This window comes from Nycticebus coucang, chromosome 11, assembly GCF_027406575.1.
Source record: "Nycticebus coucang isolate mNycCou1 chromosome 11, mNycCou1.pri, whole genome shotgun sequence".
Classification (NCBI taxonomy): Eukaryota; Metazoa; Chordata; class Mammalia; order Primates; family Lorisidae; genus Nycticebus; species Nycticebus coucang.
In genome coordinates, this window is record NC_069790.1 from 70863840 (window position 1) to 70986311 (window position 122472).

Consider the following 122472-nt stretch of genomic DNA (forward strand, 5'->3'; position numbering starts at 1 on the left):
TAAATTCTTGAGACAACGTTTGAATTTCTCCTTGAATTTTTATTTTATTTTATTTTTTTTTTTGTAGAGACAGAGTCTCACTTTATGGCCCTTGGTAGAGTGCCGTGGCATCACACAGCTCACAGCAACCTCCAGCTCCTGGGCTTAAGCGATTCTCTTGCCTCAGCCTCCCAAGTAGCTGGGACTACAGGCACCCGCCACAGCACCCAACTATTTTTTTGTTGCAGTTTGGCCGGGGCTGGGTTTGAACCCGCCACCCTCGGCATATGGGGCTGGCGCCCTACTCACTGAGCCACAGGCGCCGCCCTCGAATTTTTAATTCTGAATTTTGAATTGCTCTTCGAATTTCTAATTCCAAATTTTCCTCCATTTTATTAATCTTGTTGGCAATCCAAATTCTGAATTCGATTTTTGACATCTCGGCCAGCTGTTTATGAATGGGATCTTCAGTTACATTTGCCATATCTTCCCTTGGGGGAATTGATCTATTCTGGTTATTCACGTTACTAGAGTTTTTGCACTGATTCTGCCCCCGATTACTTTACACCATTTGACTTTTCTCCTGGAGCTTTGTTGAGGACCCATACAGTGCTACAGCCTGAGAAACTGGGGACCTATTTGGTGTGGTGGGGCTAAGTGGTTCTGTCTTGTTTTCAGCTGGTCTCTGTTTGACCCTAGTGAAACAGTTACTCTGGGGTGAAGTCTCAGCTGTGGAGAAATACCAACAATTAATTCACTCCACCCCTCTACAGGCAATAATTGGAAAAGGAGAATCAAATCTTCCTGCAACCACACACCCAGGGCACCACTTGAATAGTCCTCAGGCGATTGGCTCAGTTCAAAATGTCCAAAACAATTGTCTCAGTCAGCACCTGTCTCAGGTGGGAGAGTTTCAAAGGTCTCTAGCAACTGGATCGCAGGGGTCTGGTGAAAACTCAAATATTATTTGCTCCAGTGCTCCATGAACTCAGGAGGACCCACCCAGCAAGTACATTAGTCTGGGAAGGTTGATGCCTCCTTCCCCACCTTGCACCTCTGTCATACCCAGTCACTGATAGCCCCGTAGGGCTGTGACCCAGTTATCTCCAGTGAGCAGATACTCCAGCGGTTTGCACCTGCCTAAATCACAAGGAAATCTGTGTCTTCTCAGCCAGGCTGCTGTGCTTTGCCTCTATCCAGCAGGGGGCGTTGAGGCCTGACAACCTTGGGTGCTTGATGGAGGCTGAGGGGTGTTCACTCAGTTCCAGCCCTGCCCCTGATTGATGTTACTGGCAGAACAGAACAACTTTGTGGGAGTTTGTTTCTGTCTCTTCTAAATTCCTCTGTGAAGGAGGAGCTGATCTGAGTTCCCAGAACCTGTGCCTCAGGCCCTATCTTTACTCCTGCAGGTTTGTATTTGCAGCATGGTTAGCTGTCAGCTCTAGCCTCCTGCTTTCCTTTGTCTATATACTGGTGATTCTCTGAGTGCCGGGTGTGTCGTAGGCTCAGTAAAGCTGTCCTCTGGGTCGGCCCCGCCCTGGGAATTTCCCAGCTCTGTGCATATGTTTTCTAGTCCCCGTGCTTCACCCAAGTTGGTACCACATCAGGCAAACCCTTTACTCACGTGGCCTGTGTTTCAGTCCCAGACCTGTTCCGTGGTGGTTGCCATCTGAGAAGATGCCCAGCCTTCTCTGGTTGCCCAGGGAGACAGAGGGTGTGGCTTCTGGATATCCGGGGGTGGGCCTTGTTGTTGTCAAAAACGGCTGCTGCTCTGCGCCTTGGGGCACTGCTGCTCTGGTGTGATTCCCTCTCAGCCGACTGTCGTCTTCTTACTCCCATGCTGCAGAATCAGCACTGACCAGCTGCAGTCCAGGCCATGTCCCCGCTCCTCAAGAAATCACTCAAGAATCTAGACTCCTGGGGGACAGGCCTCCAGACCTCAGAGCACAAGTGGAGGGGAGTGCTGGGAGCTCAGAATTGCAGGTCAAAACACCAAACTCATTGAGACCAATTGAGCAAATAAACAGATAAAAAGGCTACCAGACACACAAGCCCATAGATGCACAAACAATCAGAAACACATAGACATACAGACAACAACAATGACAACAATAAAAAAAATGACTACAATAAAAATAACGATAATCATAAAATAATTGGGAAAAAAGGTAAAAAACATACAAACAAAACGAAAAAACAAACAAAAAACCTCTAAAAATCTGAGGTAAGCACTCTCAGAAACCAAAAGGACGGAAGAAGAGGAAGAGAGAAGGAAAAAAGTGGTGTTCATAAAAATGTTAAAAAAGAAGAAAAAAAATTAAAAATAGAAAAAATAACAATAAAAAATATATATATAATAATAAAAATTAACAATAGCTCCTCCAAGAAAATTGTGAGGAAAAAAAGAAAAAAAAAGGCACCAATCACAAAAATATTACTGTGTATGTGTAGAAATATACATCTATATGTATGATGTAGGGATCAACTTTTCATAGGAATATATTTATAACGCAATATACTTTCTGGACACCAGGTGGCGCTGTGAGTGGTTCCCAGGCTTATACCTCATTCACAGTTTATACTGTTACCACCTTAACCACCCTACCTGGCTGATCACCATTTTGGGGTTTCCGTAAAAGTTTATCACCTAATTGTTGTGGAACCTCAGCTGCTATGTTCCAGACAGCACTCCTATCCAACCTCCCAACTCAGTGCAAGAGTCCATGCTTCACAATTCTTTCCACTCTCCTCCCTCGTTCTCCTACAACTGGCGACAGACCAGCTGTGGGGGAGGGTGCTGGCTGCTGCCAGCTCTTGCAGCTGCAGCGCACGGAAATGATATCCTCAGTTTTTGTGGCTCAGAGTCTCACTTTTGAGTCTGGACTTTTGAGTCCAGCCACCTGCCAGTTCGCCGCACAGCCTGAACTGCTAACCCACTCCAATATTCCCCACCAGAAATGGTCCGGTCTATTTAATCACTCCTGTTGTTCTGGGGGACGGTGTCCACCATTTTGGATAATTCAAAATGTCTGTTTCCTGGGCGGGATATCAGGTTGCTTAAGCTCCTTGTGGTTCTGAGTGGCTCCCCTTTTGGGTGCCACACTCGGCTCAGGAATAAATTTTCGTCAATTGAGTTTTGCCAGCAATTGCAGGCTGCTGTCCTCCGTGAGGGAGTGGCCCACTGGCCAGCATGGCCAAGCAGGGAAAATCTCTACAACAGAGTCCATGGTTTTAAATTACACCTCATATACAGCAATCCGCCAATTCACTGAGCGTCTCCAGCTGTCCATCCACACCAATAATCTACGCAGGGAAAAGGTCCAGACCCCTCTTCCTCTCACCTGGTGACTTGGGAGAGGTGGGCTACACATCTGTCCCATCAGCCATCATGCTCCGCCTCCTCTATCCCCAGTTAGCTCTAGAGAACCTCCCTTCCCCAAAGGATCCCATGACCTTTTCTTACATTTCCCACGTTAGACCTTGCTAACTCTTCATGGCTTTGTGTCCACAAAGATCTGAGGCTCTTCTACGTATCTTTCTCAACCCATTCAAGTCTTTGTCAGCCAAATGATTTTGGACAAATGATTGCTAAAATATGAGATCTGACAATTAACTTTGCAAACGTATCCTAGAAAAAGTGCTACATAACTCATTGCTGACTATCAGTAAAGTCACCTGCAAAGTACTCCCCTTGGGCAGCTATGTAACAATGCCAGTGCCCAGTGTATCCTTCAAAGAAATTTTGAAACTTTCTGGAATGGCCATCAGAACTGTTGTTGTATTACCTTGATGTCCTGGATGTCATCAAATTGTCTTCCTTTCAATATTTCCTTTATCTTCAGGGAAGGAAAAAAGTCACTGGGGTTTGGATCAGGTAAGTAGGAAGGGTATTCCAGCACATGTACTTACTGGCTAAAAATGCCCTCACAGACAGTGCCGTGTGAACTACTGCATTGTCTGATGCAAGAGCCAGGAGTTGTTGGAGAAAGTTCAGGTCATTTGGGGGTAACTTTTTCACACATCCTTTTTAAGCACTTTCAAATAGTAAACTTGGTGAACTGCTTGTCTAGTTAGTACAAATTCATAATGAGAAATCCCTCTAATAACAAAAAAGGAAAGGGTTAGCAACATCATTTTACTTAATTTGGACTGATGGAACTTTTTTGTTTCATGGAGAATTGGCTTTCATTGTGCACTTTGATGTTAAGTATGAGTACACCTCTGTTTCATCACCAGTGATAACATAGCTCCAAACATCACCTTTCCTTTCCAAAATGCCTTGGCCAACTTCAACTCTCCTTTGCTTTTTTTTTTTTTTTTGGCCAGGGCTGGGGTTCAACCTACCACCTCTGGCATATGGGGCCAGTGCCTTATTCCTTTGAGCCACAGGCGCCACGCTCTCCTTTGCTTTTGTTCATTGGTGAGCTCCATTAGGACCATTTTGTGTATACTTTTCTCATCCCAGAATTTCACCAGCCCCATGTGCCAGAGGTGGTGGGTTCAAACCCAGCCTTGGCCAAAAACTGCAAAAAAAAAGAAAAAAAAAGATTTTTCTGTTTATTAACTTTTACTTGGTCTATTATGCTTTTCGCAATCAGACAATGATTTTGACACACACTTTCACCAACTTTGACAATGCTTTCATCAATTCTGCTTGTTATTGCCCAGCCTGACCTCTTTTCATCATGATGCTTTCTCTCCCCTATGAAAAACATTTATACCACTTGTACACTGCTATTATCTTCATGGCATTATCATGAAGATAATAGAATAACATGTCCCTGATTTCACTTCCACTCTTGCCAAGTTTAACCATAAATTTAAAGTTTGTTCATGCAACAATAAGGGATGACAGTCAACAAGACACCACCATACATCAACATGAACACAGCATGAAACATTGATATACCAAGGTCACAAAACCTTACTGTGTTTTTTGTACAGTGCTGCCAACATAAGTGCAAAGTCCACTAACTTGTTAGACCTCACATAATTATTTGCCTTCTGAGCATTATACTGCATATGATATTTATAATTTGTTAACTTAGAAAGTTTCTTGAGCACTTCTACATATTTTGCATGCAGAGTTATAAAAGCCCTGTTTTTAATCCCAATATAAAAGCCATAGAGTTGTGCGTGGCATCCTCTTGGTATACTACCAGGCACCCCAGAGGTCCTGGGAGAGACAATCTCAGAACTTAAGATGTTCAAATAGCTTAATTTATTAATCAACTTCAAGTACACAATGAAAAGTGAGGGCAGAGAGAGGTAATAGGCATACAAACTTAGGACAGGATACAAAGCATGTTGAAAGTGCTTCTATTATCTAAATCCTGAAGTATACGATATTCGAATGTCCTCTTTCCCATCAGCTTTATTTAAGTGTGAGATTATTAAGACCTGAACTGGAGTATGAGCAAAAGAGTTCAAAATACGAAGGCGCCTTGCTTTTAAATTTACCCTGGTTGTTTTGGAGAGACATGGGGCGGTGGGGGGTGGGGGGGATGGTCACCCATGACCTGCTGAACAGCTGTATTGTTTGCAGCATGTTGCTGGCAGAGGTGGTAGTGGGATGGTTCCATGGCCCACATAAATGTAGTGTATCATGCACCTTTCGTAGCTCATACATAATTTTATCCCTGCCTAATTTCATCAAGTGCTCAACTTCATATCTAACATATTAAACTAGTCCTTTTCTTCCATGCTTTATTTCTGCTTTATTTCACAGGTCCTTGTTTTTTTTTCTTTTATTAGCAATTAAATATAACAAACATAAATAACACAACAAAGTGACACATTTCAACACGAGGTCATCTGTGGGAAAAATTTGTGTCCAAATGACCCTCCTGATTTGTTACTCCCCTGGGGCCCCTGTGGCTGACTCATACTTTAACTAAACAAGCTGAGATGTGCTTTTGGCAGGACAAACAAGGAAAGGCAAAGGAAAATGGGTAAAGCAAAACTCCTAAATTAGTAGTCAGCACAGATATACTTTCACAAACTCATAGGGCTGTTGTTTCTGAAGGACTATTCAGACATCTATGAGGAAATATGCAACACTAACATATGTTGATATTTCAAACAGGTTCTGGAAAAAAGAAAGTTTTCAGAGCCTGGCTCCCTAGACTTTATGCAAAAATAAAGACATTTAAACCTTTCATACGATATGTTTTTCTATTCTAAGATGATTCCATAGATGTCTACAAAAACTAACTTTTTAGGAGGTAGGGTATGTAAAACTCTTCAGACCCTTCTTATAATGTTATGTAGGCCCATTTTTCTCCAAATACCATAGCCCTCAACTCTGTTAACTAAAGATGGGATTAGGGCAGAATAATAGCTATCAACCTGATACTTTTTGCCTAAATAATTCCAAGCCCAGCTCTTTCTTCCACAGAAGCTTCATGCACTCCTGTAAGTAAGTAGGCTTTCTCCATCATGAACCAACTTTTGTATTCTTCTCTTTATCTCCTCCCTTCAAATTGCTCTTTACCCTGCTGCAGATACATGGCAAACAAGCAATCTAAGCCAGGATTTTGTTCATAGTGAAACTCTATAGCTGTTATTATATTCATTATAATTCATATAATACATAAGACTACTGGATCCAGAAGAGTCTTTTTATTCAGAGGTTAATTTCCATCTCTGATAAATTGTAGGAGATATCACCAATTTAGTATCTCTTACAGATCTCTAACTTACTCCCTACTTTACATGCAGTAAGAATGAGTATTGTCAAGTAGATCAAATAATAGAATTCTAGCAAATCAGGGGATATAAAGTTAATACCACTTAACATTCTATGCTGCTAAAGAAATTAGCTTTCTTACTGTATGAAAATACTATTTTCATACTATTTACAAGACAATATTATTTACAAGGTAATCTCAGTATGCTTGTAAACATTTGATATCTTAATAAATCAGATTAACACAAGCAACTGGTAAAATAAAATTCTTACAGCTGCTAGTCAAACTTCAATATGGTTTAAATTGGGACATCATTTAAAGATCTTGTTTGACTTAAATTTATGATTTAAATTGGGACATATCATTTAAAGATCTTGTTTGACTATAAATTCAGATTCAGTAGGGCTGAGGTGGTACCCGAGTTTCTAAAATTTTAAAAGGTTTCCAAGTGATGCTGAGGCTGATGGCCCAGGTTCACCTACATCCAAAAGGAAGATTTCAAATATTCACATTTTTTCATCTATGTCACAGTTCCCTTCATGAATATGTGGAAACTTGTTTGCAATGTGCAGACATAAGGTATTACCATCTGAGAAAAGTTGGGTAATATAAATACATATCATGGATAATAATTAATATAAAAACATAGTAGTGATATCAAACATGGAATTCTGATACATTCAAAAATAAAAAGCACAATCATGTTTCTGACAGAAGTATTTATTTTAACAGACAGTTAAAAATACAGCTACTTTTGAGCCACAAAAGGAAAAAGTGCAATGTCCTTATATTTGGTAGATATATAAAACATAACTCATTTTTAGCTCATTAGCTCAACTCATGAAAATAACTCAGGAAAAATCATTCATAGGTAATGCTATTGGCATGTACAGATAACCATAATGGGAAATATTATTTGAGTTCAAAATCCATTTAGAATAGTAGATGGGCCAAAAAAGGCAGGAGCCACAGTGTCGCCAATACATTGAACTTCAAACAGAAAAACTAAACTTCCAGTTGGAACACACCCAAAGCAACTTCCGCTACAAAGATAATAGTTTACATTTTGAGAAAAGACATTGATAACAAGTCAGAAGACTGACAGATTATTGTTTACGTAAAGGTCTTTCCACAAATATTTAGCGTTTTCTCAGAGTGAATTTCCAGAGATAACTAACATGTGCGCAGTTGTATTTTCTTGAAATTATACTCCCATTTTACACTTTTGTCAGAACTAAAAGCTAAAGAACTTGTTCTTCTTTAGGTACTTGTGAGAAACATTATATTACATACAAAAACCTATTTTTATATGTTATCAATTCTTTGTTAACCCACTGGCAGATAAAATGGACTTTCAAACTTAAGTTATAAATAGCAGCTATAATTTGAAACGAGATTATGCTTCTCTCCCAAATGGTGCAATTTTTCTATGGACAAAGCACATAAATTTATTCACAAGCAATTGCAGTGTTCAAACATTTACCTTCTCTGACCGCTGTATGTTTTCACCCTGGTAAAACAGTGTCTCACTCCCACAATAACAAACATGCGTATGACACACAAACTTCCAAATTTCAATTTTTCATATAAAAAACTCCCATTCTTTAAAGAATTAATTTTTCCTATTGGATATTTTTAGTACAATCTTTGTAACTTGATATATGAATTGTCTTTCCCTTCATACATTTTTATATAATTTGAGAAAAGAAATTTTGAAGAATAATTGTAATATACATGTATTTAGTTGCATATGTGGCTCAGTCCGTAGGGCGCCAGCCCCATATACTGAGGGTGGCGGGTTCAAACCCGGCCCCGGCCAAACTGCAACCAAAAAAAAAAAAAAAAATAGCTGGGCGTTGTGGCCGGCGCCTGTAGTCCCAGCTACTCGGGAGGCTGAGGCAAGAGAATCGCTTAAGCCCAGGAGTTGGAGGTTGCTGTGAGCTGTGTGAGGCCATGGCACTCTACCGAGGGCCATAAAGTGAGACTCTGTCTCTACAAAAAAAAAAAAAAAAAGACAAATATAAGTTAAAATGCCATGAGATCATTATTTACATGAAGACATTAAGATTTCAGTCATAAGAGATCATAATTACATGATTGTGGTCATGATGTACAGGAATTCAGTATGTATTTTCTCATTCATTGCTTTTTAAGAGTTTCAACTTTCTATAGCTCTGCCTTCCATATCTTAAAAGAACTTTCCTTTAGATTTGTCTTACATGGACATGTCCACAAATGTCCTAATGCAAAAAAGAACAGACTTTTAAAGATCTAGAGTTTTATCTTACATGCCAGTATGGTAGAGAGGTGTTATTTATGCCTCCCAGGCATTAACTAGCATGTGTCAAGTATCTTCAGAAATCAAAAGATTCCTCCAAAAGGGAATTTTGGTTTACAATTGTCAGTAGGGATTTTCAAGTTACTCCAGTAGCTACAATGAGAAGGCCAAGTTATATTTAATTTTAGTCTCCAAATGGGCCAGTTACTACTTCATCGTACTATATCCTTCTGTGTGTAAAACAAAAGACAGCAGTTAGTTTTCCTTTTCTATGCCAGAGACTTCTAGGAGGACTAATGCTCTCTGCAATAAGTGAACCCAGCTAAAGAGAGTAGGATTACCTATTAATGTGTCTCCTTCTGTCTGGAACTTAAGTTTTGCTGCTGTAAACGATGAAACCCAATGTTTTTTTTTTTTTTTTTTTTTGCGCTATTTTTCCAATCACCTTAAACAAATTTAACCTATAATAAAGTGGTCCAAATTGGATTTAGAAAAAATGTTTTAGAAAGAACAATGCATTTTAAAGAAATACGAAGTCAGATGAAAGATGTCAGATGTAAAATTAGGCTATTTTGTGACACAACAGGAACTAGACAAAGCACAGAATTTTAAGAAAGAATACCTTTTAAAGGTTGAAACCAATCTTTCTGAGATGACTTTGTGAGTAAGAAATACAAAAGCAAACAAGTATTACTCTTTGTAACGTTCCATACAATAGTTCCTTTATTATCATTTACATCTCTTAATGCTAGAACAGCATTCTGAGGTTGCCAAGCATAAATTGTAACAGAGCAGAAACATCGAAATGTACTCAGATTTCCAAATGAGCTGCAGAAAGTGGAAAATGACAAAGTGCTAAAAATGATGTCCATTTGCATGATCAGTGACAAAACATAAGCCCATATTTTTACAAAGAAATGATGCCTGCTGTTGCTATACCGAGTATACCATAGACAAAGAAACTTAAGGTATTATAGTTTATTAGCCAACCATTTTTTTATTCTTAAACGTCCTTCAAGATATTTGGTGTTCATCAGGTACTGACAGCCTTGGGAACTGTCTCCTGCAACTGAATAGAGATACTAGCAGGATGATGACACTTTCCCCCTACTGAGGAAGACAGTCTTAGGATCTGCTTAAAACACTCCACTCCTCTGCCGATTAGTGCCTTGGCACAAAAATACTCATTCATGCTTGAGCCGGTCTGTTGAAACTGAAATCAATCAAATTGTGGAAATGATGCATTTGAAAGTTTCTGGGTTTTGCTCATGAATTTGAATAACCTCTTGATAATCCTTTTGAAATGTGATGCTTGGTGCAAAAAAATAGTGCCACCATTTCTTCAACTAAAAGATAAGGTGCTGTTTGTAAAAAGAAAACATATTAAATCTTCAATTTGTCCATGATCTCATCAAAGATCCTAACATGGCTGGTGCATAGATGTAAACATTCATTTGCTACCTGTAAAGTAGAAGGGATGTTATTATTTATCAGAGAAGAGTGAAATAAAGCATCAGATAACTACTTTTAAAGTATAGTACCTTAGATAGATATGATTCAGTCCAATTTCTCAAGCTGCAGAAAGCAGTTCTCGAGTGGACTTTCCCAGTAAGGCAATGCATATTTTCATTCAAAAAGCACATACAGAGGGCTTCTTCCAACTCTCAAGAGCAGCAAGGAAAGATAGCTAATTAAATCTGCTTTGAACCAGCATTTCTACCTTCTTCCGACCACCTTCCATTTAAAGGTATACAGCCTATTTTTAAAATGACCATCGGCTTATTTTCCTTGTGATGCACAGAGTAAAACCACATGTTAGCTCCACCACCTTATACACTTGTCTCTACTTGTTTCAATTGCTCACAAATCTTCCCAATGATAAGGAAAATTTTCTTCTCTATTTGTAAAAAACTGCAATAATTTTTCTTATAGAAGTCAAATATACAAGCAAAACTAACATTTGTTGACAAAGACACTCCAGAAAGTTTTCAATTCTTCTTCTTAATTTAGCTATTGACTTCCAGGGATCGTTAAGCAGTGATGAAATTCATCATAAAATTGTAATACATGATAATACTTATACAAATTTTATAACTTCTGTATTTCCTTTTTAAAAGCTTGCTTTCCCACTAGGATCCATTTTTTTATTTCTTACTTTACAGTGGATATTTTTTTTCTCTGGTATATAAATGGCCTTTTAAATATCTTTGTTTAAGCGTTACTTTTTATTGGGCAGGTATTAAACGTAGTGCGATATTTCCTTTATTGTGACGTGAGTTAGCATTTTGAAAATATTTTGTTTAAATAAATTTTAGATAAAATTATTCAGTCTTCTTTTTAGCACATAAACCGTGGCAGAAATAATCATAACATAAAATTGGGTTGCCTACCCAGATACAAACTATCAATATTACAAAAAAAATGAATTATTTCCCCAAATTCCATTCATTTAATATCATCAATTTATCTGATTTATACCTTTGAAAGAAATTATTTTGCTTTTCTTAAAATCTGATTTTGTGGGATGTTCCTAGAAGACAGAGTGATGCTGATGAATCCAGATTATTAGAAACTTGAGAAATTTTATCAGGAATAAAATGAGATAAATAATGTAAAATGTTAGTATGATTCTAGCACATAGTAAAATCTCAATAAATATTAGTTATAAGCATTAGTGGCACCTCCTGAGTTTCTGAACAAAATAGCTTGAGGTCACCAGTCTGACTGGAAATAGAAAAGAGTTATTTTGAAGTTGTGATTTTATTTTTTAGCCAAGCAAACTGCTTTTATTTATATTGCATATTTTTTTTTTCAAGTGTATGAAAGGGAGTGCTGATGGAAATGATGAGAAAGTGAAAAATTCTCCCCCACAAGCTACACTAGTGCCATCCGTAATAACCAAAAAAGGCCTTCATTTTGAGAAAGGAAAGCCATTTATTCATTCCTGTTTCTGTGTGTGGGGGGAGGAGAACTAATATCCAAAGCATAGAGGCCGGACCCTCTTTTACAATTTTGCCAGACTCTTAAATCTTATCCACATTTTTGCTCTACTGTGTTGCAAACTGTTTTCTCCTATTTTCTAGTATCAATATATTCAGAGTTTAGGTGAAACTTATTAATTATTCATTAGGTCTTCCCATTAAACTTCTAAGGTAGACGTCCTATATTTGAAGACTGTTTGACTGGCAGGTCTACATGCAACAATCCTATTTTGTAATTTATTTCACTTCACTATTTTCTTTAATGTCATGCTTTTCTTTTGTGTGAAATCTCATCATTAATTTCTAACTTATTTAATTTCAATCCATATGGTCAATGATATATTAAATATCTTAGTTTTAAATAATTAGCTACATGATTGAGAAATGAACAGGTTAAAATTTTGGACAAAAGTTATTGGTATGCTAACTTTAAAATGGTCACAGTTAAACTTTATAGTTCAATCCTCTCAGAATTATAGATGTAACTGAGTGATCTGCTTGACATTGATAGGCCTTATTTACTCATTCAAAAGTCCAGAACCATGTATGGAATAATGTAAAACACCTCTTTGATAAAATGAAAACAAGTAATATATAAGCTAATATTCCTTAAGCAATATATTTTTTATATTTACTTACTTATTTTACTCTTTTTGATCTGCATGCACAATATGAAATCATAAAAGCAACAAACATCACCACACCAACGCCGAGTAAGACCATTTCTATAAGGCCAAGGAGGCTGATTTTTCCAGTCACTTTATTTCTGAACATTTCGGCCTTCTCATCACCAATGGTTCCAGTCTATAAGCAAATTAACAATTACCATTATACATATTATTCACTAATAAGCTAATAATATGTATAATCACTCATTTCTCTAATACTTTATGTAGACCTCAGTCATCTGTATCTGTAAGTCTAGTCATTGGAATTCCTTATGCATGTCAAAGGTGGCAATCAATGCCAAATAGAGTATTTAGAGTGTGAAGTATGTAAAGATGCCATGTAACACTCTTCATTATAATGGGACTCACCTGATCTTCTGAACTACTACCTGAGATGTTTCCCCATGACAGAGGGAAACAGTAAGAGCTAAGAGTGTCATTCCCTGTTCTTTCAATGCATGTTCTATATCTGTGGCTTCCTAGACCTACTCTGACCTGGCCTTGTATGCATAGTTGGCTTTTATTAGCGCCATAGTATTCACTATAATATTCAATATGATTTACTTGCTGTTGCAGGCAGGTGTCCCTTCCCTAAGATTACCTCTATCTCAAGAAAAAAGTGATTAATAGATGCATTTTGAAGAGAATCCTAAATGATAGGATTTTCTTTAAAAAAATAAAAAATATGAAAACACATTTTAAATAAGTATAATCCTGTCTATATAAGCAATGGAAACACATACACTTCAAATACTATCCATCCTTTTGAAATATTGAGATCCTTTTATGGGTAGATGTTTGTTTTCATGACTAGCTTAATACTAACCTCATTAAGCCACAGAATAGGTACAAGATAGTTCCTCTTCAAACGCTTTAGGACTCTGGAATATACATTGAAAATTACGAAAATATAAACTAATTCATTTATACTAGTAGTTATTAAAATGCTCATAGGATAGGTATACACAGATGCTCAAAACTGGCTGTTTTTTGATGTTGTTCCCTATTCATCAATCATTCAAATTTTAAGATGACTATTTCTCAGGCTTCTTTTACTTTTAATAAATCTTTCTAATACAGATTCCTAATGATACTGATGTTTTCTAAGAATAAAAATGTATAGTTATGGAAAGATGTAGGCAGCTAACAAAATGAGAGATGCTACCAAATGCTCAAATAAACATCATTCCAAAATGCATGCAAGTCCCATTTCAATAAACACTAGGTATTGCAGATGAAAATATAAGAATTTTATAAGCATTTAATAATTAGAGTTTATTGATATTTAGCTAAAGGAAAGTTGAAAATTGATATTCTTTTCCCTGTCATAGACTTACTCACACTCTTACGAGAAAATACTATACATCTTATAAAGATAACCTTATTTAAGAGACTCACTCAATTTTTTTTGCTGGCTTGACCAATATGTTGACCTGTAGCCGTTTGGCAAATTGTAAAGTGAATCCAGTTATCTAAAAGACAACAACTAGTTAGTTTATAATATCTAAAACTTCTTGTTACAGCACCAGAGAAAGATTATAGAACTTAAACAGGATACTTATAAAACATGTAGGAGTTAATTAACTAGACCTGTGAATTACATTACATAAACTGTATATATAATTACGTTTCAAATGTATATACACGTAGGTATCTATGCATACACACACACAATTTCTTTGCCCAACTTAATGTTACAGTTTTATTTTTGTGGTTTATGTGAAATGGTTTAAATGAAATAATAGCACATACAAAATATAAGTGCTCAAGTAGTTAATTTAATTCCTGAATGATACATGTATCTTTAGTTATATACCATTTAACTATCATTATTTAAATGAAACATGTCCAAAATTCTGGAATTACATTTAACTATTGAATAGAAAAATAGAAAAATATTTTAAAGAATGTAACTGTTATGCTGTAACAGTTTTATACATTTTAATACAAACTATAATAAATTATGCCTCAAATTCTTATAAAATCTTTTAATCACACGTAATATATTATGATTCCTTATGTTAGCAATATCTCTTAAGTATAGCATAAAATAATTTATATAAAAATATGGAAAGCCAATTAGAATTATTTTTAACAATTATTAAAAAGGCTTATAGAATTCCATATGTTAGAATTTTTAATTTTCTTTGTATTTCATAAGCAATAATATGAAGATGTGAATACAGTGTTTTCTGACACAAACCTGATTCAACAAATTAGGGCAGTAAGTATGACTAACTGGGCATTTTTCTTTCAATTTCATTTCTTAAAAAATATCAACCAAAGCAAATCAATATGCTTACAGGTTCAATATCCAAGTATGTTCTATGTTCTTCCTCATTTGGATTTAAGCCTTCAATCGGTTCTGAAACATCAGGACTTGCATGTAGAAAATGAGGAAGTGAAATGTACACAGGTTTTCCTGAAGACAAGTTTTAAGAGTCAACTGGAGGATAAATAACTTTCCTGACTTCACTCAGAAAACATTTCCTTAAACTTGAAGCTTTTTAGGTAAAAATATAGCACGGGGACATAGGGTGGGGGAGAATTCTTCCATGAGGTCGCTGGTGTACAAAATTAAAATTTTGCATCCTACAACCAGGCTAGTTGATGTCTTCTACATCCTGTAGGTGTTAACTATCAGTATATAAAATTTACCTGCTGAATATAAAGTTTTAACTAAACACGTTCATGTTTCAAGCAGTAATGTCTGTGGATTAAGAATTTCTTAGAGTATTCATAAACACTCCCTTTATAGCATGATGAATAGAGATAAGATAAAACAGGCTTCATATTTTGTGTCTTAAGTCAATTCATGTTTAAGAGACCTATTGAAAATATTTACTATTTTCTAAGGAAAAAGTTGAAGCAATGGCAAATGAATAACTAGGGATGTTAAAAGTATTCTAGAAATTATTTTCATTTATCCCTAAGAACTGCACAGAGAAAAACTAGTGGAGTTTTACCTGGTAACTAAATTTTGAAACACTGAGACAATATAAAATTAACACAAATTTTTTGCCACCACCCTTACGTTTTGCACTGAGTGCTTTCTTGCTTTAAATTTTGGATTCTAGGTAAAGGTTCTATTTTTTAAAATATTGAAATGATGTCATGGACTGTGACATGAGAATATTTACTCACCTTCTTTGCATTTGCCGATGTCTAGCACACCATACAACGTACAGTTTTTAGAGATGATTTTTTCTGTGCAGAAACAATGGTTGTCTGGATTTTGAAGGGGGGATGCAAAGGCCTTGGATGGAAGAACAAATCTATACACAGGAATTCCTTTCAGATTAATGTCGGATTCAAATACAGCATAGATTGACCTAGACACAAGAAGGAAAAAAAAAAAAAGAGCTGCATTTCAGGAACCCAAACTACCTTCTGGAGATTTATATTTTTCCTATATTCTTAGTTTAACATTGAAAACTTGGGTACTCTGGTTAGAATTTTAAATCTGGTTTGTCAGCAAAAATTTCTTGTGAAATTTAAACACATACAAGAATTCATACCTATGTGTGAACTATTCTAATCATTGTTGTCAAAAGCTTATGAACAACTATGGAGTGTTTATACTGATATCTCTTCTCATAGTCAATTTCTGCTACAGATTAAATATTTCTGACTGTCCTCATATCCTTTGTGCGTAGATTTAATGCAATAAAAGTAAAGTTTCTGTCTTTCATGACTTAATCCTGAAATGAAAGGCTGGGCGCTTGCTGAGGTCTGTGAGTGCCTGGCACATACTTTGTTCACCTCTGTCACCTCCCAAGTCTTTACCATAACCTAGGCAATGTTCTAGGGCCTAATGCACATTTCTTCTGATCCCTGGATGTTGAAGAAAGGCTGCTCTCTTCAATTTTATAAAAGATAAGGGAAAGATTCAGGGAGATTAAACGCTTGCCCACTGTCACAGTCTTTCATGATAGCGCTAGGTCTCAGGGGTAGTGACGAAGGCTCTAATACTTTTAAGGTAGCTGCTGGGCTCCTCCTCCCCCCAATTTGATTACAGCAATTTTCACAATTCTGTAACATTTCCATCATCCTTTCTGAACATCTTTAGAAAGACTGGGTATGCCTTTCTAGACCTGATTCTTACCAAATAGGCTCCTAGTTTAGTAAAAGAAGGGCAAATTAGCACTTCCTTAAAGATGGTAAGGAAAATGATTTGCATTATTAAAAGGTTGAAGGATATAGAAAGAGTAAATAAACATTATTAATTCTATATTACTGTATTTATTTTTAAGAAATCCAGAAATTTCACTCACTCACACTCGGTGGGGGAGGGGGGATCAGAATCACAGACATACCTCAATGTCTTTGTCTTACCTACAGATGTCAGAAGAAAAGAATTGCAATACTCGCGTCTTCTCAACAAAAGGTGGAAATGAGGCTGCATCTGTTTAACAAGTCAGTAGGAAATTATTAGAAGTGTGTTCTAGAAAAATCTGAAGATGTCTATTTAAGCATGGTCAGTAGACATAGATGGCAAGCCAACTAAATAATTTAAAATTTACGGAGTGGCCACATTTTAAAAACAGGTGCATTTAGCCTAATACATCTAAACATAATTTCAACATATAAGCACTAAAAAGTTAGGATATTGTACATTCTCAAAATCCAGTGTGTATTTTATGCTTATCATGTGTTTCAGTCATACTAGACACATACCGAGTGTGTTACAGCTACATATGTCTAGCAGATATCATGTTCAACGTTTGCACACTATGCACATTCACTGGTATAAAATAAACTTTTAAGAAATGGTAAAGTCATATGTTAAAGCTGTATTTGTGGGTTTTGGAATGACCCACCCCATAAGTAGAGTGGCAGTGCTTTTACCATGAAGATCATTTACAACTCCTGCCATATCTACATTATTTTATTTTTAATAGTGATTGGCCTATCTGCTCGAAATTTTTAAACTTATTTACTGCAGTTCTCTCACTAAACTCTTTCCTGCAAATGCTTTGAAAATACTTCCATCAAATTCAAGGAGTCATTTATTTTCTGCTACAGCCCTCACTATGGCACCCATTGGATATAGGAAGAAATAATTAGTTAACTCCTCCTTTTACTCAAATGAATGTCACCAGTTGATGGTGTTGAGATACATTTGTGAGCCATTACTAAAGGTGTTGTTTAAAATTGTGCATTACAGGCTCTTTTTCGGGCAAATGTTTCTACTTTGTGACCTTATGTTCATCTGTACACTTCTGAGAAGTGAAATATAATACACTACCAGTGATTGTGTTCCCTGCTTGATCCTGCTATTAAGAAAGTTGGATATTCAGAGTCTTAAATTCCTTATTTAAAAGGTCTTTGGGCATTGCCTACAACTGCCTTCCAGGTACCTTAAGAATTAAAGAAAAACACATTGAAAAATTAAAAAAAATGATTATTTGAAGTATCATTGAAGAGTATGTCATAATTATATCCTAAAATTATCATAAGCAATGGCCATAAAATAGCTGATATTATCAGGGCTTTCTTTCCTCCCACAAAAAAAAAACAACATTCTAAATGTTTATCAATACAGTAGAACTTCCACAATTGAGCACCTCTCTACGTTAACTACCTCAAGTTGACCTAATTTTCAAGGGCCAGACGTGCATCTCATGTATTTGTCAGAACAGTAGGCCTAGTTCCTTATGTTGACCCGTTTGTTATAGTCCCTTAAATAGTCAGCCTACAGATATATCCTGCTCTACTTTTGATGCAGGTCCTCTTCACTAGAGCTGAACACAGACCGTATTTTCTGGGGTAAAACAGGCTCATAAATCAGTTTGATCAATGTTCTGTCTGAGCCACCACACCTGCAGAGGAGCAGAATGCCCCAGGCAGAATTGTATCCCTACACCCATGGCAGTTTTAAAATTAACTTCTGCCCACAGGCCTCTGGCACCAATGGCTGTGCCATATTTTAGACATACTTCCCATCTTCTCAAACCCTCCTACCTGCAGGGTCTGAGAAGCTTCATATAAACCCCTAGACAGAAATCACAGATGGGCTACCCAATGGGGACCCCCTTCCACTGGGCCAGAGACGTTGTTTTCCTTCTTCTCTTATCTATCAATAAATACAGTCTTTGAGTTTCAGAGACCAAGGACCTGGTAGAAAGATTCCTGGAACACTTTCCTTTTATGTCTTTTCTTTTTTTTTTTTTTTTTTGGTTTTTGGCCAGGGCTAGGTTTGAACCCGCCACCTCTGGCATATGGGACCGGCACCCTACTCCTTGAGCCACAGGCGCCGCCCCCTTTTATGTCTTTTCAAACGTATTGAAAGTAAAGAATGAACTTCCATTCGTCATAATGAATATACATTAGAACCTTCCAGTACTCTTTTTCCCTAGTACTGTAACCAAGGATCTCTGACAGGAAACCTCTCTTGTCCTGTCCAACCCCCTGTTTTTAGTTTGTTTTATTTATATTTTCCTCTTAGATATTTTTACTTCCTGCCTGGTGTGCATGCATTTTTATTAATTGTCTTTATTTAAGCCTCTTATTAAACCCATCTACTTCTTAGCTTTGGGTAAAATCATCTAACGATTTTTTGTTTTTCACCTTGATCCCAGAGAATTCTTTACTACTTACGAGTAGCACACTACATTTTTCTCTTAGTCTAAGGACTAAGTATTTCAAGCTTATGAAACTACTAGAGTTAGTAATACTGAGGGCTTGATCATTTATTTATTTATTTATTTGTAGAGACCGAGTCTCACTGTACTGCCCTCGGTAGAGTGCCGTGGCCTCACACAGCTCACAGCAACCTCTAACTCTTGGGCTTAAGCAATTCTCTTGCCTCAGCCTCCCGAGTAGCTGGGACTACAGGTGCCCGCCACAATGCCCGGCTATTTTTTGTTGCAGTTTGGCCGGGGCTGGGTTTGAACCCGCCACCCTCGGCATATGGGGCCGGTGCCCTACTCACTGAGCCACAGTGCTTTAATTAAAAAGAAATTTCTTCACCTACCCCTCTGTAGTGCAAAACCCTACAAAACAAATCCAGCAGTGTTTTTGCTGCCTTTTGCCCTACAATACAGTAATCAAATTAAATAATCATGCAAAACTCAATCATACCTTTGTAAAAGTAAACATTCTCCATGCTTCCATTTAATTTTTTCATTTTTATCGTGTCTTTCCAACTTTGTAAACTTCATGCTGTTTCTTAGTAGCTGAAAGCTCACCTTTAATTTTAATTACCTCATGGTATTTGATTCCCAAGCTTTTTAAAATCTCAATTCTTAAACAAGCATAAGTCAATGTTCCTTTTCTTCAAGGATAATTGTCAGCCAGCTCTAACCATACCCTGAGTAAGTATACTTACTTTTTTTCCTTGCTTCTAATTTAGAATGCTCATTTTTAATGGTTAGTGAAAATCTAGTCTTTTTCTCGTTCTCATTATCTTATCCAAAGTAGATGGTTCATTCTTATAACTTCACTGATTTCACCTTGGATTTAGAACACATTTAGAAGTATTGTAACCCGCTCTATGAACACATTACAGTTATCCTTGTATTTTTTAAATAATCGTCTCCATCATGTTTTAGATTCAAAATCCTGTAGGGCTTGATGATCAGAACCCTGCAACTTTTAACTACTTGTCCTTTTTGAGCAGTTCACTCCGAATTATAGAATTTATGCAAAACAACGGAGTTGAGATTCTGAATTCCCCTGCATGGGCTTCCTGATGCCGAGCCTCACTACTCCTCACTAACCTGCCCCAAAGCATGGATCTCCTTGTTAAAAAACTCATACTCTCTGTTAGTCAAGAGATGGATTTGAGGCTGCTTCCACTTTACCTTTTTCCTGACTGACATCTTTTGTTTCAAAAATTCCTTTGTTCCTTGGTTCAGTGATTGGCTTTCTGGGTGGCAAGTAACCAGACTTAGGCCAGACACTTTCTGGATATCAGTGTGTTTTTCTTTTGTAATTATCTTTTTATTTCTATTCTTTTAATTCTAAGTTGTTATACCTAAAATATTTACAAAAGATTTGAATAGGACTTCTCCAAGTTGTTCTTTGTAACCATTATTTCTGTTTCTAGGATGGCAGTTAATTAAGTAAAGATTTCAGAAAGCAAACATTTCCCTATTAATGTAAAAATGAATTCTTTATGGTTAATCTTCAGCAATCCTATCACATTAAATATTTACCAAGGCTTTATACAAATAGACTCTGAATTATGCTGTGGGGCTATAAAAACTGGAAAATACATACCCTCAACTTTCAGAACACTGTCAGTGGTAAATTTAGGGGAGAAAGTGACGTAGGTTCATTGTTATTATTACCACAAAGCAAATGTCCTTACCTGTACCATTAATCATGTCACAATAACTTTCCCAAAAGGACAGATTCCTTAGGAATAAAAAGAAAGAAAATGAGCTAACCATTGTCATTTCAAGAGCTCTTTTCTCATATTATCTTTTCTATTATGATTCAATACTTCTAATATAATGAAGATTAGATTGGGCAAGTGCTAAGTTTAAGAAATATTCTAGTGAATTTGGTTCATTTTTTTTTGAACATTTTATCTTATTGTGATAAAGTCTGATATTATATGACTAGATTATAAAATAAAACTTTGCCAAATTAAAATTAAGTAACCAAAATGTGTGTACCTCTATAATATTCTGAAATAAAAAAGAAACTTGGAAGAAAACAATTTAAAAACATTTATCAGAAATTTAGATATTTACTTAAGGAAGTGTTTTTGTTTTGTTTCCTCCCCTCCCTCAGTGGGAGAAATGAATCATTTCGCAGGATGAGATATAAGAAAAGCCTTAACTGGATTGATGTTAAGCTCAGTATAAGGTCGAATAGGGACATGGGAAGGAAGCCAAAAATAAACAGAAATTTGGATCAATTCAGATTCAAAACATGTTGATAATCAACCAATGTATATTTCCTCCCTTGTAATTCTTACATGGACTGACATTTAAGTAGGGCAGATTTTATTAGTTAAGCTCTGGTATATAAATAAGATATATAATATCTAGAAGTAAAAAATGATATTAATACTTTTCCTACATCTTCAGCCCCTTTTCAATGATGTATAAACTGTTTTTTCCACTTTCATCATCATCCAGTGCAGTGTCAAGCCAAGCTGTTGCTTATTTTAAGCAGAATTAGCTGTTAATCATGCTACGTATTACAATGATGAGTTAATACAACCTTATCATAACCCTAAAGTGATGTAACATTCTTACTCTAATAGGACTGCTTAGCAACTCTCCTTATGATTTCTATAGTATTGAAAAGGAGTGAAGTGTTCATTGTCCTTCAGTATAAAGAATTGATGTGATTTCCTCTGACATAAAGACTTAGAAGCATTCATTTTCCTCCATTTGACTTTTCTAAAACATTAGTAACTATGAACTCTTTAGAAGAAAAAGTACTCTACTAGTTAATAATTAACTCTTATATGCAATTAATAAAGACTTGGTTTGAGGCACTGTTAATAAAAACATTTCATTTCTATCAGTTTTGATTATTCATTCTCAGGAAATAACTATTCTAATAGTTATGGCGCAAAATAAAAAATTTAATTTCTATTAGTTTCGATTATCCTTTCTCAGGAAATAACAATTCTAATGCACAATTGTTAACTTTAAAGAAAAGGCTTTCTCCCCTGGTATTTATTACGGTTGTTCCTATTTTACACATATGATAAATTATGAATCCTTCAGATCAACAGGCAGAACCAGGAAAGAAAGGAAATAATGGCTTTAAGAAGTTAATGTATGCTTTCACTAACTTAAAAGTGGCACATTATTTTCACATTTATATGTAATTTTTAGAACTATAGTTAAAACACTAGTTCCATTTTACATTAAAAAGGTTAAAACTGAGTTATCAGTATAGATCATTATTTCAAGGCTGTTTTTAAGGGGAAGTCATGAAAGCAATTATACAAACTTACGCCTTTAAAGATACATTTAAGTCATGTCACTGGAATATACACTTTTATTTGTATACTCAATTACAAAAGTAAAAAAAAAGTTTCTATCTGCAGGATAATCAGCGGATTTACTGATTGTCTTCTTTTCTATTTGTGATTATCTATTTATATGGGCATACTGTAAGGCTGGATATGCAACAAAGATGAAAATAGTCCCTTCAGATTTGTCCATAAATATAAACCAAACCCTACAATGGCGCTTATATTCAGAAGCTCTTTACTGGTGAAACATGCCAGTTGCCAAAACTGAAGTACTGATGCCTTTCAGAACAGGGCTTGAAGCCAGCAACTTTGTGCCATAGGTGGGTTCCTGTGCTTTATCAGTTGTTAGACAAACACTATTCCTGCCTTAGAGCACCTTCGTAACACACACACACACACACACACACACACACACACACACGCTGTACCCAGACACTTACCTTCTACCTTTGTAAGTGTCAATTATGCCAACTTTGCTTATATCGTCCTTTCCATTGAAAACTTTATAAACTCCATCAGCAGTGTTGTTGTACTAAAAAGATATGTGGAAGAAAAAGTTACTTCTATAACAAGTCATATTTTTCATAATTCTCTTTCACATTTTCTTTTTTTTTCTAATCCTTCCTTCCTTCGTTCCTTCCTTCCTCTCTTTCTTCCTTTATTTTTTTTGAGACAGAGTCTCACTCTGTCACCCTAGGTAGAGTGTGGTGGTGTCACAGCTCACAGCAACCTGAAACTCTTGGGCTCAAGTGATCTCTTGCCTCAGCCTCCTGTGTAACTGGGACCACAGGTGCCCACTAACGTGCCCCAGCTATTTTTAGAGATAAGGTCTCACTCTGGCTCAGGCTGATCTCAAACTCATGAGCTCAGGTGATCCAACCATCTCAGCCTCCCAGAGTGCTAGGATTACAGGCATGAGCCACCCCACCCGCTCTACACATTTTCTGAACACTGCCTATTTATAATTATTTTATATAAAGGTTTAGAATGATTGACTTTTAAAATCTTTTAAAGGATAGACTATAAAAAAGCACTTCTAGAAAGAAGTGCTAAATGCTGAAGTTGACATGATCAAAGTTTACTCCAACACTCTTTGTCATAATTAAGCCAATAAGATAATTTGGTCATTACACCCAATATATTGAGGTGGGGGGATGTTGAACAAAACCTATAAGAACAATGATTTGAATATTTTAAATGATATGATCTTTATGTGGTTACCAAAATGAAAAGAATGAGGTATGTAAAATTAAAATTTGGCCAAGGAAAAAGTGATGAGTATTTAGTTAAAATTATTACTGAATCTATGATTCTTAAAAGCTTTATACATTTAATTGATATAAATCTTGTAATCCTAAACATTATCTAAAAGTAAAACAATAACAATGAATTGAATACTACTAATAGTCACATATAGTGCCTAATGAAATCAGAGTCAAAATTTCAATACAATAGTCAGCTTATCATATTTGTAATTCAAAACAATAAGCTATAATTAAGTGGACTATAAATTGTACTTCTTCTTAATCTTCAAACCTCCATTTCATGACATATATGGACTATTGGAAATTCTTATTTAAAAATGCCAAAAAATTAGGCCTACTGACTTATAGTACAAGTATTGCATTTGAGATGTGCAAATTTAGCCTAACTTTTTAATATAAACTAAGACAAATTTATAAAAAGTTCTAGAGGAGAAGAAATTGTAGGATAAATACATTTAACACAAATAAAAATATAGTATTGAACTTGATTACAGAAGAAGGGAAATCAAAACCAAAAATGTGTTCAAAGATTTACATAGTAGCTTACAACTTAATTTTAGAAAAATTGTATATTTATAAAAAAGTTGAAATCTGATTATATCTCAGTTTTTAATTTTAAATATAATTGTTAAATTCATCTGAGTTTTCCAACTAGGAAAGTTTAAGCCATCTGTGATGTGGACTTTTTTTATAAAGGTAGGATACATGTCAGATAGTATCTCTAGATCAGCAGTAGGGCTAACACACTAAATGATAAAATTATGCTTGGCCAATGCCATGTCATTTATCTAATTGGAATACAACAATATTGCCATTTATATTTGGTACTTACAGGATAAAACACACCAACTGTGGTAGGGATAGGGTATGGAACCAAACTCAAAAATGGATCCGTATAGCCCCATAACAGTTCTTTCAAAGTTCTTCTTTGGAACATAGAAGATTTTGACTTATTGATAAGTGTATTGAGTAGCATTTGAACAAATGAATTCTGATAGATATGGGGTGCAGCCTACAAAAACAAAATCAAATCACTGTTTAAGACACCGATACAATATCATATGGATTAAATAATGAAATTGAGTTTCATAAAAATTTTATGACTATATATTTAAAATTACTGCTAAACACTGCCAAAACTAAAAGTGTACTTTGTCTAATCCCTAGATGACTGCATTTCTCTGCCTCAATACCAACTATGAGAAGACATCTCAAATTAAGCCCTATTCATTTTGATTGATAAGGTCCTCAAACTTTTTAAACAGGGGGCCAGTTCATTATCCCTCAGACAGTTGGAGGGCTGGACTATAGTTTTAAAAAAAAAAAACTATGAACAAATTCCTATGCACACTGCACATATCTTATTTTGAAGTAAAAAAAACAAAATGGGAACAAATACAATCACAGAGCCTTATGTGGCCCGCGGGCTGCAGTTTGAGGACCCCTGCTTGAATTCAATTGACTATTATGATTTTGTCATCTTTCCAAATGACTACAGCTGCAGTGAAAATAATGACAAAGGAATACCTTTTTATAAAAATGGCAAAATAAATGAAATCCAGTATTTATATTAATGAGATTAATTACAGTGGATTCTAGAGTGTTTTAAAACAAGTAACTTTGTGGTTTGTCTACTCACAGCTACAGCCAGGTTGAGAACTGTGAACATGTCACTCTCTGTTCCAACTGACAGTGAAGGTTCAAAGATGGCACCATTGGGCTGCAGGAAAGAGACTGTGTGGTCCTCAGGGTCCTGGGTAACATTTTCCTTGGCTAGATAACGAACTCTGGACAAAATGGAAGTAAACAAAATTCAAACAAAAAAAAAATTGACTTATGTGGATATTAGATCTCAAATGCCATTCATTTATTCAACAACTATTTGAACACATGGAACATTTCAGAAATTATGCTAAACAATAGGGTTAAATAAATCAGTACTAGGTCTTTCACAGATTAATCAAAATGGATTTCAAACTTGTAAATAGAAAATTAAAATAGCAGAGGAGAAGTGATATATGTTAAAATTGGAGTTTACACATAAATCACAGAAAAGCACAATACACGAAATTCAGGTTTGGGGTGATCAGGGTGGAGATGATGCCCAAGACCCCATTTGTAGCCATTCCACAGAAATGGTACGAATAGCAAACAAAAGCCTGGTTAGGCAATGTAAGTCAGACAATGTCATGTGTAACATAAGAATAGCATTATACATTTTGGGAAATCCAATTGGATTGATTGGATTATCGACTGAGATATAAGGAGAGTGGTGCAAAATAAAGATTTCAAACACAGAAGGGTCATATTCCATACTCAAGTAACAGACATTATCCTGAGGGTAAGAGGAAAGAGTAGAGAAACTTAACAGGGAACTATTAAGAGCATATTTCCTTATGTAAGAAAAATCCTCAAAGTTGATAGACTACCCACCGCAGGCTCTTCTACCTTTTTTTAGATCTTTAACAAAAATTGGAATATAATTTTTATTTTTAAGGGCTACATCCCTCCTTTTTTCCCTCTCCCCATATATTGAATTAGTTCCAAGCTCCTGGCTCTAACTTCTCTGGGTTGCAAAGTACCAACTATATTTCAGGAATGTGGGAAAGGGTGATTATTATGGGGAAATATTTTGCAAGTAGAAGATATTCACTGAGAAGAAACAAGGTAGACACGTTTGTGCTCGCATTTATTAAACATAAGTTATTCAAGGTGAATAGATAATTAAAGACAAAAAAAGAGGGATGGAAATTCTCTTTTACTCTACTATAGTAAAAGTGTACATTTCCAAGGGTAGCAGTTGAGTATTTTATATCTCTAAGCACAGTTCCTTAGACATAGTGATTTCCGATAAATACATTTCATAAAAAAATACATTACTGATTCATTATATAAAACAACATTTAAAATGATGCGGAAAGATATTTTATTTTTAATATAATTTAATGAAAATATCATTATTTATTCTCCTTAGAGTACTGTTGACATACTAAAAATCTGAAAATCTGAAACTGCAACCAGGATAATCAAATACAAACAATACCTTTTCACTCAAATAACCATTATAAAACTGGAGTATGTAATATTAACATTTAAGATTTTAATTTTCATGATTATGCATGTATAATAATTAAAACAACAGCAAAATAATTGTGGCCCTATTCTAGAGCTTACCTAAATTGTACTTACAAGGTGAAACCAGTAGATGGCACTCACCTAGAGGAAAAAAAAATCCTTAAAACTGAGCCCTGCCTTTTGAGTGTACTTATGAAAAGAACATTATCAGTTTTGTTTGTTTGTTTCTGTAAAAATTACATTGCGTACAAGTTTGGGGAAGTGTTGGTTAAAAAATTCAAGGGAACAAATTTTTCCTAAAATCTTCTCAAGATTACTTTTGTCCTGGCAAAGCAAAGTAAATTAAAAAATAATTTGTTATATCTGAGAATGTTCTCAAGACATCACAGTGCCTTCTAGAAATGGTATAGGTTGGAATATATGTAGGTTCTCAATCCAGGGAATTTCATGGTTTTCCTCATGTCAAATGTTGTCAAAGTTTCATCAAACTCTCTTTAACAGCGATAAATCAAATAAATTGGATTTAGGGTATACTTAATTATAGAGAAGAGTGTTTATCTCAACACAGAGACTATCAAAGTATTAACTTTTTTCTAAAAGGAAACCAGTTTTTATATTATTTAAGGTATTCAGGCAAACATAAAAGACTCTGTTTGGTGATATCATGAGAAAAAAGGACAGGTTGGTCAGGAATCATTTTAATATTTTTATATAAAGAGGAGTTTATTGTTCATAGAATATATCTGTAAATACAAGTTGTTTTCTCTCACAGCCCTTCCATCACCTCCCTTAGCAAATTAAGTATATCTAACCAACCCCCTTTTTGTCCCTTACAAAGATAGGTTAAAGGCTCTAAGAATAAAATAGATATTTGCTGCCAGCAATCAGAGAATGAGGTTAAATAATTTAATGTTTATATCCCCTTAAATCCCAAACAATATCCTCAAAAGTAGAAAACATAACCTCCCCACAAGAAGTTAAAAATAAGACACCCAGAAAACATGAGTTCTCAAATTCTAACACCTAATTTTTTTTTCATTTTTAGTTCATTAAGGTTCTACTTTTTAAACAGTTATGCTCAGATTCTCATTAGGTCACATGTGAATTCTAGATTTGCATACGTACAAATAAGATATTAGTATAGGATTTTACTAAAAACATAGGAAACATAAGCCCATGAAAAAAATATTTTCCAAGGTAAGGTTTTTCTTGTAACAATGAAAACCAAGTCTTGATTGACGGAGTCATGAACAGTTATAGATGTGGACAAAAGGCAGGCGACGTGGGGAAACCTGCTGGGACAGAATCACCGAGGCCTCTGTAGTGTATAGACCATCCGCTGTAGCAGTAGGCCCCACTCTCCCAGGACTACTGTTATATCACTCATTTTTAGGTGTGAGTTATCCATCTAGAAACATTTTCAAGTGTTGTAGAGGAAGGAACAAAATACAATCACAGAATATCCAAAAGAGATAAGATACTAGAACTGTGAATTACAATAAATCATTGCAAATCTGAAATTTTGTAATAATAATTAATCATTGTATATAACTACTTGTGATTATTCTGGTTATCTATCTCTAAATGAGATAGTTATCTTTAGATAATTATCTCTAAATGAGATACCTGGATTTAACGAGGTCCTTGGCTAAATTAGTGTTTTTAGCACTCCAGTTTGTTTTTTACTTTAATAACCGGAAAAGACATTGTCTGTAATTTAAATAGAAAATGTATAAAAAAAATGTAACAGGTACTATTTTCTACATCTCTGTGAGCACGAATAAGTCACCTAAGATCTAATGGATTCTGGCCAATCATATCTTCTAGTTTCAGTAACCTATTAGATAATGTAGATTAGTGAAAAGATAGGAATGAAATTCCCACATAAATGCAAACATTTGTATGACCTGGAAATTAGTTTAGGTGTTCCTTAGTGATACGGATGCTACTGCTCCAGGAGCTGCACTTTAAGAAACACCAAAATAATGTACATACTTAATTTTAAGATGTTAAAGACAGCTTTTTTTCTCTGTTTGACATACATATTTCAGAGTTGAGTATATATACCTCGAGTACAAAACACATGTAAATTCTTAGGCACAGGAGTGTTACTTGAAATTTATTATGATAGCTGTATTTTTTCCTATATGCTGTCTAAGAAATATTTCAGTAATTATCTATTTATTCAAAATAAATATATTCTATTCTTGAAATCCTTAGATTAGGATGCTATACAGTTAGAAGAATAATTCCAAGATATAACATTGGCAAGAAAATAGTAAGTACATTTCAATACAATGGCACTTGTCAAGTGAAATCATTCTCAGGAATATCTAAGTTTAACATCATTTATGTTGCATCTGCCTCTTGTCTGTGGGGACTCACCTGTACGTGTAGGGACCTCTTTGCTTAACTTTAATGTTGCTGCTGTTCACTCTCACATCCTCTGGATTTTGCACATCAAAGATCCAAAATTGTCTGTACACTTCTGTTCCTGTTTTAACCCAGTTTTGAAAAGCAATTGTACCTTCCTCAAGGACAGCTTCCTGTGAAAAAGAAAACATGTGAGGGTTATTTCTTTGTAGTGAATACAGGCACTTCTTAGAGTTTGTTCATAACCTATAGCCAGAATAAAAGGGCAAGCTCAAGTACCTGGTTCATGAGAACCTTTGTAATCTTCACACTTGCAAGCACAAGAGTTCTCATCAGATTTTTATAGCAACCTCTTTTAGTTAACATTTTACAAAGAGAATCAGTGTGTAATACTGAAGATGTGACTGTATATTTTAAGGCAAACCTTTGGCAAGCTTTAGAGTCCCCTTTTTGCAATATTGCAACAGTCAGTATTTTGTTAAAGCTGTTCCAAAACGTTCTTAGCAGGTCGAATATTAACTTGTCCTCCTGAGTTAGATTGACAAGGCAAAATAGAAAAAGACTGAGATTAAAACCTGGCAATACTGATAGCTTTCCCTGTTCAAGAGTTGGACATTTAAGAGAATAATTATATTTATTAAAGAAAAGCATATAAATGACAAAAACAAATTTGAATTCTTCCCCTTTGAAACCCTGCTCCATATGGCTTCTCTAACTCTCTTTGGTGATGTGTTTCCAGAAATTATAACAGCCGGATTTGTAATTATAGGGTTACTACTTTGTAAAGAAAAGGACAAGGTAAGGAAGCTACCCTGTGATTCCCTTATGAATCCATTAAAAATTACTGATGCCTCTGTGATCAAACAATACCAATGACAGAATTAAAAACCCTATATAAGAATTGGATTCCTCATTTTAAGAGCTTTGGGATTACATGGAAAGTCACCAAACCCCTCAGGGTCAATTTTATTATCTGTAACATGAGAAAGTTACTATAGATGTTATTCCATATTTGTACTGCAGCTCTCATTCTGAGCCAGAAGTCTACGAAGCTATGTAACTAGTGCACACAAAGGTGACTTTTGTAGCAGGCAATATTTCCCCAGTACCTTGGGAAGAATGCCCAGGTTAAAAAGTTCCAGCTCAACCTTAACGTGCTCGAGGAAGAGGAAGAAAGCTATTTTCTCAAAATTTGAGATTATAGAGAGCCATGACCACAAGCCCAATCTGGCCTATTCATTTCATTTACCTGGAGCATCATTTCCCAGAATAGTAGACTAGGAAAGGACATTGAGTATTGTCACGTTTTCTAGAAGAGCACTGAGGCTCTGAGAAACCAGGTGGCTGTTCTTAGGGTAGCCTAGGCAAATACTAGGGGAACTGTTCTGAAATCCTTGCCTCTGACCCTTGGACCAGTGCTCTTTTACACCAAATTAACTGTTTATTTTCTCTTTTTTTTCCCTGGCACCCTCTGCACTTAGTTGGTAGAAATCAAATTAAGTTTCATATTTTCAAGATGTTTTACCTATTGCTAAATACAGAGAATAAGGGACTTCCTTAGAGAAGGACTGGGCACTTAGTTAACTGGAATTACACAATCCTGTGCTGTTGCAATCCACTTACACTGGGTACATTGGACCTGCTAGAGTGATGGTGCAACCTCTTACTTTTAACAACAAATTATCCTCAAAAAACTTTTATTTGCTCCCCAAAGGACTTATTTCCACACTAACAATTCAGACATTAAGATAAGATTGATTAAAGTTTTATGGCTATTCTTCTAATTGTAAAAGTGTTTGATGAGACTATTGATGCTGAAAGCTATGCTAGTGCACACAAGGGTGACAAAGGTGAATATTTGATAATTTACCCATTTCAAGAGACATTTTGAAAGGAAGACACCCACCAAGCCATCGATGCATGTGCACACACACACATAACACACGCATTACTATTCTGTCAGTACAAAAATCTTAAGGATAAAGGTAATCTCTTTTACTTGTAGAGTTTCTCTCAAGTTACATATTTTCAGATGTTAATAAAGGGAACTCAATACATTCTTATTGAAATGAAAACAATCTATAACAGAATGTGCTTGACAGGCCAGGATGCCTAGCGATAGTGTGTATCCCAATACCACGAGACATTGTAAGCGTATTATGCCCTTTTTATAAACCTATAAATCAATTTTTCATTTTAAAAAATATCTGGACAAAAAATAAAACACAGTTGAAACACAAAGATATGAAATCAATGTACTAAGTTATTAATAGTTCTAATCTGTATTATAATTTTTCAGAGGTATAAAATGGGCTCTTCAGTGACTATAGGCTATATCACATATTCCCAAAGCTGCAGATGCTGGCATGAATGTGGAGAGAAGGGAACACTTCCACACAGCTGGTGGGATTGCAAACTATCACAGTCTCTATGGAAAGAAGTATGGAGAATCTTCTAAGAGCCAAAAGTAAATCTTCCATTTGATCCCACAATCCCATTACTAGGTATCTACTCAGAAGAAAATAATCATTTTACCATAAGGACATTTTGCACTAAAATGTTTATTGCAGATCAAGTCACAATCGCCAAGACCTGGTATCATCCCAAGTGTCCATCAACACATATGAATGCATTAATAAATTGTGGTATATGCATACCATGAAATACTATTCAGCCATAAAAAGGGCAACTTTACATATTTTGTACCTGGATGGAGTCGAAACACATTCTTCTTAGTAAAACATCACAACACATGATCGAACTAAAAAGCTTCTGCACAGCCAAGAACATAGTAAAGTAAAGCAAGCAGACATCCCTCAGAATGGGAAAAGATATTTGCAGGTTATGTCTCCAACAAAGGTTTGATAACTAGAATCCACAAAGAACTCAAGCGTATTAGCAAAAAAAGAACAAGTGATCCCATCTCAGGCTGGGCAAGGGACTTAAAGAGAAACTTCTCTGAAGAAGACAAGTGCACGGCCTGTTACAGACACATGAAAAACTGATCATTATCTTTAATCATCAGAGAAATGCAAATCAAAACTACTTTGAGATATCATCTAACTCCAGTAAGATTAGCCCATATCACAAAATTGGCATGGCGTGGATGTGGAGAAAAGGGAACACTTCTACATTGCTTGTGGGAATGGAAACTAATATGGCCCTTTTATAAAGATGTTTGGAGAATACTTAGAGAACTAAAAATAGACCTGCCATTCAATCCTACAATTCCTCAACTAGGTATATATCCAGAAGACCAAAAATCACACTATAACAAAGATATTTGTACCAAAATGTTTATTGTAACCCAATTCATAATTGCTAAGTCATGGAAGAAGCCTCAGTGCCCACCGACCCACGAAAGGATTAATAAATCATGGTATATGTACACCATAGAATATTATGCAGCCTTAAAGAAAGATGGAGATTTTACCTCTTTCACGTTTACATGGATGGAGCTGGAAAATATTCTACTTAGCAAAGTATCTCAAGAATGGAAGAAAAAGTATCCAATGTACTCAGCCCTACTATGAAACTAAGGTTCATATTTAGGTTCCAGTTATAACCTAAGAATATGGGGAAAGGGGCAAAGGAGGGGAGGGGAAGGGGGGGAGGTTAGGTGCAGGGAGGGTAATTGGTGGGACCACACCTACGATGCATCTTAGAAGGGTACAGATGAAAGTTACTAAATGCAGAATATAAATGTCTGAACACAATAATGAAGAAAATGCCATGAAGGCTATGTTACCCAGTTCAATCAAAATATTTCAAATTGTATATGAAACCAGCACATTGTACCCCATGATTGCATTAATGTACACAGCTATGATTAAATAAAAGAAAAACAAAGCATATAAATGAAAAAGTTTAAAATGTTGAAAAAAAAAATCAATAGACTGGAAATGCAAGTACCCAGTGTACTCAGAATGAATATGAAAGCAATAGAAAAACAGGTACATACCAACGAAAACACAAGTATATCCAAGTGAGGGAAGGGAGATAGGAGGAGAGAAAGAGGAGTCTGTAGAGGGAGAGGATTGGTAAACTCTCATCTAATGGTCACAAGGTAAGAGTACATAGCGTACCCTCTGAAGGAAGGGCTCAACTACAACTTGAACTTTACCTGAGAAACACAAACAATATAACCTAATCATTTGTACTTTCATAGTAATCTGAATAAACAAATAAATAAATAAAATGTCTGCGTCTATGTTATGGGACAAATTTAGTAGATCTAATGAGGAAATTGTATCTTTTTGCTTTAATTGTATCTGTAGTTAGCATAACCCCATGGTTTGTTCAGAGTCAAAGAGAAAATATTGAAGTAGTTTAAATAGTTATTAATTTTTCTGATGTTAACACTACCGTAGGCATTAGAAAATTATATGAACACTCCTTGAGTACCAAGACTAAACATTTTACAAGTTTCTCTAACTTCCAAAGAACCAAAAGATCTTAACATCCTTTGCATATTTAAAAGGGCTTGGTTTTAATTTAGACTTGGACTATTTAGTCTATTTTTCATATATTTCAATAAGTTTGAAGTACAATGCTGATAATTACATAAAAAGTGACATAATTTAAGATCCTCTCACCTGATTCATGTGTGCATCTCTGTTTACTACCCAAGCCCAGGAACAGCTGGACTCCGACCTAGGGTCTCTCATGTAGCATGGTCTACCACTGGCTTGCAAGGCATTGACCTTGAAACTTCTGTTCTGCTACATTAATTTGAAAACAGATATTTGTGACAGTAATATCTTCCATATAGTCATATACTCTATTTGTTAATACTGTTGCCTAAAAATAGTGATCATCCGCATGACTGGCGATGTAAGTGTAATTGTTAAAATGCCCTTGTCACCTTCCTGTTCATGGAGTAGGAAGAGTGCAAAGGTAGAGAACATTGCCTCATCTCTCAAGGACCTTAGGAAGTGTTAATGGGAGACAGAATCATGTTTAGCATATTTTAACCTCTGAAACAGATTTTCTTGCTTATTTGCACCCTAACAAAGGGCAGTGGCTACTTCCCTAACGCACAGAGTGAAGCGGTTAACAAAATTTGATGCTATGAGTTTGATCATCAGTTTGGTTGTAGAATCATTTAAGCTTTGAGCAGGTTAATTTAGTTTCTTTAGTGAATATTATACTTTTCTGTTCTTATACCTCCGTTTCCTTATCTGTGAAATGAGTATAATAATAGTAGCATAAACTTGGTATTTTTGAAAGTCAGAATGTTGAATTTTGGAATTTTCATATGGTTTAATTAAAAATTGATCCTCATAAGTAAGGATTAATAAATCTGAGCACTTATAATTCGTTCAATAAGTGTCACCTATTAGTATTTTGTAAGTCTTATCCTTGTTTTTTTAAAACTTATTTTGTCCCACCCTCTAGAGGAAGACCTCTGACATCATTTATCCCACACACTGCTTTCACTGCTTGCCTCATAGCACTTGCTGTCTGTACGTTTTGTTCATATAACTAATGTAATTTCTTGTGATACTTCTTTTTCTGCTATTTAAAATCATTTTTATATTTATTCTCTGTCCAGCAAAATAAAAACTTCCTTAAATAGCAGCATCCTGAAAATAGCCTCTGTTATTCACATCCACTATTATAATTTGCATGTAACTGGTCCTGAGGAGAACAATTTCCCCATGCTTAAAAATATTCTTACATCCTGGGCGGTGCCTGTGGCTCAGCGGGTAGGGCGCTGGTCCCATATGCCGGAGGTGGCGGGTTCAAACCCAGCCCTGGCCAAAAAAAAAAAAAAAACACACACACACACACACAAAAATATTCTTACATCCTGATGCATTATATGAATATAGAATTTAAGAGAATAAATTATCATATTAGTGACAGTTGTGCTGAGAGTCACAAAAGGGCTTTACTCACAGGTTATCAATATCAACTAAAACCAAGAATAAACTTTAATGAAATGTACTGAGGAAGTTAACTTTAATAGGTTTCTGAAACCCATAAATTAGACACCAAGAATTTATGTAATAAACTAAAATGGGAATTTGTATTTGGCAAGAAGAGTAAACTATGCTGATACTAAATTGAGCTGGAGGAAAAAAGGTATATGTGCTTACCTGCTATTTCTTGAAACCATGTTTTTTCTTTTTTTAGTTAAATAAATTATTTATTCTTTATAATAGCATTCAATTCAGCCATTACAAATATGGAGATTCTATTACTTGATGTTGAAATTTGTTCACCATACATTGTTCAGTGGAAAATGTCAGGTTATACAACATATAGAGAATGTTTTATATTTTTACAAATTTATAGGGAAAATGTTTGAGAGAATTTAGAACTAGATAGTAATAGTGAGATTACAAGTGATTTTCATGTTTCTTTTTACTTATTTACATGCATTATTTATGCATTAAAAGTTAAATGTACAAAGGAAAGTTCTCTCTCCAGTTAGAATAGACTCTCTCAATCTCTTTTCTCTTTCCCCTGGACCCCAAAGATGATATGCAAATAAGGACTAAAAAAGGAGAAATATGCAAGTTAATAAGCATTGAGCAAGGAACTCTCATTTGTTACTGAAGTTATATGCAAATAAATGTCGTGGACTTTCAAAGTTGTATACTTCTTTAAACCCCCCTCAGGTACCTCCTTATTCCTGAAGTTCCCCTTGAATTTTCAGAAATATCCTCTTTCTAAATAACATTTATCTTTCAATTTTAGTTCTAGAGTCTCATAGTCTCTGTAGTTTTAATTACAATATACTTTGCTCTGGTTATGTCTTACACTTGTTAAGATAATTTATTTTATTCTCTTAGTCACTATACAAAAACCATCTTTATGCCTCAAAATTCTTTCTCATGATTATTATAGAAAAGATACATATAAAGGAATAAAAATAGATTTTAGTACCTCCCATGCCATCTGAGAGAGTTTATATGTACTAATTTTGTTTCAGGACAAAGAAAAAAATTAAATGATCAGTACTCAGCTATTAATCATTAATTGTATATCAGGAAAAATAGTCTTATTTTAAATTGCTGTTTACTGTGAGATTACTATGATTTTTTACTTAAAAACAAAGTGTTAACCTACACACTGATCTGGTCTTTTCTCCCTAGAAGATCCAGATGGGAAGCACAGTTTACAGAGCAGAAAGGATGCTGGAGCAATGGCAAGTCCATCTCACCGTTGGACAAGCATTCCCTCACCATCATCTGTCTCTCTTAATTAGCCTCTGCATAGCATGTCGCACATGAACTTTATGTCCACCCTGTATTAATGGTACTTCATTAAACTGAAAAGCTTCTGTACAGCTAAGGAGACAACAACCAAAGCAAAGAGACAACCTACACCATGGGAAAGGATATTTGCATATTTTGAATCAGACAAAAGCTTGATAACTAGGATCTATAGAGAACTCAAATTAATCCACATGAAAAAAGCCAACAATCCCATATATCAATGGGCAAGAGACATGAATAGAACCTTCTCTAAAGATGAATGGCTAACAAACATATGAAAAAATGCTCATCATCCCTAACTATTAGAAAAATGCAAATCAAAACCACCCTGAGATACCATCTAACCCCAGCAAGAATGGCCCACATCACAAAATCTCAAAACTGCAGATGCTGGCGTGGATGTGGATGTGGAGAGAAGGGAACACTTTTACACTGCTGGTGGGACTGCAAACTAGTACAATCTTTTTGGAAGGAAATATGGAGAAACCTCAAAGCACTCAAGCTAGACCTCCCATTTGATCTGCAATCCCATTACTGGGCATCTACCCAGAAGGAAAAAAAAAATCCTTTTATCATAAGGATAAACTAGACTGTTTATTGCAGCTCAATTTACAATCGCCAAAATGTGGAAACAGCCTAAATGACCACCAACCCAGGAATGGATTAACAAGCTGTAGAATATGTAAACCATGGAATACTATTCAGCCATTAAAAAAAAAAATGAAGCCTTTACATCCTTCGTATTAACCTGGATGGAAGTGGAAGACATTATTCTTAGTAAAGCATCACAAGAATAGAGAAGCATGAATCCTATGTACTCAATTTTGATATGAGGACAATTAATGACAATTAAGGTCATGATGGGGGTGGGGGAAGGGCAGAGCAGAGAGAGCAAGAAGGAGGGAGGGGTGGATAAAGGAAGAGGAGAGAGAGGGAAGGAGGGAGTGGGGTGGGGCCTTGGTGGGTGTCACACCTTTTGGGGGCAAGACATGATTGCAAGAGGGACTTTACCTAATAAATGCAATCAGTGTAACCTGGCTTATTGTACCCTCAATGAATCCCCAACAATAATAAAAAAAAAAAAAAACTGTCAAGAAGACTCAGGATTCTAAGGCAGGTATACAATTCAGTTTATACACACACACATACACACATGAACCTCTGTAAGTACACCCCTCAAGGGATTGTAACAAACTGGTCCCTATAAGGAAGTAGCCCTATTATACTAATGCTTACTTGTGGTATAGGTTTAGTCTATTAAGGAGATGGTCAATATAGGGAGGTGATCAACTATGGAGGTTCTACTGATCTTCATTTTGTCTTTATATTTGAGATTTGTCTTAAATATTTCTGAAAGGATTTTCTAAGAGTTAAATATAAAGCTTAATAATTAGGAAGTATTTAGAGATAATCAGGTAATTACATTATATAAAGCAGCGTATTCAAAGCAAAAAACAAACTAAAAGTTTACCAAAGATTGCTGTTTCAATACAAACACAATATTTAATATACACATACACATACATATATAGTCATATATTTGGTTTTACTTTTCTCAATATTTTATGAAATACAACTACATCTATAAATATAACCTCACAAAATATATTCACTTACTTCTTATTTAAAAGCAAGCCAATATACTCTTTGGATGTAATTAAAAACATTTATATCTACTACCTTGAGTACTTATAGATATCTTTTATCACAAATTAAATATTCACATAATATAGCAATGTACCCATGTTAAATATGTATTATACATGTAACATCTCATACATCATCGCTTCTGTCAGACAGACCTAAAGTGGTTCATAATTACCTTAGGATCAACAACACAGACTACCAGTGATTATGAACTATAAACCAGGTACCCAAAGGGAAAAAAGGGATAAAAGATAAAATAAGTAAGAGTGACATAAACTATTCTTTGGACTATTTGTACCTTTTTAATTGTCTTCTGAATAATCATATCTCCAACGGGCATCAGGATCCCTCCAAACACAGCCAGCACTGCACCAATGACTGCCCCAGTGATGAGCCCACAGTTTCGATCACAGCCCATTTTTCTCGTTCAGGACACGAATTAAGGCTTCACAGTAAGATATGATTAAGGTGGTTTCTACAAGGTCTGGTTCTATCATTAGAAAGATATCATAAAACAAAAGCTTAAATATCAGTACAAAAAGATCAAAGTACAAAGGGACATGCGATGGCAACAGATCATTTTGCCAGTATCAGTAAATGAATGTTTTTCTTCTTGTTTTGCCAAATGACTTCCTGGTTCTTTCCCCCTTTCTTTGCTTTTAATTACCTACCCATGGGAGAAGTAATGGTGTCGTATTTTAATTTCTTCAGAGTTCTACTTTAAGTTATCTTTCTATGGATGATTAACATACTGAACTCTTATCCAAGGAGAACTCTCACCCTTATCTGTCTTCCTCCAGCCTGGGACATTGAACACTTACTCGCATCCTTGCCCTCTAACTGGCCTCACCCACAACAGTCAGAGTCTCCCTGAAATTCTCCTGCAAACAGTTGTGGATGGACTGATGTCTTCTTCATCTAAATGCTAAGCAAGTACAGTAACAGGTGTTTTCTTTACCTTATTCATGAATAAACAGCAAGGCATGAATTTTACAGGAAATGAACTGGTGAGTCCCAGAAAGAATCAATTCTTCCAATCATTCAAAAGCTGTTAAAAAAAAAAAAAAAGCTTAAGTAGAAAAAAAATATATTGTCAGAAATTAATACGAGGCTACTCTCACAGATCACCATAATTATAACCACTGTTCAAAGAAAATCTCATTTTCATGAATAGTGAATTCATGCCTGAGTTTTTTATCCTGTAAACAGTGTTTAAAACACTGAATTACTTTAAAGAAGGGTATTTTATTTTCACTTATATTGTTAACGACTTTGGATAGAATATAGTTCTAAAATCTAGAAAATATATAATACAGAGGCTGTCATGTTTTAAAAAATACACATTACTTTTTACTAATGCAATTCATTTTTTGCCACTTCTGTTAAAAATCAACTAATTTGTGTTAGTACATATTGAGGTCAATATAATTTTTAGTATCTTTATATAGTATGTGGTTGTTATGTAAAGATTGGGAGAATGTAATATATGGCTGGAGTGAATCAGTTGTAATAAATCTGAAATGCATTTATTATTTATGACTGATGTTCAAAAATATTCAAGCTTTTTTTGTCATATTATTTTTTCAAATAATGGGGTTGACCTTGTCATTGATAGTCAGAATGTGCTTTGTGGCTTATAAACAAATATTCTCTACTGTAAAACACCCATGGCCACGAAATCATACCCGCCAACAGAAAGAGGACTATGGACAAAAGAGTGGCACACAGAGAATATTTCTGTCATTATCTTAAGTTAAATAAGAAAAATTATGGTTGGCTCTGGTTTCAGGTTTTGCCTACACAATCTTCTTGAAATAAAAGTACCACTCTAATGATTTTATTCTTTTGAGTAACCATTTAGTTTTCAGAAATATTAGTAACAAAGTTTCAAAAATAAGATTGTTTCCCAGAATGAAGAAAGATACATGTTAAAAATTATTCTTCACGCCGGGAGGCCAAGGTGGGTGGATCGCCTAAGCTCATGGGTTTGAGACCAGCCTGAGCCAGAGCAAAACCTTGTCTCAAGGGGGGTGGGGCCTTGGTGTGTGCCACACCTTCTGGGGGCAAGACATGATTGCAAGAGGGACCTTACCTAACAAATGCAATCAGTGTAAGCTGGCTTATTGTACCCTCAATGAATCCCCAACAATAAAAAAAAAAAAATAGATGGGTTTGGGTGGCACCTGTGGCTCAGAGGAGTAGGGCACCGGCCTCATATGCTGGAGGTAGCAGGTTCAAACCCAGCCCCAGCCAAAAACTGCAAAAAAAAAAAAAATATATATATATATATATCTGGGTTTTGTGGTGGGTGCCTATAGTCCCAGCTACTTGGGAAGCTGAGGCAAGAGAATCACTTGAGCCCAAGAGTTTGAGGTTGTTGTGCGCTGTGATGGCACAGCACTCTACCCAGGGGCGACAAAATGAGACTCTGTCTCAAAAAAAAGACAATTATGTTCCTGGGAAATTTATTTATTTCTGTCCTCTTTCTTGCCCTTTGGGATTTCTCTTTCCCCATATACACCTAGGATACTTTACTACAAATCATAGGAAGAAGCCAACTCATTAACACCAAGGTCTTGGTGATGTAGAAGCTTGAGTATTTGATTAGTTTTATGAATTTTCAATGTAAAGGAAAACACATAAGGCTAAATGATTTATTTTTACTGTGGAATTTTATGTCTCATAGAGGAAGTGGGGCTGTACTGACATTTTATTAACCATTTGGAGGTGTAGTGGGAAGAACAGCCTTCCCTGCTTTCTGAAATCATGTAAGATGCTACCTCGTATGGCTTTGACCAGGATTGTCAAAATGCAATGGAACAAGTAATTGAATGCTAATGATAAGGGCAGGATATTAGTGAATGGAATTTCCTCTACAAAGGATAACTGAGAAATCCTCAAATAATTCTTGAAACACAATCTTTTAAGAAATCATAGTAATTGCTGAATAGAGACTACCATTCTGTATTCTCTATGCTGCTTATTAAGTACACAACAATTTGCTGAATGCCAATTTCATACACCATCACCCAACTTTTATTTGTAAGTTATACTCAAGCCTTTCCAATGTGGGTCCATGCAAGTGAGATTGGAAGTCTTGAGAATGAACCAAAGATTGATTTGCCATTATCTTGCTAGGTGACGGTGGATAAACTATTTAATCTTTCTATACCTCAGCTTCCTCATGTGTAAAATAACATCCTGAGATGAGAACAGATGCTAATTTAAGCAGATGGAGTGCTTCTTCACGTCAGTTCTTACATAGAAGATCAATAGGCAAAATAAGTATGACCACAGAGCAGAGCCTTTTTCCTAACTTGGTCTTCTGACTGCCTCACACTCTTCTTTCCCCCTTTTAGGAAGCTCTAGGCAGAACCTCTGCTGAATCCTATGGTGTTAAGAGCCTATTAAAAAATGCAGCAGGAAATCCCCAGTGTCAAATTCCAGTCTTGTGAATATAATATGAATTTATTTTAAAAATGCGTAACACATAAATTAAGTTATCTATTTTGGAAAGTTAGTTTATGAACTTCACTAAAAATTAGTGTTTTTAGTATTCAATGTACTCAATACTACTATGAAATCAAGATATAATCACCTACACTTTCATATGAATTGTGAAAATAGAACTATAGTCCAGAAAGGAGGAGGGAAGTGGAGGTGGAGGAAGGTTGGGAGGTTGTGTTAATCAGTTCAATATAAACATTTCACATTGTACCCCATAAATGCATCAGTGTACACAGTTATGATTTAATAAAGGAAAATAAATTACAAATTTATTGCTGTTAAAACAGATACATGAGCATGTATATGCCTTTTCCAGATTATATGCTATAATCTAGTGTGAATCCATCTTGCATGTTTTAGAATCATTCTTCAAGTAGCTCCATGCATTACAAGGAAGAGTTCCTACAAGGGGCAAAGATTTCCAAGAGTGCCCAGTGGGGAACCCAGAGAACAGCAAATGTTCTCTGCTGCCTCCTTCTCTAGATGTGGAAACTAAGTCTGTCTTCTGTGGACTCTGAGTCCAGATATTTTGAGCAATAGGTAGGCCTGGCTACTACTTAACTCTGTGTGTTCTGAACTTAAAACTGAAGTGAAATACGGTACACATCCCACTGATGTTGAGTCAATTTCATTAGAAAACAGAAGCATCGAGTAATTTGTTCTGTCAAATGATGTGGTTAGACAGTTATTAGTCTAACGTTGGTCTGGATGACACACAGACAAAGATACAAGTATTCGTCTAATATCATTTCATTTTTGCACTGACATTTTAAGAGAGAGAGAGGGAGAAACAGACTTTTTCACATGACTGATTCACTCTTATTACCTTGAGGTATGTTTCTACTTTTTCCCCTAAGAATAGGCAAGCTATTTGATTCATTTATTATGAGTGAGCTTTTGCCGCCATGAATAATGAAGTATTTTATTATAATTATGATTTATCATTATGCTGCATACTATGATATTATAGTTTGTGTTATTCACCTGAGGCAAAGAGAGCCAAACATACTACGTGCAACATGAACTGAGTACATCAGGGAAAAGTTCAAGTTACCTGGCACATTCTATTCAATAGTTTCTCTGCCCATAATTATCTGCAGAAGGAAAGTGTCTCCACCCTTCCAGCATATTTAGTCCTTTAGAGCATGAGAACTTAGGTCTTGCCTCCTTGGTTGTCTTAATATAGGAATCTGTTTTTCTTAATATATTATATTTGGTAATTAATTTCATTAGCTAATTTTGAGTTAAATTTTATTTTTTACACATTGTTATTTTCCTTTATGAGAAAATACCTAAGACTTCAATACTGTATCTGTAATAATTTAATTTCTGTTGAAGTACTTAAATTTAGAAAGCCAAAAATAATACAGAAGGGAAAACTATTTATTGAGACTTGTATAAATAAGAAAGGGAAAATAAAAAGGCATGTTTTAGGTGCCACTAATTACATACTTTTCTTGATTCTAAAGCTAAATCAGGTCTCTTATATCCAATTTATCTATTATTAGTATATTCCTTTGGTAGAAATCATGAGTGGATCCTATTCCTCTGGGCTGTCTTTTAAAGAAGGAGAAACAATAGAACTTTCATTTGTAGGAGAGGGGCTTGTCAAATTAACTGAGTATTTCTATAATGACCTTTCAGACAAAATACCCTTCCACTGTACTGAGAACCTGGTAAAAACAGACATGTAGCTTTTTAAATTTTTTTATTTTTCATTTTTATTATAAAGCCTGCTGAAGGCTGGGCTATGAGAAGCCTCACCAGTAAATAAAACAGAACATTAAAGCAAGTCCCCAGAGAATCTATAATTATTCCCATGTATAGATAAAGCTGTGTTTCCTGGGAAACTCTATCCAGAAAAGGCTTAACCCAGACGTAACAGTTGCTGGGTAGTGAACTATAACATTTGGGAAAGTTTTGGATTTACACATTACTTGTACCATAATTGAATGTCAGACCTGAGTAGTAAACATCTATTATTTTCTACTGTACCTATAAGCCCTCTTCCTACTTTTCCTTAGGATAGAAAATTACATAATTCTGGTTTTCATTGTCGTTCACTGAATACACAAAGCCTTCCTCAGTAAACAACACAGCATCTGCCCTTAAAGCAGTTTTTGGAGTTGTTAGAGAGACTAATAACTCCAAATAATGACCAATTGTGGGTTAAATATGAGTATAGAAGTTAGCTTTCAAGATTAAGTAAATTCTTTGCACATTCTTACCCTACACAAATACCATGTGTGTTTACAGAGCCATGGTTCTCTAGACACGAGTCAGACATAGATTCAAATCCAAAGTAGTAGAAAAGGGTGCAAATCAGTCATTTATATTATTATGTTTTATCATAGGGAAACAGGTTACTATGTCAGTCTTCATAAACTTCTGTTTGGAGATAGAATTCTCTATTCAAGTTAAAATTTACACATGTTACCAATATATAAAGACAGCTAACGAAAAGGGGAGTGGTAAGTATAATGAGGCATGTTGGCTCCCATCTGTAACCCCAGCATTTTGGGAGGGTGAGGTGGGAGGATCACTATGGCCAGAAGTTGGAGATCAGCCTCAGCAACAGAGACCCCCATTTCTAAAAAACTAACAATGAATTAAAAATTTAAAAAGGAAAAGGCAGGAATCCTCTCTTTCCTCTTCCAATCACACCTCATTGGGGCTCTGAGTCATTGCCAAGGAACACAAACATTCTGCAGAGAATTTTTTTTTTTTTTTTGTAGATACAGAGTTTTACTTTATTGCCCTCAGTAGAGCGCCGTGGCATCACACAGCTCACAGCAACCTCCAACTCTTGGGCTTAGGCGAGTCTCCTGCCTCAGCCTCCCGAGCAGCTGGGACTACAGGCGCCCGCCACAACGCCCGGCTATTTTTTTGTTGCAGTTTAGCCGGGGCTGGGTTTGAACCCGCCATTCTTAATCACTGAATTAGGAGATCATAAACCTCTTGTTTACATTATCACATGAGCATTTACATCCCATCGGAATATATGAAGGTAAAAATATAAAACTGTTATATATATTATATAAAATAACATACTTTACTAAAGTATACTTCTTACAGTTAAAACTTGCTTTGATTGTAGTCTCAGAAATTTAGTACAGTAAATACATTGGGTATTGTATCTTACACACTCAAGATCCTTCTAGACATAAACACATCTTTTAGAGATTTATGAGCCAGGCATTACTACAAGTTGGATATAATTCTCTTTGAATTTTATTGACTTAAAGAAAGTTATATAGAACCATTCTTAATCTTGAACCTTTGGCAGAAATGCTGTTATCTATTTTTCGCATACCCCAAATTTTGCCATAAACAGAAAAACATTATGAGGCTTGCAATGGTTAAGATTCTGGGTTTGGAGGTGGCGCCTGTGGCTAAGTGAGTAGGGCACCGGCCCCATATACTGAAGGTGGTGGGTTTGAACCTGGCCCTAGCTAAACTGCAACAACCACAACAACAACAAAAAAAAATAGCCGGGTGTGTGGTGGGCACCTGTAGTCCCAGCTACTCATGAGGCTGAGGCAAGAGAACCGCCTAAGCTCAAGAGCTGGAGGTTGCTGTGAGCTGTGATGCCATTACTGAAGGCAACAAAGTGAGACTGTCTCTATTTAAAAAAAAAAAAAAAAAAGATTCTGGACTTTGAAGTCAGGAGATGTTGATTCAATTCTGGGTCTGAGTATTAAGTTTGTGATTGAATTTCAACTAAAATTAGTTCATCATATATAAAATAAAGCTGCAATTAGTAAATAAAATTAAATAATGTGTGAAAATTTCTATCATGCAAAATGTTATTTTGTAATACTATCATAAAATGTTATGATAAACATCCATAATTGTAAGATGTTATTTTATAATGGCCAAGTATTATTTTTTTAAAAACCCGATGAACAGGTATCTCTTATAAAAAATAAATGATTTTCAAAATACTTAGATTATAATAAAATCTGATACATATATATACATATAATTGAAATATCATGAAAATGGAAAACAGCTACTAGTTAGAAGAATTGAAAGTTTTAGCCACATCTTGGGCCAATGAACTGAAAGATCTTTTGATTAAATCATAAAATAGTCATAGAATTACTTCCTTCAGGAAACACATACTCATACCACATGCAGATTCAAATGTGCTCCAACATGGGCAGAAAAAAATTTATAAAAATAAGGACAACACCTTTAACTTCCAAGGTAACTTCTAAAATATTCAGTACATTCTGTGCAAATACCTCTCTAATTATAATTATACTTCTTCCAGGCTAAACTGTTGTCTGATGGTTCTCTATCTGGTTTACTATTCTGGCTTAATAATGATTCAGGTAAATTAAAAGATTTTTTACATTTGTATTCTCTTATAAACTCCAAAGGAACACTACACTACATAACAATTTTTTTTACAACCAGTACATGCCATTGTATTAATATTGAAACATACATATATGTTGTTTTCTATGTTTGCCTATTCTAAGCTGGTAGAAAAAACAATGCCTCTTATTACACATACCACACTAACACATCAAAATATTAATTGTGATTGCCTATGATCAATAACATGCTTTATCTGATAAATATACATTGTTTATTTTAACTTGAGTTATCAGAATTTTGATGTTCTTGAAATACAACTTAATTATATTGAATATATACTGAATACACAGGTTGGGCACAGTGATTCATACCTGTAATCCTATTACTTTAATATTTTATTATGGTTTCCTTGTGAACCAATATTTAAAGCAATGTTTTGTTAACCTCAAAAGACATTACTAACTTACAACCACACAGGAAAGGACTTTAAAGTGCATGTCAATCTTTCAATATACTACTTGGTAATTCTAGAAAATGAGATTTACTATAGAGAATTTATGCCATATACAGTTATTTATGAATTTATTTTATATAAGTCAATAGAACCTTTTAGATAATTTCTTCAGAATGTTTTATCTTTTACATAAACTTGGTATTATATAAGACAGTAAATCAGTAACATTTGTAATAAGCTTCCTGAATTGACAAAAACATTAACTTGAGTTGATTTTTACTCTGTCAATTCACACTAATTAAATTTCAGATTACTATTTAAAACATACTTTAACATTTCCATTAACAATTACAATAATTTTGTTCATTAAAGAAAAATGCTTAATAAGCACATATCCAAAGTACACATTGTATTTAACCATGCAGAGAAAGTCAGGCTGACCCAAAATTGTATAATTCAGATTGAAAATAAAACAAGATAATTACCTATGAAATAATAAGTAGTTAACAATAGCATATGAGAAGGCATGTTAACCTGAGTGGCAAGTCCTTTATAACAACCAGTCTCATTAATCTTCATTAATAGTTATCCTTATCATAAGTTAAACTTCATGTATAAATAGCTTAATATAAGATGAAAAAGTCCATAATTCAAACTAGATCGTAAATCATTTAAATAATAAAATAAATCTTTACAGATAAAAATAAGACATTAAATATCAAGAAGTGAAATGTCATTGGCCATTGGACATGGTTTTAATATTCTATAGACATAATGGGAAGAATAACTTGGAAACAACACAAACATGATTTTTTTTTTAAATAAACTCAAGTGACTTTAAGAATATCACAAGTACTTCTTGTCCTAGTCATATAACTTCTTAGGAGTATTTACACAGCAGTGTCATCTCCTACTATTTAGGAGGTGGACAATCCCTTCACCATTTGTATTTAAAGAACAATCCTATGACTTACCTTTAAGAAGGCTAAAAAGTATTTTTCAATCAAATTCTCCAACATTTGATCAGAAAATTCTTAATAAAACCAAATGACCAAGTGGTATTTGGCAGGAAAATCCTACACTGAAATCTTCATTGCATAAGTGTGTGAGAGTTTAAATATGCTTAACATTAAAAAAAAAAAAAATCCCTACGTCACATCCCAGTGCATGGTTCCTTGCCAGAGGAACTGAAAAAAAAAAAAAAAAAAAGGAAAGGAAAGAAAAGAAAGCCACACACAGCTGACCATTTGCTTTACTCACAGGGTCTATTTTTGTGGTCTGGTGAAGACCCATTACCCATATCTGAGACGTTCAGCAGTATCTTTTTTTTGGCCATTTTCCCATTCAAGTGAGCCCGAGGCCAGAAAAGGAACTGACTTTCTAAGTGGCCCTAATATATTCTGCTTTAGTACACAAGCATTAATTATTCCAAGTGGGAAGGGAAAATTGGGGAGTATAATCATATTCTCACTTCTCCGTCATGACTAAGCTTGCACAAAGTATCTAAATAAAATTTACTTTTCTATACAGCATAAATCTGTAGTACTTTGAAACTAATAAGTTTAAAAACAAATGTAAACTGTCAATCAGTAAGGATGACAAACAGACTTTTAAAAAAGGAAATAACCTATTGCTTTAGTTGGAAATTCTTAACTCTTTATCATTTGTTATGTTGACAGATGTTTCACAAATGCAGCACAGTCCTTCAAAAAACAAATCTCTCAAACTTGGTCAGCTAAATCTTGACAATTAAATCACATTTAAATAGAATTACAAATGAGGATGACCTTTTAATGTAAAAAAGTATACACCTAACTCACTTTTTAAAGGGGCATTATTTTCCTATCGAATCAAAATAGGGACACCTTACATTTCAGTGAAATTAAGGACCTACAATATGAAGACCCCATTTAAAAAGACATTCTCAAAAGCTTACAGGAAAAAACCTTCAGAAGATTAAACAGGCACATATACAATAGGATAGCTGGATAAATGCCTTCGATCACCCTAAAATAAAACAAGCTAAGAAGAACAGGCAGAAATATATTTAGTCCATTAGATCATATTTAAACTAGTCCTTTTCATTAGATTGCTCCTGCTGTCTTTTCTGAGAATGAGAAGGGTAGAATGAATCCTTTCATTTGCAGGCAGTTCAAAACAATTGGAAAACAACCCTAAACACTCTCCTCTCCTCCAACATTGATTTCTGTCATAAAATATGTTAAGCATTTTAGGATTTTTTTTTTCAACTTTTAGAGCACTTAATTAGGATGAAGTGGTAATGGTCTTGTGCAATCTTATTATGATTTTCATTTAAAAGAATAACTTACAGAAAAGGCAGGAAGCTTAAAAAGGTAATTCCTTCAAATAACTGGGAACTTTTGTCTTGGTTTTATGATTAAAAATGGTAATACAAAGGCTAGTATATGTTTTGATTAATAACTATTTTGTAGGCATCTATTTTGTTTTTAAGCCACTTTCATGTATTTTTCTTCTCAACCCTAATTGTCATACACACACACACACACCAATATGACAATTCAGAAATAGCTTACCAACACAACAGTTCTGATAAGATCTATTTTAAACAGCATATTTTAAACATACTGAAAGATTAGTTAAATTAATTACATTTATAATGAAAATATGAACACTATTAGAGCTATTTCAGAAAAGACACAGATAAAACAGATGCCTAAGTTGACACTGAACTTATTTGAATCATTTAATCAGTAGGTTAATGCCCTCCAAATCTTCTGTCACTGAAGAGAAAATGTCAGAGTCCTATGAACAGTGCAAAGAGTCAAATTTACATTCCCAGAGGCAGCTGTTAAGGCAAACAGCTGAGTCAAATCTGCAACCGGGGCTTTTAAGGAAAAGATACACCTTGAACAATAAAGCAGCAAACTGCTGTACCCATTTTAGAGTAAAGAATGTTGAGGTTTTCATTTTTAAGAGTGTATGCATCCACTATATTTTGAAGGAATTTTATATGAGAGTACACTTTGTCTTATATAAATTCACCAGAGCAGTATATAAATGTGTTAGATGACAGGAGAAAATTTTCACTATAATTAAGTCAGCTTAGGCACAGTTATTTGGAATTCTTTTTTTTCTAAGATAACATATAAGTTTAAAAATCAGACAGGCATAAAATTGAACCCTGACAGTACCAGATACTAGTTACATTGACTTGGGATTAGATGTTAAATAACCATTCTTTTTTTCCCCCTAGCTTTATGGAAATATAAATCAACAAATAAAAATTCATGATGCACATATTTTGATATGTACATACATTGTGAAATGATTGCCACAATACAATCAAGGTCATTAATACATCCATTGCTCTTTTTGTAATAAAAAAAAAAAGGAGAAAACTAAGAAAAGAGTGATAAGAACTAAATGAGGTGAACAGTGTACAACACTTGACAGAGGCCTGGCAAAAAGCAGACCTTCAAACAATACTTTCTATCTCATCACCCACTTCCTCCAGCCTCCTTCCCACCCTACTTTTTAGGCTTAGTTTTCCACAGGTGCTTATCACCATAGGACAAAAAACTGCAATCAACTGTTTTTGTCCTGTCTTTGCACCTGCTAAGATGGTTTACCGCTGAACTCTCATACCACAGAGCAGGCTCATAACTGATAGGCAGCAGAATAAATGGACACAGATGAAGACTATTATAATCGTAATATTTTAAAAGTAGTGAGAATGAGCAGAAAGGGGAGACTATTACACTCCTCGTTCATACTATGGGTAAGTAATGATCGATTGGGATTAAGAACATAAGCGAAGAAAGCGAATGGTCCCAAGTTTGAATTTGGAATTCATCACTTCCTAAGCACATGACTTGTTGCTTACTACTTCAACCCTGGGCCACAGTGAAAAGATCTTCCTCACAGAATTGTTGTAAAGATTAAGAATAGTAATATGAAGGATTTAGCAAAGAGACTTATGAATAGTTTTAGTTTAATAATTGCTATAATTATCATTGGCTATTAAGCAAAATGTAGGGAATTTATTAAATATGGGCAATTAACAATATTGAAAATTATAGAAAGTTATGAAATGGAAGTCTCTTTCATCCACCTATGCTATTCTTTACAAGTCACCGACATTAGGTGTATTCTAATCTCACCCTAGCAACTTTATAATTTTCACCTTATACTGTACATACATAGATGATATGGCATATTAATACAGTGAATCGTATTTGGTGCAACTTGCCTTTCCCAGGTGGCTTGAAGGTATTCCCATATCATGAATAGAAATAACCCTTGTTCACTATTGTGAAATATTCCATAGTAATGTGTTACCTTTTTAATGACCAGTCTTGTATTTAATGGATTTTTTTAGTTCTTTGTTCTTACAAAAACACTGCAAAATATTTTGTACACAAAGATTTAGATACCTGTGCTAAGACACCAGTAAAAAGTGGAAAGAGAAATTTCTGAAACAAAAGTGTGTACTTTTTCTTTGCTAGGGAGAATTTTCCAAAATTTCTATTCACGCTTGTATACAACTTGGGAATGCCTTATATACCAGTATATGCTAAAGTTTCAATTTCGGACAAGCTTATCTGGGTTGCTTATTAAATTGACTGAACCTTAGCTGATTTTATAAAGCATATTAGCCATTTTTATTTTAAAACTTTTGTAACAATAGCATTTATGTTTCCCCCATGAGTGGTTTTGTTCTTTCCTTATTAATTAGGAAGAATATAATCTCTGACATTTGATAATTTTTTTTTAATTTGATTATTTTTATTATATTTAAGAATTTTTTATTTTTCTCCCATGATATTTCAAGACAGTGTCATGCTTCAACAGGCTCTCTCTACTTTGAGAATGTGAAAAATATTAATAATAAATGATTTTTTTGGCGTTTTCAGGGTTTTCAAAACCCTTTAAACAGTATTTTCAGGTAAGTTGATTCATGGAATCTAACATGAAATAAAAGAAGAGTAAGTTGAGAAACACAAATATTGCAACATATTTGAGAAGCAAATGACCCAAGCATTACCAGAGTTCTATGAGGGTGACCAGATATCCTAATTCTGACCACAGATTTCTTAACAATAGGATTTGTGAATTAGGCAAGACATAGTCATTCTCTTCCTGATGCCCTTTGCCTTTTCTTGTTAAAGAGGATAAGCATATAGAGTCTACCTACACCTTCAGGCTGAATGTCCAATCAGATAGATTTAAAAATGTATAGATTATTATGTACACACACGCATATATATATATACACACATGCTCACAAACACATACTCATATTTATTTATATCTATGGTATTGGTAGTTTGCCGGAGTACATAACATTTAAGTGATCTCTTTTACAGTTCAGCAAAGGAAAAGCATTTCAGTATAACTTCCATTGTAATTCTAGATCTTACAAGCAAGCCAAAACCCATAAATGATGAAGTTGATGATGAAATAATAACAGAGTTAACACATACTGGGGCTTTCCTAGCCGTCAGGTGTTAGGTTAAGTATTTCACGTGTATTGTTACCTCATAGCCAAATCCTGCCCCCAGACTAGACTCTTTAGATGTCTAGCTAGCACAAGGAAGCTAGCTAGTACCTGCTAGAACAAGGATTACAACTCAAGCACTTTGCCTGAAGAGCCTGTACTCTTTCTGGGGCTGGGATGGGGCAAGGGTAAATACATGCTTCATCAAAACCTTATTTTACATATTCTTTTCAAAATGTTTGTACAAATGGAATAAATTTTAAATGACCTGCTATTACATGTAGAACAAGTTATATGTAAACCAAACAATGAAGATATTCTGTAGGTAGAAATTAAGGGATGTTTAGATTATATAAAACAAAATTTCATTCAACTGACATGACAACTATCTCATAACATTAGTTAAACATGTAAAACTAAGGCAACCTTTGGGCAATACTAATCATGGATATTTGTTCATATATGCATTTATGTACTTTTATAAGTGTATGTGTATATATCAGTGTATACAGAATGTAAGAAAGTACATATTTTAGTTGCTAGCTCTTTCATTTATTGAAGTATTAAAGAAATAGCTTGTTCTACCTGCTATGTGCGATTAGCAAGGGCTTCTTGTGCAGGAATAAACATAAATATACATCTATACAATTTAAAAAGAGAATGTGAAATTGCAAAGACACAAGTATAATGCAATGTCAGGAAAGTGTTGAGATACTACAATAGAGATTTCTATTGTCACCTTTAAAAAAGTTTCAAGGACATTTATTAAAGATAAAATGTAGAATATCAGGATAATTACAATTTAGACTTAAAGCACATAACCTGAAAGAATCCAACGGCCCAAAAGCAAACATACTACATTCAAAACGTAAGATAATACTTCTGTTTATAGAGACCAGGATGGGAGCTTTGTGTAAAAGAGAGATTAAAGACAGAGCACTTCTGCGTATGTGGATAGCTCTCCTGTGCGCACAGCCAGATCAACACATACATTCCATAGACCATCTAAAGATGTTGGCAGACCTAATTGTCACTTGAACAGTTTGCAAAAGTAATACTCGGAGGAAAAAAGCCCCGGGATTTAAATGATGTTAAGAAATATAAAGAAATGCTTTTCTCAGTACAGTTTATCAGGTAATTTCCATATGCTGTATGAATACAACTTGTTAAGGAATCAAACAGAAATATCCAGTAGAAGAATAACAGACCTTAAAGCATGGTGTGATGAAATAGCAGAGGAAAAAAACAATTATTGATAGCCAAAAGAAGCATTTAGTGGATTAGTACCAAGTGAAAAAAAAAAGGCTAAGTTAAAAAAAGGCTGAAGAAAATAGTCCATTAATTAATTTTTAATATTATAGGGCAAAAAGACAGAAAATTCATTGTAACTTAGGGTATAACAGATTTTAGTGCTGATATATACTTTTAAGAGACAGTCCCTGAGATCCTCAAAAATGAGTTGAAATAATCTTAAGTAGGGTTAGAACAGAAATCAATTTACACTTCCGTTAGTTCTTGCCTTGGTCATGATGTGATTTATAATGCTGTTTATCCTTGTTTTGATAAAATGCTAATAAAAAAGTTGTACAGTATGATCCATATTTGTATATGCATACATTAAACAGAACAATATATATAAAGAAATCAGATGATTATGAAATTTTAAATGATTTTGGTCCATTTCATAAACACACCAAACCACACTAAAACGTCTTTCACAGCTTAATTATATTGACATCTGTACCATTTGACCAGCTGTTAAGTTTAAAGACACACCATTTGAGCAGAAAGACTTAAATAGATATACAGATGCGTGTGTACACACATACTTTCTCCAGGGACACTGAGTCACATCTAATTAGAATACTTCCTAAAGTTGAAGAGAAAGAAAGATTCTAAGAAGCATGTTATATAAGAATATATTTTAAAAAACACATAGGAAGCTTTTAATTTTTCTATTTTTGTTTTGTGTTTTCTATGGAGCAATGTGATCCCTACACTTTGAAGAACCATTTGGCACAAATTCTGCAGTTGAGCGACAGAGCAGCTTCTGTTGGAAGTATTAAAAGAATATAGAAACAGCCCACTGGACATTACTGTGAAATCAAAATATCATTATCTTGCTTGGTTCTCACTGAGCTTAAGGGAAGACTTAGCTCTTGGACCAGCCAGAATTTTTTCTTTCAAGAAACCAGCTGGTTTGGTCTGGAACACCAATTCTTTTTTTTTTTTTTTTTGTAGAGACAGAGTCTCACTTTATCACCCTGGGTAGAGTGCTGTGACATCACAGCTCACAGCAACCTCCAACTCCTGGGCCTAGTCTATTGTCTCACCTCAGCCTCCCAAGTGGAACACCAATTCTTAAATGAACCCCTTGGAATAACTCAAAATGTATTCTTAATAGTTTCTAGAATCCATAGGATTAAAAGTGGGAATATTTTATGCTAAATGTATTTTTCAGTTTTGAAGTCTCATATAACACTTTGTAAAAAAATACATAAATGTGTGTTTTGTATATTGTTCATATGTGACAAAACTTCCATAAATAAATGTTTTCCCAGAAATATTATAATTATTTAAATTGCTTTGTTTACATCCTATTTCCATGACTATGTTCTAGAGAACAGGACACAGAATAAAAAGTGGCAGACTCCGGTTCTATAATACATAAAACATATTTTAGAAATTCAAAATATTCTGAACTATTGAAATCCTTCAACTGTCCTGTGTTTTGTAGAATGCTTTTGAATTTCTAAGACATTTTGTAATAGCTGGGTATCTGCTTAAATGAAAGAAATTATAAATTTAACAGTTGAGAGTAAAACCTTCATTTACGAATCTCCACACTTAAATTTAAAGTAATAGAAAGATTTGACTTACCTGTTAAACTTCATTTTAGCACTGGTACTTTAACTGTGGCATTAAAGAGTGCTTCACATTTTGTAGCAATGACAATGGACTTCATAAAGTACTTTAACTTGTGATTCTGTAGAAAGAATCTTTTTCTTCTGACTTAACTAGGTAGGTTTAAGTGTCATAAATCCCTTCTTTATGCAAGTGTCTATCATGGTCATTTTTCTCTAACAAGCAATCAAGAATTACAAACATGATTACTGAGATCAACCTCTTTCAGATTTCTGAGTATCACTTTTCTCTTTTGTTCTAGGGTTGTGCTTTAAGCAAATAATGGTAGGTATGGAATGTTAATTGCTATGGAACGCGCCCCCCAAACAACCCCGCCAGTCCTGCTATTTTTGTTCTACTCAGCACACAGATCCTTGGAGACTTCTAGGACATGTTTCATTTTGTTGTTGTTTAGGCCTTTTTTTGTTTTTCCTTTTGATGCCCAAGGTCTCTCAGTTGTGTACTTAGGTAAGCAAACTATCCTACTCCACAATGGCCCAGCTCATGGGTAAAGAATTTACAAATTCTACAGCCTGCTGCTACCTGAGTCTGTTTCAGTTTATTGCACAATACTCCTTTTGTTAACCACATAGTGGTGTCATGTTCAGAGTGAATTCTTCAGAACATGGTTCATGTTCCTGAGTGTATTTATAAGGCCTAGAGCAGCATCCTCCACGTATTCCAAAGACTAAAAACATTTTTCTGGACATCATCCAAGATTATTGCTAGGCCTGTTTTTCCTCTCATTTTCGACATCTCCTCAGGGAAAATTGTGTAATCACAATAGGTTAAAGGAAAGGAGACTGCAGCAAGGAAAAATTTGAGGAGAAATAAATCATAAAACATGGAAATCACACCACTTCTGCAGCCCCAAATTAGAAACCCTTAAATATGTCCCAAGTTATAAAGAAACATATTTTCAAAGAGCATTTCTATAAGCTTTCAGTGTAGACGTCTTTCCTTTAATTTTTTCTTTTTTTGTATTTTTGTCTATTCTGTTGATTTTTGACTACTTGACATCTCATTTTTATCTTAATTGTTTTAGAATGATATCTAGTTTTAGGTATGTAAGCTTGTAATTGTGTTCAAGTTAACTTAATGAAATTTCACATAAAAAGCACAAATATTCCTAAATTAGATTCCATAACTTCCTGTGGTCTTCTACTCCTTCACAGATACATTATTTTATCCACTTAATACATGTTTCTGTTTTGAAGGGCATATAGCCTTCAATGCCAGTATAACCACAACAATACGTTTCTGAACATTATCAAAACATATTTTAGTCAATAGTGAACTTTATTGTTCACTTATTCTTTTACTCTGATATTTACCACCCTGTATACTAGAAAATATTTTTATTCTTCAAATTATTGAAATTCAAATAATGAAGTTGAAATCAAATTGTGGTATTTGTTCAAATTTCCTTGGCTTACCTGCCCTGACATTTAGGTTAGGGAGAAAAATACTGTGGAGATTTCTTAAGTCTTGTGGTATAAATCAATTACTTAGCAAACCTCTCCTTTCTGTGATATCATGGCTACCATTGAAGATGTTAGTCCTCAGACACTTTTCATCCAAGCCTAGGTGAAGGAAATTATAACTAAAAATTGGCAATATCTGTCTTAGAAAAATTCCAATACATGAATGTTTGAGTGATTCCATTTAATATTAGATAAATGAATAAGTCTGACTAAATTTAGTCATCTCAATTAACTAAATCTTAAGCTTTCAGGGATACTTCAATATGCCTAAGAATTTCCCAGAATACAGAAAGACTTAACATCCTCAGATCTTTGTCGAATTTTGTGTACTGAGGAGCACCTTGTTTTCCAGAAGCCACATGTGGGTGAATAAATTTAAGTGATGCCCATTAACACTGAGTTCAGAAGGAAAGACTCAGCGTTGTCTCCACATTTTTACTGGGAAGATATTAACGTGGCATTGTCTCTAAAAATGTCAATGTTCTATTTAATATTACCCTTTATTCAGTTAAAGAGGAAGTGTTATAAGAATATGTATTTTTCCTCAGGAGTCACAAAACCTACATTCCTTTGCTCAACATTGGTGCAAACTGATTTTTCTATTATTTCTCCTCCGTCCCCAGTTCCCATCTCCTGTTTGTAAGGATAAAGAAGCATGGAGCTGTGTTCCTGAAGGCCCTCTCACAATCACAAGGAAAGCCAGCCTGGCTCACACTCAATAACCAAATAAAGAGCAGAGAAAGTTAAGGAGACCATGCAGTTTGATCCAGCTGTGTCTGCAGGTGCTAACACTGGAGTTGTCAGTTACCTGAGCCAACAAATTCTTGTATTGATTCATTTAGTTTAGGTTGAAAGCACCCAAATTGATACCTTGGTATTTCATGTAGAAAATGGACTTTAGATCACATGTATTTTAAACAACTAAAACATTTAATCAAATTTATAGTTTATTAACTGTGGTTAAAACAGTAGCTTAAGAAGGTCTCTTTTTAGAGATAGGGAAGGAAAAATTGTTGTTATTTAGTTTTCTGCACCATATGCAACAAATATAGTCATAAGACCAAGCACACAGAACATTCCATGTAACTATATTTTATTCATCTATGCATCTTTATGTCAGTGTCCCAACCATAGAGAATATTCTTAAGAAGCTCTATTTATCCCCTATTAGTTCATTCACAAGAAGGAAGGGAGTAGGTCACAATGAAACTTCTTATGTTTTTACTGAAAACCATGTTGGCAGTGTTTACTATTATATCCTGGAGTTTGAAATAGAGCCTGCTACATAATGAGTGCTCAAATATTTGTCGAATAGATGCTTAATGAACAATTGAGATATCACAGCATAGGTTAAAAATCAAGAAGACCTGGGTATTTTAATTAGGCAGGAGAGGAGGTACCTTTACTTATTCAAGTTATCTGATATAAAGTATAAAAAGACTGGTGATTTTCTAAATGTTTTTCGTGGTTAAAGTATGCACATAATGGAATAAAGATCCAGTGTAGTCTCCTTTAAACCCAAATCTCAATGTACTGAATAGGTAAATAGTTTGATTATTCCACATTAGAAAAAAATATTTTGTAGGGCTTTAATTCTTCCATTCCACAGGAATTTATGAACTGTAATACAAGTATGAATGATATGCTTTTACACCATAAGCTTTTCCCAAGCATTATAAATGATCCAATGGACTGATTATATTTATCTATTGGCAAAAATAGACATTGATTTAAATAAAGTTTTCTAAAATTAAAATTTTTAAATCATACCAAAAAGCATGATTAAATATTGAGTGTACATCATTAATAAGTACTTGTATTATTTTTCCTACCAAAAGTTCCCTCCAAGTCTCCTGAATATTTCTGGTCCACCATCTGAAACTTTCCATGCCAAACTACTATTTTCTTATAGACTAGCATGCACATAATCATTTGATAAGAGTTTGATTTCATATTATTTTGTTAAGAAAACTACGAACCTTTAGTCCAACTGCAAAATGCACCTCTGTAGGGAGATACCAGTATGTTCTACTCATTGAATCCCTAAGCAAGGATCCCTAGAATTGCTTTTTTTGTGCCAGTGGCAATTAACTTCAGGTTCTGTCTTTGTACTGGTTTCCATCTGTGAGATGGGGGAGGCATATCATCATCTGCAGGAGCATTGCCCAGTTAAATTGATGTACTAGAGAATTTTAAAATATTGATCATTCATAGAATTATATGAAAATGAAAAAAGTATAAATTGGCAGTATCACCAAATGTGGCATCGTCCTTAGAAAATCTGAGTCAGACTGATTCTTTCACTCTCAAGAGAACCTTTAATATGATGAATTCTTAAACATCAAAACAAAACGGATAAATGCCATAACCCAAGAGAAAACAGTAAATAGAACCTTGAATAATCTGTCCTAGGGGACCCTGCAGGCTCTACCTCTGCTATTGACTGTGACAAACACAAAAGTTGGACTCAATACTAAGATAAAATGAATGCAGCACTTAACTTATCAAGAGGTACAGAGAAGACTGCTGTTCATATATAACACGAATGTGTAAAACAATATAAGCTGTTATTAAACTCCACAAGCATGCCTAAAATCAGTAATGGCAAAATTGTTGTAAATGACATATAGGGAGCAAATGCTCAAAGTAAGAAGGAGAATATGTTCCCTAATGTCTTTCCTAGAAAAAAATGCTTTTCAGGTAAACTAGTTTTCCAATACATTTGTGTCTCAGATTTCATGGTATATTAAAGCATAAGATTTTAAAGAGACATGGTAACTTGTCTTATGTGATCTGTGCATAAGAAAAATGAAAATATTAAAATGCAATCTATGTACATACATAGATTTAGAAATTATTTGGATAGCACTATTAATAAGTCAAATTTGCAGAGACTTTTCCTTAGCATATAGATGATATACTGTACTAATTTTGCTTTCTCGCACCTTCAATTTAGGGCAAATCATATATTGTATGTATCAACTTAGACAATGAGATAGTAACCACTAGACAGTAGGAATTTGAAATAACTAAAAATACACACTGAATTTAAGCTTAATATTCATGTCGCTGTAATCTACTTTAAATGATGATTTATTGTTTCCAAAATTTGATAAATCATATTATTTAGCTCAGCTGTACAATCACAGGTATGGTAGAAGAACTTAATATTCTTACCAGAAAAATATGGAGATTTGCCACACCACCAGCTGAGTCGGTTTTGTGTTCACTGATAAATTAGGTTGCCATAGCAAGCACATAGTCACTGAGTTTCTAAGCAACCTGAGACTCCACAGGCTAGATCCTTAGGAGTCCACTGATCCTTCATTATCCTTAAGGAAGAAATAGGAAAACTTGTGATGCCAAACTCAACAGAGGATCCCCTGATTATCCAGTAGAACAGTGACCTCTGTAAAGCACCCTTGTATGGATATTCATTTAATTTATTAAATAATATTTGTACTTGGAAATTAATGATAATTCAGAACTAGCTGAGTAAAATTAAATATAGAAAATGTCAGGACCTTGTATGTATTAGGCAGACAAATCTTTGACCAATGAATGAATAAGATGCAATACATAATCCACATGTCTAAAGACACAGTCATTTACACAATGCTAGCATTCATAAATTCCTTACCTTTTATTATAAAAATGTATTTCTTTAATAACATTACAGCGTGTCAATTCAACTTCTTTCTTTCTAATTATTGTACATTTAGGTAACTTAGGTAATTGTAAATCAGTAATTCCTTGAGATTTTGTATTGTGATATGTAATCATGGCTCGTCTAGAATACTTGAGTAACAATATTAACTACCCAAATGAAAAATAGACTTGCATGGATGTGAGGTGAGAGACAGGTTATGATTTTTTGAATGAGCATGTTTTACATTTCCTGTCCTTGTCTATAAACAACTTCTTCAATCCTTTCCCTTCATACGGTTCCCACTGAGGCAAACCATTGACTCCTGCACTCCTATAATTCACCAGGTTCAGCTTCCAACTGATTAAGATAATCATAATCAAAAAGTTAAGGCATACAAATACTGTTTATTCCTACAGAACATTGTATCATATTACAAAACCAAATATAATGTCATCAATAGAAATGATCATATGTGACCAATAAGGGAACTGTGTCTGTAATCTGCAAGATTTTACTTAGTTCTAGTACTTGTGTTTCTACACTTCCCATTATGTTCTATGTTGCTAATTACTACCATGAAAAAATCTTAGGGACTTATTTGCAAGTTGAAAACTAGCTTTATTTTAATAATTTTTAACACTATTGTATATATCTCATGAACTGTTTTATCAAAGCATCAGTAGCCCAAGTCAACACAGCGTAATAACTGAATTCTCTAACCTAAAAGTTGCAAAGTCACTTCTCAAACAAGTCACAGCAGTCACCTGTGATTACAGCTATGCTAGGAATGCCAAGCAGCAGGGACAGCCTGTAAGCTGTCTTTTTATTGTTAACTATCAGAAGCAGGAAGATACATTCTTCTTGCTCCAAGATTAAGAAGATAACCACTTTCTCTTATAATCTTAATTTAAAAGAGTCCAAATTTATCATAATGATATTTATTATAATTGTATATTTGGGTAGCAAGTGACCATCCACAATTTAAGAATCTTCTTGGGACATATAGAGTCTTAGAATAAAAGATAATTACAAATGAATTTTCCCATTCAATGTATTGCTCCATTAAATATGTGTCCATTCTTAAGCGTATGTTTGTTGGAGGGTTCAATAATTTGAAATATCTTTCAAATGTCCTCTTAGCACTTAGTAATATAATCATTATTGACAAATCATAGTAATGCTACTACATAGGACCACCCTCCCTTTTCTTTTAGATACAACTTGGTATCTAAAAGTTTGGGACAGGGTGCTTGAATCTGTAATACCTTTATACATTCTAATCCCTAAGAGAGAGATAAGTACATGTAAGCTAGACCAAAGCAAAGCAAAACTCAAATCAAAGGAAGAGATTTTAGTATTGCAAGTGTCAGTCTGGAATCTTAAATCTTTATGTTAGGTAACTATAGGGATTACACAGACATAATTACCTGTTAGAAGTCCAAAGAAAGAGTGTAAGGCCACGGATGTTAATGCACTTTGAAAATGCTGGTTAGAAGCCCACTGGATTAACATTGATGACTCTGGTTGTGTCTGTTCCAAGTGCTGGGTCAAATCACTGCTGGGCATCAGTCAGTCCCACCTCCCAGTATCCAAGAATGGCTGTGGAATTTTGATTGACACTCCAGTGAGGCAGTGGGATTCCTAAACCAGAGTAAACTCTGCACCCAGTGTTTGTTAACCTCTCCAGCTTAAAATGAGCTACTCTTTACTCTAGTTTTTTCCTTTAAGAAAAAAAAAAAAGAAAGAAACAATTACTCTGTGACGTTTAAAAGAACACAGAGGCAGTGCCTTCTCCAGGGATATCCCTACTTACTTCTTCAGAGCAATTCCCTTGACACGTTTCATCCTGTGTCTTCCTTGCAGGACTTGAGAGTTTTCTTAGGAACCACATAACAGCATGTACGCTGGTGTTTGGGATGAGAAACCAAACATTGATGAATATTCTGCTTTGTGAAAAGTGGAGATGAGGGCAACATTTAGCAGGGCTTACAATAGCTATGACGTTCCGTTGCTATATGAGATAGCAATATTTGATGGGTATATTATTCTATATAAAACATAAAACTACCAAATAAAAATAAAAACAACCTTCAAAAAGGCCATCTGCTGAAAGAGACTGGAAACAACATGTTGTCCCAGATCATTTAAGGCAAAGGCAATAATTCTCTGGGGTTTAATGTTGATGACAGCCACTCCCAGATACTCACAGACTAAATAGGCATTTACATGTGCCCACTATATGCTCAGAACTTTGCTGCAAAGTGGGAGAAAGCATGATCCTGTGAGTTTTTTCTACAATTTACTTCAAATACTCTGATAAAATTGTAGTGTATATATGAGTGTTTGGAACTTTTAATCAATTTTCTTAAAGTGGGCAAATTTTTGCTGAGCTGGTTAACTAACATTTAATAAAAGTCCACAATTTAGTTGCTATCTTCTCCAAACAGGAGATTGGCATAAAAAATATGGACAATGAGGTATTCATTAGAAAAATTAATGGCATCAAAGACTTATAAATTGGCTAGAAATATTACAGGCTAATTTGTCAAGTGGTGAAAAGGTCTACTAAGGCTACCAGGCTAATTTCCTAAGTGGTAAAAAGGTCTCTAACAGCTTGTAGACAACTGTCCTTGGTAGACCTTTTTACCACATAGGCCTGTTCTCTGAGCTGTTGATTTTAGAGCACTCTGGTTGCCTATTACTGGATGGTTAGCTCAATTCTGCAGTTATCATATTAAATGTGTGCCTCAGATGAACTTTTATTATTGAAAATACCTATATTTACCAATACATCCCCCAAACAGTCTGTCTAATAGGTTCTAAGGAGTTTACTAACACTTAATTCAAAGACCTCACATTCTAGAAATTCAGCTTATCCACAGAAGACACACATAAAGATTCATGAATAGAAGACCACAAAGTCTCCTGGGCTGAGAGGAAACTGAGTTGTTCAGATATAAATAGCTGTGACTCATACTTCAAGGAACTTTCACCTACTTCTATATATGATCCATTTTTCTCTCTTATGACCTCATTTTGTAGAAGTTAAGAGAGTCTTGGGAATCATCTAGTCCTGATCATTTAGCACAGTGGTTCTCAACCTTCCTAATGCTGCGACCCTTTAGTACAGTTCCTCATGTTGTGGTGATCCCCAATCATAAAATTATTTTTGTTACTACAATGAAGCAAGTGACCATCCATAAATTAACATGCCTTTGATGCCATGGCACTCTACCAAGGGCAACATAGTGAGACTCTGCCTCAAAAAAAAAAAATAATAATAATAAAATAAATAAATAAAAATTATTTTGTGGAGAAATATACATGATATCATTTAGCACTATTACAAAACATACTTTGTGTTAGATGACTTTGTCCAATTGTAGGCTAATGCAGTGTTCTGAGTCAATTTAAGATGTAGGCTAAGTGGTTCTGTTCACTAGGTACAGTAAATGCATTTTTGACTTACAACATTTTGATATTTTCAGTTCACAATTGGCTTGTTGAGATGAAACACTATTGTAAATCAAGGATTATCTGTACAATCAAATGAAAATAAAAAACAAAGAAATGCCACAAGGCCTCCTAGCACCTAGAAAGCATATTTTTTTCAAAGGGAGAAGATATTTTATGTTAAGGTTTCAAAATAAATTAAAAATTCAAAATAAAAATTAAATTCATGTTTCTATCACCCCAGGAATCAGAATTGTCTATCCTTACAAAGGAAATGTGAAATACAAAGTCAACTAATTTGAACCAAAAAAAAAAAAAAAACTATCATGGTAACCAGGAAAGGGCCTTCTGTCAGGGAAAACTCTATGGGTTTTCATGAAACTTCTTTTAATTTCCTATGATTTCTTTGGAGATATTATAAAGAATAGAGAAAAAAAGACAATACCAAGTTTTAGGTTAAAAGAAAGAAAAGGTCATTTATTTTTCTCCACTTACTGACCAGTAATTATATTGCATACCTGGAGCTTGGCGCTGAGTTACAAAGATGAAGAAAACGTGCTCTTAAAAAGATTATGGTTTTGCTGTGAGGAGATAGATTGTAAAATAATAGTATGGGGTTTCAATAGATGAATAGACGTTTTTCAATCACATAAGATGGAGAATGGGCAACAGAAGGAGAAAAAACAGCACACACAGATTCAGAGGCAGGAAGCAGGAGAATACTCTTCCAAACATATCACTGTTTGCATAGAGAAGTACCAAAAGCAAGGAAAATGAGTGGGGCCTTGACCTTGAGTGCCCTGTATGATATTTTGAGGAGGCTCAACTTTATTCAGCAAGCAGAATAGAACCTTTAAGTAACTATAATTGGGAAGGGGACAGGATAAGAGTTTGCACTTTTAAAAGGTCACATGAAAAGCTATAAATTGGGCTAAGTCCAGCAACATGATTAATAAAAAAAAAGGCTGAAAAGGCACAGACCCTGAACTGAAACTTTCATTCAGCTAAATGAAGAGAGGGTGTACCCACTCTAGACAGTGTGGATTCATGGGAAATGTGTTGGAGGTATACAGCAGCAGCCGTGGCAAAAAGGGCTGTAAAATTGAACATCAAGCTCTGAGAGTCATTATTGCAAGTGGGAAAAACAATTTTGGTAAGCTGTTTGATATTATTCTGGAACATAACAGCAAGGGTTGAAAGAACTAAGGAAAACTGGATAAGAATAGAAGTAATAGTTCCAATAAAATCAGAGGAAAGCAAATAAGGAGACACTAAGGTCAAAGGATTCCAGAGACTTCATAGGTCTTTTATATTGCCTCCAGCTCAAGTGACAAATACAGGATAAAGCTCACAAGTAGCAGGGCAGAGAACAAGGGTACCCATGGTATTCCACTAACATTAAGAAGTATTTAATCTCCTAATTTCCCTTTTTTCCCCTATTTGACATTACAAGCTTATGTCCAATGGTTGGGGTTCAGCTTCCAGAGTTGGCTTCCAAGGTACTGCTGAATCAGGGTGGCACTTCAGTGTCATGGATGGGGGCTGTGAGGGGAAGGGGGAGGGGACAAGAGACAGAGCAAAGGCCAAGAGACAAGAAGGCTTCTCCCCAAAAGGTCACACACCAACAGGCAGGAGACACTGTAATTTAGTTTACACAGACTAGAGTCAGAAGACTCAAGTAAAGAAAAAATCTTATTAGAAAAAAAGCAATGGATAAAGAGCTTATATGGACCTGCTTTTAGGTGAACATATTTGACTGTGCCCACTATGGCACCCTGTCACCACCTGAATAAAAACAGCCTGGACCACAGATTGAAGGTACAAATGCCTATAAAAAGTGGACTTCCTGTATCTCCAGGGAGAGCCCTGAGCAACCTCTGCCACAGCCTTTTATTGAAGCATTATGCAACAGGTTTGGGGGCCCACATACCAGGATCACATGCTTAATGGTCCCTACCTGCTCTTTCCCCAGGGGCCAACACCCACCCTGCTGCACCACGAATGTTCAAAGTACAACACCTGTTTTCTAAGGAGGGACGGATCTTATCTCCTATTAACGCCAGCAGCTGCTTGAGGGCTTGTCTCTGGGCAGCCAAACGTCTCCATGCAGGCCAGGAGGTGGAGGTGCTGGGAGCAAGACATTCAAGAATAGGGGCAAGACATGATTGCAAGAGGGACTTTGCCTAACAATTGCAATCAGTGTAACCTGGCTTATTGTACCCTCAATGAATCCCCAACAATAAAAAAAAAAAAAAAAAGAATCGGTAACAGCTTCCACAAGCTGGATGCACGGTCTCCTACACATATTTATTTCCTCTTGTTGGCATCATTGTCTTTTTTGCTTATGAGTAATTCTTGTTTCTTCAGAGCATACAGGCTTGGGGGTAAACAATGGTGATTGTTTTTTTTTGTTTTTTGGGGTTTTTTTGTAGAGACAGAGTTTCACTTTATTGCCCTCGGTAGAGTGCCGTGGCGTCACACAGCTCACAGCAACCTCCAACTCCTGGGCTTAGGCGATTCTTCTGCCTCAGCCTCCCAAGTAGCTGGGACTACAGGTGCCCGCCACAACACCCCGCTATTTTTCTTGTTGTTGTTGTTGCAGTTTGGCCGGGGCTGGGTTTGAACCCACCACCCTCGGTATATGGGGCTGGCGCCCTGCTCACTTGATTGTTTTTAATCATAAAAACTACCTAGAGTATGTCTTGGAGAGTCTCTCCACTTTCCACTGGGTTAGCCATAGCTTTTCTTTTCTCTTTTCCATTTCAAATAGATACCTGCTACTAAGCTAGGCAAATGAACATCCCTTTGACATTCACAAACCAGTAATCAATATTCACCTGTAGCAACTTTCCAGACAGTGATATTAAAGAACATTCATATCCCAAAACAAATAACTAACTGTAAGCAGATTTAAGACTGTCTACAATAGACTTCAAGTGTACTAAACTTCCCAATGTTCATTTATATATTTGCATTATTTACCTTTTATTACTGTTCCTACAGAGTCAAATCAGTTTTTAGACTGCTGCTCTAATTTAGCTCTCGAATGACTCAAATTTAAGGATTAAGGGTGATACATGGGTTGTGTAAGACTTGAATAAATCTTCTATCGTAGGCCCATCACAGGCAACTCTAATCTTTGAAAAGATTTAGGCCGCATTGTTCCAATAAAAGTTAAAATGTTTAACTGGAATTTTTATTTAACAGATTCAGCTTCCTGTCCAGCAAATTGCTATTTCTGGTGAAAATGAAATGAGGCTAAGTGTTTCACTCAGAAAACACTTTAAGATAATATCGGATCCTGTGAAAGGATAAACCTTAAGGAAACAGTGAAAAATGAGCATGTTTCTTTGTTTAGATCTATGGTTCCTCATCCTGGGCCACAGGCCAGGCTGGTGCTGGTCTATGTGCTGTTAGGAAGCAGGCTGCATAGCAGGAGGTGAGCAGCAGGCAAGCTAGGGAAGCTTCATCTGTACTTAGCCCTGCTCCCCGTCACTGGCACCACTGCCTGACTGTATGCCTCCTGTCCTCTCCCCACTCCAGTCCCTGCTCTGTAAAAAATTATCATCCTTAAAACCTGTCCCTGGCATCAAAAAGGTAGGGGACCATTGGTATAGATGAAATCTCTAAGTAACTAAACTACATAATGTTCAATCAAAATTGTTAAGGATGGCACCTATGGCTCAAAGGAGTGGGGTGCCAGGCCCATATACCAGAGGGGGTGGGTTCAAGCCCAGGCCTGGCCAAAAACTGCAAAAAAAGAAAGAAAAAAATTGTTTGTTAACAAGATAACATGATAAGTAAAGCAGAGGTAGAAAACAAAATTTTCTTTTGTATTGCTTTTATATTTTAAGACCAACCCCTCAAGCCCCCCCCAAAAACAAATCAAGGATAGAGAAATTAATCTTCTGTATGGCATTGAAACCCTTAAAGTTACTGTGCAGCTTATACATATAAAGCAAAGAAATTAGTACACGTAACAGTGTCCTAAATGTCTGAAGTATCACGTTACTCTAAAGCAGGCATCCTCAATCTGCGGCCCACGGGCCACATGAAGCGGTGTGAATTGTATTTGTTCCCTTTTTGTTTTTTACTTCAAAATAAGATATGTGCAGTGTGCATTGGAATTTGTTCATAGTTTTTTTTTTTTTTAAACTATAGTCCGGCCCTCCAACGGTCTGAGGGACAGTGAATTGGTCCCCTGTTTAAAAAGTTTGAGGACGCCTGCAAAGGAAAGACGCTCTTTCTACCTGTGGCTTATGGAAGCACTTCCTCTACAGACGTATAAGAAGTTTCAAAGGCAAGACATGATTGCAAGAGGGACTTTACCTAACAATTGCAATCAGTGTAACTGGCTTATTGTACCCTCAATGAATCCCCAACAATAAAAAAAAAAAAAAAAAGAAGTTTCAAAGTAAATTGTTAGCATGGATGTTTTTCAATGTTTCCACTCACTGAAATATATTGGATATCATTCAATCTTGAACTTGAATCACTTATGAGGTGTTCTTTAAGTAAAACACATTATGAAAGTTTATTATTTCTATTCTTAAACAATGCTGAGTGGATATATAGTGATCTTATCACAAAAATGACTATTTTAAGTAATTAATGTTAATTAGCCAGATTTAGTCATTTCACAATATACAGAGGGCACCAAAAATGTATGCAAATTTTAAGAAAGGAGAACACTGTATTCAGATTGTAATACTTAAGTCACGTTTACTTCTGCAATTACAAGAGGTGTTCAAGGTGATTTGTGTTTATCTTTTGTTATCTGTATACATACATTGAGTATTACTATTTTAAAACAGTTTTTTCCTTTCTTAATATATATGTACATTTTTGGCACTCTGTTTATTTCAAATTATGTAGTATACAATAAATACATACAATTTTATCTGTCAATGTAAAAAAATAAAATTATAAAATAAAAAAATCAACAAAAGAAAATCTATTATTTTGTATTTTAGGGGGTGTCTAGAATACCAAAATAAAAGTTAAGTATATATATTTAACCACATTTATGTAAATTCTACTGAGATTCAGATTTAAAAATTCCAAACTTCAGTATGTGGATTGAAAGTACAAATACAGCTTAATATTAAGTTCTTTTCTTTGTAGTAAGTATAAAGACTGTTTAATTTCTTTACAAGTAACTTTCACAAATTAAAATTATATTTCTTTTTTTAAGATCTGCCAGTGTTTTATATTTTATTTATGTAAAAACTAATCTTACAGTATAAGTGCAAAAGAGTGAATTGATTCCCCTAACAATTTGTGCCTGTTCCGATTATTATACACAGACTGATCTCTTGTGATTCTTATTGATGATCGCATTGTTAGCATAATAGGAATAAAATTTTATATTATCCAATGTGTTGAATATATTACAGGGATCAGGTAGGAAATTAGCAACAAACTTTACTAGAATCTTAAACTAGTCACCAAAGTAGTAGAAATTGGATTTCAGTTATATAGGCTTAATTATTTAAGTAACAAAAAACTTTGTCATGAGAAAGAGAAAACAGCTCAACATCCAGAAGCTAGCCTGGTACTATTAGTTAATTCTAAATTTTAGATGCTGGGCTTGGATTTATAGCTCGACCTTGGTTGTTCTCCTACAGAAAATTATAAGTCATAGAACATTAACTTCAGATAAGACCATTCTGTCTTATCTGACATGGTTGGTCAATCTCATGTTATAGCCACCTGTCACCAGCACAACTCCATGGGTCTCTGGTTAAAGTACCCAGTCTCCTGTTCTTTTCTTATCAATCTGGAATTCCTTTTTAAAAGATTCTGATTTTTCTAAAGAAGATATGCCAAGTCTTAACTTTAAAAGCATTGTTGTTTAATAAAGATCCTTATACTTGACTCCAAAAATCTAACAAAACATTAAGTGAAAAATAAATGTAATAAGTGACATGATCACAAATAACTAAAAATAGTGAAGGGGGCCATGAGGGATCGGAATAAAAAACGACCCCTCTGTAATTATGTCTGAAGACAGACCACTAATATGAGTGACTGCTTCTTTATGAATCAAAGCTTTAGTCTTAGTCTAGTCCTCCCCCTCCTAGATAATACTGAAACACACAATCATAGTTACCTGCCTCTGACAACATCCAATTCAGAGCAAACCTCTACCCACTTCAATGAACTCCAATCAACTGACCAAAGTTCAAATGTGGTAATAGATTTTTTCTAACTCTATCTTATTGAGTCATCCTCAGTGCCCTGATATACGCTTCTTTCTCTTTGCAATCAATAATGAACTCAACTGATCAACTACAGGTGTGTTGCTAGTGGTGTCTGGCTAAAGGACATTGAAAAAAGCAAGGCACTTAAAAAAGCATGGTTCCTAATACCAGCGTTATAATGAGACTATGACATATTTGGTGGCACAATATCTCAGAATCTCTAAGAAGAATAAACAGAACTTCAAGAAGGAAAAGTAGAAGATGCCAAGATTATTATCAGTATACAAAATGACAGTGGAAACAAAAATTTTGAGGTTAGAGCAGCCTTATAGAGTGTAGATGAAAAGAGCAAGCCAAGATGAGGTTAAAACAGAGGGACAGGTCATCTGCTGAAGGGCTGTGAAATAACCAAGAACTTTATTATGGTTCTGTTTCAAAAGAAGATAGAGGAGAGTTCTATATTCAATGTAATGAATATAAAGTATATTCATTACATTGAATATACTTTTCTTATATCTGCAGAAGAGGACATAAGAATAGCTATATACTGTCGGTGCTGCACACAGGAAACAGGCAGTACCTGGATTGAAAGTACAAGCTTGCAAGAGGTGAGGCTCCCAGAGGTGCAGAAGAGCCTTGAGCTACCTCTTGCAGTGGCTATTTATTGAAACACTATACAACAGGTGTGGGGAGCCCCAGGTACAAAGACTACATGCATCAGGATCGCTAAGTGCTCTCCCCCCCACCCCCTCCGTTTGACTCCCACCCTGATGCACCACAAATGTTCGAGGTCCAACCCCTGTTTAGTAACAGCAGTTTATCTTATTTCATTGGAGCATTAAGTTGCTTGAGGGTTTGTCTCCAGGTTGTAAAACATCTCTGGGCCAGCCAGGAGACTGTCCAGCTCTCCGCCTTTCCCTCAAGAATTGGTGACTGTTCTTATAAGCATGGTGTTCAGTCTACTACAATATACTATTAGGAAAATAATAACCCCCCACCCCCAGTAAATGGTTATTAAAATAATAGTAGATAAATTTCAAATACCTTCTTTGAAGGACTGAGAGATATTCTGTATTTAGAAAGGATTAAAATCTTTGTAATCAGTGAAGTGGGAATTATAGGGTATAAATGTATATTGGGAAAACCATAAGAGTGATGATGATGATTACAAATAATGATATAGCAAAAAATGAATTATATAAAAGAGGTATTGTGAGTACCAAGTTAAGCATTTTTTATTATTTTCATGTATACCAATTTTTGAGAACTGTTAGGCCTTGATTTAATTAGCTGTTAAAACAGAGCTGTTTGCTTTGACATAGTACCTCTCTCTCTCCAGTTTCCAGCATGCACTTGCCAGTTCTCTTTTCCCAGGAGAAGGAAGGATTTAAAAGTAGATCAGTCTCTGAGCTTGGCTCAGCCTTTGGATTGCATGTCCTTTCCTAATCTTATCTCGCCCTCAACCCTTTGCCTACATAGCAAGCACCTGCTGGTAATTATGCCTGTAAACTGAACCACCTTCTAATCTGGCTGCATTTACCAGGAGATGATGACCTGGAGGCAAATTCTTGCTCCAGTCTTTTTGTTGTTATTATTTTCTGGCTCTAATATTGTATGATCTCCCCTGTCAAACTCTTCCTTATTGTGGAAATGTTCAGATTACATTTGAAATTTCTTTTCTATTATAGTTTAACTTTATTGCTTTTAAACTTATTTATGCTTTTATTTTCTCAGTGACATTGGCATATGTTTTATTAAGAAGTATCCATTGCGGGGAGGAGACAAGATGGCTGACTGAAGCCAGCTTTCCATAGAGGCTCCCGTCCAGTAGGAGAGTTAAAGGACAAAAATTCAGCAAGTAACCCGGTGGATTTGAGCTGCACTAAGAGAGAAGGTTGAAGAATGCACGTCAACCCTGCTGAGGCGAGCTGCGACCACAAGGTTACAAACAAAAAGGGAACCGCAGAGTTGTTCTGTTCTATTCTGTCAGTAACATTAATCAGGGGCGAGAATGGACCTGAGTGAAAACTCCCCAACTTTCATCAAGCACCTGAGGTTGTCAGGCCTCACCTCTTCCTGCTAGAGAGAGGCAGAGCGCAGTGGCCTGGCAGATTTCCTTGTGATTCATTACAGGCAACTGGGTCAGCCAACTGCAGGGCTATCAGTGACTGGGTGTAACAGTGGTGCAAGGTGGGGAAGGAGGCAGCAACCTCCCCAGACTAATCTATTGGCTGCGCGGCTCCTCCTGATTCCATGCAGCACTGGAGCAAGCCACAACAGACCCCTGTGATCCAGTTCCCAGAGACCTCTTAAATTCTCTCACCCGAGACAGGTGCAGACTGAGACAATTGATTTGGACATTTTTTAACTGAACCAATCACCTGAGGACAAATCAGGTGGTGCCCTGGGTGCACAGTGGTAGGAAGGTTTATCTTTTCTTTTCCAATTGTTTGCCGGTGGGGTGTGGGGTGACTTAATTACTGATATTTCTCCACAGCTGAGACTTCAATCCAGAGTATCTGTTCACTAGGGTGGAACAGAAACCAGCTGAAAATAAGACAGAAACACTTAGCCCCACCACACCAGACAGGGCCCCAGTTTCTCAGGCCACAACACTGTATGGGCCCTCGGCAAAGCCCCAGGGGAAAAAAAATCAAAGGGAGTAAAACAACCAGGGGGCAGAATCAGCGGAAAAACTCTGGTAACATGAATAACCAGAATAGATCAACCCCCCCCCCCCCAGGAAAGATATGGCAGATGTAATTGAAGATCCTATTAATAAACAACTGGCTGAAATGTCAGAAATCGAATTCAGAATTTGGATTGCAGACAAGATTAACAAAGTGGAATTAGGAATTCGAGGAGAAATTCAAAAGTTGTCTCAAGAATTTAACGAATTTAAAGACAAAACCACCAAAGACTTAGACACACTGAAGCAAGAATTTGCAGCCCTCAAGGATATGAAAAACACAGTAGAATTCCTCAGCAACAGAATGGAGCAAGCAGAAGAAAGGATTTCTGACATCGAAGATAAAGCCTTTGAACGCTCCCAAACTCTCAAAGAGGAAGAGAAATAGAGAGCAAAAATGGATCACTCACTCAGAGAGCTCTGGGATAATTCTAAGAAGGTGAATATCCGAATTATAGGAGTTCCAGAAACAGAGGAAGTGGCCTCACTGGGCACAGAGGGCCTTCTGCATGAAATTATGAAAGAGAATTTTCCAGACATGCCTAGAGATTCTGAAATTCAGATAGCGGACAGCTTCAGAAACCCAACACGACTCAACCCCAATAAGAGGAATTAGTACCTATATTACTCTACCTGTTCAAAACGTAGAAAATGAAGGAAGACTACTCAACATGTTCTATGAAGCAAACATCACCCTGATCCCCAAACCAGGAAAAGACCCAACAAGAAAAGAAAATTATAGACCAATATCACTAATGAATATAGATGCAAAAATATTCAACAAGATCCTAACAAACAGAATCCAGCAACACATCAAACAAATTATACATCATTACCAAGTTGGTTTTATCTCAGGGTCTCAAGGCTGGTTCAATATACGTAAATCTATAAATATAATCCAGCACATAAACAAATTAAAAACAAAGACCATATGATTCTCACAGTTGATGCAGAAAAAGGTTTTGATAATATCCAGCATCCCTTCATGATCAGAACACTTAAGAAAATTGGTATAGAAGGGACATTTCTTAAACTGATAGAGACCATCTACAGCAAACCCACAGCCAATATCATATTTAATGGACCTAAATTGGAATCATTTCCACTCAGATCAGGAACCAGACAAGGCTTCCCATTGTCTCCATTGCTTTTTAACATTGTAATGGAAGTTTTAGCCACCGCAATTAGGGAAGAAAAGGCGATCAAGGGTATCCATATAGGGTCAGAAGAGATCAAACTTTCGCTCTTCGCAGATGATATGATAGTATATCTGGAAAACACTAGGGACTCTACTATAAAACTCTTAGAAGTGATCAAGGAATACAGCAGCATCTCAGGTTACAAAATCAACATTCATAAATTGGTAGCCTTTATATATACCAACAATAGTCAAGTTGAAAAAACAGTTAAGGACTCTATCCCATTCACAGTAGAGCCAAAGAAGATGAAATATTTGGGAATTTATCTAACAAAGGACGTGAAAGATCTCTATAAAGAGAACTATGAAACTCTAAGAAAAGAAATAGCTGAAAATATTAACAAATGGAAAAACATACCATGCTCATGGCTGGGAAGAATCAACATTGTTAAAATGTCTTTACTACCCAAAGCAATATATAATTTCAATGAAATCCCTATCAAAGCTCCACTGTCATACTTTAAAGATCTTGAAAAAACAATACTTCGTTTTATATGGAATCAGAAAAAACTTCGAATAGCCAAGACATTACTCAGAAATAAAAACAAAGCAGGAGGAATTGTGCTACCAGACCTCAGACTATACTACAAATCAATAGTGATCAAAACAGCATGGTATTGGCACAAAAACAGAGAAGTAGATGTCTGGAATAGAATAGAGAACCAAGAGATGAATCCAGCTACTTACTGTTATTTAATCTTTGACAAGCCAATTAAAAACTTTCAGTGGGGAAAAGATTCCCTATTTAACAAATGGTGCTGGGTGAACTGCCTGGCAACCTGTAGAAGACTGAAACTGGACCCACACCTTTCACCATTAACTAAGATAGACTCTCCCTGGATCAAAGATTTAAACTTAAGACATGAAACTATAAAAATACTAGAGGAGGTGCAGCCCTCAGAATGGGAGAAGATATTTGCAGGTTATGTCTCCGACAAAGGTTTAATAACCAGAATCCACAGAGAACTCAAACACATTAGCAAGAATAGAACAAGCAATCCCATCGCAGGCTGGGCAAGAGATTTGAAGAGAAACTTCTCTGAAGAAGACAGGCTCGCGGCCTTCAGACATATGAAAAAATGCTCATCATCTTTAATCATCAGAGAAATGCAAATCAAAACTACTTTGAGATACTATCTAACTCCAGTGAGACTAGCCTATATCACAAAATCCCAAGACCAGAGATGTTGGCGGGGATGTGGAGAAAAGGGAGCACTTTTGCACTGCTGGTGGGAATGCAAATTAATACATTCCTTTTTGAAAGAGATATGGAGAACACCTAGAGATCTAAAAATAGATCTGCCATTCAATCCTGTAATCCCTCTACTGGGCATACACCCAGAAGACCAAAAATCACATCATAACAAAGATATTTGTACCAGAATGTTTATTGCAGCCCAATTCATAATTGCTAAGTCATGGAAGAAGACCAAGTGCCCATCGATCCACGAATGGATTAATAAATTGTGGTATATGTACACCGTGGAATATTATGCAGCCTTAAAGAAAGGTGGAGACTTTACCTCTTTCATGTTTACATGGATGGAGCTGGAACATATTCATCTTCGTAAAGTACCCCCAAGAATGGTAGAAAAAGTACCCAATCTACTCAGCCCTACTATGAAACTAATTTAGGGTTTTCACATGAAAGCTATAACCCAGTTACAACCTAAGAATAGGGGGAAGGGGGAAAGGGAGGGGAGGGAGGGAAGAGGTGGGTAGAGGGAAGGGGCTTGGTGGGATTACACCAGTGGTGCATCTTACAAGGGTATATGTGAAACTTGGTAAATGGTCTGTAAAGCTAGTGAATGATGCCCCATTATTATATTAATGTACACAGCTATGATTTAATTAAAAAAAAAGAAGAAGTATCCATTGCAAGAGTAAAATAAAATACGTTCCTTAAGTCTTCTTAATCTGGATTTTTAATTGGGATAAAATATGAGAATCAAACCCCATCCTCACCCCAAATAGCTCATAGCATGTCTAGGAAGGCAGATTCATAAACAAGCAATTGAAATGGATTGTGGCATCTACACCAAGTGGGCTGATTGAATGCTGGAGGTGGAGAAGAAGAGTGTGAAGGGGTAGTTGGCGGAGGAAGCCATACTTACAAGAGGACTGTGGCATGTGGGTCTAGGTAAAGAGAGTGGGAGAAGATATAGGGAGGGGATCAAAGCCTTCCCCCAAATAGCGGTCTATGGGAAAGCATATAGAGAAACTATGCAACTGGAGAAGCAGGATTTGTAAGGCTTTGGCACAGTGTATGAGTTTTTGGACAAGAAGACAAGAAAGTAGAACAGTGGGAAAAAATAACGATGATTATGAAGTTCAAATATAACACATAATATACCAAAGTGAAGAATTTTATGCCTTGAACACGTGGAAATTTATCCCCTCCAGAATTTGTCTTGAAAGCAACATAGGACTATGAGGATTTTAAGCGATGATAAAATTTGGGTTCATGAGGTGGCATCTGCATAACGAATGGACTAGAGAGAAGGCCAGAGGAAACCTATTGAAATATTGTAGGCAGGAAATTACAGTAGAATATTTGTAAATTAAGAGACCAGAACAAACTGGTCAATATGCAGAGGACAGCAACATAAGGAGCTAGGCCTACGAGACTGATACATATATGTCTGGTCTGCAGAAATTAGGTCAACTTAACGAGGTAGTCACTGTAGGGAGGTGGTGAACTATGGAGGTTCTATGATATAGGGTCTAAATTTGAAAGTGGCTATAAAAAGGGAGAAGTTGGGAAAGATTTCCAAAACATGTAATATATATGGGGGGATATTTGGAAGGTAGCATGAATAGCTAAGCCTGGGTGAGTAATTAGGTAGGCAGAAGGGAACAATCACCAAGGATGAGTCCCCATTTCAGGCTTGAGTAACAAGAAGAAGGAAGGCAGTAAGTATGAACCTGGAGGAGAAAGAAATGGGGCCAGATTTAGCATGAGCAGGGTTTAGTCTGGTCTGGGTTTAATATCAGCATTTTCACCAACTAGCTGCAAGACTCTGGGCCAGTTTTGTGTTCAAACATCTGTATATAAAATGGGGACAATACTGACAAATTGTATTATAAAATCGTACAAAAGCAGTTCATGTAACCAAAACCTTTGTACCCAGGCAATATTCTGAGATGTAAAATATCAAAAAATTATTGTAAAAATTTAATAGTTAACCTTTATATATCAATATCACACACAAGGCACTTGCATTAAGTATGTTACATATATTAACTGGCCTATTGTGAATAATTACTGTGTGAGGTAGTTACTTTTATTATCACTATTTTAGAGACAGGGAAACAGGCACAAAGAGATTTACTAACCTGCCCAAGGTCACAAAGCTGGGAAATGATAAGTGTCGATTTCAAACCTATGCAATCTGACAATACAGAGTATTATCTCAACCAATAATTTATGACATTTCTCATTAAATACCAGGTACTTTATATAGTTATTATTACAGTGCTTCATGGTCATTAAATAGGTGAAAAACAGCTATTATAATGTAATTCATTTATTCATTTATAAAGGATTTGCAGTGTACACGTTACTGAACACTTGGATAGATTCAAACATAGCATCAGACAGACTCACTTTGGGATAATTTATAATTTAATTTTGAACATAATAATATACATTATGATAAGGTTGAAAGTGTTTAGATACTTTCAACTCAAGATGTGGAATGTTTGTATCTAAAACTCGACCTGTAGTCAGAGCTATATGACTGAAGAGTCACTGGAGTCTCTTCCACATACAGATTACACATAGATAAAGTCACCAACATGGCAAAGCTTATTTAGAAGGTAGGGTGTGGGATGAGAAATCCCAGAAAATCTGCAGAAATGGAAACTAGGAAAAGCACAATGACCAGGAAAGCACATAAAAACTCACTTCTCTGAGCCTCCAAGTTCTTCTTGTGAAAATTAGTGGATCTTGGTTTAAGAGTGTGCTAAGAACTATCCCCGCATCTCATGTTTGCTGCTTTTGCCATGAAGAAATGTAAACAGTGGGGCAGCAGATGAAAGTAGATTTCAAGCCAATCTTCATAGCTGTTGTTTTGCCATGGTAAATAATGATTAAGTGCTTTCCTTTTTTACAAAAGACCATTCAGATTGTTTCAACTGCTTTTATTTATTCTACAGGGTTTCTGCTTCAGAAATGCTCTCACTGTTACTATGTACAGAAGTTTTGCATGGGGATTTGAGAGAACAGAATGGCAGCTTTATTACTCAAAAGGAATATTAATGGGTAAAAGATAATGGGAATAATTATAGTGAGCTGCTTTTCTGTTTGCGTTTTAATACTAGGGTTTGCTTTTTCCCTGGCTTAATCGTATATTTCCTGACTTCATCTAGTAATAGGACTGCAGAACAAGGAAGCGGTACGCAGAGTTTGAAAGACAGAACAGAAGGAACTTTCAAGAGATTTTGATGAGGTCACAGAGGAATTAAGGGATGGAGAAAGAAAATGTCTGATGACTGTGCCTTTACCACCAGCTGGCCAACACCGCCAGCCCCTAGCAAGCGTTTTAGGGGGATGTGTGATTAGGCTAGCGAAGAACAGCTACTGCACACACTGTGGTTGTTCATAAAATGAAAAGTGGTAAATTCACAACCCCATCCCACAGGCAAGGCTGGCAAATCTCCAGGAAGGCCTCTGGACCCAGGGTGGACTGACTGAGCTAAACGTTTCTCTCTGGTTCCATCCAAAACTTAGTGCGTGCAGTGAAGACATCTAAGAGGCTGAACATGCACATGTAAGTTCTGCATACAGATTGCAGAAAAGATCTAAGACTCCAATGAGTGGTATTCGATGGAACAAAAGAGTTTCAATTCTCAGCATCTGGAAGTCTGCATAGTCAGTGTAATGTAAAGTATAGACTATTTCTCTACTAAATTTCATAACGAGTTTTATGAAAAGAGGATCTGCAGTATACTGCAAAAACAAACCGAGCCAGACATGCTGGGAAAGACAGGGACGGTATCACTCCATAAGACTACTTATCAGAGAATTTCACTCCCCCCAAACTATAGAACTAAGTACTTTATGGTAGAGATCTATGTCAATTTGAGTATTTCTTTTTTTAAGAGTTCTAAGCATAAGAAAGTTTTTTTAATTATTTAAATGATCCAAGATTCTTAACCTTTTAATCATAGTTTTTAGTTAGAGGTGAACCTTTTAGGTTAGAAAAGATATAGATGTAATTTTTAAAGAATAAATAATTAGGATCTATTGTGTGCTTACTGTGAAACAAACCTGGGAGCATGGCTGATACTAACACAGGGCACAAATGACTGCTGCCTTTATGGAGTTTGTATATTAGCAAGAAGCTCTGATTGTAAGCGGAGCAAAGGTCTGTAAGTGGGGCCCTTACAACTGCAAATCACTGGGTCACAGCTTATACCATATTGGAATTCTGCATCTATGAGTCTGCCTACATGTACCTGCTGCCTGAGCAGCTCTTAAAAGCATGGGGTTAATGGAAACTAGTGGTCTCCCCAAGAGACCAAGCAAAAACTTAGATTAATGTTTATTCCACATTTCAGGCAAGACAGTTCAACAAGAATATCAGAAGTTATCAAAGCGAAAGCTGAGAGTTTATGCAGGTTATGTTATTTTACTCTGTAGGGGTTTCTATATTCTGTATGAAGTTATATAGCATTTTAAGAGTAAATCATGTATTTGAAAGGCAATGGCAAGAATCTTGGAGCAGGCAAGGGAAGAAAAGGAAAAAAAAAACCTCTTCTCTTCCTCCTGCTCCTTCTGTAAATACAACTGTCACCTGTCTGCCTCCCCCCGGCCCCCCGGTAGGTAGCTCATTAAGGGTTCTGTGCAGGGTCATGGGAAAAATGTCCACAAAATTCAACTTGTACTTACATCATTTAATAAGTAAACAGTTTGTTTTTGCTGTTTAGTTAAAATATTTCAGTCCTTGTGAGCAAAACTTAGAACCACCACCTATAAAATGAATCTGGGTTCTTATGTTCAGCACAATATTGTTTCTAATAGTGAGCCCCAGAGCACACTAGGTGCTTATTAAATATTTTTAAAATATGCCAATGAATAAATATAAGTTGGAAAGATAGCAACTTTATCATGCATTCATGTTTTGGTGTTTTCTCAGTCTTCAAGTAATAGTCGTTGAAAATTCTCATTGACTTACTAAAACTTTATGTCTGCTTTCAAAAGGTACTATGCTTAGGACTTTATGCTATGGGACCGTTATACTGAATACACTAATATTCATTACTTTATTTCTGAAATTTCCCAGAATGAGATATAAGAAATAGACCTTCTAATGGCATCTGCTACATTTCAAATAGAGTAATAACCAAGTTCCAGATTGGGACGAAGTGGGCTACCCAGTGATTTCAATGAGACTGAAGTGTTCTTAAGTCGTATCTTAAAGTACAACATAACTACAAATATCTTTTTTGATCTCCTAAAAATTAGAACGAGAATAGTGTAAGATTTACATTGGAAAGATTTCATGAGAAAAAAAAACACTAAAACACGGTCCCTGTTCCACTTTTAAACTTGACGAACTCTGAAGGGCAAACAATGCTTTTCCATTTGAGCACAGGCTAGAGTCCTTGTGAATGCAGCCAAGCTGTCTCCCATGTCCCCTCCACAAACCTTGCCAATATTCTGTCATTTCCTCCTTCATATGATAGTGTTTGTGTGACAAAGGTCTCTGGGTGTATTTTAAAACATCTTCAACTATTCAACAAGGCATCACCAACCACCTATCTAAAAGTGTTACTTATTTTCCACATAGCTTAATTTATCAAAAGACATAAAACCAAATTCACCATACTTTCTCCAGAAGGAAATCTCTAAAAAGCCTGTTGTGGAACTAATGGAATACAAACTGCCCGTGTTAAACAAAATTTCCAATGACTTAGCCAATTTCTGTACTTCTATGTATATCCACAAAGCAGTAAAACTATTTAGTAAACTATCCTCTTTTTATATTCCCTGTGCACTTATACAAGTCTTAGAGAGTCGATTTCCTTTTCCTGATGAACACTTCATTGTTTGTGACTCAGAGAATCACTGTGGATTAGGCATCACGGAGGGTTCTGGTCATCTGATCTGGAAACACAGCATCCTCCCCCACCCCAGCCCCACTTGTTCCTCTTTCTGGACCTCTCCTTGTAGGTTGTAAGACAGTGGTGACACAATTCACGATTGTCATCCAAAAGGCGGAAAACACGAACATCTGACCATACATTTCCCTTTTCATTCATTTTATAGCACTTCTCCTTGATTTCACATTTTTGTGAATGTTTTCAAAGAGCTTATTTATGCAGGTCTATTAGTTTACAAATAATAATATATTAGCAGATTGCTCCAGAAGCAGCCAGTCACATCAACAGTATATTATATATTTTTCTCCTCTAAGAGAAATACTTTTCCCATTTAATTGTTCCACTCTTTCTTAAATCATTATTGCCACTGATATGTTAGCACTTTGAAGCTTTTTTACCTTTTTTTTGCCTGACAATGAGTTTTCTGAGTTCAAGAGCTTATTTTTTTCCCCAGGTGAAATTGTTTTTTGTCCTTAGGTGTTTGCTTTCTTTCTTAAACTCTCAGAACAGTTAATTGCAAAGTCATCATTGTCCTTTACAAAAGGATCAGATTCCAAATAATTAGGGTTTGCATAGTACATCATTTGAAAATATTTTTCCTTTCCTCTTAAGATATAGGAATCTTGCCACACAATCTACTTTTATTATTTAATCAGGTAAACCTGAGAAAAAGACAGGTTGCCTATTTCTCTTCATTTGATCCAGATCCCACTTGAGTTCTGAGTTCTCTCACAGAGAACAGGATTTTATTATGTAAGTATCAGCCTGGAATGGTTCCTCAGAATTCAGTATTGCACCAAGCAACTATTCCCCAAAGAATAAAAGAAAATGGCCTTCTTTTAAAGGTAAAAAGCCTATCCAAATTTTGTAAATTTTGTAGAATAGCACAGAAAGAATTGTGTTTTTTTTTTATATCTGTATTTAAATTTGTCTGTAAATAAGTATGCCATTAAGCTGTCTTTCTGTGTAAGTCATCACTCCATTATTCCCTGCAGTGTTTCCTGGCTATACAAGATAGACATATTTTGAAACATCATAGAACAAAATTCTGCTATGTAATGAAATCTCTCCCCAGCCCACAAATAAGATAGCTGATGTCCCCAATCAATAAAATGCCTATGATCACTAATGATCAATAAGTTTTATGTACAGAAAAATGTTTCTTTTCTTCTTTCTAGGAGTTAAAATAAGAAGACAGGTCTTTGAGACTATTTCTTAAATATGTCTGTCAGTTGTGACAATAAGCCAAACACATTTTCAGAGTCCCATGGGCAAAGGTCACTCAACTTCTAATATCATCTAACACGATAATTTTCCAAGTTGGAAGAGAAAATTCCAATTGGTCAGATTTTAGAGTATCCTTATGAAAAGATTAATATTCTCAAATGCCTGCATGAAGGTAAACATAAAGTGCATAAAGTAAGAAATCTGTCCAGGACTTACCATATCAACTATGAAAATCTAAAAGAATACAAATTTCAACTGAAAGTATATTTTTTGAAATCATGACCAGTTGAACTTTTCTGATACTTTCTACATAAAAGTCCTGAAAAGGGCAATTGGAAATGTCATAGGATGAATTTAGAGACTTATGAAAATGTAAAAGGGTTAAATGTAAGGGTTTCAATGTAAAAGGGTTAAATGTAAGGGTTTAAATGTAAAAGGGTTAAATGTAAGGGTTAAAAACAAATTTCTTTAACCGTCTAGTTGAAAATGTATAATTATGTTAAAAGAAATATCACAAACTGAATTATACAGGTCCCAGGTAGTAATAACTTTTCTAAAAAATTCAGAAATAATTGTTGTTTATTAGATAGTAAATCAACCACTAGATAGTACGTCAACCCCAAAGATATTTATAGTCATATTCCCAGACACAAAGAATTCTGCTCACCAACTTCTGGAAGAGTTTGCTTTCCCAGATGCTGAACCTTAAGACTGGCTTCAGAGAGACTTGCAGGAGGAGAGGCAGAAAGCAGACACGTGATTTCCACAGTATAGCATCGGAGGCCTCAGAAATGAGGCACAGGTCTCAACCCTTCACCTCCCTGAAAGGTCATCCTGACATCTGAAGGCGATTGACATCCCGAGACTCCCAGCACTTCCAATGCATGCCTAACACAAGATAAATATAGATCCCAGACACCTGAGCCAAGTGAAATGAAAGTTAACTTGAAAAATCTCACTCGTTTTGTGCCTCAGTTGAGGAAAATAAAACCTTTAATCCTTTTCCTGCTAAAACCTGTTATGCCTCATAATAGAAGCTTGCTGTGCTTATGAAACATAGAAATTCAAATAATTAATCATTAATAATCAAACGGCTTTTCTTCACGATTAGAATCTGTTTTGATAGTAGAGAGACAAGCTCAGGTTTTTCTTAAGTATAAGAGCAACATAATAGTGAATACCAAGTGTGATTTAGTCAACAAATTTTTGTTTTAGTAATTTTTAGAGATGAGTCCTTGAAATGAAAACTTTCTTTTATTTCTATATCTTTTCAGTAATAATTTGGTCATTTTTTTTGTTTGCTTCACTTAATGAAGCAAAAAGTGCCATGTATTTTGGTTTAAATTATTGTTTTTAATCTTTTGAAGGTAGTATACAATGTAGTTAATTTAGAGTGAATTTTGCTTAGTATTAGTGGGAAGCATAAATAAGGCTCCACCCTCATCCTAAACACACACTATGATTAAAGTTTCTGGCATTCAGATAACATAAAATTAGAGAACAAAAAAATGTTGTAAATGAGAAAAAAAACTACCTAATTATTACACTAATAATGTCTACTAAGATGTTTCACTATTAATATCTATTTTTATTATATGTCATTTTCCTATTCATTACTGAGCTTGAAGTTTAGTGCTCAAATACCTCAGACTTTTTTTTTTTTTTTTTTTATTGTTGGGGATTCATTGAGGGTACAATAAGCCAGGTTACACTGATTGCAATTGTTAGGTAAATTCCCTCTTGCAATGATGTCTTGCCCCCATAAAGTGTGACACACACCAAACATTCTTAAAATTCTGGATCAGCCCCCCATAGCAGTGTGGTTATGGCACTGGCTACATGCACTGAGGCTGGCGGGTTCAAACCTGGCCTGGGCCAGCTAACCAACAATGACAAGTGCAACAAAAAAATAGCGGGACATCATGGCAGGCACCTGTAGTCCCAGCTACTTGGGAGGCTGAGGCAAGAGAATTGCTTAAGCCCAAGAGTTGAGGTTGCTGTGAGCTGTGGTGTCACAGCACTCTACCGAGAGTGACATAGTGAGACTCTGTCTCAAAAAATATATAAAAATAAATAATAATAATAAATAACAATTCTTAAAATTCTGGTAATTGCTTTGTACCAAAGGAAGCAACAGCAGTTCTATCACTTACATAGAGATGTGTTTTTATGTTTTGAAGTGTTCAGGAATCTAACTTAACTTTAATTATGGAAATTAATTATATAAGATAATAAAGCATCTTTCAGACCAGGCCAAAAAAAAAGTCTCTGGCATTCAAATATTAATAATCTCTAATTCTATGTTAAAACAAAGTGAAAAGAGAAACAAGAATAAAAATATATTACTCTCCTGATATTTTGAAGTGTTAAATATTTTCAATTAATTTGTTTTTATAGAGTGGCATTAAAGGCAAATGATGGATTTTAGAGTTAATAAAACTATCCTTTAACCAGCAGTACTCACCATCTGAGAGCAAAACACAAACAGAAAGAATCTTTTTGTCAAAATATATAAACCTGTATTATTTTAATAATAGATCCCAAGTATTAAAAACGATCCCATGTGCTTGCCACTCTGCTAGGTAGATGTGACATATTTCATTCTCTTTTTCTACCCCAAAGAGCCTTTCAAATTAAGTTACTATTTTTAGGCCTACTTTTTGGAGACGAAATTTTAAACTCAAAGGATAAGTTTCAACAATGGACAAATGGCTAATAAAAGGGTCCTTCGAAAGTCTAACGCATACAATTTTAACTTGAAAGCAAGTTTTATTTTCCATTCTATGATACAGGTACAGGTTAAAAATGAGTTTCATCTGTGCTTTATCTATCAAATTAGCAATTTTCTGAGCAATTCCAAGGCTGCTTCTTCATCTTCTTCTTCTTATTTTTGTTTTGTTTTGTTTAAACAAAGTTAGAGAAAGCACAGAAATGGTCCCTGCAGAGTATTGCTATGACACCAGAAAATCCCCAGAAGCATTATTTCCCTAACACAGGAAAAGAGAGAAGATCCATAAGCCACAATTCTAGCCAGGGAGATTTCTCATCTGTTGCATTTATGTTTCTTAAGTTCTCCTTACAGGTTTGTAAAAGCAGACTTTGATCCTCCAGAACCTGGAGGCCAGCCTGATGCCTGCCTCTCAGCCAAGGAAAGGTGGCAAGGGATCAGTTGTTCAGGGCTGCTGGTCCATAGTAGGGAGATGTTTGCATGAAAAGTAGGGCCATGTATTTGCAAATACACCTATTACAGACGGTGACCTTTTTCATTATGATAAAAACATATTGTCCCATGCATGTAAATAATTTTTCTATTACTTGCACTAGGAACTTTTGTACAAATAATTTTATTTTAAAAGTGAGAAGTTGTTAAAAAAAAAAAAAAAGCAGTGAAGACATCTGGGCATGTATTCTTTTTTTTTTTTTTTTTTTGCAGTTTTTTGACTGGCCGGGGTTGGGTTTGAACCCTCCACCTCCAGCATATGGGGCCAGCACCCTACCCCTTTGAGCCACAGGCGCTGCCCTGGGCATATATTCTATGAAATAAACATTGTGGAATACTCTGACCATCTAAGCACTATTATCTCCAAATATGGATTATGTCCTGCATGTAAAAATAACCCTTAAATTTCCTTTTCATAAATTATAAAAGCAATATCATTAAATTGTTTACTCTTTCTGGGCATCGGCTTATGAGGACCAGGTGGTGAGGGAGAGGAACGGGCAATGATAGAGTGAGCTAAAAAGGACTGAAGATGTGTGACAATGTCACCAGCACAAGAACACCTACCCCTCCCATCCAGGGAAATCACCAGAAATTTTTCACCAACTGTCTTCATAATTGAATGTCATTAAACCTAGGAATTTTTTTTTCCTATTACTTGCTCAACCTAAATTTAAGCCATTAAAATTGAACAATCTTGCTGCTAAAGCCAGCTGTTGCCAGCTGTTGGTAGACTGTTTCTCACAAGACTTTATCATGCAATTTCCTATGTCTGTTAAAAACCGCTCAGAACAAGCAATTAAATACATCTGCGCATATGTAGAGCATCGTTGCTACAGTCACAGGCAGTAGTCACATTTTCTCCCCTCCCGACACCTCCCGCGTCCAGTTTCTCTCTTTTTGGACACCTTCCTTCTTTCCGGCATTTTTCTTTTCCATTCAACCACCCATCCTCCAGTACACTTCATCAAGTATTACTGGAATTTACTTCATCCATAAACAGGTCATGTTGTATATATTAAGGAATTTTAACTTGCTAATAGGATGCTTTTAAAAAATTATTTTAAAGAATTTAAAATTTTAAATCAAAGATTTGACCTTGAATTTGTATATATTTGTCCATTGTGCCAGAGTTAACCGTGAACTATTCTTGAACCCCTGGCTCCATAACATAACCGGGAAGGAACAGTTTGTGGCCTTCTAGAGAAAATTTGGCATAAACCCCTCTTCTGCTCACTTGAAAACAAAGAGTATCATTCACCAAGATACTTACGCATTAACCTGGCTAACTTGCGTTTAGGAAAAACATACTTGAAAAACACCCTTGTATAATTATCAGCCTACTTAAAGTGTAAACTCAGAATCTTAAAGACATTTCAGGACTACTTTTAACTGATTCTATTAGCACCTTCTTCTTACCAAAATTTTCTGTTTGTTTGTGTGTTGGCATATGATAAACATTTTTACCCAAACATGTCCTTCATAAGGAATACTTTGCTACAGGAGAGCTTTGACAAAGGTTTAATATTAATACTAACTTGCAGGTCTCAAATCTGTATATGTGAAATGTCCTTATACTGAAACATCAGCTTAAGGTGGAGAATGTATTACTATCGCCTCTCATAACTAACTTCAGTATATCCTTCTCTTGAAAAAATGCAAAGAGAGTGGACATTAAGTATCCTCACTACACAAATGAGAACTATGTGAAGTGTTGTCTGTTACTTAGCTGGATTTAGTCATTCCACTTGAAGTATATATACTTCAAAACATGTTATATATAATACATATGATTTTATCTGTCAATTTAAAAATTAAATAAGATGTTATATGTTTGCAGAAAACCAACTTTGAGAGTGATTATGTATTTATAATTCAAAAATAGTGAGGACTGATAGAAATATATACTATTAAAAATGATATACAGTAGTGCTCTAAGTATTTGAGGCCTAAAATGATTGCTAAACTTCATAATTTTATTTTTTATCTTTTCCAATGTCATCTTAATTTACTGTAAAAGCCTTATCAATTTGCATGAAATAATATAGCCCCACAGCAGCATTCTTCCCTTTTAAGATGGATGGATAGTCCTTTAATTATTTATTCTTTCAAGCGAGGCATATTGAGATTCTCTTTATGTACATATAGTATTCCTCTCCTTTGGGGGGAAAAATAGTAAAGAGCTAAGATTTGCGCTGTCAGCACATTACTGTTCAGGAAAGAAACAAGCAAATTTGCTACGATATAAGCTAAGCTGAGAGACCAGAGGTTTCCCAAATATACATTTACAATATACGTATGTTATCTATATGTGTGTGTGTGCATGTGTATATGAACATATATGTGAATATATATTCTTTACGTATGGATATATGGGGGTGTGTGTGTGTGTATGTGTGTATTGAGCTAAATGAGCTAATATCTAAAAATGAGTAGATTTTAGCTGGCAAATAATTAGAAAAGCATTCAAAGATAAGGGCAAAGCAACTGCGATGAGCCTGCCATGGACAAGAAGGAGCATGGTGGATCCAAGTAACTAAAACCAGAAAGCAGGGCAATGTGGCTGGAGGACAGGGGACAGGGAAATTAAGAAATGGTGCAAGAAGGTGGGGGATGGGCTAGATGTCATAGGGATTTGTAAGGATTTACCCAGGAACAGGAAAAAGACTTTGAAGTCCTTTAATCTGGAAAGATACCTGATTGGATCTGAATTACATTTAAAAGACAAAGGCAGCACTGACCACAGTGTGGTGAATGGGTTGGTTGAAGGTAAGATTGAAATGGCAAGCCAGTAAGGTAGTTTTATTGATTGTAATGGTATCTTGGCCTAAAATAAATACAGAAAAAGTAGAGAAAAAACATGGATTTAAGAAATTTTTAGAAGATAAAAGCAATGGGTTGTAATGGTGGTCATTTGTGAGGAAAGGGAATGACATTTATTGAGGAGGTCTTTAAATTGAAGCTATGCTAGAAATCACTCTACCCTAGCGTATACTCATTCTTCAGATAGCAGGTGCAGCACATCCAGCTAAGTGATTGGCACACAGCAGGCATGGAAGCAGTATTTTCTAAATGAAATAATGAACAAATGAATGAGTGAGTGAACAGCCTGGATTGTTCACATGTCCGATGTGAACAAACGCACAGTGTGTGCATACTGCAACATCACTATGTCTGTTTATTTTGGTTATCACAGGAGCCTTTCACAAGGCTATGGAAGAAAGAGTCACAACATACCAAGCAACACCTTAGAGACTGTGAGTCTGCAGAGATACTTAATGCTCTCAGAGGAAGAACCAAAAAGGAATGAATAAATAAATACAATAAATCTGATACCTTTCCTTTTCCCTTGAAAAAAATTAAGTATAATTTACAGGAATTTTGCAAAAGTCTTGCACATCTCTGGCTATGTGTACAGAGCTTGTAATCTAATGGAAATTTGTGTCCCCCTGGACCCAGAGCACATAATATCCACAGGACATAAAGTCCCTCTTCCAGCACAGCAAAACAACAGGCTGGTGGCCAATTATGGCAGCAGCCAAGCAGATATCCCACTGGTTTTTAAATCAGAGAGCAAAATCTTGGTTTGTTGTAACAATTACTTCCACGCTGCAGCATTTTATGTTTATACAATTTTGTTTTGATGTTATCAGGTAATAATCATTAAGAGTCAAACAACTCTTACATATTCTCTTGCTGAGAAATTGTACAAAGCAGCGTCTAGTGAACTGTATGTCCATCTTCCAGTCTGAAGAAAACATGGGAAGATTAAGTAGGAAAGTCCTGAGGTCAATAAAATTTCTGGCAAAGCTCTAGAATGGAGACCTCTAGCCTTTACATCATACTTCACATATGATTCCTCCATTTTTACAATTTTTTTTTTATCTTCTTGGCTATCTTTTCCCTGTTTACTCTTTGGGTTACTTTTGCTTTCACTGTATTCAAAATGTAGTTATCCCTCAAAGTCTGGGCCTGTACTTCTCTTTTCTTTTATATCATCTGTTCCTTGGTGATACATTCTTCTCTCTAGGTTAAATTTAACACTGCTGCACAATTTATTTCAAAATCTACTTTTTGATCTCCAAATTCTATCATAATAGTAAAATTAGTGAGCACTTTTGAGAATTTTCTGTTTACTAGTATAGTGCCTGTTATCTCACTTAATTTTTTTTAATTCTTGAGATAATAATAATATTTATCATTCTACAGATTTAAATACAGGTTTAAAAAGGTAAATAACTTACTCCACTACTCTGCAGTCATAGTGCTCCATATGGACAGACTTTGCCCAGATCTCTAGGGGTTTTGGTGTTAAGCTACAAACCATTTTATTATGAGATTGATTCACTATAGTATAAGTATATTTCAACCTTCAGAGGGCATCTCTACCCAGATTCATTAAACAAATATTTCCTTTTCCCTATCTCAAGTCTGTTTTTCTTAATCTCCATAAATCTCATTAACATCCTTCTTGCCACCCAGCTAGAAACTGTCATGCACACACCCCATCACCTTCCAGTTCCTAACAATTATAACATCATCATATGTTTTCTGTTTGTTCTCATGGTTTTCACTACCTCTACCTAAACTAGGTTTTGATCACTACCTGCTTTGACCATTTCCGTGACTTCCTAATTGATCTTCCTGCATGCAGATTTGCTCCCTCTTACTTATCAGACTAATTTTCCTAAAATACAAATTATATTTTATGATTTATTTGTTTAAAATAAAACATTAGGTCAGTCGTGGTGGCTGACTCCTATAATCTTAGAACTCTGAGAGGCCGAGGCAGGAGGATCCCTGAGCTCAGTAGTTGGAGACAAGCCTGAACAAGAGACCCCATCTCTATTCAAAATAGAAAAAAATTGCTGGGCATTGTGGTGGGTGGCTGTAGTCTCAGCTGCTTTGGAGGCTGAGGCAGGAGGATCACTTGAACCCAGGAATATCATGTGCCTGTGAGCTACACTTACACCACAGCTTGCTACCCTGGGCACAAGGTAGAGTCTTCTCACTACCTCAACAGACTGAGAAGACTCTGCCTGAAATAAACAAAACAAAATAAAATAAAATAATCCTCATAGCTTGAAAATGGACTTTAAAGTCTTTATACCAGCATTTAAGGCTTCTACCTATTCAAATCCAGAATGTTTTTATGTGCCATTGTGAGAATGTTGGAGTTTGAAATAGAGCAAGAAACAAACATTCATAAACTTCATGTTAAACTTGGCATGAATGGAAGTGAAATCAGGAACATGTTAGTCTAAGTTTAGGGGGATAATGCCATGGAGAAAATGGCAATGTATGAACGTGTTAAGATTTTTCTGAGAGGAGAGAAAACATCACTGATGAGGAGAAGTCAGGGTACCAATAATGAACATAACTGATGAAAACATTGCAAAAATTCATCAAACTATGCATCAAATCATCATTTTCACCATAAGAAGCATACCAGACCAAGTAACCATCAATGGAGAGACAGGAAAATCTTAACTGAAAATCTTGAACAAGTACTGATGGCTCTTGCAGCATGATAATGCACCAGCTCACACAGCACTGTCTATGAGGGAGTTTTTATCCAGTAAACAAATAACTGTATGGAAACAGTTATCTCCCTCCCTGCTCACCAGACCTGGTTCCTTAATAATAACTTTTTTCTTTGCCCAGACATAAAGGAAATATTGAAAGGAAGATATTTTGATGACATTCATGACATCAAGGGTAATTCTACAACAGCCTTGATGTCCATTCCCAAAAAAGAGTCTCAAAATTTCTTTGATGTGTAGACTAGGCACTGGTATTAGTGCATCACTGCCCCAGGGGAGTACTTCAGCAATGAGGTACGTAGCACTTTTTCTAGGATGAGTTTTTTATTTATTTATTTATTTTGAGACAGAGCCTTAAGCTGTCACCCTGGGTAGAGTGCGGTGGCATCACAGCTTTAGCAACTTCCAACTCCTGGACTTAAGTGATTCTCTTGTCTCAGCCTCCCAAGTAGTTGGGACTACAGGCGCCCACCACAACACCCAACCATTTTTTGGTTGTAGTTGTCATTGTTGTTTGGCAGGCCTAGGCTGAATTTGAACCCACCAGCTCTGGTGTATGTGGCTGGCACCTTAGCCACTTAATTGTTATACACACCCATTATACAGGGTGGACATAAAGTTCGTGTGCAATTTAAATTGTAATTTAAATAGTAAACTAATTTAAATTGCACATGAACTTTATGTCCATTCTGTATACATAGGACATATACAATCATATATAAATGTCAGGCATGATACATTGTATATATTATCACATAAAATGGGAATGGCACCCTTTGGTATTGTGCAGTGAAGACGTTACCAGATTCAGCAGCACATGGCAGTCTCACTTCAGTGAAAGCATCTCTACTCTGTAATGTCTTCTTCAATCTTTTTTTTCCCAATGAAAACTCTTCTTGTAGTGACCTCCTATAGCTTTTTTTTAATATGAGGACTTATCTGTCAATTTAAATCTTATTTTACCATATCCAACACACATATTTAAAGTCAATGGCAGAATTGAGGGTCTATTAATTAAACTTAATCTATAGTCTTTCTAAACAATTATTTAAAAAATTGATTTCTTAAGAATCATAGTTTTAAAAAGAAAGATTGCCAATTGGCCAATGTGGAGGTTTTATTGATTTTTTTAAAAATTATATCTGTTTGAAAGGTATTTGAAACAACTGTAAACAACACAAAATCAATACAAACATGAAGCAAATAATAAAGAAAATAGTCATGAATGTGAAGAGATGGATTTATCCCCCAAATTACTAAGGATTGTTTGTTCACTGAAGCTTAAACTTGGTGTCTCCTGGAATCCGGAACCAAAAAGGAACTACACTGTGTTTCAAATCTCTTAGCAGATTAAAAAAACTTAGTTTTACAGAAAACATGGATTTTCTCATGCACTAAAGACAACTTGATTCAGTAGATATTTGTATAAAACAGGCCGTGTTTCCAAAGCATTCTGATAAAAGGTTCAGAAGTAGAGATTATCATCAATGATTCAGAATCTGTAAGACCACATGGTTTGGCCCTTGCTAATTTCTTTATTCTAAACTCTTACCAAGTTCCATTTCATGCACTCTGCTAAACTACACTGGCATTTCTGGAATATGCCAAACCTTATCCAACCCCGGGACCCTTCACTGGCTGTGCCCAAACCCTGTTCCTTTAATTCCTCAGACATTTATGGGCACTTCTGTTTCCTCTATTCAGCTTTTCTGCACAAATGTTACCTCTGTAGAGGCCACTATTGAAAATCATTTCTCGTCACACTCTGTCTTCTAACTTCCACTTTATTGTATTTATTATGCTACATTATTTTATCAAATATTATTTTGGGGGGGAGGGGGTATGTTTTAATGTCTTGACTATCTGTCCTCCATATGAAAATAAAAGCTCCTCAAGACCAGGCATTCTTACTACCTAGTTTCCTGCCATATCCACACTGCTTAGAAGCATGGTCAGTACATAGAAAGCGTACCAGTTATATTTGTGGACTGGGTTGAATAAACTACTTTTCACATATTTGTTTATTGCATTAACTCACAACTAAAAATGCTTGGGATTTATGTTGAACCTTAATTCCATGAAAGAGTATCTGTGAGGAATGAAAAATCTATAATACAATGCACAGCTTTCAAATTATTTGTCTTGGTACAGAAAATGGCAGGAATGTATTAGTTTTCTATTGCTGCAAAATAAATGATCAAAAACTTAGTAGTTTACAGTAACACATAAAGTACCTCATACTTTTGTGTGTCACAGTCAGGCATGAAGTGACTGGATTTTCAGTGTTTCACAAGGCTGAAATCAAAGTTTTGGCTGAGCTGAATTTTCACAGGAGGCTTAGGGTCCTCTTCTAAGGTCACATGACTGTTGATGGAATTGAGGACCTCAGGGCTGTAGGACTGCTCTCTTGCTGTCTGTTGGCCTGGCTTTGTTCTCAGCTCCCAGAAGCTGATCAGGAGAGATTCCCACCTCTTGCCATGCCATGTATTTATTTATCTATGTATTTACCAATACATCAAATTTCTGAGTAAATGTAAAGTATTAATTTATTATACTTAGTTTATACATTTTTTATTCATCATCTAACAGATCCACAAATGTTTTGACCTGTAGCTGATTTTTATAGTTACATATAAATTCTCTAGTGTTTAAATATATTATTAATTTTCATATTATGAAAGTTAAATTCTTAACTGTATTAGTAAATTATTAAGGTTCTCATATTAAAGAACTAAATTTGATTTTTTCCTACTAACAAGGAAATTTTACCATCAAATAATTATGTAATAAAAAGCAAAATTTGTTAATGCATTAATTAAAATTTTAGTGTGTTCTAGTACCAAATATATTGTAAATAGCAAACGTAAATTTAATTACATTTTGTCATTGAATATAGATATTTCTTTCATTAATTACTATTTAAATTTTTGCATTTCACACTTGGAATTATATACAGTTATAGATAATATAACTATATTTACAATAAATGTTTAACTTCTTAATTATGGAATAAGAAAGAAGATTGTGGGCTATTTAATGAGAACCTTTTTCTATCTGTTGCATAACTGAATATGACTTATAACTGAATATGACTTATTTTTGTACCAATAAATGAAAGATTAAATATATATAACATTGCATTTTTTGATCCCTGTTTTTGAATCTTACAGATATCTTTCTGATTTATTAAAATTCTAATCAACTGAACGCAATTTTCAAATCTGACAAAAATAGTGCTGTTTCCAACTTACATATATACAAAGAGTTTTTTCACCTGTTATTTTCAATATCCATATATTTCTCAATATCTTTAACCAAGGATGCATAATATAGTTTTAAAATAAAAATAATAATCTTAAATTTAATATAGTTTAACATTTTCCTTATAGCTGGCAGTGTTTAGTTTGTGTACACTGAATGTGTGTTTACTTGTCAACCACTAAACCTATTAATTTCTTTTTTAAACCATTATGTTTCAAATTAATTTTAAAATATAGAAGTTGAAACAGACATATTTATCATTTTTGTTACCTTGCATATTTTAAATGAGTGATTGGGAAAAACTGCTTTTTAAGAACATAGATAAATATAATAAAAGGTAGCTAATTAAAACTATAAGATATGCATAATTTCCTTGGACACTTAGAGAGAGATAAAGAAATGCAGAGATAGCAGAATACTACTCAGTAGGATTTGAGTATGTAGAAAGGAGAAAGAAATGGACTTTTAAGCAGAGCAAACAGTGTAAAGACTTGGAGCCCCTTACCTATGCAATAAATGCAGGAAATAGGTATTCAAGTTGCCTGAAACTTTGCCAACTCAGGAGATAGAAAATAATTTTAAGTGGAGAAAAAAAAAAGGAAAGAAAACTGGGGAAATACCACAAAAGAAATTGAATGGTTAACCATGGTATCCAGTCAGGTGGGACTGGAGCAATGTTGAAAATGTATGAAAGGTTGTTGAAATTTATTTTCCTCATGTTTGTCATATCTTGACTCATAATTTCTCTTTATTTTGCTATTATTGACTCACCTGAAAAATTATGAGTGTCCTAGACACTTTCCGTTTGTAAAAACGGAAATTTAGAACAATACTCCACACATCTGTGCTAGCTTTTGCCTGATATTACTATTATTATTTTAAACTTTGAAAGCTTTTGTTTGCCATGATTTTCCATTGCCTTATCCACAAATTGACAGTAATATACAAAATCTGTATATCTTGGAAACCTAAGCTGATAAATTGAATATTTGCCACACCATTTTTGGGGAATCATCTAGGTACCTGTAAAGGAGTACTTTTATTTTAGTAAACATTTTATGTTGTTTGTGCAAATTTATAATTAGAGTAAGATAAGGGAAAGTCCTATCATGTCTATGTACCTTATTACTGAGTTCAGATATAATCAGTGGTTACATCGATAATATAGCAGGTGACTCAAATATAAATATGAGGGTACAGGAGAAGAGATTTCATGTCTATCACATTGAAACATTTTTAACATGAAACCTAAAGGCTTAATAATAATATTATATAACAAGATGTTTTTATATTTGTGTATGAGATAAATTTAAAATAACTCCTCAATAATTCATTGGCATAATGTCCTTTATTAGATGATAGAGAAAATCTATATATTGGCTGCTTGTACCTGCTTGATACCTTATCAAAGTCAGGGACTGTAGTGATAGATTTCTGAAAGAAGTAAGCTAAGATTAGTAATGTTAACATTGGCCTTTTTATTTAGAGAGCAAGTATGTTCTCTAAATGCAGATGTTCAAGAATATGGATCAATTAAGAAGTTAGGGTAATAAACCTGAATTTAAAAGCAACTAGTAGCATATAGTTTATATACCAATTTTGGTTAGGGGAAAAAAAACCATCAAAGATACAATTTCTGAGGAATTGCACTGATATTTTTAGTTTACCTTTTTACTAGAAGTTGTGTATTTCATTTTTTTTTGCCTTATCAAACACAAATGAGTAAATTATATAGACTAAGTTATAAGAAGTATTCAAAAGACATTGTTTTTTGTTTTATTGCTGATGATAGTTAATATGGGATAATGACATAAGGATAATTCTAACTTAATGTAGGCTACTTCAAATCTGATTTGAAAGTGCGCAGAATCAAATGGAAAATTTTAAGGAAATCCTGTAGATTCATTTCATATCCACCAGTGCAAAAGAGCCAGATAAAGTACAAAGGCCCAAACACAGAAACCTGGCTAGGTGGTCATTTGAATAAAGATCAAAGGCCTGAGAACTGTCTGGATTCATTGTAGCCATATAATTTTGGGATTTTTTTTTACTGATCTCTTCTGTTTTGTTATAGGACTACCATTCAGCAGTACATTTGACAGGAATCACTAGTATTATTTTAACCCTGGGTCCCTGCAGCCTATCCTTACGTAACCTTTCATCCTGAGACACATGATTGTGGAACTTGGGGACATCTTTTCATTAAAGTTCCTCCCAGTATTTCAGAAGCTGCCAGAGAAAGTAAGAACATACTGGCTGGGAGCCTACCATGCATTTTTCAGTGAAGGAAGATTCCAGAAATTATATGCGTTGTGTGCGTGATGTGCCTGGTGCAAGTTCCACAAACCTGTCAGCAGGTGCAAGTTCCACAAACTTGTCAGCAGGCAGATGCCCAGAAATTGAGCATGCAATTCTATAATTTCTTTCCCTTTATTTCCATTTCAAATAGACTTTGTGTGTGCATATGCAGTGTGTATGTGTGTGCAATTTGTGTGTGTACGCACACAGAACAGAGCTAGGGGTGGGAGGCCCCTGAGATCATAGGCCATTATTTCTGATAGAGAAAAAAACAGCAGAGAGAAAAGGAACATTCCTGAGTCATTCTGTTTAACTGCTGACTCTGGTTTACATTAAGAATATGTAATAAATCAGTCTGTTGGTTATGCCTTAACACAATAACTAAGAAAATGCCATGAAGACTATATTAATCTGTTTGATGAAAATATTTCAAATTGTATATAAAACCAGCACATTGTACCCCACAATTGCATTAATGTACACAGCTAATATTTAATAAAAAAAAAATTAAAAAAAAAAGAAAGAAAAGAAATCAGTCTGTGTCTGCTAACTTCTGAATGATGCTGCTCAACTCAAAGAGCTTGTGAAACACACATCTTCCTAACCCTCTCAAGCTAGCCCCGAACACTTCTCTGATTTTAGTCTCTCACCTCATCATTGGGCTTGGTGTTCATAGGTTCTCTGCTTGGACTCTGGACCTTAGCTTTATCTTAGGGTCTTTGCTTTGGCCCATTCCACAAGCAATTAGTGTTTCTTACTTTCTTTTCAGTGAGGTCTCAGACCTTGGAAAAATCAATCTCCTCTCCATGGTCACTCAGATGGTGCCCAACATGGCTTGCCTATATTTTACAGTTTGGGGTTTAAAAGTGAAGTCTTTGTATGTGTCTCAAATTCATTTGTTAATATTATAAATACATTTCAGAAGAGACATTTGAGTGTTTAACAGTATTATATTTTAAGAATTTATTTATATACCATGTACATGTCTACAAAGTTACTTAATAGACTCCTTATTTTAAAGAGGCTTCAAATAAATTGGCTTTCATTCCTAAATTATAGCATTTGCTTTTTTTTTAAAAAGATCCTGTTCTGTCATTTTTGTTCTTTGAAAATATGCTTGTTCTAAATCTAATGAGATCCTGACAAAAAGTATAGTTTTTTTAGACAAGAACATTATATAACTACTTGCAAAGAGTTTTAGATGAAATACAGAAATCAATAATTTAAATGTTTGAACATTAAATGACACACTGGTTAAGATTCATGTGAATCTTGCATAGAATAGTTTTTTAAAAATTATGCAAAATTTTTTTTTTTTTTGCAATTTTGGCCGGGGCTGGGTTTGAACTCATTACCTCCAGCATATGGGGCTAGTGCCCTACACCTTTGAGCCACAGGTACCACCCTATACAAAATACTTTTTAATATGCTAGTTTTATTTTATTGTCAAAAATGTGTTTGAACTTGAAAATAAAACAACTTTGAATACAGATCTGGGTTGTGTTCTGATTCTCCGACTTCTAAGGTGCATGATCATGGATGGACTAATTAATCTCTCTAAATTGTAAATTTGTCACTTATAGAATGTAACAGTAGATTTTTAAATTAATAAGACCTACTTTTTATAGTGCCAGTACAATGATGAATGTTTCTTATGGGCACATATTTCCTATGTAATTATATGCAGGAAAAATTACATCAAAAGAAGAACAGTGAATAATATTGTCAATATTTTTATTTTTCCCCTTAAATGATACATAACGAAAAATTTAATTATGCAAGGAGAATATGAAGTCATATAAATACCTATATTTTAAAAAACAATTATTAAAAGTTTATGTGAGTAGTAAGCTACACTTGCAATGCAAATTGGAATGTTTCTTCAGAATACTTTTTGTTATTGTTCTATATTAGGATCACAGTTAAGCAAATTGGAGAGAGCTGTCTATTTTTTTCTTAACCTCATCTGGTATAGCAATACACTGTGTTTGTTTCCTTTTTTTAATTTCCATACTTTTATCATAGAGCTTCCTTCCTTGTACCTGAGACTTTATCACAAACAGCAAGCTCAAGGACTCTGCGCTGTAATGTTACCCAAAGGATTGCCAGGAAGATACTGGTAGATAGTATTATAAGAGAAAAAAGGGAAGCAAATAAGAAGCCCTAACCTAGTTTAAAGGAAACATCTGGTCCCCACCATAGAGATGTGCTAAAAAAACCACAGACCTAAGAAATTTAATATTTAAGCTAACAACAATGGCAACAATATAGAAATGGGTGAATTCAACAATTAAAATTTCAAGGTCTAACTCTTGATTAAGATTTACATAACATCACTTAGAAGTATACAAGAAACTTAGAAGTATACAAGACTGGTTGTGTTTCATATAAAGACTCAATTGTGTTCCAAATTCGTAAAGCAAAAAAAAAAAAAAATTGATACTTGTATTTGGTAAAAGACAGAAGAAGCACAATTAGGGCTGCTCAGCCTTTCTATAAACTTCTCTGTTCCTACAAAGTTAAAAGTCAACTCTACACTCATCTTGTTAACAAAGACAACCTGAAAATAACTTTTATTTTGACTTTGTGTTATGGACATTTTCAGGAGTGAGATAATTGATATAATGACCCCAAATCACCATCCCCAACATCAATGTTCATCAACATTTTGCCATTGGGACAGCAAATCATTTTAGGATATTCAGCCCAAAATGCTTTAATTAGTAAGAAAAGAAACATAAAAAGTAAATGAATGGCTGTACTTTGGAAGTTAAAAGCTAAACTGGAGATTAGATTAAAATTGCAAAGAGCAAGATCAGCAGTCATTAGGAAAAAAAGAGTCACTAGAGAAATGCAAATCAAAACAACCCTGAGATATCATCTAACCCCAGTGAGAATGGCCCACATCACAAAATCTCAAAACTGCAGATGCTGGCCTGGATGTGGAGAGAAGGGAACACTTTTACACTGCTGGTGGGACTGCAAACTAGTACAACCTTTCTGGAAAGAAGTATGGAGAAACCTCAAAGCACTCAAGCTAGACCTCCCATTTGATCCTGCAATCCCATTACTGGGCATCTACCCAGAAGAAAAAAAAAATCCTTTTATCATAAGGACACTTGTACTAGACTGTTTATTGCAGCTCAATTTACAATTGCCAAAATGTGGAAACAGCCTAAATGCCCACCAACCCAGGAATGGATTAACAAGCTGTGGTATATTTATACCATGGAATACTATTCAGCATTAAAAAAAATGGAGACTTTACATCCTTCGTATTAACCTGGATGGAAGTGGAAGACATTATTCTTAGTAAAGCATCACAAGAATGGAGAAGCATGAATCCTATGTACTCAATTTTGATATGAGGACAATTAATGACAATTAAGGTTATGGGGGGGGGGAGCAGAAAGAGGGACGGAGGGAGGGGGTGTGGAGCCTTGGTGTGTGTCGCACTTTATGGGGGCAAGACATGATTGCAAGAGGGACTTTACCTAACAATTGCAATCAGTGTAACCTGGCTTATTGTACCCTCAATGAATCCCCAACAATAAAAAAAAAAAACAATCTTGCAACCCTTAAAAAAAAAAAATTTTATATTTGTTTTGTAATTCACAACCCAGAAAAAAATGATTTGATGTATTTAGCTATTATATGCTAGTTGTAGATATGATCAAAAATTCTCCTCCATTTTTTTTTTTTTGATAATACCTCAAGTGAGAACTCTATTCCATTGCCTTAATGTCAGACATTATGATATAATTTCCTGTGGACATTCAGCTTGTTTATTTGTCAATCACAATTCAGCATTAGTGAGTTTGTCCTTATTCATCATAGGACCTGCCACCTTTAAAAGCTTTCCATGAAATGATTGGATGAATTTTTCAATAAGCAATTCAATGAAGTGTTTTTGGGGATCGGCACAGGCAATTGAGAAGTAGACGTGCTAGGATTTTCTATTGCTTTATAATTCCATCTTGGTAAATTATAGGTGTCCAGTAATTTTTCCACTTCATCTAGATTATCAAATTCATTGTTGTATAATTGTTCATAAATGTCTTGTGTTATCCTTTGTATTTCTGTGGTGTCAGTTATAATGTCAACTTTTCAATCTCTAATTTATTTAGGCGTTATTTTTTTCTAAGTAAAACTAGCTAAAGATTTGTCCATTTAGTTTAACTTTTCAAATAAACAACTCTTCATTTGATTTTTCTTTCTTTCTTCCTTTTTTTTTTTTTAGAGAGACAGAGTCTCATTTTATTGCCCTCGGTTTAGTGCCATGTCGTCACAGCTCACAGCAACCTCCAGCTCTTGGGCTGAGATGATAGATACTCAGCCTCCCGAGTAACTGGGACTACAGGCACCCATCACAATGCCTGGCTATTTTTTTGTTGCAGTTTGGCTGGGTCAGGGTTCGAACCCGCCACTCTCGATATATGGGGCCGGTGCCCTATTCACTGAGCCACCGGCACATTTTGGGGGGAAGTTTCTATTTAATTTACTTCCTCTGTATTTATGTATGATTTCCTTCCTTTTGCCAATTTTGGGATTAGTTCTTAATTTTCTAATTCTTTGAGATGCAACATTAAATTGTTTATTAAAAAACTTCTTTTTTGATACAGATTCTTATAAACTTCTCTCTTAGAATTTCTTTTACTATATCCTATGGTTTTGTTGTGTTGTGCTTTCATTTTAATTTGTCTTAAGAAGTTTTTTAATCTCTCCTTTAATTTCTTCATTGTCCCATTAGTTGTTCAAGACTATCCATGTTTAATTTTTACATATTTGTAAAGTTTCCCTAGTTCCTGCTATTATTGATTTTTAATTTTATACCATTATAGTCAGAAAAGATACTTGATATCATTTTGACCTTCTTAAATTTGTTAAGACTTGTTTTGTAGCCCTACATATGAATTAAATAATAAATATTGTTGTAGTCATCAAACTTTTCATTGATAATTCTGTGAATCCATGAACTTTCTTTTGTAGTCTCTTACTATTAATTTTATTATTTTAGTTATAATCCATGCATAATAGTTATATGCCTTTATAGGGTTATTGTGATGTTTTGATACAGCCATACAATATGAATTAATAAAATCCTAGTTATTAGGGTATTCATGACCTCAGGCACTTAACGTTCCATTGTGTTAGGAACATTGTAATTTCTCTCTTTTAGTTATTTTAAGTTATACCCTACTTTATTTTTTATTATAGTCACTTTGTTGTGCTATCAAATTGATTAACATATGCCATATCTGCCTTTCTAACATTGCTTCCTTCAGTAAGGAAGGAACAGTTAAGTTAAATATTTTGGTGGCTTAACAACATGTTAGAATTTATCTATACAACCACAGTGTTAAGAGACTAACAAAAGCCATATTATAAAGCAATTTCTTTTCTGCTTCATAGTGAATCTAGATCCTAGATAAACCATTATTTGATTCAGTTCATTAATAGGATTAATATTTTCTATTTTTCTTTGAATCTTAGAAGTTTCCTTTTTGAGAGTATTTGTTAAGGTTTACTGTCATGTCATAGAAATTTCTAGTATTTTTGGAATATGGCTTTAAAAAATAACTGGTTTTAAAAGGTACACATGAAAATCATTAGAAAATAATATTACTAGTGTCTTCACCTATATTTGTTGCTGTCCTTGACGAAGAACTACATGAAATTGAGCGTTAGTTGTCCATGAAAGATTGACAGATTATACTGACAGGGAGCATTAAGATTTTAGAAAAATCTCCATTTGGAGCAATTGTTTCTTCTTATGAACTTCTGGAGAATTTACTGTCAGTGACACTCACTTAGAAGCATCTAGAAGGAGGCAATTGTGACTTTGCAGTAATCACTGTGTTTAGAACATAGTAGGTGCTCAATAATAATTCTGAACACATGTACTCATCAATATTTTATTGAAATAAGCAATTATCAATTAGTACTATGATTGAATTCTAATCCCATATTATCAGAGTCATAAACATTGAGTCTCCATCGTGTACAATAATTTTCTTTGGTACATCTTCAGATAACTTCACCTTGCTGACCGTGTGTTGATAAAAATGTGTATAGAGGCTATATAGTTGGTTGAGAGGCTAACATTCAGTTTGTTTGAAATGACTTTAAAATCAACCTAAACTATCTTTGTCTTTAGACCTCAGCATTCCCTCTAATGTCAAGTTCTTAATTGTGGCTTCTTAGGCTCAGATTCTCTAGATCAGCAGTTCTCAACCTGTGGGTCACGATCCCTTTGGGGGTCTCCTGCATATCACATATTTACATTATGATTCATAACAGTAGCAAAACTACAGTTATGAAGTAGCAACAAAAATAATTTTATGCTTGGGGGGGTCACCACAACATGAGGCACTGTATTAAAGGGTTGTGGCATTAAGAAGGTTGAGAACTACTGCTCTAGGTTAAGGCTGCCTTGTGAGAAAATTTGTGGTGTCATCATTTTGAAAATCAGAATGGCTGACACATAGGCATAAAGCAATTCCAAGTGAATGCAAATTAATAGAGCTCACTCTGTTCACACATATGACAGATGAAAAAAGTTAAGTGATGTGTTCATAGAGGTGAACTCCGTCAGAGACTCTGGATTTTCTGCCTCCAAGGCAGGATCTAGGGCTGGTGTTCCCAGAGTGTGGCTCATGCCACACTGTATTCCTCCTGCTTCTGTGCCTGCGTTTCACTTCATATAGCTAAGGCATTAACCATCCTTTATAAGGCTTGGTAAAGCATTCATACAAAGGCTCTACAGTGCAGACTATCAACTGAATGAGAATGCTGTCTTCCTTATTCAGCCAAATGTTATTCTTTATCCTCCCTGCCAGATCAGACACCAAATGTCGTAATTTAGTTTGGTTCTAACACTCTTTCTTGTGTTGTTAGCCAGTTATTTTTTATTTTTACAACTTCAGTTATGAATGAGTAATAATTATCTAATGGATTACCTCTGAAGCTCTACCTCTCAAATATACTGTCACTCAGATGACTTCTCAATACTCGTTTACCCTTAATAACCTTTTTAAGACCAAGGATCATAGTTTTTCATCTATGAACAAGAGGCGTCACAATCCTGGGCCCTTAAAAATTAGATTGTCTGGAGTCTAAGGTTGGCCTTGAACTCATCACTATATAAGTTTGAAATTGAGATGCACAAAATGCCTGAAATCTGAGTCAAGGATTTATTTATTTATTTATTTACTATTCTCTAGAGATACTTGCTATCTATTACTAGCTATTTAGTATGTCAGACCAAAAAAAAAAAAAAAAAAGTAGAATGCCAGACAAAAGTCTTCCCCAATCAAAAAAAAAAAATTAAAAAGAGTGACTCCAGTAAAGGTAAAGCCTAAGTTAAGGAGGATTAAATTGTCATGATGAATTTAATGAGTATGATTGATTAATTCTATCAGAACTTCTCTCTACATTTCTTTTTGATGCTATGTAATTGTTACCCTTAATTAAGTAAAATTCTCAAGCAATAAGAAACATCCTTTTCATGGAAGGAAATACCCAAAGCCTTTAGACTGATCATCCTTAGATAATGAGATAAAATACTATATACGGGTGGCCATAAAATTACTGAGCATTTTTAAATTGCACGTGAACTTTTATGGCCACCCTGTATGTGCTTCTCATTTTTAATTATTACCCCAATTATAGGTGTTTCCCCTATATTTTCCCTATACAGGTGTTTATAGAAAAAAACAAACCCAAAATCATTAATATTTAAAGAGTGAAAAATATGACTAAAAGCACAAATGAAGACTTTGATTTGAATATTTTCCCCAGGAATATCATGTTTGTTTACTTACCACAGTTGTATTTTTTATGTAATAGTATAAGCAATAAAATACAAATGTTTATTTACTTATGTTAGTATAAGAAATAGAACTGGAGAGAAAATTAAAATATTCTCTCTCTTGTTTTTGGTGACTATGAGTATTAATTCAGTTTAAAATTAGTATTCTTTCAGTTTGGAGGGAGTTAATAACACAATTGAAAATGATATAAGGGCTTATTTAAAAAATTTTTCAAATCATTGCCTTCGTAAACTTTGGAACCTTTTTTCCTTTTACCTTCTTCTCCAAAATTGTCCACCAACTCCAGTATTTATACAGTGCTGAATAGAAACAAGTTTAAAAACAATTTGTTTTCTACCTGGAAGATCCTGTAAAGGAAAAGAAAATACATTTCCTCCCTAGAGAAATTGAGCTGTGGATAATCAGAATGAGCTCATATCCTAAATCCTGACATCCAGACATCTTTTACATACCCCACTCCCAGAATGTTTCTTTTGGTTATACTAACACTATTTACAAAGTCTTGTGTACAGATAGCTTGTAACATTAAAGTTACTGACAACAGTTTTAACAAGATTATTTTTTTAAAATATCATAACTGCCTGTGGCTCAAAGGGTTAGGGCGCTGGCCCCATATGCCAGAGGTAGCAGGTTCAAACCCAGCCCTGACCAAAAACTGCAAAAAAAAAAAAAAAAAAAAAAAAAATCATAACCTTGAAGCTCTTTTATGAGACACAGATATTTCTCAAGTATCCTTTACCACAATCATTTCTAACCTTTCCTGTAATACCAATCATTCATTTATTGCCAAACACAAAAAGAAATTTGAAAATTATTTTGAAGGTGAATAGAGGATAATGGTACCTAAAATAGGAAAAATCCAACATGGAAGGGAACTCTTTTCCTTACAAATTTTTAAAACAAGCGACATTTAGATTGCATGAAAGAACATTCTAAAATTTTTCTCAAATTCCCCATAATTCTTTAGAGTAAGACCAACAAATTCTAAAGAAAAATTAAGTGCAAACTATATCAGTGAGTAAACCAGACTCCTCCCTGGTATCCCAACTCCTCTCTGGAGAGCCTAAGTCCAGAGTGCCCTCTTTGTGTTACAAAAAAAGTGTCTATATCTTGCCTTTGATCATAGATCAAGTGGTCCAATAAATTTTCACAAGATTCTGAGCTTTACTGCCACCTTTTTCTGTCAGAAAACTGTAACAATGTGGTTGTACGAGACCCCAGTGGCCTATTCTGCTTCTCGGGCAATGTGGAGCTGGTGTGTACTTCGCTCTCTTTTCCCTGTACTTTGCCTTATTCCTTTGGCTCCCCCTGTTCATTTTTGGCCCTGTACCACAGTATCTGATTGCATGATGAAGGCACTTATGCAATGGGCTGGCACATCGCCTGCCTGCCTGGGATCTCGGCCAGCATGCTTAGGGCAGAGATTATCATGGAAATTTCTGACTCTGTCTACGTATTTAAAATGATGGAGCAACATATACGGTATCAATGGCAAAGGGTGAAACGTGTTTGGGAAATAGAGGAAAGGACATAAAAATGGTGAAGAAGAATATTGCAGTAACTGAAGTGAAGAGGAAGTGAGCCCAGGACAGAAGTAAAGACCATAATGTCTTATTAAAGTCTTACGGATAAAGTTTAAATGGCAGTTATGGTATTACAAAGAGCAGTGAGGAGACCTGCTCACATTGGGTAGTGTGAAATATTTATTGATATTTTATTGTATATGCAGAGGGTTCCAAAAATGTATACACATTTTAAGAAAGAAAAAACCTATTACATGTATAATACTCAATATATAGTGATAATATTGTTATCTTGTATCTTTCATAAATTGCGGAAATCAAACATGATTTGAGTTTACAATTTTAGTGTCATTTTTTTTTTCTTAACACGTGTATACATTTTTGGCACCCTCTGTATTTGTGGGGTACAACATGATATTTTGATGATGTGTACACTGTGGAGTGATTAAGTCAAGCTAATTAACATACCAATCACTCCATATGCTTATCAACTTTTTGTGGTGACATTTAAAATCTGCTTTCTTTGCAATTTTCTAACATACAACACATTACTATTAGTTATAGTCACCATGATCTATAATAGATCTGCAATAGATCTCCCAGATGTATTCCTCCTAGGTGGACCCGTGTACCCTTGAACCAATACCTCCCCACTCCCCATCCCCCTCTCCATCCTGTTCTCTACTTCCATGAGTTCAACGTGCTTGGATTCTACATATAAATGAGATCGTGTGGTATTGGTCATTCTGTGTCTGGCTTATTTCACTTAATATAATGTTTTCTAGGTTCATGCACATTGTCACAAACGACAGGCTTTTCCCCCTTGATGTAGGTTTGTCAAGAGTATCCCTGAGAACTTCAGGAAACCACTTGGGCAGGCAGGCTCTGTGGCCTCAATCTCCCTTTATCTTCAGAGGAGAAGAGGTGCCCTGCATCCTATTAACCCAGAGCCGAGAGCAGAGGAGCCAGATGAAAAGAAACCAGCAAGAGAACGCTGGCGACATGAAGAACAAATAGCTTGACATCCCCCGGGAACACTGTGGAGCGGTGCCAGCAGACTCCACCCGCAAAGAAACTGCCAACGTGACGGAAACGGAATTCAGAATATGGTGGCAAAGGAGATGAATGGAATTGAAAAGAAAGTTAAAACAAAGTAACATAGGGCGGCGCCTGTGGCTCAGTGAGTAGGGTGCCAGCCCCATATACTGAGGGTGGCAGGTTAGAACCCAGCCCCAGCCAAAACTGGAACCAAAAAAAAAAAAAGAAAGAAATAAAAAGTAAAATAGCCAAAAAAAAAAAAAAAAAATTCAGAGAATCAATGAAGAAAATGAAAATGAAAATGTCACTAAAGGACTAGATAACATAAGCAAGAATGGAATAGAGGTGAAAGAATCATTTAGGGAATTTCAAAATACAGCTTTAACAGACTCCTTTAACAAGGAGAAGACATTCTCAGAGCTTTAACACAAGGCTCTTGAGACAACCTAGTCATTCCAAGAGGCAGAGAAGAGTGTGAAAAAGCCTAATCAATCATTAAGAGAGATATGGGACTCATGAAGCAAAGTAACATCTGAATTTCAGACATCCCTGAGGAAGAAGTCGAAAGAGCTAAAAGTATGGAAAATGTGTTTGAGGAAAGCATTGAGGAAAACTTCCCTGCTAATTGTCAAAAATTCAGACATACAAATCCAAGATGGACGTCAGACCCTGGGAAGAAAGATATTGATGTCCGTCTTTGACATCAATATCCATTTTTGACAACAGCAGGGAAGTTTTCCTCACTACTTTCCTAGATGACCTACTTGCTAGGTCATCTCCAAGACACCTGCCCAAAATCAGAATGAAAGAGAAAATTCTGTATATGGGAAGTTGAAGCCATCTAATGATCTACAAACCCCCTTCAAGTTAACTGCAGACTTTTCAGAAGAAAACTTGCAAGCCAGAAGGGACTGGGGCCCCATCTCAATTGACTTAAACAGAACAACTATCAACCTAGAATTCTGTAGCCTGCAAAACTAAGTTTAACAATCAATGGGAAAATTAAGTCTTTTCCAGAAAAGTAAACACTGAGGGCATTTTCCATGACCAGTCCTGCTCTGAAGGAAATACTCGTAACATCACTATGTACACAACAGATATCCACCATTGTCAATTCACCTAAAAATTCTCCTCAAAACTCACAACTCTTAGAACAAAAGGCAAAAGCAAACCAACAAGGGACTACTGAGGAGATGAACAAACCAGCATCCTACATATCGGTGTTGTCAGGTCATGTTATTGGACTGAAGGTTCTCTCAAAAGACACAGGCTGGCTGAATGAGTGAGTGGATTAATAAAATGTACATTCCTTTTCTGAATGTTATTTATGTTCATTCGTTCTTCACGAGGTTTTTGTTTCTAGTCCTTATCTTAAACATTGTCATTGTTATTAAATTTTAAGCCTTTTTAATTTTGTGAAGGCAAAAAAATAGAAACCTAATAAACACATCATGTATATGTAAAAAAAAATAATAATAAAAATAAAATGTGTACACCATGGAGTACTACTCAGCCATAAAAACATGAAGTAATATGTTTTTCAACAATTGCAATGGAACTGGAGACCGTTCTCCTAAGTGAAGTATGTCAAGAACGAAAAAACAAACCCACATGTATCACTATTATATCGGAACTAACTGATGAGCCCCCATCTGCACAGAAGGACGTAAAATCAGTGGAAATCAACGCAGGGTCTGGAGCGGGTATGAAACCTACCTGATGGGTACCATGAACACTATTTGGGTGACAAGCACATCTACAGCCAGGTCTCAAGCATTACAAAAGCAATCTATATAACTCAAAACATTTGTATCTCCTTAATATTTTTAAATTAAGAAAGACTTAGATTATGTTGTCTATTACCTCAGTTATTATTTTTTAAGCTGAAATTTTAAATGTGGTTCACTGAGTTAAGTAAATACAACTAATAAAACTGCAAATTCTCAAAATACAATGTTCTATGAAAACCAGACTGTTAACGAATTATCTCTCTAGACATTTTCACTGAATAAATTTATCTTTTATAAAAGTTATCTGATAGAAATGTTAGAGCATATGTGAAATTCTGTAATAATTAATGTAATGACTACATTAAAATTAGGAAATTATGATCCCATCTTGTGGAGTACTTTTAACTTTTACATGGCTACATTTTTTTATCAGACAAATGTTGGATCAAAATAGATAATGTGTTTATTCATTTATTTTAGAAATGCTTATAAAGCATTGTCTATATTCCATGCATGAAAGATGCAAGAATTATATTCCTAACCCTTAAGATGTTTACAGTCTGGTGTAAAAGACAGGCACAGGGAGAGCAGTGTTAACACAAAATAGCATGACAATTGCAGGAGGGAAGTACATATAGGAAGCATAAGGATGGGGATACCCCTGTTGCTAGGGGGCCAGGAAGGCATCTTTTAGGAATCAACACTTGAGCTCAAAAGGATGAGTGGGACTAAAGCCAAGAAACTAACGACTCCTTTGCCCATCAAGGCATTATTTTTAGAGAATGAAATAAAAGCAAGCATATTTACATTCTGCTTTTCAATGTGAATATTATTGAACTCAGGCCTCTTTGTAAAGCAAATATTCACTCATGATGTGCAATAGATTGTATTAGATACTGTTTTATGTATTCCAAATTAAAAATTTTTGTTTTTTTTTTTTAGACAGAGTCTCATTCTGTCACCCTGGGTACAGTGCCATGGCCTCATCTTAGCTCACAGCAACCTCAAACTCTTAGGCTCTTGCCTGAGCCTCCTGAGTCACCAGGAATACAGGCACCTGCCATGGCGCCCAGCTAAGTTTTCTATTTCTAGTAGAGATGGGGCCTTGCTCTTGCTCAGGCTGGTCTTAAACTCTTGTGCTCAGGGGATCCACCTGCTTTGGCCTCCCTGAGTGCTAGGATTACAGGCATACATTACTGTGCTGGGCATAAAACTGTTAAAACATATAAATTATTCCTTGGAAAATAGAGGATCTCTAAGAGCTCAATCCAATAACAAAATTTAGTTAATGTGAGTACATAAAACACACACTTCCTAAAATTGGAGAATATTTAACATTGAGAAGACCACAGCAAAAGAATTAATAAACTGTTAGCATTTTTCAAAGCAACTTAAATCTACCCTCTGGATTTTTCTTATTTTAATAAAGTTCTTTGTTCATTAAATCCTGTCTCAACCATTTCTCTTCTATCTCCCAGGTTTTTTTTTTTTTTTTAACATTTTCTTATATCATCATGGGGACTTCTTTTTTTTTTTTTCTGGCTTCAGAAGCAGTAATTTTTCTCACATTCTGAAAAGTCTCCAGTTTCTAATTAATTCAGATATGTATTGTTCTTCCTGTAATCTTATTCTCTAGTAAACTCTTCTGAAGGGTCAGTCACTCCTCCCTATAAATCCTTACTTTCAGGAAGATCAATAAAAGCAAAACATGTCCCTTTAAAAAGCCTCAGCAAAACTACGTTATAAAAAGTTATACAAATACCACACCTTTAGCAACTATAATACATTTTATAAAAGAGCTGATCTGAATGCAATGACAAGAATGAGGCCACCCCTGGAGGTTATGGGGAGCCTTCATTTAAAAACTCCAAATCCCACTTCCTTTACAAAGAATAACATAGGACGCTTTGCTTAGCAATTCTTTGAATATGTGTGTTGCAGCAGGAAAATTCAGTTTTCAAAGAGTAAGGTTATCAACTTCCTATTTTTATAGCAACAAATAACATTTTAAGGAATTCATTATCAGAGCGTAGCTATGTATGCGAGTGCATGAGTGTTTCTCAAGCTGTCAAGTTTGTTTGATTAGAAGTAAAATTACATCCCTTTTAGAATCTAGACACTTTTGATTTGACAAACTTATTTATTTATTTATTTATTTTTATTGTTTGGGATTCATTGAAGGTACAAAGAATTAGGTTACACTGTCTGCATTTGTTAGATAAAGTCCCTCTTATAATTATGTTCCACCCCCAAGAGGTGTGCCATATACTGTGGCCCCCATCCCCCCTCCTTCCCTCCCCCTTCTCCCCTCTTCCTCCCAGGGACAAACCTATTTCTAACTTGGCCTATGGACACTATCAGGATCCAGGCGACATACTTCATCCTCTTAAACTAACAAGAGTGGTTGTCTCGGTTCTCATACACTGCTCCAGAGGCTCAGCCCCTTCCACAGCATTGGACTGGGCTGGCTCAAGCCTCTAGGTCCTAGCATGGCTCCTATTTATGATCAGGCAACACTCACTCTGCCTTTGTAGTTGGCCCTGCTGTTGACGTTGCTCTTACCTTGGTACCCTAGTTTTAAGTACTTGGGACAGTCAATAGTTTTGCCTTCATGAATCCTTGTGGGGATCAGACTCTGCCATACAAAAAAAAAAAAAAAAAATTGCTTTCGATGAACTTAAGTGCCTGAACTTATTTTCTTCCAAGTGGGCCTTGGGTGGCTGCTGAGCATATTCTTCAATACATTCTTTTGCCTAATATAGGAATGTTATTTATCTATCTAGGCCAGATATGAAGGCTTTACACAGACCGCCTCAGTTAGAACATTTGATTTAATCCACTGAATACAATCAAAGCCAGTGTTAGACTCACAACTGAATCTGACATCCGCCAGTCCAATCTTCCTTACTCTTTGTTGTATCCCATCTAAGCACTCACAACTCTGTTAACAACTACATGGTTAATACCCACTAGTTCATTTCTGAATTAAGTTCCTAGCATTGATATCTATTATAGTTCCCTACTGCATTAACATATCCACCCTGCCCTTGTTGTGGGATTTCAGATAAGCATGAGGCCTGTCAGAAAAGTACAGAACCTACCCTATATCTCAAGACACCTGTATGATATACCTGGTCCCAGGGGCCTATATTCCAACCAAACAGGCTTACTTCTTGTTTTTCTGGACCCTGTGAAAGTGAGATATGCATGGTGAGTGTTCATCACCTTTTCTCCTTTTTTCATTATAAAAACGAAAAATGGAATACCACTTTCATCAGGCTTACTAGAGCAATTCAGACAGGATGTGTAACCCAGCCTTAAATTAACCTGTATCTGAAACTTTCTTGATTCCTAAACTCAAAATCCTTCTCTTAAGAGCAGTGGCTTTAACCATAACACTCAGATACACTGTAATATCTTGGTCTTGTTAATCATCTTGATTGAGTTTCTGTTATTTTGCCTCTAAAACCATGTATAATAATGCAAAAAATCTTAGAATTCTTTGCACTGTCCCCCCACACACAAGAACCTGGGTTCATACTTCGCCTGGTCTCTTACTTGGTTGGGAAATAAGATATTCTCTCCCTGTCCAGACAAAGTTCCAAATTTTGTTGCAAAAAAATCTGTTGAAACATTAATTTGTGTTTGTACTTTTTGTATCACCTCTTATACCCCTTCCAAGTAAATAACCAAGGCCTTTTCATTTTCTTATCAAAATATTCTCCATCAATTTTAAAAGAACTAAAATAACAAAAACAACAAATAGGATAAATGGAGAGTACCTTTTGGAATATTTCCTGAAATAAAACGATAAGATGTGGTTAACACAGTCTTTCTATTGTCAAACATTATTATGGTTTAAAATCTGTCTGCCATTCTTTTTTCTTAGAGACCGAGTCTTGCTAGATTGCCCAGATTGGAGTATAGTGACCAGATCATAGCTCACTGCAGCCTCAAACTCCTGGGCTCAAGGAAATCTCTTGCTTCACTAAGCCCTCAAGTGACTGGAACTCTAGGCATGCACAACCACTCCCAGGGAATGTTGTGTATTTTGTGTAGAGATGCTGTTTGCCTCTATACCGCCTGGGCTAGTCTCCTACTCCTGACCTCAAACAGTTATCCCACCTTGGCCTCCCAAGGTGCTAGGATTATAGCCCATCCCTAATCTTTCACATATTTTTTGATATCTGCTTTTAAGTGATAGATACCTTCCTCTTGAGTGTGAAGCTGACTTGGTGACCTGTTTCTCAGAGGTGACCATGTGTGAGGGAGAGCTTTACATCACTGCAGCAACCATATAAAGTATGAAACACTCCACCAATCTCTCCCCATGAGAACCTCAAGCCTTTTACCAGAATAACTATACCAAAGGAAAGGAATACCCAAAGCTGCTCAGAGCTTCAAGATTTAATAGGAGGAAAAGATTGAATTTGACATGGATACCAAGAGACATAAAAGCAAGCTTGGCTTCTTGGTTAGGGTATAGTTAAAGTAGACCAGGTAATAAAAAGAGTACAAGGTCCATGTCCAGAGACTGACTTTGTCTATTCTTGATCCCCAAGTTCCAAACTGAAACAGATACATTCTGCAGCCAGAAAAATACTTATATTGATTTCTTGATCTATGCAGTAAGAGCTCTTAGAATCCCATAAGAAAAAAAGTGAATCTCCCTAGAATTTCTCACTTCTAAAATTTCAAATGCAAAATCATATTCCAGACAGAATTGTAAGGATTGGTGCCATTCTCAAAATTGTAAGAATATGTGTGTGGTGTTTATCATGATATTCCCATTTAATTAATTTGAACATTTTACAAAACTCCATGGATGGTAATGGTCTACCATAGATGTAGTCACTTGGCTGCAATTGCAATTGCAATGAAAATGTGTTGTTTTATTTGAACACATCAACATCTCTGGCACTTAGTATGTATATAGTTATCTAGCAAATATATATTTTTTCAATCTCCACCAATGAAGAGAATAAAAAAAAATTAGTCTACTTTTACATGGGAAGGGCAGTAGTAAGCATTCACATTATGTTCTAGGGCCAAAACAACAACAATAACAACAATAACCAAAAAGAAACCTTTTTTTCCCTCTGCTGCTCATTGGAAGAGTAAGAATTATCTTGGGTCACACATTAAATACACAAACACTGATGAACAACAACAACAACAACAATAAAAAGTCAGTGCATACTTTTCCACAGATAAGCAAAAAAAAAAGTCCTTATCAAATCAGCGAAGGGCTCTCTGCTATTTATTAGACACCCACTGCTGGCTCTAGGTTATGTTAAATTGCTTGTTTTCTGCCTCTGTCACAGTATAATACACAGGATGCTGGATTATATTCATATTCTCCAGAATGTCTGATAATATCACATTATGCAAACTGGACCAGGCAAGTATTATGCAGAAGTATCCCAGATGGTCTACTTAGAGACTATGTATTGTCATTTATATTAATAAATATATATTTCTGTCTTTAGTTCATTTCTGGCACAGCGTTTCTAAAACTCTTGGACTTTGCATAGTGATAAGAGCAAGAAAAATGAAAGGAACATTTTCATATTCATAGCAAGCTCTTTTAAACAACCTTAAGTTCACATTAATGAGGTGTCCTTTTGAAAATCACTAGATAACCACAAGATAGGGCTTATTGCCAGGGGAACCAACCATGTGACTGGAGAGTTGAAACATCCAAACCTACTTCCTGCCCTCCAGGAATAGGAAAGGGACTGGAGATTCATCTAATTACCAATGGCCAATTATTTAATCAATAATGTCTATTTAAGAAGTCCATATAAAAATTCAAAAGGATGTGGTCCAGACAGTTTCCAAGTTGGTGAACAAGAATGCCTCTATGTGCTTGGAAGGAGGCACACCCCCAAACTCCAGATGTATCGAACTCCTACCCTTGGGACCCTTTTGTACCTTGCCAATATATCTCTTCCTCTGGCTATTCATTTGTATCCCTATTATATCCTTTGTAATAAACTGGTAATCTAGTAAGTCTGCCATTAGTTATGTCTGCCATTCTAGCAAATGATGGAACCCCAAGAAGGTCATGGGGTCCATCATAGACAGTTAGAAGCAGAGGTGACAACCAGGACTTGTAATTGGGTTTGAAGTGATGGGAGTCTTGTGGAACTGAGCCCTTAACCTTTAGAGTTGACACTATCTTTCAAATGGGATACAATGAAGAAGAGTCTAACTTTACTCCTTAATGATTGATATTCCCTGGAGACAGCACTTAGCATTTAACCTCCTTTCCACTGGCCAGAATTTCACTACATGTTAACCCCTGTCTGCAAGAGAAATTGGCAGTGTAGTCTTTATTCTAGACATTCATTCAGATACTAGGTAAAAATTGTAAAGTGATTTACTATGAAAGAAGAGGAGATAGGGAATTGAAAGATAACTAAATTTTCTGCTACAATACCACACCAAACTCACTATCATTCTCCATGGTCTTTATTTTCTCTTGTTATAAATATCATCATCATTTTTTCCTTCATTAACACCCTAAATCTTCTTTTTTGCTTTTAAGTGAATTTAGAGAGGTAGTATAGAAAAATAAGGGGCTAGATATCAAACAAACTGGACTTGCAACATAATATTCTACATATAAGTTGTTTTGATTAAATTTTTCCAGGCCCTTCTTACTCAGTTTTCTCTTTAAGTAGGAAAAACAACAGGTTTACAAAGATCACAGAAAATAATTTCAGAAATGTATTTAGTACAGTGTTTAGCACACAGTAAGTAGTCAGGGAATGACAGCTTATTATTATTCTTTTCTTCATTTGCATCTTCCTTTTTGTCTCATAATCCATACTTTGTGGATTTCATATCCTTGAAAGTTAACCTAAAGAAGTGCTAACAACTGCTTGTCCTTCAAGACCTGTTCTTGTTGTATTTCATTATCACTCATGTAACTGCGTCACTAGACCCTAAATTGACTTCCATGTATTCTTTCTTCCCTGAAAGTCACTCAACCCAATATGCTAGAAACTCTGATTACAAAGATGTATCACTTAAAGAAAAAGTCCAGGAGATAGGATCAAAATGACCGAGTATACACAGGCAGTATAAGCCTCCTCCATGGGGAGCAACCAGAAAAGTAGGCAGATTCTCACATTTTGAACAGATCTTCCAGGATAGAAAACTAGGATTCACCAGGGAAGCAATGAGAAGCACCAAAAGTAGGTAAGAAGAGTGGTGAGGCCAAATTGCTTAGCCAGAGAATCCCCGGGATGTGGGGAAATAGTAAGAGAGAAACCCCTAGGGCTCTACCTTCTGACAGAAACTTTTACTGTCTTAGTTACAAGATGACTTTCCTAACACACAAGTCTTGGGTCTAACATAGGCAACTACTTGGAGATTGCGAATGAATGTTGGTCCAGAAAGAAAACCCACATGGACTCCCATAGGCCTCTGAGCCTAGAGCAGCTAGAACCGTTCTGAGTGCACAGATAATGGGATACTGCAGGTGCAGTGCAGTCACTGTGTGAGACACACACACACATATGCACCATGAGGGAGGCCCTCATTGCCCTGCTGTGGGATGCGAGAGGATGGCCTTTCCCATAGCATTTCACCTACGCTGCCTGCCTGGGTGAGGGTCCAGCCTTCCTAGTTGTAGATCTAAGCTAATGTTTTGAGAATTTGACACTGGGATGTGCCCCATTCTGGGGTAAACCTGGGCTAATGTACTTGTGGTCTCTCCTGACTGGTTAGGAGCAAGGGAACCAGGCTTTCTAACATGCATCTGGGACAGCTCCACCACTCCATCCTGTAGGCAGCTGCTCTGCCTTGAGAAAACTGTACTCCCCGTTTCCTGCCATTTCAGCCTGCCTGAGAAGGTCACACAGTTTGGGGAGTTTATAGCTGAGCAATGCCCTCCCCTTTTGGTCTGGTCACACAATTTGGGGAGTTTATAGCTGAGCAATGCCCCCCCTTGTGGTGAATGTGAGCTGACACGGCTGCAGCTGCTGCTCAGCTGCTGGGAGATTTGGGAGCCCAGCTTTCCCACATACACTCAAGACAATTCCTAGTGTCTTGCGGCATGCCCTGGTGAGACACAAATGCAAGTGGATGGCACCTTGCCACACTGTTTACTCATTTACCACTCTCTTGTCATAGGCCCAGGCTGACATTTGGGGAGGTTAAAGCTGGACAGTGAGTGCCCTGCATTCAGGCTGTTTAGCCTTGTGGAGCCCTAGCTCTGCCCAGCTGAGGGGGGACAGGGAAGCCGAGCTTTCCCACACACACCTAGGACAATTCTCACTGCCTTGCTACGGGCTCCTTCCTGTGAGAGGGAGACACAAGCAGACCATACTCCCCACCATTTCTTGCCAGTGCCCCTTGTCTGAAAGAGACCCTGTACTCTTTCATTGTAAGCCCATACCCAGTACCATTTTGAAAATTTAATGCTGGGCCATGAACTCATGCTGGACTGAGTTCAAGGTGACTTAAGTATAGCTGCCATTAATCCAAAAAGGTTCCAGAAAGACAAGCTGTCCTGAGCATACTTAAGACAATACCCACTGCTGTGTCACAGGCAGCTGTGGGACTGGGGACAGCCTGCCCAATCCATCGCAGTTACCAGTAACACAAACATAGACCACTTGCATCCTAGTGGATGGCTCCACCACTGCTACTGCTACATTCCACATCACACCAGCTTCTCAGGGGCCTGAAAACTCATCCATGTACCCGATTCTCTGTTCCCATTAATAGCTTCTGAGATAGCCACCTTAAGGCCCAAGAACTAACCCCCACCCCAGGAAACTAACACCGTGGCCTATGTTAGCTGCTCTGTAGCCTAAAATCAGTCACACTCAGTCCACTAACTCCACCAGTGGGATTCAGAGATAGGCTTGGCTGTCATTCAAGTCCTCAGAAAAAATTCCCCACAGGCTAAACTAATAACTGTTCCCAAACTCACGAAGAAAATCAGTGACCCTGTGTACTGCCAAAGAAATTACACAAAGATCACAGTACTGCAGGCACCAAAAATCAAATCCCAGTGTCCTTCTCAATCACCACATATGTATTCTCCCCTTCAAAAGCAACTTCAGAAAATCAGAACAAGAAATTACCACATCAACAGAAGGACACAGATGCAAGAAAATGCAGGATACCACAAGAGAATCATGATTGTCTACCAACAAATCCCAGTCAACACAGATCCCAGTCCTCGTAATGCCAGATAAAAAATTACAAATGCTGATTCTAAAGAGGCTCATGGGATAACAGAGAAATCTGAAAACCAGTTACAAGAAATCAGAAAGTCACTTCAGTGCATAAATGAGAAATTTACAAAGGAGGTAGATAAAATAAATGAAAACCACTTAGAAATTCTGTAGTGAAAACCTTCATTGAAGGAACTACAAAATATATTCTAAGCTTTCATAATAGACTATATCAAGCAGAAGAAAGAATCTCAGAACTTGAAAGCAGGTCTTTTGAAATAATCTAGTCAAAAAAATATAAAGAAAAAAGAACAAAATAGAACAAGCAAAGCCTTCAAGTCATCTGGGTTTACACAAAACAACCAAACTTAAATTATTGCTATTCATGACAGAGTAAAGAATTCAAAACGTTAGAAAACCTGTTTAAGAGAATAATCAATGAAAAATTCCCAGGACTTAAAAGAGAGTTAGACATCCAGACACAAGACGTCCAAAGATCTTCCAGGAAATACATTGCAAAAGAAATTCACCACAGTTTATTATAATCAGGAAAACTAAAGTCACAGTGAAAGATAAAATTTTAAAATTATCAAGAGAAAAGCGTCTATTTATGTATAAAGGAAAGCTCATCAGATTAATAGTAGACTTCTCCGCAGAAACCTTATAGGTCAGAAGAGAATGGGAGGGCATTTTCAAAGTGCTGAAAGAGAAAAAGAACTGCCAGAGAAAAAAATGTACAGCCTGCCAGAATGAGCTCCCCAGAAAAAAAGAAACAAGGTGATTCCCAGAGACACAAATGCAGAGAATTCAGCACCAGTAGACTGTCCCGACAAGAATAAATCAAATATGTCTTAAACATGGAAATGAAAGGTCAGTATTCATCATCACAAAACACACAATTATATGAAACGGAAAGGTCTGATAAAACAGTCACATAAAGGAGGAAGAGAAAGGAATGAAATGACATGACTGAAATCCAGCAAACCACAAAGACAAAAAGACAAAGAAAGAATTTACAAAACAACTAGAAATCAATTAGCACTTTGACAAGAACAAAGCTTCTATATCAACATTCACCTTCTGGGTAGATGCCTAGTAATGGGATTGCAGAATCAAATGGGAGGTCTAATTTGAGTTCTTTGAAGGTTCTTCATACTTCCTTCTAAAAAGATTGTATTAGTTTACAGTCCCCCCAACAGTATAAAAGTATTCCCTTCTCTCCACACCCAGGCCAGGATCTGCAGCTTTGACACTTTGTGATGTGGGCTAGTCCCACTGAAGTTATGTGATATCTCAAGTAGATTTTGATTTGCATTTATCTGACAATCAGGGCCAATGCGCATTTTTTTCAAATGTTTGTTAGCCATTTATCTGTCTTAGTCAGAGAAGGTTCTGTTCATATCTCTTGCCCAGAGGTATATCGGATTGTTTACTCTTTTTGTTGATTAATTTGAATTCTCTGTAGATCCTAGTTATCAACCCTTTGTCAGATTGATACCCTGCAAATATCTTTTCCCATTCTGAAGGTTGTCTTTTTGCTTTACTTATTGTGTCCTTAGCTGTACAGAAGCTTTTCAGCTCTATAAAAATAATCATTTACCATAAGGACATTTGCACTAGACTATTTATTGCAGCTCTATTTACAATCACCAAAATGTGGAAACAACCTAAATGCCCACCAACCCAGGAATGGATTAATAAATTATGGTATATGTATACTGTGGCATACTATTCAGCCACTAAAAAAGATGGAGACTTTACATCTTCTGTATTAATCTGGATGGAGGTGGAACACATTCCTCTTAGTAAAGCATCACAAGAATGGAGAAACAAAAAAACAAGGTACTCAATTCTAATATGAAGGCAGCAGATGAGCTAATACAAGGGGTGGGGTAGGGGAATGAGGGAATGGGGAGAGGGAAGGAGGGTGAGGAGGTAGGGGTCATGGTGAATACCATACCTCTTGAGGGTGGGACACAATTACAAGAGGGACTTGACCTAACAAATGCAATCAGTGTAACCTAATTCTTTGTACCCTCAATGAATCCCAAACAATTAAGAAAAAAACAGAAAAATATTAACCTTGAATGTAAGTGGATTAAATGCTCCTTCTATGAGATATAAATTGGCAGAATGGATTTTAAGAAATGATCCACCTATACCTATATACTGCTGCAAGAATCCACTTCACCTGTAAAGACATATATAGACTGAGTGTAAAAAGGAGTAAAAGGATATATCACGCAAATAGAAGTGATCAGAAGTAGCTATACTTACAGAAAAAAGATTTCAAATCAAAGACAGTAAAAAAAATATAGAGGGGGTCATTGTACAATAATAAAGGGATAAATTCTGCAAGAAGGTATAATGATCTTAAACATATATGAACCTAACATTGGAGCACCCAGATTCACAAAACTAATATTATTAGAACTAAAGAGAAAGATAGACAGTAACAAAATCATGGTCAAGATAAAAATTCAACAAAGAAAGAGGATTTATATTGGATTTTAGACCAAATGGACTGAAGCAGATATTTACAGAATATAGTCCAAGATAAATCACATTATAGGCCACAAAATAAGTTTTAACAAATTAAAAAAAAGTTGACATATCAAATTTGTATGGAACCAAAAGAACTTGAATAGCCAAAGCAATTCTAAGCAAAAAGAACAAAACTAGAGGTATCACATTACCTGATTAAATCATACTACAAGACAATAGTAACAAAAGCAGCATAATACTGGCATAATAGGAGCCATATATATTAGTGGAACACAATGAAGAACTCAGAAATAAAAGCAAATACCTATAATCAACTGATGTCTAGCATAGCAGTCAAAAACATACATTGGTGAAGCACACACTAGTTGATAAATGGGTGCTAGGAAAATTGGAATATCATATGCCCTCACATCTTGGTTTATACACAGTAAGCCAAAGCTCGAGGGTTCTGTTGGAATTAGGGGAACACACTCTTGCTCTCAGGTTGCAGTCCACACATATCAAGCCTCTGCTGGCAGGCCCAGCAGGGGCTGGGGACCAGCTCTGCCGATCTCAGTCCACATTGGGCAACCTCTCTCCTGCTATGAGTGCCATCAGAGCTGGGGGTTCTGCATCTCATCCCACCAGACACAGCACAAACTGAGGGTCAACACTACCACTGGCCGGGCATAGTCATAACCAGGGGACTGCTCCTCCTCCCACTGAGTGTCCCTTTCTTCCTACACTCTCTTTCTTCCCCGTTAGTCACAGATTCTGTCCTCATGGTTGGTGGTCCACCCTATGCCCAGATTTCTCAGGATAAGACCAAACACTCTGTGCTCTGCAGGGGGCAGAACTTCAGACTGCCTTGCGAGGGGAAAGGGTGGACTGGGACTTTGGACTCGTGGGGGAAAATATGTGTTCGATTTTATGCCTGGTGAGGTGGTGTCTAGGTTCATAAGTGGGACCTCCCTGGAGAAAGAGACCTGGAGTTTAGCAGCTCTCTCCAGCGAGGTAAAATGAGAGTTCTTCTTTTCCCTGCTCCTTCGCAGATAGCCTGTGGCAGGCCCCCTACTTAAAGTAGGGGTCTCCCGTCCTCTTGCCGATAGGCTTTGTACACGTAATGTGTTTTCTTCAATGCTCTTCCTTGGAGTTACAGCTTGCCATAACTCTTCTAGGTTCAGCTCCCCATCTTTGGCTTCATAGAGTCCAGTTCCATCCAGTGTTTCTTCCTCTGCTTAGGAACCTCTGCCAAGGGTTGCTACTGGTCGGCAATCTTCCCAGAATTTGAATAATCCTTCCTTCTTTGAGTTCTTTGAGGATTCTCCATACTTCTTTCCAAAGAGGCGGTATTAGTTTGCAGTTCCACCAACAGTGTAAAAGTGTTCCCTTCTCTCTGCATCCATCTCAGCATCTGAAGCTTTGGGATTTTGTGATGTGGGCTATTCTCACTGGACACTGACATTTTAAGACCATACACACAAATTAATTCCCAGTGAATTGAAGACTTAAATGATAAGAGTTAAAAGTATAAAACTCCTAGGTTAAACATAAAAGGAAAGCTTTGGGACAACATGGGTCCTGATTCTTCCTACTGGTAGGGCCTGAGGGATAAAACCCAATATTGTGACTCTTGTGTGAAAAAGTGTTGGCTTAAGGGGACAGGGAGAGATGCAAATGGCTCTTTGACTTTGAAAAGGGCTGAGACTTTGAGGCAGTGATCAGGACTGTGGCGGTTGCTTCAGCCCAGAGGAGGTTCAGCCCCATCAGCATAGGATCCCACCCCTTCTCTTTAGCTCCCCTTCTGCATTCTAACTTCCCTTCTATATGTCCTTTGCAGAAAGTATCAGCACCCACAGAACAGCTTGTGAGAGTTCATGTTCTATTTTCAATGGACAATGTCAAGATTTATATAGAAAAGTTAGGGAATTTCTCTGCTGACCCTAGGAAATTCACAGAGGAATGTGAATATCTGGCTATTGTTTTTGATTTGACCTGGAATGATGTGTGTGTCTCATTCTCACATTGATGTTTGTAGATGAGAGAAACAAGATTTGGGCAGCTGGTCAGGTATAAGGGGACCGACTCCATGCCCTAGTCAAAGCTCCTACCTGCAAATCAAACAGTTCAAGGGGGTCACAGGTGGAATCACCAACTGGGTCAAAGAGGATCCCATCTCTGCAACCACATGTTAGTGGGTTTTTTGTTTGTTTGTTTGTTTGTTTTTCATCTTAAGACAATTCTCTTTACCATAACTAAGAGTACTGTACTGATGTTTACAATTAATTTCTGATAACTTAAAATTTATTAGTGACATTGCTGTCTAATCATCAAATACTTATCATCATAGACTGAAAATAATTATTAAAATAAAAGAGCAAGGTTTCCCCTCCATTCTTTACCTTTAAACTGAACAAAATATAAAAAGTTTTCACTTAGAAAGAACAATTGAAGAAAAAACTCAATTTTTAACCAATTTTATTAAACCCAGCAAGCTCCTAAAATGGGGGAAAACACAGTTTCTCAGAATACATAGAATGAT

The 122472-nt window shown here is 35.7% G+C and overlaps 1 protein-coding gene across 8 annotated transcripts; it reads right to left on the reverse strand.

Moving 5' to 3' along the window:
* Positions 1–8696: 8696 nt before the first annotated feature.
* Positions 8697–82605, reverse strand: CD36 (CD36 molecule). Of its 8 annotated transcripts, XM_053609056.1 has the most exons (19): positions 82475–82605; positions 61744–61834; positions 61358–61651; positions 59459–59613; positions 39086–39175; positions 38426–38617; positions 29534–29782; positions 29267–29427; positions 25446–25593; positions 24639–24818; positions 22982–23073; positions 20910–20956; positions 16931–17000; positions 15740–15927; positions 14899–15017; positions 13994–14067; positions 13422–13476; positions 12567–12731; positions 8697–10407 (listed from the first exon to the last, which is right to left on the reverse strand). In XM_053609056.1, the coding sequence occupies exons 6-18, from the start codon at positions 38543–38545 to the stop codon at positions 12567–12569; spliced, it is 1668 nt and encodes a 555-aa protein (XP_053465031.1). In that variant the 5' UTR covers positions 38546–38617; positions 39086–39175; positions 59459–59613; positions 61358–61651; positions 61744–61834; positions 82475–82605; the 3' UTR covers positions 8697–10407. The 8 variants fall into 8 exon arrangements, with proteins under 8 accessions (XP_053465031.1, XP_053465030.1, XP_053465032.1 ...); XM_053609055.1 differs by lacking the exon at positions 59459–59613; XM_053609057.1 differs by lacking the exons at positions 59459–59613; positions 61358–61651 and having other exon boundaries at positions 61740–61834.
* Positions 82606–122472: the final 39867 nt, after the last annotated feature.

Bases quoted from the DNA above. Each gene is read 5' to 3' on its own strand.
- CD36 (XM_053609055.1), bottom strand. From the start codon at position 38,545: ATGGGCTGTGATCGAAACTGTGGGCTCATCACTGGGGCAGTCATTGGT. The intron at 25,594-29,266 runs GTGAGTCCCCAC...CATTTTGTCCAG, and splicing joins AGAGGTCCCTACACGTACAG to AGTTCGTTATCTAGCCAAGG. The intron at 15,928-16,930 runs GTAAGACAAAGA...TCTTGTGTCTAG, and splicing joins TTTTCTTCTGACATCTGTAG to GTCAATCTATGCTGTATTTG.